This window comes from Acanthochromis polyacanthus, chromosome 22 (genome assembly GCF_021347895.1).
Source record: "Acanthochromis polyacanthus isolate Apoly-LR-REF ecotype Palm Island chromosome 22, KAUST_Apoly_ChrSc, whole genome shotgun sequence".
In the NCBI taxonomy this organism is placed as follows: domain Eukaryota; kingdom Metazoa; phylum Chordata; class Actinopteri; family Pomacentridae; genus Acanthochromis; species Acanthochromis polyacanthus.
Window position 1 is genome coordinate 8,267,058 of NC_067134.1, and position 121,190 is coordinate 8,388,247.

Here is a 121,190-nt window from a genome sequence, read left to right on the forward strand (position 1 = left end):
ATCAAACACTGAGAAAATGTAAAAGCTAATGACATTACCCGATAAAACCAATGAAAAAGATCTTTAAAAACCATAAAAACCAATGACATTACCCTATAAACCAATGAAAAAGATCTTTAAAAACCATAAAAACCAATGACATTACCCTATAAAACCAACAAAACAAGAACAAAAAACAACATAAAAACGTTAAAACCAAAATAAATCCCAACAAAAACGCACAAAGACCATCAAAACCAACAAAAAGCACACAAAAAACAAGACCCCCCCAGCATAAAGCTGAAAAAAAACATAAAATCAAAAAAAAATACTTTAACAGAAAAACAGAAACATGGGGAAACTATCTGTAAAATAATGAGAAAAAAATTATGTAATTTAACAATCATTATAACATTTTAAGGACATTTAAGTATTGTACACCATTTCTGGTACTTTGGACAATTTACTTGACATTTTGGACCATTTCTGTGATATTTTGGATCAGTTTTAATTATTCCTTACCATTTCTTTGATATTTTGGACCATTTCTTTGATATTTTGGACCATTTCTTTGGTATTTTGGATCATTTCTTTGATATTTTGGATCAGTTTTAATTATTCCTAACCATTTCTTTGATATTTTGAACCACTTTTTTGATATTTTGGACCATTTCTTTGGTATTTTGGACCATTTCTTTGTTACTTTGGACACATTTCAAGTCACTTTGGGCAAATTCAACACGCTGCTTCAGTTAGATGAACAGAAGAAAATGATGCAGACAGAGTTTGTAAAACAGTGAAGAAAACTAACATTAATATCTCAGCCACAGAAGCTTTAACTCCTTCAGACGAGTCCTAGGTGTCTTGGTGGCCTCCCTCACTAGCCGCTTTCTTGTACAGTCACTCAGGTTTAGAAGACATGCCCTAATCCTTCTATTTCTAATGATGGATTTAGCTGCAATTCAAGGGATATTCAATGACTCGGAAGCTTTTCTTGTGTCCATTTCCTGATTTATGCTTTTCAGTAACCAGTGTTCTTGGTTATATCCATGGGTGCTGATTCAGCAGTGACTGGACCTTCCAGATGATGCAGACAGAGTTTGTAAAACAGTGAAGAAAACTAACATTAATATCTGACTGTGTTGATTTCAGTGGACCTGATAAACGTCCAGGTGGATGATGGGAACTAGCAGCAGCTCCTATTCTAATCTATTGTTTTATAAAACAAACAGCAGTTCAAGCATTTTCCTTCTGCTCTGTTCTCAGCGTCACACGGCTGAAAATACAGAAAATATTCGCTGAAATAAGTTTATTAAACCACGTTTTAGAGCCGGGAAGCTGCAAAATGTCCACCAAAGACTGTATTTTAGTAGAAACATGGAAACATCCACATGTTCCTGCTATTCTAAGTCATTTTTTTAGGTGTGTGGACACAGTTCTGGTCATTTTACAGACACCTGGGGTGTCATTCAGTACATTTCCAGGACATTTGGGCCATTTTTAGTTATTTGTGACCATTTTTGGGATATTTTGGACCATTTTTGTCATCTTGGCAAATTATGAGTTGTTGAGAGCAAGTTTCAATTAATCTTGGACAGTTTCAGTTATTCTTGACCATTTTGGGGTCTTTTGGACAAATTATGAGCCCATTAGGAGAAATTTCAATTCATTTTGACTATTTTCTAGTTATTTTTAGATCATTTTTGTCGTATTTTGGACCATTTCTTTGGTATTTCGGATCATTTCTTTGATATTTTGGATCATTTTTGGGGTAATTTGAACAATGTCTGATATTTTGATCCATGTTTCGGGGTACTTTGGGGCATTTCTTTGGTATTTTGGAGCATTTCATTGGTATTTTGGATCAGTTTTAGTTATTCTGGAACCATTTTGTTTGGTATTTTGGATTAGTTTTAGTTATTCTGGAACCATTTCTTTGGCATTTTGGATTATTCCATTGGTATTTTAGATCCATTTTAGTTATTTTGGACCATTATTGAGGTATTTTGGACAAATTATGAGCCCTTAAGGAGAAGCTTCAATTCATTTTGATTACTTTTAGTTATTTTTAGGGTATTTTGGAACATTTCTTTGATATTTTGGATCAAACGGGGCAATTTGAACCATTTCTTTGATATTTTGATCATTTTTGGGGTATTCTGGAGCATTTCTTTGGTATTTTGGAGCATGTCTTTGGTATTTTAGATCAGTTTTAGTTATTCTGGAACCATTACTTTGATATTTTTGGGGCATTTTGGAGCTTTTTTTTTTTTTTGGTATTTTGGATCAGTTTTTAGGTATTCAGGAACCATTTCTCTGGTAATGTCCTTTTGGCCTGTTTTTTAGTCCCTTATTCAGATAAAATAACTAAACCATAACAGATTTTTGATGATTGATGGTCTACAACTGGTGGATGAGTTTCAGTAAAATCACCTCTGGGATGGACCAATCAGAGTGCAGCTCCCAGCTGATGTAACGTGGACGTTGTCATGGTAACCCCGGTGTGGATTGGTCCCTTTGATCACATCACAGAGCTCAGTAGACGCAGCCTGAATGTCAGACAGCAGCTCGGTGACCTTTTACCATCCGGCACCGAGCCACCAATCAGGAGCTCCGCTGTGATCTTTCCCTGAAACATCCTCCGCCGCCAACTCATTCACAAACAATGACGTCAGAGTTTGTCCTAAAACCATCAAAGCCACGAGTTCAGGAGAGACGGAACCAGAAAAACCAGAAACAGACACAAAAACTGTCTAAAACCAGTTTAAAACCAGTTTAAAATAAAATCCAAACCCAGCCTAAAGGAGTTCAAAACCAGTCCAAAGCCAACGTAACCCAAACCAGTCTAATGCTAGTCAAAAACCAACCAAAAACCAGTCCAGAACCAGTCTGTGAAGGTTCTCATTCATCCAGGTCATCTTAAGGTGAAGGGTTTAGATTATGCAACTGGACTTCTTCTTTTGATCTTGAAGACGTTTCATCTGAGCGGCTTCTGAAGTTCTAAAACTTGTTTGGAGAGTCCCAGGTATTTAACCACTAAAGGTGAAGGTGGGGCTAAGACTAATGGTATCTACTAAAAGATGGTATCTTCTTGCTTATAGTAGATACCATCTACTTTTAGCAGATACCACCAGCCTGAGCCCCACCTTCAGCTCTAGTGGTTAAATACCTGGGAATCTCCAAACTAGTTTTAGAACTGAAGAAGCCGCTCAGATGAGAGGCGAAACGTCTTCAAGACCACAAGAAGAAGTCCAGTTGCCTGAACTAAACCCTTCACCCCAGTCCAGAACCAGTCCACAAATGGTCTAAAACCAGTCCAAGTAAATATCAAAACCAGTCCAGAACCAATCTAAAACCAGTTTCAAACAACTGTAAAACCAGTATAAAACCTGTTTTAAACTAGTATCACACCAGATTTAAACCAGTATAAACCCAGTGTTTAAACCAGTATTGAACCAGTATAAAACCCACTTTTAAACTAATATGAATCCAGTTTATAATCAGTATTAAACCACTATAAGACCAGATTTTAAACCAGTATAAACACAGTTTTAAACCAGTATAAACCCAGTATTAAACCAGTAAAAAACAGATTTGAAACAAGTTTTAACCCAGTTTTAGACCAGTCTTAAACCAGTATGAACCCAGTCTGTGGTGGATTTCCCATCATGCTCTGCTGCAACAGTCAGGAATCTTCATTTCCTGTTTGGATTCCAGACGTCCAGTCCTGTCGCTGGATCTGGATCTGCTCTGAATTATGGAGTCATTTTAGTGGACGACACAGGAAATGCAGTAAAACTACTTCCTGTTAAATCTGCTGGCAAGAAAAATGCGTCAAAAATCTCTTTAAAGATGGAAAAACTGAAAATACAGGAAATAATAGCTTATTTGGGACAAATTACAAATGGTTCAGTCTAATATTGGTCATTTAAAACGACATTTAAGACATTTATGAAAAGTTTGGAGTCACTTTGGAATTGTTTTTATCATCTACGACAACTTTTAATTCACTTTATAGAAGTTTTAGTCAATTTTAACATTTTTTGAGTCTTTTAAGACATTTACATCGTGTAGGACAAATCTAAGTCAATGTTTGATCATTTTGGTCAAATCTGGAGGAACTTTGGACCAGTTTTTGTAATTTATGACAACTTTAAAGGCATGTATGAAAGGTTTTAGACATTTTGAACAACTTTTGAGCCACTTTTGGAGTCATTTTGGACATCTTTTGAAACACTTAGTGCTAATTTTTTTGGTATTTTAGTCTTAAACGTGTCTTTTCAGACACTTGTTTTGTCATTTTGGACAAATGTAGAGTAATTGATAACTAATTTGGAGTCCTTTTGGTCAAATCACAAGTCTTTTTAGACAAACATCGGTTATTTATATCAACCTTTAAGTCACTCTGGATAAATCTGGGGTAACTTTGGAGCAATTCTGGACCATTTTTAAAACACTTTGTGCAGGTTTTTGGTGTTTTACTCCTAAATGTGTATTTGTTGACACGTTTTTGTTGTTGATGACAAATTTTGAGTCATTTTGGACGAATATTGGTTGCTTACATCAACCTTTAAGTCACTTTGGAAATGGTTTTGCCATTTCTGACAACTTTCAAGGCATTTTTTTTAGATATTTTTGGTCATTTTTAACAACTTCTGAGCCTCTTCTGACAAATTTACGTCATTTAGGACAAACTGAAGTTTATTTTGAGTCATTTTGGTCAAATCTGGAATAACTTTGGTCCAGTTTTTGAAATCTGTGACAAGTTTGAAGGCCTTTTATAGAAGCGTTTAGACATTTTGAACAACTTTTGAGCCACTTCAGACAAATGTATGTCATTTAGGACAAATCTAAGTTCATTTTTGAGTAATGCTGGTCAAATTTGGAGTAATCAAAGTCAATGTTTGATCACTTTGAACACTTTTATGTGCATTTACTGACCTCTGGGTATGTAAATGTGGCCTTGGATCAGGTTTGAGGTTTCTGTTGGCTGAAGTGTTATTTCCAGAGCAGTCTGGTTGAACTTCCTGTTTGTGTCCAGCAGCAGCTTCCTGCCCTCTAGTGGTCAGAGCTGCTCTGCTTTCTCTTCTACTTTTCTTCTTTGAGCTAAACTCACAAAGCGAGGCGTCACGGTGAGTTAACCGAGCCGGGCTGGACGGCGTGACCAAAGTTTGGGTCAACTTCACCTCCAGCAGCAGAACATTGGAAACAGGTGAAGAACCCGGAGAGGAACCCAGGAATCCTGGAGGTGTTTGCTTTGACTGGACCACCGGCCTGTGTGGTCCGACACCAAACCAGTCCAAGTAAAGTCCTCTAAACGTCCAGAAAAGCAGCAACAGAAAGTGAAGCAGCTTTAAAGGTTCTGAAAAACGCCTGAGCAGGTAGACGTTCTGGACAGGTTTCCATCATTTATAAAGCTACTTTGGACAAGTTGTGGAACATTCTGTGCAGCTTTTTGCTAGTTTACATAGTTTTTTGATACATTTTCAAGTTTATGTCATTTAGGACAAGTTTAAACACATCTAGGACCAGAAAAAGACACTTAGTACAAGATTTTATCATTTAGGGCAAGTTCAAAGACATTTAAGGCAGGTTAAAAGATGTTAAAGCCGAGTTTAAAGACATTTAGGGCAAATTTAGAGACATTCAGGACAAGTTTAAAGATGTCTAGGATACATTTGAAGACATTTAGGACAATTTTAACGACATTTATGGCAAGTTTAAAGACATTTAGGAATAATTTAAAGACATTTATGACAAGTTTAAAGACATTGAGAACACATTTAAAGACATTTATGGCATGTTCAAAGACATTTAGGAATAATTTAAAGACATTTATGACAAGTTTAAAGACATTTAGGACACATTTAAAGACATTTATGACAAGTTTAAAGACATTCAGGTCAAGTTTAAAGACATTTCGATCAATTTTTTAAAATCATTTTGCACACTTTTTGGCTGTTTTGCAGCATTTCTGAGAACTTTTTTTGTCATGTAAGACACAACTCCATCATTAACAAAAGGTTATGAGTTGAATTTTGCACAAATTTGAAGTCATTTCAGAAAACTTTTGAGTAATTTTTAGCATTTATTTTGCTATTTTGTAAAACTTTTCTGTGATCTGGGAAATTATAGACCGATACAGACCATTTGTGAGTTGTTTTTGATTATTTTTCATTTATTTTGCATGATTTGGGTCAAATGTTTGTAATTTCAGAGAAGCTTTGAGTCATTTAAAAATGACTTCAAACATCAGTCATTTTAGACATATTTTTATCATATTTTTTGCTGTTCTGGACAGCTTTTGCATGAGTTGGGTCACATTTCTATTGTTTGGGACTAGTTTGGTCCATTTGATGATGTTTGACGTCATTTGAAACACTTTATTCTCATTCATTTTGCTATTTTTGGACAGTTTTTGCATGATTGGGGACAAATATTTGTAATTTCTGAGGAATCTTAACACATTTCTGTCATTTAGGAAAAAATTTTGAGTCATTAAGCATGTTTGAAACCATTTTAGACTTATTTTTGTTATCTTTTTGCTGTTCTGGACAGTTTTTGCATGAGCTGGATCACATTTTTTATCATTTAGGACAAATTTTGGTTCATTTGATGATGGTTGAAGGCATTCTGGATACATTTCTATCATTTATTTTGCTGTTCTGGTCAGTTCTTTTGCTTGAGTTGGGGCAAATATTTGTAATTTCTGAGGAGTCTTAACTCTTTTGGTTCACATTTTTATCATTTAGGATGAGTTCTGGTCCATCTGATGATGTTTGAATCCGGTCTGAACACTTTTCTGTCATTTATTTTGCTATTCTGGACAGGTTTTTACATTATCTGGGTCACATTTCTGTCATTTAGAGTTTTGGTTCATCTGATGATGTTAAAATCCAGTCTGGATGTATTTCTGTCATTTCCACTTTGTGTTTTCCAGATTCTGGCTGGTTCGGTGGTTCTGGTCGGACTGAACCAGAACCTCCAGGGATCCTGACAGTCGTCTCCTCTCGGACCACTGAGCGTGACGGGCGCCCGGCGTGGAGCCTCCACTCGGCTTTGTCTCGGTGTCGCCGGGTTCTCGAGGAGGCCACGTGCGACCGGCCGAGTGAAACCGCCCAACGCCGAGCTGGGCCTGAGAACGGCGCTGATCCCAGGATCCGGCTGCTTCAATGACGTCCACAGTCAAGGACACTCGAAGCATCTGCGGTCTTTTGAAAGAAGGATAATCTGTGAGAGCAGCAGGCCGAGACCCAAAGAAGATAAGGATGTAGGGGAGGAGGGCTTCTGGACAGAGTTTTACAGCGTTAGGACGAGTTGAAAGACCTTTAGGACAGGGTTTTACAGCGTTAGGACGAGGTTAAAGACGTTTAGGACAGAGTTTTACAGTGTTAGGACGAGGTTAAAGACGTTTAGGACAGGGTTTTACAGCGTTAGGACGAGGTTAAAGACGTTTAGGACAGAGTTTTACAGTGTTAGGACGAGGTTAAAGACGTTTAGGACAGGGTTTTACAGTGTTAGGACGAGGTTAAAGACGTTTAGGACAGGGTTTTACAGTGTTAGGACGAGGTTAAAGACGTTTAGGACAGGGTTTTACAGTGTTAGGACGAGGTTAAAGACGTTTAGGACAGAGTTTTACAGTGTTAGGACGATGTTAAAGACGTTTAGGACAGGGTTTTACAGTGTTAGGACGATGTTAAAGACGTTTAGGACAGAGTTTTACAGTGTTAGGACGAGGTTAAAGACGTTTAAGACAGAGTTTTACAGTGTTAGGACGAGGTTAAAGACGTTTAGGACAGAGTTTTACAGTGTTAGGACGAGGTTAAAGACGTTTAGGACAGAGTTTTACAGTGTTAGGACGAGGTTAAAGACGTTTAGGACAGAGTTTTACAGTGTTAGGACGAGGTTAAAGACGTTTAGGACAGAGTTTTACAGTGTTAGGACGAGGTTAAAGACGTTTAGGACAGAGTTTTACAGTGTTAGGACGAGGTTAAAGACATTTAGGACAGAGTTTTACGTCCCTCCGGTCGTTTCTCTTGTCGTCCATCTGGTCGTTTCTCTTATCGTCCTCTGATCTTCCTTCAGGTCGTCCCTCCAGTTGTCTCTATTATCGTCCCTCCAGTCATCCCTCCAGTTGTCTTTCTTATCATCCCTCCAGTAGGGCTGGCCCGAATAGTGGTTTCTGGCCTCCGAATACTCGGGCCCTATTAAAGACGAATATCCGAATATTCGTTCCGCCCCGTAACGTCTAACGGGGGCGGTGGCTTGTGGCGGAGATGGCCCAAATATTCGGATCCGTTCGTCTGGTCTCCCGGGTCCAAATTTTGTCTTCATTTTGTCTTCAGTTAAACTGAAGAATTCCCAAACAGCGGAGGTCTTCAGCATCTTGTCTTGTCTTTATGCAACAAAGTGAAGCGTGACGTCAGAGTCGGCAGCAACCCGGCCATTCAGGTGGTGGTAAGAAACACGAATGGATGAGTAGAGATGAGCCGAACATGACGGGATGAGCCGAAATGGGCCAAAGGCGAAGTGAAGAGACGAGCTCTGAATATTTTCGTCTGGGGGGAGGAGAGGGTGATCACAGACATATGTGTATATGTTTATGTGATCACAGGACGGGATGAGCCGATGTGGGCTGAAGGCGGAGGGAAGACAGTAACGCCGAATATTTGTTCCGCCCGGTAACGTCCGACCGGGGGCGAATATTCAGATACCAAAATTAATATCTGGATACCGCCATAGCGAACGAATATTCGGATATTCGAGATATTCGGGTCCAGCTCTACCCTCCAGTTGTCCCTCTGGTCGTTAATATAGACCAGAACCTGCTTCCTGTGACGTTTTAATCCTTGTTGAGGTGGACAGACAGCGAGAGGAAAACTGAAGGAGGAAAACTGAAGGAGGAAAACTGAAGGAGAAAAACTGAAGGAGGAAGGTTGAGGTCGCCGAGGGTGAAGACGGAGGTTGAGCAGCAGCATATCTGATTTAATACGCACCGAGCAGCAAATAAAGAGGGCGGATATTAAAGGTCAGAGGTCCGTCTGTGTTCTGTGGAGCAGCAGACCAGATGTGGAGGAGGAAGCTTCAGAGAAAACACCAGAAACGTCTCTGCTGCTGCTCCACACTCTACAGGCCATTAAATCATCACTGGTTCATCAAATCTACACAAAACCACGAAAAAACAACAAACGCTGGAGTCATTCTGGACAAATGCTGTCGTTTCTGGTTGGTTTGTCACTTTGAACAGAGATTTGGAGTCATTTTGAAGAATAATTTACACAGTTTTATTCAGTTTGACTCATTTTGAACAGTTTGTAGATGATTTTGAACAATGTTGAAGCTATTTTTGCAGAATGTTTTGACCTGTGTTGAACAGGTTGAATGATGATTTCAATGATTTCATTTTTTTTCATTTCAAACAATACCTGCATCATTTTTTTAATTTAGTTTTTGACATTTGGAGTCATTTTGAGCAACATTTGGGATACTTTTGCAGAATAATTTGCATAATTTTAAATATTTTGAGTCATTTTTAACAGTTTTTGGGTCATTTTGAATGTTTTTTTCACATTTTAAACGATTTTAAGTCATTTTTTGGGTCATTCTGAACATCTTGAGAGTAATTTTGCAGAATATTTAGAGTCGTGTTCAACAGATTTTAAACAATATATTAACTTTGGGCAAATTATTGTCATGTTTTTGGTATAATACATCTGTAAATAACAGATTTTTTTGCTGATTTAAATAAAGTAATTGATTTATTATTATTAAAATATAAATCTGTGAAGTAACACTTGAATTAAAGTATTAACCATTTTTATTCACTTAATATAAATAATTTTCTTCCAAATAACAAATATCTGTACAACTATTTTTGGTCAGTTTTAAAGCAGTAAAATTTGTTGGCTAATTGAATATAGTTTTAAAAAACTGTGGAATTTCCACCAAATACTGTAAAAAGGAACAAATATTTGTGAATAAAGACTTTTTAATGTGGATGTTTTTTTGTTTGTTTTACACTGAACATGTACATATTTTTTTATTAATTCTGTTTTTATTGTGATTTTATTTCATATTATTTGTAGTTTTAAAAAAATGAAAATCTATCAAATATATTTTTAAAAACAGAAATATATAAATATATATGATGAGTTATATATTTTTTATACTTAACATGTAAATAAATGAATCATTAAATCAGTTTTTATTGTGATTTTATTCCTTATTATTTGTATACAAACTGAAATAATAAAAATAATTAATTTATGGATTAATAAAACATTAACTATCAGATATAATCTGTAAAATGACAGTCTGTTGTTAATAAATATGTTTTATTTGTTTAAATGAATCTTCATGGATGGAGGTGAAACGTGTTCAAAGTTTTTCTTATATTATTAAAACCAGATTGAGGTTTTTCTTCTTCGTCTTCTTTCCTTCCAGACTAACATCTGTGGAAGTCATCAGATTAAACCCATTATCGCTCCAACGATACCATCACAGGGTTTAACTCTTCTGTTTTCATTTCATTTCAGCTCACAGGTGTTCACGTTTCACCCCCACGCTTTTATGTTGGACCTTTTCCACCAGTGGGCTCTCATTTTTCACAATAAAAGCAGCAGAAAGAAGAGACGGAATAATTCATTAAAGTCGATGTGTAAAGTCAGAAAATAAACACCACTGGTTTACTACTGGTTTATATCACCCATTAAGGACTGGTTTACTACTGGTTTATATGATCCATTAAGGACTGGTTTACTACTGGTTTATAAGATCCATTAAGGACTGGTTTACTACTGGTTTAAATGATCCATTAAGGACTGGTTTACTACTGGTTTATATCACCCATTAAGGACTGGTTTACTACTGGTTTATATGATCCATTAAGGACTGGTTTACTACTGGTTTATAAGATCCATTAAGGACTGGTTTACTACTGGTTTATAAGATCCATTAAGGACTGGTTTACTACTGGTTTATAAGATCCATTAAGGACTGGTTTACTACTGGTTTATAAGATCCATTAAGGACTGGTTTACTACTGGTTTATAAGATCCATTAAGGACTGGTTTACTACTGGTTTATAAGATCCATTAAGGACTGGTTTACTACTGGTTTATATGATCCATTAAGGACTGGTTTACTACTGGTTTATAAGATCCATTAAGGACTGGTTTACTACTGGTTTATAAGATCCATTAAGGACTGGTTTACTACTGGTTTATAAGATCCATTAAGGACTGGTTTACTACTGGTTTATAAGATCCATTAAGGACTGGTTTACTACTGGTTTATATGATCCATTAAGGACTGGTTTACTACTGGTTTATATGATCCATTAAGGACTGGTTTACTACTGGTTTATATGATCCATTAAGGACTGGTTTACTACTGGTTTATATGATCCATTAAGGACTGGTTTACTACTGGTTTATATGATCCATTAAGGACTGGTTTACTACTGGTTTATATGATCCATTAAGGACTGGTTTACTACTGGTTTATATGATCCATTAAGGACTGGTTTACTACTGGTTTATATGATCCATTAAGGACTGGTTTACTACTGGTTTATATGATCCATTAAGGACTGGTTTACTACTGGTTTATATGATCCATTAAGGACTGGTTTACTACTGGTTTATATGATCCATTAAGGACTGGTTTACTACTGGTTTATATGATCCATTAAGGACTGGTTTACTACTGGTTTATAAGATCCATTAAGGACTGGTTTACTACTGGTTTATAAGATCCATTAAGGACTGGTTTACTACTGGTTTATAAGATCCATTAAGGACTGGTTTACTACTGGTTTATAAGATCCATTAAGGACTGGTTTACTACTGGTTTATATGATCCATTAAGGACTGGTTTACTACTGGTTTATAAGATCCATTAAGGACTGGTTTACTACTGGTTTATATGATCCATTAAGGACTGGTTTACTACTGGTTTATAAGATCCATTAAGGACTGGTTTACTACTGGTTTATAAGATCCATTAAGGACTGGTTTACTACTGGTTTATAAGATCCATTAAGGACTGGTTTACTACTGGTTTATAAGATCCATTAAGGACTGGTTTGCTACTGGTTTATAAGATCCATTAAGGACTGGTTTACTACGGGTTTAAATGATCCATTAAGGACTGGTTTACTACTGGTTTATATCATCCATTAAGGACTGGTTTACTACTGGTTTATATGATCCATTAAGGACTGGTTTACTACTGGTTTATAAGATCCATTAAGGACTGGTTTACTACTGGTTTATAAGATCCATTAAGGACTGGTTTACTACTGGTTTATATGATCCATTAAGGACTGGTTTACTACTGGTTTATATGATCCATTAAGGACTGGTTTACTACTGGTTTATATGATCCATTAAGGACTGGTTTACTACTGGTTTATAAGATCCATTAAGGACTGGTTTACTACTGGTTTATATGATCCATTAAGGACTGGTTTACTACTGGCTTATAAGATCCATTAAGGACTGGTTTACTACTGGTTTATAAGATCCATTAAGGACTGGTTTACTACTGGTTTATAAGATCCATTAAGGACTGGTTTACTACTGGTTTATAAGACCAGTTTAGGGCTGGTTTAGTACTGGTTTATATGATCCATTAAGAACTGGTTTGCTACTGGTTTATATGATCCATTAAGGACTGGTTTACTACTGGTTTATAAGATCCATTAAGGACTGGTTTACTACTGGTTTATAAGATCCATTAAGGACTGGTTTACTACTGGTTTATAAGATCCATTAAGGACTGGTTTACTACTGGTTTATAAGATCCATTAAGGACTGGTTTACTACTGGTTTATATGATCCATTAAGGACTGGTTTACTACTGGTTTATAAGATCCATTAAGGACTGGTTTACTACTGGTTTATAAGATCCATTAAGGACTGGTTTACTACTGGTTTATAAGATCCATTAAGGACTGGTTTACTACTGGTTTATAAGATCCATTAAGGACTGGTTTACTACTGGTTTATATGATCCATTAAGGACTGGTTTACTACTGGTTTATAAGATCCATTAAGGACTGGTTTACCACTGGTTTATAAGATCCATTAAGGACTGGTTTACTACTGGTTTATATGATCCATTAAGGACTGGTTTACTACTGGTTTATATGATCCATTAAGGACTGGTTTACTACTGGTTTATATGATCCATTAAGGACTGGTTTACTACTGGTTTATATGATCCATTAAGGACTGGTTTACTACTGGTTTATATGATCCATTAAGGACTGGTTTACTACTGGTTTATATGATCCATTAAGGACTGGTTTACTACTGGTTTATATGATCCATTAAGGACTGGTTTACTACTGGTTTATATGATCCATTAAGGACTGGTTTACTACTGGTTTATATGATCCATTAAGGACTGGTTTACTACTGGTTTATAAGATCCATTAAGGACTGGTTTACTACTGGTTTATAAGATCCATTAAGGACTGGTTTACTACTGGTTTATAAGATCCATTAAGGACTGGTTTACTACTGGTTTATAAGATCCATTAAGGACTGGTTTACTACTGGTTTATATGATCCATTAAGGACTGGTTTACTACTGGTTTATAAGATCCATTAAGGACTGGTTTACTACTGGTTTATATGATCCATTAAGGACTGGTTTACTACTGGTTTATAAGATCCATTAAGGACTGGTTTACTACTGGTTTATAAGATCCATTAAGGACTGGTTTACTACTGGTTTATAAGATCCATTAAGGACTGGTTTACTACTGGTTTATAAGATCCATTAAGGACTGGTTTGCTACTGGTTTATAAGATCCATTAAGGACTGGTTTACTACGGGTTTAAATGATCCATTAAGGACTGGTTTACTACTGGTTTATATCATCCATTAAGGACTGGTTTACTACTGGTTTATATGATCCATTAAGGACTGGTTTACTACTGGTTTATAAGATCCATTAAGGACTGGTTTACTACTGGTTTATAAGATCCATTAAGGACTGGTTTACTACTGGTTTATATGATCCATTAAGGACTGGTTTACTACTGGTTTATATGATCCATTAAGGACTGGTTTACTACTGGTTTATATGATCCATTAAGGACTGGTTTACTACTGGTTTATAAGATCCATTAAGGACTGGTTTACTACTGGTTTATATGATCCATTAAGGACTGGTTTACTACTGGTTTATAAGATCCATTAAGGACTGGTTTACTACTGGTTTATAAGATCCATTAAGGACTGGTTTACTACTGGTTTATAAGATCCATTAAGGACTGGTTTACTACTGGTTTATAAGACCAGTTTAGGGCTGGTTTAGTACTGGTTTATATGATCCATTAAGAACTGGTTTGCTACTGGTTTATATGATCCATTAAGGACTGGTTTACTACTGGTTTATAAGATCCATTAAGGACTGGTTTACTACTGGTTTATAAGATCCATTAAGGACTGGTTTACTACTGGTTTATAAGATCCATTAAGGACTGGTTTACTACTGGTTTATAAGATCCATTAAGGACTGGTTTACTACTGGTTTATAAGATCCATTAAGGACTGGTTTACTACTGGTTTATAAGATCCATTAAGGACTGGTTTACTACTGGTTTATAAGATCCATTAAGGACTGGTTTACTACTGGTTTATATGATCCATTAAGGACTGGTTTACTACTGGTTTATTTTATAAGATCCATTAAGGACTGGTTTACTACTGGTTTATAAGATCCATTAAGGACTGGTTTACTACTGGTTTATATGATCCATTAAGGACTGGTTTACTACTGGTTTATATGATCCATTAAGGACTGGTTTACTACTGGTTTATATCATCCATTAAGGACTGGTTTACTACTGGTTTATATGATCCATTAAGGACTGGTTTACTACTGGTTTATAAGATCCATTAAGGACTGGTTTACTACTGGTTTATAAGATCCATTAAGGACTGGTTTACTACTGGTTTATAAGACCAGTTTAGGGCTGGTTTAGTACTGGTTTATATGATCCATTAAGGACTGGTTTACTACTGGTTTATATGATCCATTAAGGACTGGTTTACTACTGGTTTATAAGATCCATTAAGAACTGGTTTGCTACTGGTTTATATGATCCATTAAGAACTGGTTTGCTACTGGTTTATATGATCCATTAAGGACTGGTTTACTACTGGTTTATAAGATCCATTAAGGACTGGTTTACTACTGGTTTATAAGACCAGTTTAGGGCTGGTTTAGTACTGGTTTATATGATCCATTAAGGACTGGTTTGCTACTGGTTTATATCATCCATTAAGAACTGGTTTGCTACTGGTTTATATGATCCATTAAGAACTGGTTTGCTACTGGTTTATATGATCCATTAAGGACTGGTTTACTACTGGTTTATATCATCCATTAAGGACTGGTTTACTACTGGTTTATATGATCCATTAAGGACTGGTTTACTACTGGTTTTTAAGACCAGTTTAGGGCTGGTTTAGTACTGGTTTATATGATCCATTAAGAACTGGTTTGCTACTGGTTTATATGATCCATTAAGGACTGGTTTACTACTGGTTTATAAGATCCATTAAGGACTGGTTTACTACTGGTTCATAAGACCAGTTTAGGGCTGGTTTAGTACTGGTTTATATGATCCATTAAGGACTGGTTTGCTACTGGTTTATATCATCCATTAAGAACTGGTTTGCTACTGGTTTATATGATCCATTAAGGACTGGTTTACTACTGGTTTATAAGATCCATTAAGGACTGGTTTACTACTGGTTTATATCATCCATTAAGGACTGGTTTACTACTGGTTTATATGATCCATTAAGGACTGGTTTACTACTGGTTTATAAGACCAGTTTAGGGCTGGTTTAGTACTGGTTTATATGATCCATTAAGAACTGGTTTGCTACTGGTTTATAAGATCCATTAAGGACTGGTTTACTACTGGTTTATAAGACCAGTTTAGGGCTGGTTTAGTACTGGTTTATATGATCCATTAAGGACTGGTTTACTACTGGTTTATAAGACCAGTTTAGGGCTGGTTTAGTACTGGTTTATATGATCCATTAAGGACTGGTTTACTACTGGTTTATATGATCCATTAAGGACTGGTTTACTACTGGTTTATAAGATCCATTAAGGACTGGTTTACTACTGGTTTATATGATCCATTAAGGACTGGTTTACTACTGGTTTATAAGATCCATTAAGGACTGGTTTACTACTGGTTTATATGATCCATTAAGGACTGGTTTACTACTGGTTTATATGATCCATTAAGGACTGGTTTACTACTGGTTTATAAGATCCATTAAGGACTGGTTTACTACTGGTTTATAAGACCAGTTTAGGGCTGGTTTAGTACTGGTTTATATGATCCATTAAGGACTGGTTTGCTACTGGTTTATAAGATCCATTAAGGACTGGTTTACTACTGGTTTATAAGATCCATTAAGGACTGGTTTACTACTGGTTTATAAGACCAGTTTAGGGCTGGTTTAGTACTGGTTTATATGATCCATTAAGGACTGGTTTGCTACTGGTTTATATCATCCATTAAGAACTGGTTTGCTACTGGTTTATAAGACCAGTTTAGGACTGGTTTCAGACTGGATGTTGGACTGGTTCTGGGCTTTCTTGGGACTGGTTTATGTTTGGTTCCAGTCTTGGTTCTCCTGGTTTCGGATGTGATTTAAAGTTGGTTTAGGATTTATTCTCCTCTGGATCTGGTCCTGGATGAGGACTGGTTTAGGACTTTCTTGGACCATTCTTTGACTTTTTTAGGAGTAGTTCAGGTTTGGTTTTGGTCCTGGTTTGAAGCATTTTTAGGACTGGTTTCAGGGTGTCTTGGTTGAGTTTTAGACTTTTTAAATCCCAAGAACACCAAACCTACCATCAAGCATGGAGGTGGCAGTATCATGCTCTGTGGAACTGGAGCTTCACACAAAGTAAATGGAATAATGAAGAAGGAGGATAAAAACCTAAAACCATCAGCAGAAGGTTGATCTTGGACACAGTTGGATGTTTCAACCAGACAATGAGTCCAAACACACATCAGACGTGGTAAAGAAATGGTTCCATCAGGATAGAATGAAGGTTCTAGACTGGTCTCCCCAAAGTCCGGACTTAAACCATCAAGAACCTGAAGAGACAAGTCAGAAAGACAACACATGTAGTGGAACTGAACCAACTCTGTCCACAGGAGTCAAAGAAGAACCAGAGGAGCTTTAATAAATCTATGGAAGGACTAAAATACAGCTTGTTTTTATTGTGACAAAGATTCATGTGTTTCAATGGTTCTAGGAGTCGTTACAAACTGAAGGCTTCCATCATAAACATGGTCTCTACTAGTAAAATGTCGTTAATACCTGGACATGATACGTTTATTATCCCCAGTCAACAATCAACAACTCAAAAATGATCCAAAATGGCAAAAACACATCCACAATGGCTAAGAAGTGGTTCAAAATTGTTTAGAAGTTGCCTAAAATTACTCAAAAAGAATCGGTTCCAAATGACTCAAAAATAGACTAAGAATATGTTGAAAATGACTCAGACTTGTCCAAAATGACTAAAAAGTGGCCCAAATATCTAATAATACTTCAAAATTATGTAAAACTGGTCCAAATGCTTTAAAACTGTCCCCCAATGACTAAGAATGTGTTGAAAATTACTCAAATTTGTCTAAGATTACTAAAAAGTGTCCAAATTATTCAGAACTGGTTCAAAAATCACTAAGAAATGACTTGAAGTCTGTCCAAAATGACTTTAAAAATGGTTAAACGTGACTCAGAATTGGTCAGAAATGATTCAGTCAGTGGTAAAGAATGGATCCAGACTGGTTTCCCCAAAGTCCTGACTGAAACCCATGAAGAACCTGAAGAACCAAGTCAGACTAGAGTCAGTTAAACTGATAGAATAATGGTACCGCCACCTCCATGCTTGAGTCCAGAGGAGTCAGAAACCATAAAGTCTACATTTATCAGCTCATTCTTAACAAACAGGGAAAGAAAACAGATTTGCGTTTTACTGCTGCAGGGACACACTTTGTCCACTAGATGGAGACATTTGACTTCTGCTCAACTCAATCTGCAAATTAAAAGTCAAATAAATACTGAAAATAAAACATATTAATATTTTTACATAAATATATATCATTATATAAAATATTATTTTCTTATATATTTCAACATATTTGCATGAGTAAAAACATATTTATTTTTATAGATATTTTAATATATTTGCATTTATTTTTTTCTTTCTAAATGCCCCATAGATATATATTGAATATATTTTACTTATACATAAATCTATTTTATTTTTTAGAAATATTTGAATATATTTTGAGTAATTAAGATACATTATATTTATACATCAGATTATACATTTTAGAATAAAAACATGTAAAAATAAATCTGATTTTTATGTAATAAAACTCTAAACTGATCAGATTAATGTAGTTTTATATTTTCTCTTAATTTCAATAAAAACGAACTTTTCTCTTTTTGTGCTTGTAGTAACTTAAGTATCTGAGTTAGTAGTACTTGTTGTACTTGTACTCTGTATTTACTGGGATTCTTCATAAATAAAGCTATAAAACAAATAGATCTGAGGTAAAAGTACTAAAACTACTCCAACACTCGTAAAAGTATTTAAAGTACAAAAGTACTGAACTAAATCAGTAAAAGTACACAGAATGTGAAGTATTACATATTCTTAAAAGCATAAAGACGCAGTAAATAGAAAACTGCAGTACCAGTACCAGATAACTGCAGTACTAGAAGTTCTCCAGCAGAGGTCAGAGTTTCTCTACTTTAAACCTGCAGCAGAAAAAAAAACACTTTAATCTGGATTTTTATAATTATTACATATTTAACTGTTTACATTTATAGCTTTATTTATCGATTTATTTATTATTTATTAAAGTGTTTACAGCTGATTAAAAGTCTGATTGGTGCTGATTTCAGTTTAAATTATGCGTTAAATTCTTTAATAAAATGATTAAAATCTCCCTTTTCTCTTTTAAAGTCTGAATTTTTACTGAAAAACTGGAAAAACTCTGAAATTAACAGAAAACATCTGACAGATTTTTAGAATTTTCACATGTCTAAGGGAACAATTATCATTATTATGTATTTATTATTATTATTATTATTATATGAGAATACAACTATAACAGTGTTGGCCTGTTGTTTACACTTTGATTTAATTTATTTTCATTGTAATTAATTGAATTAAGAGTTTAATTATTCTTGTGTAGAAAAATTGAATAAATTCTGTGATTTTACTGCACATTATCTGTAGTTTAACAAAAGAGGAAAAATGTATAAAATAACATTTTATTTTTAAAATTACTGATCCTTTCTCATGCCTTCATAAACAGAATTTTTGTCTTTTAAATTATATAATACGAAATTAAAATATAAAATATAATAAATAAACAAAATAATTACATTTTTATAGATTTACATTTTTTTAAAAACGTGTAATTTTTCAGTTCAAAGTTTTAAAAGAATGAATTTATTTTTTTTATAAAAATACAGATTTTGACCTTTGATAAAATAAAATCTCAATATTTTACAAACTTTAAAGAGTTTTCTGGGATTTTATTATTTATTATTATATTTAATAAAGTAGTCAAACAGAGGTTTGAATAATATTTACCATTTTTGTACTTCTTCATGTTCTTCAATTATTATTTTTTAAATGTATTAAAAAAATAAAAAGTTTAGTTTTACAGTCAAATGTTGTAAAAGAACAAATTATTATTTGCAAATTTTTCAATTATTCATTTTTAAACATTAATTGCTTTTCTAAAATTTCCTACAGAGTTCCTGTAAAAAATGTTCACTTCTTACTTATTTCTACTGATTTGACTTTTTGGATTTATTTTTTTAAATTATTGCATCACTGTGAAGAAATCTGGTTTCAGTGTTTTTTAATAAATTCTTGTTAAAAAAACAACTAATTACTATCATATATATAAAATTAAAGGAAAATTAGGAACAAATTGAAGCATAAAAACCAAACTATGAGAAACTGAGGTCAGCAATCAATTTGTGATAAACTGTAAAAACAAAAAAGAAAGAAAAAGGAACAAAAAAAGAACAATTTTCTGATATTTTACTTTTTCTTCCTGTTTTGTTTAATAAGAAAAAAAAAATTCATGTTCAAGTGAAAATAAAAAGCAACTGTTTAATATCAAACTGTTCGAGTGATGAAAAAATAAAGTTTTAGACGCCTGAAGGAGAGTTTTGGAAATAAGAACTGAGTTGAAGTCGTTGGCAGCGTCTAAACACAATTTAACAACAAACCCAGATTTCTGGTTTTTACAAAATACTGACTTAAAACAAAACAAGACAAAACAAAAAATAAGTTAAAAGCAGGAACAAGAGACACAATGAGACACAACAAAAAACAAAATGATAGAAAAAGAAAACAAACGACACAAAATGAAACGACAAAAAAATAATAAAAAACGAAAAAATGCAAAAAAAAATCACAAAAATGAAAAAGTGACAAAAAGTGACCAAAATGACAAAAAATGCAAAAATATAGAAAATACCACAAATACAAAAATTACAAATATTACAAAAAATGGCCAAAAAAACCCAAAATATGACAAAAATGACAATCAAGAACAAAACGACAAGTTACAAAAAATAAGAAAAAATCCAAAAAATGACAAAAATTCCCCCAAAAATGACAAAAAAACCCCAAAAAGGACTACGATCACAAAAATGACAAGAAATGAAAAAAAATAATAAAATGAAAAAAATGAAAAAAAAATAAAAAAATGCAAAAAATTATAAAAATTTAAAAAATACAAAAAAATTTAAAAAATGATTAAAATGACAAAATACACAATTGATCAAAAATTTGAAAAACTGGGCAATTTTTTTAAAATGAAAAACTACAATAATGACAACAAAAACAAAAATAACAAAAAATGACCAAAAATTACAAAAATCTCAGAAAACAACAAAAATGACCAAAAATATAAAATTTACAAAAAAATGCAAAAAAAATGACAAAAACGGCAACAACACAAAAAAACTGACAATAATTACAAAACACAACTGAGACACATAATGGCAAAACAAAAACTGACAAGAAATGACACAAAGTTACCAAAAAATACAAAAAATACAAAAATGAGAAGAAAGGACAACAAAAACAGGAAAGTCACAAAAACAGCTGTTAAGACACTAAATGACACAAATTTGAAAAACAAGAAGCAAAAACTGAACAGAAACCAGAGAAAACGACACAAAGCAACACAACTACACACTAACACACTATAAACTACACACTGACACATTCAAACACTCTAACACACACTAACCCACAACAAACACGTTAAAACTACACGTCAGTGCAGTCAAACACACACAGTAACACTCACTAACACACAGTAACACTCAGTAACACACAGTAACACTCAGTAACACACAGTAACACACTCTAACTCACTCCAACCTGCTCCATCACTCCTCCCGGTTCTCTGTCGGTGTCCTGCTGCCGGTTCTCTGAGACTCTACCGGGACTTTACCGGAGCAGGAAGTGACCTGAAACCGGGACTTTACCGGAGGACTGAAGCTCTGAGACTCTACCGGCACTTTAGCGGAGCAGGAAGTGAAGTGAAACCGGGACTTTCGGAGCGGAACCGTCGCCGCTTCATCCGGATACTTCGGAGGATTTGGATCGTTTCTGTGGATTTGAAAGTTTGAAGGAAGAAAAAAAAATCCCGGAGGAGGAAGGAGGCGGACTGACCGGAGGGCTGAAGCGTTTCTCCGGTGAGTTTCTGACTGAAGTTTCCCGCATCGGTCGGTCGCTCCGTTCAACGTGTTTTTATAGTTTGATTATCGGTTGAACTAAAGTCTCCAATAATCAATAATCCTCTTCATTGGAACCGATAATTCTCCTTAAATCTGGACAACATCCCAGAATAACCCGTTTACAGGTTCTTCATTTAAACTCATTTATTGATTACTATCTTTACTATTTTGATCAATAACTTCATTGATCCGCTGTAAATCTCTAAAACTCTCATTTATCTTCATATTTCTGTTCTTTTCTTTAGAATAACTGAACTAAAACACTCCAGAACAGACTTTAAATCTCATTAATGCTCACATTTAAATTAAATTAAAGTAACTCAGAGCTTTAATTTAGGATTTTTATTCACTAAAGGTCTAATTAAACACTCCTGTAATTCTAAATCTACACTATAATCCTGATTTTAGTGCTTTAACTCTGTATATTTTCAGAACATTTCAGCATTAAAGCATAATTTTACAACTTTAAATTCATGGTTTTCTTTATTTCCGGCTCATTAAAACTCTCCTGTGTTTTAGAATCTGTGATATTAACGTGATTTTCCTGCATTAAGCTGCTTTATTTTCATTTAAGCTCCTTTAAATCTCCACAGTATTTCTTCATCTAAATATTAACAGCATGAAAACATTCATTCTGAGCTTTAATTTAATGCTTTTCTTCATAATAACACCGCTGTATCCTAGAATTTGTGACATTAACAGGACTTTTGATGCTTTTATTCCCTTTAAGTCTCCTCATAATTCCTTTATCTGAATATTCAGAGCAGATTTCAGTTTAAAAACATTCATTCTGAGCTTTAATTCTTCATTATTGGTTCGTTAATACTCTGCTGTAATTAAAAACCTGCAATATAATCCAGATTTTGATGCAGTAAGTTGCTTTAACTCCATTAAATCTCCACAATATTCATTTATCCTGACATTTGTAGCAGGTTGCAGTTTTAATTTAGTGATTTTATTCATTATAACTCCACATAAACCCTCCTCTGTCATAGAATCAGAGATATTAACGTGATTTTGATGCCATAAGTTGCTTTATCTCCTTTAAATCTCCACAGTATTCTACAACATTCATATTTCCAGCAGATTTCAGTCCAAAAACAGTAATTTAGAGCTTTAATTGAGTGTTTTCTTTAGAATATCTCCACATAAACACTGCTGTGGGTTTAGAATCAGGATTTTCCTGCAGTACGTCTCCGTATCTCCTTTAAATCTCTTTTGGATCTCCACCGTATTCCTTTATCCTCATCTTCAGAGCAGTTTAAAGACAAAAAACATTAATTTAGAGCTTTCATTTCGTCTTTTTCTTTATTATTGGCTCATTTAAACACTCCTATGGTCTAGAATCGAAGATATAATCCTGATTTTCCTGCAATAAGTTCCTTTAACTCCTTTAAATCTCCACAGCATTCCTTTATTCTCATATTTACATCAGATTACAGCATTAAAATATGAGCTAAGAGCTTTAATTTAGTCTTTTTTAATAATTATTGGTTCATTTAAACACTCCTGTTTCATAAAATCAGTGATATTAACGTGATTTTCCTGCAGTAAGTTGCTTTAACTCCTTTAAATCTCCTTTAAATCTCCATAACATTCCTCTAGCCTCATATTTAGAGCAATTTGAAGACAAAAATACTCATTTAGAGCTTTAATTTAGTGTTTTTCTTCATTATAACTCCATTCAAACTCTCATACATCATAAAATCAATGATAATAACGTGAGTTTCCTGCAATAAGTTCCTTTAACTCCTTTAAAATTATTATAATTTTGCTAAATCTTCATATTTAATTCTGATTGCAGCATTCAAATGTGACTTTAGAGCTTTAATTTAGTCTTTTCTTTATCATAGGTGAATTAAACTCTGCTCAGTTTTATAATAAACATGATTTTCCTGCACTGAGCTGCTTTAATGTCCATTAAATCTCCCTTTATCTTCACATTTAGAGCAGAATAAAGCATTAAATTATCCTTTTAGAGCTTTAACTGAGTCTTTTTCTCCTTTTTTTCTTCATTTAAACTCTGCTCTGGTTCAGAATCGACGCTCTAATCCTGATTTTCCTGCAGTAACTCCTTTAAACAACGTCCATATTTCAACCAGAATCCAACCATTAAATGCTATTTTTGGCTCTAATTAAATCATTTTCTGCATAATAAATCCACTAAAACACACATTTCATCACCAGAACTGCTTTAAATCTGTAGAATTCTAATAAATCCTCACATTTTCTTCATAATATTCACACAATAAGTGGCTTAAATCTCGAAAATTCTCATTAATCTGCATTGAAAATGTTCTTTTTGTTAATTTAAGACATAATATTCCAACAATAACTCCTTTAAAACTCTTCAATTCTAATAAATCTTCATGTTCTTGATCAGATTGCAGCAATAAAATCTCATTTTCAGCCTTTAATTGACTCCACTTACTCTGTTTTTGTTTAGTATTCTGTCAAATCTTCATATTTGAAGCTAAAAAAACTGATTTTCACTCAGAATCTGTGAAATCCTTGTTAAATTTAACCAGCAAGTGGATTTAAATCTCCGTCATTTTCATAATTACGTCTTTTTATGCGATAAAACCACAAAAACTCACTTTATCTCCTTCTAAATCTGCATTATCTGTCTTATTTGGAGCAGAAAAATGTGACTTTTGGTCTTTTTTCTTTCATAAAACCCACATTTCGTCCTTGAGCCTGCTTTGATCGTCACATTTGAGGATTTAAATCCGTTAAATCAGCCTCATTTCCGCTCCAAATGTGGAGATTTATTCAAATTATAGAGATTTAAAGCAGCTATAGTGATAAAATGTGTGTTTTAGTGGAGTTATGATGAAGAAAAGACCTAAATTAAACACAAAAATGACATTTTCCATCTGCAGTTTTCTAAAAACTATGAATATTTATGAGAATTATAGAGATTTAAAGCAGTTATGGTGAAGAAATGTGTGTTTTAGTGGAAATATTATGAAGAAAAGGCTAAATTAAAGCACAAAAAGAGCATTTTTGATGCATATTTAGTAGAGAATTAAAGCAGTTAAAGTGAATTATTGTAGGAATATGGGGATGAAATGTGAAGAAAAAGACTTGATTAAACACAAAAAGAACATTTTCAAGCTGCAGTTTGCTCATAAATAGGCAGATTTAGGAGAATTAAAGATATTTAATGGACTTATTCTGTGAGTATTATGAAAAAAAGAGTTCAAACTTTATTTTTCTGCTCCAAATGTGGAGATTTAAAGCAGTTATAGTGATAAAATGTGTGATTTGGTCGAGTTATTATCAAGAAAAAGACTAAATTAAACAGAAAAAGAACATTTTTGATGCAGATTGAGGAGAATTATAGAGATTTAAAGCAGCAGTAGTGAATTATTGCATTCATATGGTGATAAAATGTGTGTTTTAGTGGATTTATGATGAAGAAAAGACTAAATTAAGCACAAAAAGAAGATTTTCCAGCTGCAGTTTGCTTAAAAAAAATGCAATTTATGAGAATTCTCGAGATTTAAATCAGTTATGGTGATGAAATGTGTGTTTTAGTGGATTTATTATGCATTAAATGACTAAATCAGAGCCAGAAGAGAACATTTAATGGTCACATGTGAGGCTTTGAATCGTCCTGGTTTCTTTTCCGCAGTGACCTTGTTGAGGTTCTGCAGGTTTTTTATGAATTAAATATGCAGACGGACGCTTTTTAACGAGAAAAGGACGATAAAAAGCAGCAGGTTCACGAGCCAGACGACAGATTTGTTCCTAAAATAAGAATAAATAAGAATAAATTTAATGAAATTAGAGAGCAGCTGGAAGTTCTGCATTAAAAAGGAGAAATAAATGGAATAAATCTCCACACATGGAGCAGAAAAATGGAGGTTTAACTCTTTTTATTCATAACATTCACACAATAAGTCACTTAAATCTCTATAATTCTCCTTAATATGCATCAAAAATGTTATTTTTGTGTTTAGTTTTGTCTTTTTCTTCATCTTAAATCCATTAAAACACACATTTCATCATTTTAACTGCTTTAAATCTCTATAATTCTCATAAATCTTCACATTTTATTCATAATATTCACACAATAAGTTGCTTAAATCTCGATAATTCTCCTTAATCTGCATCAAAAATCTTCTTTTCATGTTTATTTTAGCTCTTTCCTTCATCTGCGTCATAAAATCTGTGACATATTTATAATATTCCTGCGATAAATGAATGATCTGATCCCATAATCTTCACATTTGGAGCAGAAAGCATCAATAAAATCCATTTGTTTTTCTGCAGAAATTAAAGACGGGAATCTGTTAAAAAAAATCAAGAAATTTAGTTAATTATTAATTGTATTATATTATATTTTTAAAGGAACACTACACTGTAAAAAATGTAAAAAAAAATCCTCTGAAAATCTAAAAAAAGCTTTAAAAAATGGAAAGCAACAGTAAAATAATATTTATTCTGATTTAAAAACAGTAAAAATGTTTTAATTTTACAGTCAAACTTTGTTGTTTTAATAAAAATAAATTCATAAATAAAGTAAGACTTTTTAAATAGAAACCACAGACATAAAACCAATAATTTTCCTTTCAAATGGTAGAAAATATGTAGAATTTTACTGATTTATTTCAGATATAAATGCAGGAAAAATGATAAAACTTTATAGTCAAATAGTTCTCAGTAAATTTCTGGTCCTTTAACACAAATTTTACGTCACTTTGGAAGAAAAAAATGTAAATTCTTGACGAGTTTTTTTGCATCGTTGTGGAAGTTCTTTTGGTCATTTTTGAGATTTTTTTTTGTCATTTTTGGATTTTTTTTCATTTTGGAGAATTTTTGATAAATTTTTAAAATTTTTTGGGTCATTTTAGAGAATTTTTGTCATTATTGAGTCATTTTAAATATTTTTTGGTCATTTTAGAGAATTTTTGTCATTATTGAGTCATTTTAAATTTTTTTGGTCATTTTGGAGAATTTTTTGTCATTATTGGGTCATTTTAAAAAAATTTGGTCATTTAATTTTTGTCATGTTGGAAATTTCCCTGTAATTTTTCATTGTTTTTGTAATTTTAGAGAATTGTTGATGAGCTTTTGTGAACAATGTTTAGTAATTTGTGAAGTAATTTTGAACGCTTTTTTCAAAAAAATTTTGCGTGGTTTTTGAGTTTTATCAGACACATTTTTGTTATTTCTGACTCTTCCTGGAATCTTTCTGGATGTTTTTGTCACTCTGAACCATTCCTGAGTCGTCACAGACAGTGTTTATACTTTATGGAGAACTTTTATGTTACTGTTGAATAATTCTTGCATCAACACACGAAACAGTCGTCGCTTTAAATCAACCGTTTTATCTCTGCAGAGTCATAAATATCATGGTTCGACAGAAACATGTTTTTGGACAAAAACTGCAAAACGTCGAGTGAAAATACGTCAGGATGCAGAAAGTTTCTCGCCTGGAGACACTTCAGCTGAGTGTGGTGGAAAATTAGCTTTCAGAAACTGTTCATGTATCAGGAATCAGCAGGAAAAAGCAGCCAGAGACGCTGAACTTTCAGTAAAATGAAGACGCATTTGGAGTAAAACTCAATGAGAAACTTTCTCCTGATCCTTTATTTCACAGTTTTACTGAGAAAACCAAAGTTAAACCTGCTGCTAATGTGCATGGGTTCAAGACTTCTTCGTCAAAAACCTGAAATGTTTCCCTAAAACCAGAATCAGACAAAGGGGCACCGTGATGAAGACTTCTAGAATACTTGATTCGTGCAAAGTTGTGAAATGAAGCCTTGGAATCGGCTTTACTAGCTTTCAACAGTCGCCTCAGGCTTAAAATGGCAAAATAATGCTCAATTTAAATCATAAATGAATTAGTTATTTATTCATTGACATTTTTGGAGAATTTTTTTGTCGCTGAAATTTTTGGGGGCATTTTTGGACATTTTATTGTCATTTTAGAGAATTTTTTGGTCATTTTTGAGATTTTTTGGTCATTTTTGAGAACTTTTCAATCATTTTGGACTTTTTTTTTTGCCATTTTGGATCTTCTTTTTTTTGTCATTTTGGAGAATGCTTTTTTGGTTATTTTGGAGAATGGAGAAATTTTTTTTTGCCAGTTTGGAGGATATTTTTTGGGTCATTTTGGACATTTTTAAGGATTTTTTTTGGATTTTTTTTTGTAATTTTGGAGAATTTTTTTGTCACTTTAAAATTTTGGGGGCATTTTTGGACTTTTCTTGTCATTTTAGAGACTTTTTTGGGTAGTTTTGGAAATTTTTTGGTCATTTTAGAATTTCGGGAGCGTTTTTTTGAGAATTTTTGGTTATTTGGGACATTTTTTGTCATTTTGGTGAATTTCTGGGTACATTGTTTTGGTGTTTAGCTGTTAAAGAGACACCATGACAAAGACTTTCAGGACGCTTAATGACCTCCGATCGGTGCATATTTGTGAAATCAAGCCTTGGATCGTCTGGAACAGCTTCCTTCATTAAGTAATGATTGATTGATGATACGTTGTGGAGGTCTAGCTGTTAAAGAAGCACCATGACAAAGACTTTTAGGACGCTTAATGACCTCCGATCGGTGGATATTTGTGAAATCAAGCCTTGGATCGTCTAGAACAGCTTCCTTCATTAAGTAATGATTGATTGATGATACGTTGTGGAGGTCTAGCTGTTAAAGAAGCACCATGACAAAGACTTTTAGGACGCTTAATGACCTCCGATCGGTGGATATTTGTGAAATCAAGCCTTGGATCGTCTAGAACAGCTTCCTTCATTAAGTAATGATTGATTGATGATACGTTGTGGAGGTCTAGCTGTTAAAGAAGCACCATGACAAACACTTTTAGGACGCTTAATGACCTCCGATCGGTGCATATTTGTGAAATCAAGCCTTGGATCGTCTGGAACAGCTTCCTTCATTAAGTAATGATTGATTGATGATACGTTGTGGAGGTCTAGCTGTTAAAGAAGCACCATGACAAAGACTTTCAGGACGCTTAATGACCTCCGATCGGTGCATATTTGTGAAATCAAGCCTTGGATCGTCTAGAACAGCTTCCTTCATTAAGTAATGATTGATTGATGATACGTTGTGGAGGTCTAGCTGTTAAAGAAGCACCATGACAAAGACTTTCAGGACGCTTAATGACCTCCGATCGGTGCATATTTGTGAAATCAAGCCTTGGATCGTCTGGAACAGCTTCCTTCATTAAGTAATGATTGATTGATGATACGTTGTGGAGGTCTAGCTGTTAAAGAAGCACCATGACAAAGACTTTTAGGACGCTTAATGACCTCCGATCGGTGGATATTTGTGAAATCAAGCCTTGGATCGTCTAGAACAGCTTCCTTCATTAAGTAATGATTGATTGATGATACGTTGTGGAGGTCTAGCTGTTAAAGAAGCACCATGACAAAGACTTTCAGGACGCTTAATGACCTCCGATCGGTGGATATTTGTGAAATCAAGCCTTGGATCGTCTAGAACAGCTTCCTTCATTAAGTAATGATTGATTGATGATACGTTGTGGAGGTCTAGCTGGTAAAGAAGCACCATGACAAAGACTTTCAGGACGCTTAATGACCTCCGATCGGTGCATATTTGTGAAATCAAGCCTTGGATCGTCTGGAACAGCTTCCTTCATTAAGTAATGACTGATTGATGATATGTTGTGGAGTGTTTAGCTGTTAAAGAAGCACCATGACAAAGACTTTCAGGACGTTTAATGACCTCTGATTGAAAATATCGAGAGAACGATGAAGAAAATACCCCTACACTAAATCCAAGTGTCCGTCCAGGCAGCAGATCGAGGCGATAGAACATCATCGAGGACTTTAAGTTGAGCTGGAAACACAAAAGACGACAAGTCACATTTTCAACCACAGTAACTGGGTTTAAGGATTTTATACAGCTGTTATCGAACCTGAAACTCTGCATCTTCACCACACAAATCTGACTCGTTTTGGATGAATTTTCACTTGTTTCGGTCCATTTGTCATCAAGGACATTTTTGAAGTCATTTTGGACAGGTGTTTAACATCTGGTACAACATCTTGAGTCATTTTGGGAAAGTATTCTTGCTTTTGTTCAACATGTAAATCATTTTCAAATTTTGTTTGTCATATTGCACAATTTTTGAGTTCTTTTGGGCAATTGTTTGTTATTGCCCCATTTTTGAGTCACTGAACACATTTTATGTCATTTTGGACACATTTCAAGTCATTTTAGAGGGTTTTTATAAGTTTGCTCGATATTTTGATTTACTTTCCATCATTTTTGACGAGTGTTTGACTAGTTCTTTGTCATATTCGGCCATTGTTGAGTCAATTTGGTCTCATGTTTGTTCTTAAGGACATTGTTTTTAGTCACTGTAGACACATTTCAAGTTATTTCAGAGGGTTTGCTCAATATTTCATTTAATTTTCTGACATTTTTTGAGTTTTTCTGTCAATTTTAGACGGTTTTGGTCTAAAATGTGTCTTCCTCATAGAAAAAAAGGTTTTAGATGCATTTCTGATTGTCTTTAGAGTCCTGAGTAGTTTTTATTGTTTATAATCTGACACAGCACGAAATATGAATAGTCCGTTTGTTTTTAGCAGACATTTCTGTCTTTAAGGTCCTGAATGTTCATTAGTGTCGTCTCTAATCACTGATGAATCTGAGACTGTGGAAATAATCATTAAATCATTTTTTATATTTAGGTTAAGGACAATAATTTGTTAGTTTTCCTTGTAGAAAAACAAGTTTTTGATGTATTTTTGATTGTCTTTTAGGTGCTGAGTGTTGATCAGTGTTGTTTGTAATCATTAATGTATTCCAGACTGTAAAAATAATCTTTTAAAACTCTTTGCGTTCAGTACATGACAAGCAAGGTTTACTTATCTGGACATTTTAGTCTTTAAGGTCCTGGATTTATGTCAATGTCGTCTTCAATCATTTATTAGGTTTCACCTGTTTTAAATTTGAAACTACAAAAACTAGTAATTCACACAAACCATTGATGTTTCCAGTCACATCCATTAAATCTGGAACTTTTAGTGTCTGCAGATGACATTTTTTTTATTTGATCCACATTTTAATTCTTGCAGATTAGCTGCTTTAGCTCCACGTTGACCAGCAGAGTTTAGCCGATAAAGGAGCACCATGACAAAGACTTTTAGGATTCTTAATGACCTCTGATCAGAGCACATTTGTGATATCAGGCCCTGGATTAGCAAGATTAGCTTTTGACAGCCTCGTCATGCTGAAGATAGCAATATAGTACTCTGTTTATACTATACATTTTTCATCATTGTGGGACTTTTTTTTTGTCATTTTTGGACATTTTTTGGTCATTTTAGAGAATTTTTGGTCATTTCTTTTGTAATTTTTGATTATTCTCAAGCAATTTTGGACCTTTCTTGGCATTTTTTTTGACATTTTGGAGAATTTTTGGGTCATTTTTTGTCCTTTTTTTGGGATTCTTGAATAATTTGGGGCATTTTTTGTCATTTTTTGTTCATTTGGATTTTGTTTGGGCATTTTCTAGAATTTTTGTGTCATTTAGGATTTTTTTTTATTTTGGACATTTTTGGTATAATTTTGGACATTTATTTTTTTTGACATTTTAGAGAATTTTTTAGTTATTTTGGACATTTTTTTCCGGTCATTTCTGAGGATTCTTGAGTAATTTTGGAGATTATTTTTGTCAATTGGAAGAATTTTGTCTGTCCCTTTAGATTTTGTTGGACATTTTTGAGATTGTGGACACATTTCAAGTTATTTTGGAGAGTTTTTTCAATATTTGGTGTAACTTTCTGTCATTTTTGAGTAGTTTTAGAATAGGTCAGGTTTTTATGCATTTTTGAGTGTCTTTAAGGTCCTTAGTAGGAGATTTCTTGTTTGTTTTTAATCAGAAATGGCACAAACTAATAATTCATACAAATCAATGAGGCTTTCAATCATTTCCAGCCAGTTTATTAGCATATGTTTTTGTCTTTAAGGTCCTGAATGTATGTCAGTGTCGTCTCTAATTATTTATCATCTTTGGCTGATCAAACTGTAAGAATCATTTTTAAAAAGCTTCAGTTTTTCAGGCGGACTTTTTGTCTTTCAGGTCCTGAACGTACATCAGCGTTGCCTCTAATCATTTATTATCTTTGGCTGATCAAAGTGTAAGAATAGTTTTAGATGTTTGTGTCTTTAAGGTCCTGAGCGATAAATCAGTGTTGTCTCTAATCATTTATCATCTTTGGCTCTTTAAGGTCCTTTCAGACCTCAGACTGTTGTAGAAACCATCCTTGGTCCAGCTGTATTAATCAGTTTCAGGACAGACAGGCTTCTAGAAGCTCGTCTCTCTTTGTGTTTGTTCACATTTTGGGCCTCATCGTTTCCATTGAAGCTGCAGCTCGGTATAAATTCAGATGTCACCGTTAGCCGCTGTTTAATAAACAACCCTCCGGTCGAGGCTGGATTCTATTTTCGACTCGCCACCGACCGGGCCGTCTTTTACGGGATCGCTATTATTCAAAGGAGAATAGGTGCAGGGCTCCTCCATAAATCCCACCAAGTGGTCCTTCCACGCCCGGCCGACCGACGGCGGCTTCACTCGGCTTCGTCGTGACCTTTTGAGCGGCGACACGCTCGTTTGTTCGCCTGACAACGGCGGCGGTAATAATTCAGGCTGACGCTCGGCGAAGCTGCGAAGGCTTCACCTGGAGAGCCGAGGCATTCGTTTTCCTGACGCAGGGAAAACCCTCCGATCCCTGGAAGTCCAGGCCTCGGCAGCAGCAGCGATGCATGAGGCGAGTGTCGCTGAGCATTGGAGTTAACCTCCAAGACTCCATTTATCAGAGAAAAAAAATGGAGGAACTCACCAGGTTCTCAACTTCCAGGACAGTCTGATGGATTAACCAGAGCAGAAACCAGGAAGAGTCCCAAAACAACCACAAAAAATCATGAATAAACACAAACAGACAGGAATTAAAGGTGGACAAAGACATATAGACGGATTATGTGCCACCAACGTCCTACAATACTACAAATTTACCCACAATGCCTTGAAAAGTTAGACAAAAATAGACAAAAACTTGTTCAAAAGTTAGCCTTAAAGATTGTCTAAAAGGACCAAACTTGTCAAAAAAGACTCAAAATTTAAACACGATGACATGAAAAACTGTCAGAAACCACAAAAACTTGGTCAAAGGTTGAACTGCAAAATTGTCTGAAATGACAAAAACCCACTAAAATGTTGAGAACTTGAAACAAAAGACTAAAAAGTTGTTTAATGGTTCAAAAATTATCCATAACAACTTGAAAAAAAACTTGTCCACAAGACTCAAAAGTTAACCGAAATGACTAAAAGATTGTCTAAAAGGACCAAATTTGTCAAAAAAAGATTCCAGATCTGCCCACAATGACTTGAAAAGTTGTCAGAAACCATCAAACATTGTCCAAAAGACTCAAAAGTTGTGTATAATGGCTCAAAAGTTATTCATAATGACTCAAAAAACAGTCAGAAATGAAAAAACTTGTGCATAAAGCTCAAAAGGTAACCTAAAAGATTGTCTGAAATGACAAAAATCTGTCCAAAACTACTCAAAATGTGTTCAAAATGACAAAAGCTTCACCAAGCTGACTCAGAATCTGCCCAGAGTGACTCGAAAAGTTGTCAGAAACGACTAAAAGATCTTCTGAAAGGACCAAAACTGCCCAAAATGACAACTTGTCCAAAATTCCAAACTGTTTTACCAGATGTTTCTCAAAAATGGTATGAAAGGAAAAGAATTTTTCCACAGTGATTCAAAAATTTGCCCAAAATGACAAATGAAGATTGTCTCAAATCTTTGTCGTAAAGTTGTCCTCATTATGGAAAAATTCTGTTTATTTTGGTTGAATTTTTTTTAAAATTTTGGACAGGTTTTGTCATTTTGGATACAATTTGGATAAAATTTGGAGTAATTTTGACAAGTTTTTGTTATTTAGGACAATTTTTGAGTCATTGTGGAAAAATTCTTGTCATTTCAGATGATTTTGGAACATTTTAGTCATTTTAGACGGTTTTTCAGGTCACTATAGAGGAATTTTGTGTCATTTTTGACAGATTTTTGTTATTTTGGACAGTTTTTTTTTAACAATGTTGATGTCATTTTCAGGATATTTTAGGCACAATTTGAGTATTTTTGGCAAAGATTTGTGATTTCAGATGATCTTTTAGGTGAACTTTTGAGTCTTTGGACAACTTTTGGTAATTTCTGAACTTTTTGAGTCACTGGGGCAGATTTTGTGTTAGTTTGGAGAAGTTTTAGTCATTTTTGACAGATTCTGAGTAATTTAGGGAAAGTTCTGGACATTTTCACAGGTTTCAGTTGTTCTAGACAATCTTTTAGTCATTTAAAACAAGCCTTTGTGATTTTAGACCTTTTTTTGAGTCATTGTGGAAATATTCTTGCCATTCTAGACAGCCATTCAAGTCACAGTAGACAAATTTTTCAAGCAGTTTTGAACATTTTGTCGTTATTTTTGGTATTTTTGGAAAAGTTTAAGCAAGTTATTGCCATTTTAGACAGTTTTCCAAATCATTGTAGACATTTTTTCAAGTCATTTTGGACATTTTGTTCTCATTTTTATTTATTTTAGAGAAAAAATGTCATTCTGGACAGGTTTTGTCATTCCAGACAATGTTTTAGTAGTTTTGGTGAACGTTTGAGTCGTTTGGACAAGTTTTAGTCATTTCTGAGATAAATATGGATAAATATGGAACCATTTTACATAATCTTTAGTCACTCTGTACATTTTTTCTGCAAAATTTAACCAAAATGACTAGAAGATTGTGTGTAATGAGAACTCATGACCAAAAATTGAATGACTTGAAAACATTGTCAACATTGTCAAAAACTGCAAAAAAAAAGCCAAAAAAGACAAAAAATGACAAAAATGACGACTAAAAGCCCAAAATTAGTCTTCAATGACTTAAAAAACTGTCTAAAATGACCAAAACTTGTGTAAATTGATGACCTTATTGTGTAAAATGGTGTAAAATGAGTGAATGTTGGTCCAGAGTGACTTAATATTCATGTTCTCATGTATAATTTAAGCTAACATTGAAGCAGCCGGAGCTCCAGGACGGTTTGGTTGGGAAAAACTGGGCTGTGAGCCGCTGACTGGCAGCTCTGGTGTCTTTATTATGGATGAAACAGCAGCGAGGCCTCATGGGAAATCCTCTCACAGCGAGGTGATGTATGAGGAGAATAATGGCAGCCTGCAGCCCTCTGATCCGCCCTCGCAAGTCATTAGCAGCGCTGCTTAGTGTTAGCGTTAGCCGCTAACAGATTTAAGCCACAGTTCAATGAGCCGCAGTTTGATTAACTCCAGAAATGCTCATTGAAAAAACACCTTTAACCTGCAGAGCGACCCTGTACAGTCTGAAAACACAGATTAAACCGTTTAAACGTAGCTTCAACATGCAAACAGGGCTAAACGCCATCTTCACTTGGCTGTGAAGCCTTTAAAATGTCAGGAAATAGTGAAAAATCAGTGTTTACCAAAGGTCAAGCTCAGAAACATTTTGTTTTGTCCAAAAATGTCCAGTTTACTGTCATAGAGCTGCAATTAAACCAGAAAATATCCACATTTAAGAAGCTGCAATCCACCCATTCATCCACCCTGGCCTCCTTCCTCCAATGCCGTCAATTAAAATCATCTTCAAAAGGGGAAAAATAACAAAAAATGTCTGAAAAGAAAATGCTTTTTACTTATGGTAGGTTAGCACCTCATGCTAATTTTCACCTGGTTGGTCAGCACCACATGCTAATTTTGACCTGTGGTAGGTTAGCACCTCATGCAATTTTCAACTATGATAAATTAGTATCTCATGCTAATTTTCATCATAGAAAGTTAGCACCTCGTGCTAATTTTCACCTATGGAAGGTGAGCACATAATGCTAATTTTTGCTTTTGGTAGGTTAGCACATCATGCTAAAGTGGTTCGAAATCACTGAATTTACGTTTTTTTTTTGTTTGTTTTTTTATAAAAGTGTCGGAAACCAGGTGTGAGGATCCACAGAAACTAAAAATCTAGAATCTAGACATCAGGAATCTGAATGAAGCTTCAGTTCTGAGGTTAAACTCCCATCGTTCTAATTACTGAGGCCGGTTTTAAAGCAGCAGAGGAAAGAAAGGTCAACAATAAATAATAAATAATAAACTTAAACAATAAGTTTATTGTTAAGACAAACAATAAACTTTGACGAGTCGAGTGAAAACCCTCCGACTCTTCATCCTCCATCAACTCCAGACCACCCCCACATCCCCAGTGGGTTTAGAGGGTTTAGGGGTTGAAGGTTTGCACCCATTTATTCTGATTTTATTTCCACTTCAGTGTCTCCAGTGTTCATCTCTGGAAACTCCTCATGAGGATTTTACAGCAGTAATTTATTACAGAGACAAACCCAACAACTGTAACCTCTGACCTTTTGTCTACAGGCAAATATTGAAGCACCTAGAATGAATATTTATGACGTAGCTGGGTTTTATTTGATAACATTTAGAGTTTTTTTATTTAAAAATGTCTGCATATTAAGCTTTGAATAATGTTTTAACAATATCTACTAGTTTTCTTTCTGCACAGCCTCATTTTCCTACAGATGTGTTTTCATTAAATCCACTGATATCAAATTCTGGCCTTAGGGCATCAATGAATAGAATTCTGGTATGACATGCTAGCTAGATAGCAATTAACACAATATGCTAAGCTATCATAGGTAAAAAAATTTAGCATGACGCTCCATTTACCATTTGTAAAACTGACCTACTGTAAGCTAGCATGACATGCTAATTTTAACCTGGGTATATTAGTGCATTTTACACTGAATTAGTTTAGCTTGTCTGGCTAATCTTAGCTATGTTAGATTAGTGCATCATACTAATTTTTAGTATCAGTAGATCAGGACATTGTACTAATTTCACCTACAGTAAGTTAGCACGTTAGGCTAATTTTAACTACATTGGCATTGGCAATTCATGCTATTTTTTTTTTTACCTATGTCAGTTAGTGCACTGTGTAAACTTTTTACTTTGGTGAGGTTAGCACATTTTTACCTACAACAAGTTAGCACTTCATGCTAATGTCCCCCCATGGTAGGTTAGCGCCTCATGCCAGGCTTCATCTATGGTAGGCTAGAGCCTCATGCTGATTTTCACCTTTCACCTACATAAGCTAGCATGTCATGCAAATTGTTTTTATCTGAAACAGATTAGTGTATGGTGCTACAGTAGGTTAGTGCATCATGCTAAATTTCACCTATGGTATGTTAGCACATCAGGCTAATTTTCACCTATGGTAGGTTGGCATAGCAGGCTAATTTTCACCTTTCACCTCCATAAGTTATCGTGTCGTGCTAATTTCTTTTACCTAAAGCAGATTAGTACGTAGTGCTACAGTAGATTAGCACATCAGGCTAATTGTTTTTGATAGTCTTTAATCCCTTGACATCAGGTCAGGATTTAATCAAAGTTTTGTGTATTCTGTAAATAAAGTTCATTTTTATTTTATTTTTTTGTTCTTTTTCCAGTCCTCGATGATGGAGACTTCGGAGAAAAAAGAGAAAATGGACGTGAACGGTTTCACCGACATTCCGAAGAAGCCGGAGACGAGAGGTGAGTTTAGAGAGTCGGTTTGGCCTCGACACACTGAGTGTCGACATGATGAAATATAGATTAGAGAGCCGCTCTCTGGAGATGAGCAGCTCGTCGTTAGCGCCGCCTAAACGCCGGCGATCAGGTGAGAACATGTTTGTGTTGTCGAGCTAAATGAAGAGCAGCAGTGAGCAGCGAACTCGTGTTTTACAGATGATGAAAGCGGCGCATAATGAGGCCCAAAGACCTTGTTCTTACCTCCAGAGTGCAGCAGAGAAACCCCAGCGCTGCTTCAGAGGCTGACACCGATACGAGCCGACGGGCCGCCTTTGAAATGCAAATTAAACGTGTGATTTAGTGACAGTTTTACTCATTCATGAAGGACTTGGTGGCCGCCGTCAGAAACTCTCATTAACTGATCAGAAGCCAGAAAGTCGGCACAGATCACCGGGTGGGTTGTTACGGAACTTTGGACAAACTGAAGCAGCAGTAGAGGGATAACACGTCGTCACGGGAACGTCAGACAAAAACCTACTTTAACCACTTATCGATTATATTCTCATTTTTAGTCAACATCTGTCATGTGACCATCAGAGAGATGAAGCCAGAGATCAACAAAATGGTCTCATTTACCAAGAAATTATCAGATTTTCACCTAGGTTAGGGGCGGCATGGCTCAGTGGGTAGAGTGGCCGTCTTGCAAACCGAAGGGTTGCCGGTCCGATCCTCGCCCCGTCGTGCTCGAGGTGTCCCTGAGCAAGACACCTAACCCCGAATTGCTCCTGATGGGTCGTGGTTAGCGCCTTGCATGGCAGCTTCCGCCATCAGTGTGTGAATGTGTGTGTGAATGGGTGAATGTGATGTATCATGTAAAGCACTTTGGGTACCTTGCAGGTATAGTAAAGCGCTATATAAATACAGACCATTTAGCAGGGTTAGCGCCTAATGCTAATTTTTTACCTATGAAAGGTGAGCGAATCATGCTATTTTTTGAATATGGTAAGTTAGCAAATCATGCTAATTTTTGAATATGGTAAGTTAGCGCATCATGCTAGTTTAATTTGGTTAGGTGGCACATTTTACCTACAGCAGGTTAGCATGTAGTGCTCATTTTGACCTGTGCTAGGTTAGCGCCTCATGCTAAATTTCACCTATGGAAGGTTAGCGGCTCATGCTACATTTCACCTATGGAAGACAAGCACCTTATGCTAGCTTTCATCTATGGTAGGCTAAGACATCATGCTAAGTTTCACCATGAGGTAGGTTAGCGCCTCATGTGAATTTTCACTTGTAGTAGGTTAGTGTCTCATGCTAATTTTTGAAAACGGTAAGTTAGCACATCATTCTAATTTTTAGTTTGATTAGGTTAGCATGTTTTTACCCACATGCTAACCTAGGTTAGCACTTCATGCTAATTTTCACTTATAGTAGGTTAGCATCTAATGCTAATTTTAAAATATGGTAGGTTACCTCCTAATGCTAATTTTTAAATATGGCAGGTTAGCGGCTAATGCTAATTTTTTTAAAATATGGTAGATTAGCATATCATGCAAATTTTTAAATATGGTAAGTTAGCACATCATGCTAATTTTCAGTTTGGCTAGTACTACAGCAGGTTAGCGTATAGTGTTAATTTTTACCTAAGGAAATTTGGTGCCTCATGCTAAATTTCACCTATGGAAGGGTAGTGCCTCATGCTGGTTTTAATCTATGGTAGGCTAGCATATCATGCTAAGTTTCACCATGAGGTAGGTTAGTGCCTCATGCTAGTTTTTAGTTTCAATAAGTTAGCATGTTTTTACCTATGGTAGGTTAGTGCCACATGCTAATTTGTGATGCAGTTTCATGATTTCATATTTTTTTCTGGCATGATCAGAATCTCGTCCCAGATTAGCTGCAGACATGAAATAATTGCTAATAAACGTGTTTTTGAGACTAAAACTGAACATTTGTGCCTTTAAATGAGTCAGCTGTTTTAGAAATTTAAATAAAAATCTGCAGGAAAAAAGAACAAACGTTAAAAACAATGATGTTTTAGTTTGACTGTAAAACATCTTTGTTGTCCCAGGTTCAGTTTTTTTTTTTTTTTTTGTTGATTTTGCTGTTTCTTTTAGTTTTCCAGTTAAAGTTCATTTTTTTCTGGTGGTTTTGCTGGTTTCTAGTTAAAGGTGAGGCTGGGGGACGCTGGTCGGTCTCAGGTTGAGTCGGTGATGAAAGAAGGCGGTAATGAGGTTAAAAGAGCTCTGATCGCACCTCCAGAGAATAAGAGCAGCAGAGTGACGTTTGAAATGTTAATAAATGTTAATTTGACGCCTCAACCAACGACTCAATGGCAGAAAACCGACATTAAAGCTTCAATATTTGAACACAGTTGCTTCAGAAACACTCAAACTGAACTCACTTCATCTGTCAGACAGAAAAAATTTACTGGATTTTAGAGAAAGTGTCCACTGGAATCTGTTAAATCACACATAAAATCCACTGAAATCACAAGAATAAAGGTTTTAGTTTACATGTTGGTGGTAAAAAAGTTGATTTTGCTGATATTTTTGATGTGGACAATTGTTTTTAATTTATTTAGTTTTTAAATAGTTTTTTAACAGTCAACATGTAAATTAAGTTAGCACCTCATGCTAATTTTTTAGGTTGGGTAGGCTAGCGCATCATGCTATTTTTTTACGTATGGAAGGTTAGTGTCTCATGTTAATTTCCACATTTGGCTATTTTTGCATGTAGTGCTAATTTTCCTCTATGGTAGGTTAGCATCTCATGCTAATTTTTACCTGTAGTAAATTAACACGTTATTCTAATTTTCACCTGTGGAAGGTCAGCGACTTATGCTAATTTTCAACTATGGAAGGCTCGCGCCTCATGCTAACTTTCACCTATGGAAGATTAGCACTTCATGCTAGTTTTCAACTATGGAAGGTTAGCGGCTCATGCTAATTTTCAACAATTGAGGGTTAGTGCCTCATGCTAATTTTCAACAATTGAAGGTTAGCACCTCATGCTAATTTTCAACTATATTGAAATAGTTTCTTTCTTTTAAATTAGATAAACAAGTTTTGATTTACATGTTGATTGTAAAAACAATTAGTTCATTGAAAAAAGTAAAACTGGAATTTAATTACTTTTTCATGCAGACATTTTTTATTGTTTATTTATTTGCTTATTTTTTAAATTTCTCAGCCAACATGTAAATTAATATTTATTTTCTATTATTTTACTATAGAGGAAATCTGTCAAATAATTAGAAATTGTGCAAAAAAGATTAAATGGAAAAACACAAATAAAATATAATTAAAATAAATAAATATCTTAATAATATAATGTACATCATTTTATTTCAAAATGATTTAAATATATTCAAAACATATTACATTTTACATTGTGTTTTTGTTTTGTTAAAATGTTTACAATTAAAATGTAAATTAATATTTATTTTGTATTTTTTCACTATTTATCATCTGCAAATTAATGAAACAGGAAAAATGCATAAAATAAAAGCAAATCATTTACTAAGCTAAAATTTCTTTGATATAAATTTTTAAATTTTAATTTTTATGTATTATATTACATATTGATTTAAATACTGTAAAAATACATAATTTTACAGGTTATTTTTGTTTTTTAGCAGTTAAAATGTAAAATAATATTTTATTTATGTGATTTTTTAACAGTTATTATCTGTCTTTTTTTTTAAAAAAACTGGGAGAATCTGTATAAAAACTAATTAAATAAATTGTTAATTGTAATTTCTAGCTAAAATGATTAAAAGCATTTTTTTTGACATAATTTCATAAATTTTATTTCACTACATATAACTTCATGTCTTCCTTTTGTCAAGTAAACTTGACAAGAAATGTCACATTTTTGGATCAAAAGCTCCAGAAACTGTAAAAAAAACAAACAAAAAAAAACAAGTGAAGTTCAGTCAAATCTATGTAGCAATTTAGATCAAATTTAATGGTTTCATCTGGAAATCTAAATTTAGAGTGGAGTTTATTGTCTTTCATTTCTTAGGTAAACTTGACTGAAATTTGACAAATTGGATCAAATGAACCATGAAACGTAAAAAACAAGAAAAGTTTGTCAAATCTATGTAAAAATTTAAATGGAATTTAACGTTTTGTCCATTAAATGAAGATTTAGGGTGAATTTAGATTTTATCGTCCTTTTCTCAGGTAAACTTGACTGAGATTTATCCGGTCTGATCAGGTTGCAGAGTTTAAACTTTGGATTTAAATTTAAATTTAAATTTTGGATCCAGACACTATAAAACAAATGAAAGTTGAATTAAGTGAATTTTTGATCAAATTGAACTTGAATTCGACTGTTTCATTTACTAGATAAAAAATTAGACTACATGTCTTGCTTTTCTCAGGTAAACTTGACAAGAAATTGGATGTTTTTGGATCAATAGCCCCACAAACTGTAAACAAAAAACAAGTAAACTTCAGTCAAATGTATGTAAAACCTGAACTTAAACTTAACAGTTTTGTCCATTAAATGAAGATGTAGGGTAAATTCAGAGTTATTACCTTTCTTTTCTTGGGCGAACTTGACAAGAAATGTGACATTTTTGGATCAAAAACATCACAAACTAAAAAAACAAACATCAAATTTATGAAACAATTTAACCTGAACCTATTGGTTTCATCTATTAAACATAGATTTAGAGTTCATGTCTTGCTTTTCTCAGATAATCTTGACTGAAATTTGACTTATTGAATCAGAGGAACCATACACTGTAAAAATTTAGTCAAATCTATGTAAAAAAATTTACTTGAATTTAAAAGTTTAATCTATTAACTATAGATTTGGAGTAAATTTTGAGTTCATTTTTTTGCTTTTCCCAGGCAAATTTGACAAGAAATGTGACATTTTTGGATCAAAAGCACCATAAACTGTAAAGAAAAGTAAAATTCTGTCAAGTTTATGTAAAGATTGAACTTGAACTTAACGATTTCATCGATTTGATTTCAATTTTGAATTATGGCCTGTTTTTTCACATGTAAACTTGACAAGAAATGTATTCATTTGAAGCTTATTCAAGTAAAATAAACCAAATCTGTCTGAAAATTGAACTTGAATTTAACAGTTTTGTCCATTAAATGAAGATTTAGAGTAAATTTATAAAAATAAAGAAATTAATTAGAAAATATTTTTTTGTCCTTTTCTCAGGTAAATCTCAAAAGAAATTTGACAAATTGGGTCAGAGGAACCACAAACTAACAAAAAACAAGGACCATTTTGTCAAATCTATGTAAAAAAAAATGCAACTTAAATTTAACAGTTTCATCTATTAAATAGAAATGTGGTAAATTTATAGTTACTATCTTTGTTTTCATGGACAGTTTACATTTTTTGACAACTGATGAAGACCATGCTGTTTGATAGAAAGCCCCAGAACAGCTGCTAAATAGAGTTTAATTTGTACTCGAAATGATTTTTAAGAGTGAAAATATGGTTAGAAGTCCTTAAAATGCTCAAAAAATGAAAATTCTGTATCAAAAAATTCAATGACAATTGATGAAGACCATGTTGGATGATAGAAAGCGTCAGAACAGCTGCTAAATGGAGCTGGAGTTTAGTTTGTTCTTTCAGAAATCATATTACAGGAAATCTTACCTAAAATTTCAGCTACAAAACATCAAATTTTAAATGTATTTCCCATTCAGACTGAAACTTTACTTCTTTGAGGGAAAGTTCACGAGTATACCAACTTTTCACAGGAAGCTGAAACCCGAGCTTCGTTTTTTTTTCGTTTTCGGTTCTTGCCCTTTGACCTCGGCTGAACTTTACCTCTGTTGTATATTTATAAGCTGCTCTGCACCAAAAAACCAAAAGCCCCTCTGTGACTCTTTCTCCCCCGCTATCGGCCTTGGCGTTTTAATCTCCGACGAACACGAGGCTTCGATTCCCGCCGCCCGTCTCCACCAATCAGATATCGGCTAAAAACCACCGTTGTCTGCCACCGCGGCCGACAGAGCAATTACTTATGGCGGCGATACGCATTATTATTCGTGTTGCCGGCTGCTGATAAGTCTTTTCGCGGCAGGATGAAACGGGTCTTTGAACCCAGAGAGAGTCTTCCTGCGGGGAGAAACCAGATGGATGCAATGCTGTGTTTTACTGTCCCATCACCTAAAATGTGCCCACCTCCGTTTTATTTCCCCGTCTGCCGTTATTTATTCCCAACAATTTCCCTCCTCGATCTAATGCCGAGTTTTAATACGTTATTTACACATGAAAACAAGCTATTTATGGCATGCGCTGCAGAAGGGAGGGAAATGAATGTTCCCGGGCGCCGCTCTCCGATCTGTTATATCACACTTTAACAATCTGGATTGCTAATAGAACCATTTATCACGCGCCGGTCATTTGTTTCGCTCCCAGAGGCCTTTATGGAAATGGGCCTCTCATGTAATGAAGTTGTTTAAAAAACGTGGATCCGAGCGACCCAGGTGCTGCCGTCCGTCCCCGTTTTTTTTTTTTTATATTTTATTTTCCCGTCCACCGCGGGAACAAAACCCTGGACCCGAGTTCTTGGAGCCCCCGACCGCCGCTAATGGAGTCAAACGAGCGGCTGAATTCCGCCCGACAGCTCGCATCTGTCCGTACGTTCACGGCGTTGGTTCGCGTAATCAGCGACGGTATTTAGAGGGAAAAAATCCAGCAGGTCTCATTGATGAATGTGTCGATTTGTGGTCGGCCAAGGCTCGGATCAAAGCTGATTTACTTCTGTAAATGTAGAGTTATTGGCTTTATTTTACCAAAAAACAAAGTAGAATAAAGTCAGATCTATGGAAAGATTGAACTTGAATCCAAGTGTTTCATCTGTTAGGTACAAATGTAGAGTTCATGCCTTTCTTTTCTTAGATGAACTTGACTGAAATTCGACATTTTCGGATCAAAAGCACCACAAACTGTAAAAAACAAGATAAATGAAGTAAAATCTACATAAAAACTGAACTTTAATTCAACAGTTTAGTCTATTAAATGAATATTTAGGGTAAATTTAGAGTTATTGGCTTACTTTTCTTCGATAAACCTGACTGAAATTCAACATTTTTTGATCAAAAGCACTACAAACTGTAAAAAAAACAAGTAAAATTAAATAAAATCTACATAAAAACTGAACTTTAATTCAACAGTTTAGTCTATTAAAGGAAGATTTAGGGTAAATTTTGAGTTACCATCTTACTTTTCTTGGATGAACTTGACTGAAAGTTTTTATTTTTGGATCAAAAGCACTACAAACTGTAAAAACAAACAAGCAACTAAAATGAAGTGAAATCTTTGTCAAAACTGAACTTGAATTTACTGTTTTGCCGATTTAATGCACATTTACAGTTATGGCCTTCATTTTCTCAGGGAAATTTGACTGAAATTTGACATTTTGGATGAAAATAACCACAAATTGTGAAAATTCAAAAGTGAAGAAGTGAAATATACGTAAAAAAATCAACTTGAATTCAAGTGTTTCATCTTTCAAGTAAAGAGATTTGAGTTGTAATTTGAAAAATTTAGAGTTATTGACTTGCTTTTCTCACGTAAATTTGATTGAAATTTGACCTTTTTTCATAAAAAGCACCACAAACTGTAAAAAAAATAGTCAAATCTATGTAAAGATTGAAGTTGAATTTTACAGTTTTATTTATTAAATAAAGATTTAGGGTAAATTTTGGGTTATCTGGGTTTTCTCAGGTGAGCTTGACTGAAATTCAACATTTTCAAATCAAAAGCACCACAAACTGTTAAAAACAAGTGAAATCTACATAATATTTTACTTGAATGCAACATTTCATTTGTTAATTAAATGTTTGGGGTACATTTTGGGTAAATGTAGAGTTATTGGCTTTGTTTTACAGAAAAACAAAGTAAAATGAAGTCCGATCTATGGAAAGATTGAACTTGAATCCAACTGTTTCATCTGTTAGGTAAAAATGTAGAGTTCGTGCCTTTCTTTTCTTGGATGAACTTGACTGAAATTCGACATTTTAGGATCAAAAACACCACAAAACTGTAAAAAAATCTAGTAAAATGAAGTAAAAATCTACGTAAAAATTTAACTTGAATTCAACTGTTTCATCTATTTATTAAAAAATTAGAGTACATTTAGAGTTCATGTCTTCCTTTTCTCAGCAAACTTGGCTGAAATTTGACATTTTTGAAAAGAAGAATCATGCACTGTAAAAAAAATGATGAAAATCTATGTAAAAATTTAACTTGTTTTGTCTATTAGATGAAGATTTAGAGATATATAGTTTTTCTTTTAGCAGTCAAACTTGATTAAATTTTATATTTCAGATTAGAAGAACCACACACTGTAAAAAAGTAAATAAATGTAAAGAACTGAATTTGAATTTTATGGTTTTGTCTATTAAATACAGATCTAGGGTAAATTTTGAGATATTGTATTGCTTTTCTTTAGCAAACTTGACTGAAATTTATAATTTTGGATCAAAGCACCACAAAATGTTAAAAAAAACAAGCAAAATTGACTTAAACATATGTAAACATGGAACTTTAGTTCAATTTTTTCATCTATTCATTAAAAAATGAGAGTACATATAGTTGGATGAACTTTTTCAGCTCAAAAGCACCAAAAATTGTAAAAAACAAGCAAAATTAAGTAAAGTCTATGTAGAACCTGAACTTTAATTCAACAATTTAGTCTATTTAATGAAGATTTCGGGTAAATTTAGAGTTATTGTCTTACTTTTCTCAGGTAAACCAGACAGGAAATTTGACATTTTCGAAAAGAGGAACCATACACTGTAAAAAACAAGTAAAAATTGAGTAAAATCTTTGTCAAAATTGAACTAGAATTTGAATGTTTCACCTTTTACTGCAAATTTAGAGTTCTGGCCTTCATTCTCTCCGTTACACTTGATGAAAATTTGACATTTTCAGATCATAAACACCACAAACTGTTAAAAACAAGTAAAATCTACGAAAATATTAAACTTGAATTCAACAATTTCATCTATTAATTCAAGATTTTGGGTACATTTTGGGTAAATGTAGAGTTATTGCCTTTATTTCACCAAAAAAACAAAGTAGAATTAAGATTTGGATCAAAAGCACCACAAACTGTAAAAAACAAGTAAAATTAACTAAAATCTTTGTCAAAGTTGAAGTTGAATTTTTAATGAAGGATTTAGGTTGAATTTGGGGTAAATTGAGAGTTATTATCTTGCTTTTCTCAGACAAATTTGACTGAAATTTGATGTTTTTGGAAAGAAATCATGCACTGTAAAACAAATAAAAAATTAAGTAAAATATACGTAAAGACTGAACTTGAATTTAACAGTTTGGTCTATTAAATGTACATTTAGTATGAATTAAGAGTTGTCTTACTTTTCCTGGGTAAACTAGACAAGAAATTTTTGACTTTTTACGGACTATTTTTGAATTTGACGCTTTGGAACAGAGGAACCGTACACTGTAAAAAATAGTAAAATTAAGTCAAACCTATGTAAAAATTGAACTTGAATTCTTGAATTTGATTGTTTCATCTAAAAATTAAAAATAGGGTAAATTCAGACTTCTTGTCTTGCTTTTCTTTGATAAATGTGTCTTATTTTGTCTATTGCATGAAGATTTAGGATAAATTCAGTTATCGTTCTTTTCTTTTCTTGCTTCTTCTTGTTTCACTGATTTATCACAAATTTAGAGTTATCGCCTTCATTTATATTAATAAATTTGACTGAAATGTAGCATTTCAGATCAAAAGCACAACAAAATGTAAAACAAGAAAACATATTCAATATTTACTCTTGAGGACAGCTTTAGTCTTTTAGTCTTATTTTTTTATGTTGAATTTTTTTAGATTTTTTTGCAGCTTTTTTAGAGCCTTCTAATCATATTTTTACTGTAAAAACAGTACAAATCAAACTCCAGGTTCATTTAGCAGCTGTTCTGGAGCTTTTGATCGTCTCACGTGGTCTTCATAAAATTTTTGACGTTGAATTTTTTTGGAATTTTTGCAGCTTTTTAGAGACTTCTAATCATGTTTTAACTGTAAATACTTATTCTTCAGAGGATAGTTTTAGTCTTTAGGTCCATTTAGCAGCTGTTCTGGAGCTTTCCATCATATGACACAGTCTTCATCAGCTGTCTACATTTTTTTGATGTTGAATTTCCTTTTTGTTAATTTTAGCTTTTTTAGGGATTTGTCATATTTTTACTGTAAAAAAAAAGACAATTCCTTAGAGGACAAGTCGAATTCCAGGTCCATTTAGGAGCCATTCCAGGGCTTTCAGTCATACAACATGGTCTTCATCCCACCTGTGGTTTCCATGGTGAAAAACGAACCTTAGATTTTCAGGATTCCTTTGAGGCCTGAGAGAAAATGGGACGTTTGAGTGTTGAACCTCTGGTCCTGCTGGGTGTAGAAAGCTGCGACCATTGAGCGTGTGCTGCTTGCTGTGTTTGTGCTCTGGAGCTTTCTGCTGGCGCTCTCCTCTGTCTTGTCGCTAAACTAGGCCACAGGAAGCGCCTAATGGTTTGATTAACGGCCGTTGCCGCCTGCTGACATACATCTTGCCGGGAGTGAGTTTGTCAGCCGAGATGGATGTGGTGTTAGCGTTAGCCGTCGGCTCGTGCCGCTCCGCCGGGACCGAGCGTAAATACCGAGCGCCTCCTCGCCGGCCCCAGGGCATTCTGGGTAGGAGGGCCCAAACAGCCCCCAGTGCTCCCAGTTAAGACCTGCTGCCAGACGGGAAACCAGTCAGGAGGCTGAGAAACTGAATTTAGCCAACCAGAGGTGGAAGATTTTCAGTCCAGCTGCTGCTTTCAGCTCTGAACAAACTGAGGTTTATAGACCTGCAACCATCAATCAGCTAATTCATCAATTAATCGTTTATTTTTTTAAAATCTTTTTTTAATGATAAAACCGTAAATTCAGTGATTCCAGCTTCTTAAATGTGTGACGGTAAACTGAAGATCTTTGGACTAAACTGAATGTTAACGGTGAAGATAAACAGTGGAAAAACCAAAGAGTTCAACTGCAGTTTATCAGCAGTTTAGACTAGTTAAAGACTGGTTATAAAGTGGTTATAAAGTGGTTTAGACTGGTTTTAGACTGGTTAAAGACTGGTTATAAAGTGGTTATAAAGTGGTTTAGACTGGTTTTAGACTGGTTAAAGACTGGTTATAAAGTGGTTATAAAGTGGTTTAGACTGGTTTTAGACTGGTTAAAGACTGGTTATAAAGTGGTTATAAAGTGGTTTAGACTGGTTTTAGACTGGTTAAAGACTGGTTATAAAGTGGTTATAAAGTGGTTTAGACTGGTTTTAGACTGGTTAAAGACTGGTTAAATGTTGGTTATTAAGTGGTTTAGACTGGTTTTAGACTGGTTAAAGACTGGTTTTAGACTGGTTATAAACTGGTTTAGACTGGTTTTAAACTGGTTATAAACTGGTTTATACTTGTTCTCGACTGTTTTGTTTTAAACTCTAGTTTGTACTGGTTTTACACTTGATTACACTGGCTTCATACTGGTTGTGAACTGGTTTTAGACTGGTTCTGGATGTTTCTTTTTTTTAATTTTATTTTTTATTAAACCTGCCCAGAGATATAAACTGCTTTTGGACTAGATTTTAAACGTGGTGTTTGACTGGTTTTACACTGGTTTGAGACTGATTTTAGACTGGTACTGGACTGTTTTTTAAAACTTGGTTCCGTGCTGGTTTTAGACCGGTGTTAGACTTGGTATGAGACTGGTCTTGTACTGAGTTTGGACTGCTTTTGCTTTTTTTTTTAAATCCCCAGTTTATTTTGGTTTTATACTGGTTGTGGACTGGTGTTTGACTGGTTCTAGACTTGTTTGTCCTGGTGTTTGACTGGTTTTGTCTTTAGTTTTTCTTTTCCCGCCCTTTCTCAGCCTTTCTGAAGTCTTTGCTACATCTCTGGAACCTTCTATCCAGTAAAGCCAGTCTTTTTTTCCATGTTCCATGAGTTTCCTGCCAGTTAGCGGCAGCCTCCGCCCTCTGGAGCTGTCCTCAGAGATCTTTACCAGGTTAGCGGATGCTAATGGCCTGAAGTGCTGCTCAAACAGCTGGAGATTAGCAATAAGAGCTAATTAGCGGCTCTGCGGAGGAACGCACAGTTTGTAAACCTTTATGAGGGTTGTCACGTCGCTGCATTTGAAAAGTCTGATGGAGCGACAAGTGGTTTAGAAGACGGCAAACAGCGGCGTAACGTCTAAAATGTTCACCCGCAAACACACTGAAGTCAGTGGTACCTCCTGCTCAGATGGTTAGAGACCGTTTAAAGACCTTTTATTGGAGCTACAGCTCAGTTAGAAGAAGATATGAGCTGAAAAGTGTGATCTGGAACAACAGAAGAGTTCAGAAAGACCACAGATAAATGCAAAATAACCACAAATAGATGCAAAGTCACCACAAATAGATGCAAAGTGACCACAAACACATGAAAAATGACCACAAAAAAACATAAAATTACCATAAAGAGACAAAAAATTACCCTTAAAGATGCAAATCCACCACAAAAAGAGATAAACATGACCTCAAAAAGATGTAAACTGACCACAAAAAGATGCAAAATGCCCATTAAAGATGGAAAATGACCACAAAAGACACAAAACTACCACAGAGACACCAAATGACCACAGAAAGATGTAAAATGCCCCTTAAAGATGGAAAACAACCACAATAAGAGGCCAAATGATCAAAAAGAGACACAAAATGATGACAAAAAATGTAAAATGCCCCAAGATGGAAAATGACCACAAAAACATGTAAAATGACCACAAAGGCACAACATTACCATGAAGAGACACAAACTGATGACAAATGATGTAAAATAATCACAAATAGATGTAAAGTGACCACAGATCAATACGGAATTTCCAAAGATGGATGTAAAATGCCCCAAAGGAGAAAAAACACCACGACACCAAATAACCTTTAAAGATGCAAAATGGCCACAAAAGACAAAATGGTCACAAGGAGACACCAGATGACCACGAAAAGATGCAGAAAGACCACAAAATGACACAAATTGACCTGAAAAAGATGCAAAATGTCCCTGAAATACTGAAAAAGAGCCGAGAACTAAATCAGCCTCCAGCCGGCAGCAGTGGGAGGATCAACATCTTCTTATTGTCGAGGAAACTCCATCACAGCTGAAGCTCTGAAACCTGAACCTCCAGCAGGAGAGCCAGCAGGAAGCAGCAACATCCACCTTACTGAGGCTTTGATGAGTAATTATCCTGATTTTTGACATTTTAGTACTTGAACAGCACCGTAATTAAAGCTTTGGTTCATTTATATCCAGATTTTCCATGTTTTAGTACAACAAAATGTAGGATTTTGACGAGTTAATGGGTTTAATATCCAAAGTATTGACACTTCGGTACATTCATATCCAGGTTTTAGACTCTTTAGTACATTAATATCCAGGTTTTAGACTCTGCAAGCATTAATGTCCAGGTTTTTAAGAGTTTTGTCCACTAATATCCAGATTTTTCTACATTTTGCTCCTTTAAAATCTATGTTTTGAAGTTTTGTGGGTTAACATCCATGTCTTGTTGCTTTAAGTAGACTGTAATCCAGGTTTTTGACATTGTGGTGCATTAATATCCCATTTTTACACATGTAATTCCTTTAATATCTGGGTTCTTCATGTTTTGGGGCAATAATTCCGTTTTTTGACATTTTGGTTCATTAAAACTAAAAGTTTTTGTACTTCTGGTCTTTTAATAGCCAGGTTTTGAAAATTTGGTGGATTAATATTGAGGTTTTTGATATTTTCGTCCATTAATATTCAGGTTGTTGATGTGTCGGTCTACTAATATCCAAGTTTTTTATTGTTTCACTGCATTAACATCCAGGCTTTTGATGTTTCATTGAGTTAATATTCAGATTTTTGATGTTTCATTGAGTTAATATCCAGGTTTTTGATGTTTCATTGAGTTAATATTCAGATTTTTGATGTTTCATTGAGTTAATATCCAGGTTTTTGATGTTTCATTGAGTTAATATTCAGATTTTTGATGTTTCATTGGGTTAATATCCAGGTTTTTGATGTTTCATTGGGTTAATATCCAAGTTTTGGATGTTTCATTGAGTTAATATTCAGATTTTTGATGTTTCATTGGGTTAATATCCAGGTTTTTGATGTTTCATTGGGTTAATATCCAGGTTTTTGATGTTTCGTTGATTTAATATCAACAAGTCCTCCAATTCATACGACCACACAGGTTGTATGTAACATGCACCGGAATACGACCCATGAGAGCGTATTTAGGTTAGCGCCCCTTCGGGGAAAAGGAATGCATTACAGGATTTAATTCGCGAAATGGCTTTTCCGTCGCAAAACGGCTTTTTCCGCACTTTCCCAGCACGGGTTTAGGGTTATGGTTAAGGTTAGGGTTAGAGATAGGGACAGGGATAGTGTTGGATAAAAGTTTGTTCATGGTGACGTTTCAGCTGCGACACCGGAGTGCCGATATTTACTCAACCGCTAGAGGTCGCATAGTCAAAACGTAACACTCGGTCGTAATACGGGCGTGTACAGACGACCTATGTGGTCGTTTTTTGTTTGAGGACAGGCTCTTTAATATCCAGGTTTTTGATGTTTTGTTGGGTTAATATCCAGGTTTTTGATGTTTTGTTGGGTTAATCTCCAGGTTTTTGATGTTTTGTCCGGTTCATCTTCAGGTTTTTGATGTTTCATTGGGTTAATATCCAGGTTTTTGATGTTTTGTTTGGTTAATATCCAGGTTTTTGATGTTTCGTTGATTTAATATCCAGGTTTTTGATGTTTTGTTTGGTTCATCTCCAGGTTTTTGATGTTTTGTTGGGTTAATATCCAGGTTTTTGATGTTTCGTTGATTTAATATCCAGGTTTTTGATGTTTTGTCTGGTTAATCTCCAGGTTTTTGATGTTTCGTTGGGTTAATATCCAGGTTTTACAACAGAACCACACTAAAACCTCTGTCTGCAGTGTGTAAAGTTAAATCCTGAGCCTGATGTGAAACCCTGAACGCCTTCAGTGTGTGAGGTAAAGACCCTCCGTAATGTTTATTGGTTGTTTTATCGTGCCGAGGGGAGCTAATGGCTCTTTCAGACTAATCGTTGTCCTCCAGCGCTTTGTCTTGGAGCTATTGGTGCTAATTAACCACCAAACCAGGCCGAGCGAGGACGGAAATAAGGTCAGGAGATATTTACACCATCACACAAAGATGAATCGCTGCAGCTTCTTTTTGCTCAGCAGAACCAAGCCGAGGATTGGCTCATGTTTCATGTTTTATTCTGTTTCAAGAGGAGAAGAAGAAGCTACTTTTTCAGTTTGTGCTTCTGACCAGAAGAGGATCCATCCACTTGTAGTTTCCATCAATCTGCTATCCTTTTCCTGATAAAACACATTTTTTTTAATATCAATCCAACTACAATTTCTGGATCCAAACTCTCCCTGGATGTTGACCTTGTTGTTAAAGTATTAACCCAAGAAAAACAAAAGGTAAAATGTCAGAAAATGATTCATCAGATGTCTAAAGGATGTCATGAAAATGATATAAAAATGTCACAAAAACCTCTTAAAATCTGGTACAAAACAAAAATATCCTTAAAATATTAATAAATTGTTATATTAATAAAATGTTAAATATGAATAAAATTAGAAAAATTATCATTTGGCCCTTTTTAAAAATATTTTAGTACAGAAATATCCTAGTTTTTGATCAGTCGGTATGTAATATCCATGTTTTTAACGTTTAGGTACATAATAATTCAAGTTTTTGAATAGTTGGTCCTCCAATATCCCAGTTTTTGAACGTTAGTAATTTTATATCCAGGTTATTGACATTTTAGTGCTTTCATATCTAAGCTTTGGCTGTTGTTTAGTTCTTTTGTTTAGTATCCAGGTTTTTGAGGTTTTGATGGGTTAAAATAAAGGGTTTCAAGTTTGTTACATTAAAATCTTGGTTTTTGACATTGTATTGCAGTAATATTGAGGTTCCCTAGGCTTTAGTACATTAATATCCAGGTTTTAAAGACTTTAGTACATTAATATCCAGGTTTTAGACTCTTTACTACATTAATATCCAGGTTTTAGACTCTTTACTACATTAATATCCAGGTTTTAAAGACTTTAGTACATTAATATCCAGGTTTTAGACTCTTTACCACATTAATATCCAGGTTTCAGACTCTTTAGTACATTAATATCCAGGTTTTAGACTCTTTACTACATTAATATCCAGGTTTTAAAGACTTTAGTACATTAATATCCAGGTTTCAGACTCTTTAGTACATTAATATCCAGGTTTCAGACTCTTTAGTACATTAATATCCAGGTTTTAGACTCTTTACTACATTAATATCCAGGTTTTAGACTCTTTACTACATTAATATTGAGGTTTTGGAAGCAGGCTCGAAGCTTCAAAACAACACACCGGTGTTTGGAGGTTTGTTTACTCGACTGCAGTAACATGAAGCCGGTCCATTCAGAGGTGTCTAGGGAGCTGCCAGGTCAAAAAATAGACACAATCCTGCTTCAGCATCTCCCGTCAGGCGTTCATCCGAGCGTTCGTCGACACGGGAGGTGGCCGAGTGCTGACGCGACAGGACGCAACCTCCATCTATTTCAGTCGATCGAGCCGGAGGTCTGGGCCTCGGCGGCGATCGGAGAGCGGCACCTGCGAGGCATTCATCACGGCGAGGAGGAAGACGAAGAAGAGGCATCACTCAGGAGATTCCCCAGAGTTCCTCCTCCTCCTCCAGCATCCGTAGTCCCGCCTCATTAACACATCACAACAAGAAACAGCTTCCACTCATAATGTGGATCTTAGTTTCACCGCCAACAATTCCGTCTGTTTCATTTACAGAGTCCCACTCTGCTGCTCCACGGTTACGAATCTTTACTGGGTTTAAATCCAGGATTTAGACTCTTTCGTGTATAAATGTCCCAGTGTTTCTCACTTTAGAACATTAACATCCAAGTTGTTGACTCTTTAGTACATTAATATCCAGGTTTTAGACTCTTTACTACATTAATATGCAGGTTATAGACTCTTTGCTACATTAATATCCAGGTTATAGACTCTTTAGTACATTAATATCCAGGTTTTAGACTTTTTACTACATTAACATCCAGGTTTTAGACACTTTAGTACATTAATATCCAGGTTTTAGACACTTTAGTACATTAATATCCAGGTTTTAGACTCTTTACTACATTAATATCCAGGTTTAGTGCATTCATATCCAGGTTTTTTGTACTTTTAGTGCAGTAATGTCCAGGTATCTTATGCTTCTCTACATTGATTACAAGGTTTTTGGAACTTTAGTATGGTAATATCAAAGGTTTTAGTGCGTTTTTGTACTTTAATGTGTTGTTCTACAAGATTTTGATGCTTTATTGCATTAAAATCCATGTTATTGATACTTCACAAGGTTAATTTCAAGGTTTGGGGTATTTTAAAGCGTTCGTATCCAGGTTTTGGAAACTTCAGTTTGTAAACATTCAGGTTTTTCATGCTTTACTACATTAATATCGAGGTTTTTAGAACTTTAATGCATTAAAATCATGTTTTTTAGAACTTTGATGCATTAATATCCAGGTTTTTGACATTTAAGTACATTAATTTGGGGGTTTTGGGGACTTTATGTTAAAATCCTGATTAAAAATCCTTATTTTTGCAATCTAATATTGAGATTTTATTGATTTTAGTGTGTTAATGTACAAGTTTTTGATGCTTTCTTGTGTTAAAACTAACTTAATACTTTACTACATTAATTTAGAGGTTGTTTGAATTGCTGTGAATTAATATCCAGGTTTTTCACACTTTGCTACATGAATATCCAGGTTTCTGATACTTTAGTGCAGTAATGTTTTACACGTCTGCATTAATTGAGGTTTTTCAAACTTTAGTACATTAATATCAAAGGTTTTGAAGCATTTTATAATTTCATGTGATAATAAACAAGTTTTCGATATTTTATTGTGTTAAAATCTTTGTTTTTGAGACCTTACTCCATTAATTTAGAGTTTTTTTTTAATTGGAGTGGATTAATAACCAGGTTTTTGACTCCTTGGTATGTAATTGTGTTGTTTTTGGGACGTTACTCTGCTAATATCCAGACATTCTAGACGTTCATCTCCAGGTCTGTGGTCCGTCAGAGAGTCCAGATCTTCCATCCAGAGCTTCATTGTGTGTTCAGGTGTTATTCTTAGCTGTGCTGTTTCCATTTGCAGAAGAAGAAGTGGGTCTTTGTTAATGTACGTCGTTTCCCGCTGAGCCGCTCGGCTGGTCCGGGCCGAGGCCTAGTCCCAGAAGCCCCCCTGGCGAGGGCACCGGCGGGGTAATATGGATGTTAGCTGGGAGCGCGCTGACAGCCCCAGAAGAGGCGATTTAATTCATTGTATTTTAATTATCGCTCTCGTTCTGAGGCCGGCCGCGACAGCCAGCCTTTATCACGGCCCGTCGCTGCAGATAATAAACTTTAGCTTTCAGGTAATTACTTAATCTGGACAAACCTGTGTGTTAAGCAGCGCTATTAGGCGACGCGGTGATAAATCAGCCGCTGATTACCGGACGCCGCCATCAGTCATGAACCCTCTAAGTAGCTAAACTACACAAACAGCATGCTAACGACATGCAGCCTGCAGGGGGAACACAGCAACTAGCAAAACTAGCAACCAGGAGCAACCAGCAACAACCAACAAATAGCAACCAGGAGCAACCAGCAGAAACCAGCAACTAGCAGCAACCAATGACAAGCAGCAGCAACCAGCAACTAGCAGCAACCAATGACAACCAGCAGCAACCAGCAACTAGCAGCAACCAATGACAACCAGCAGCAACCAGCAACTAGCAGCAACCAATGACAAGCAGCAGCAACCAGCAACGAGCAGCAACCAATGACAACCAGCAGCAACCAGCAACTAGCAGCAACCAATGACAAGCAGCAGCAACCAGCAACGAGCAGCAACCAATGACAACCAGCAGCAACCAGCAACTAGCAGCAACCAATGACAACCAGCAGCAACTGGCAACTAGCATCCTGGAGCAATCAATAGCATGTTTGTTTTATTCTGGTTTTGTGTATAATTTTTCTCAATTTCTGTTTGGTTTTTGTCATTTTCTATCTCATTTTGGTTGTTTCCTGTCTTAGTTTTGTGGTTTAGCGTCTTAGTTTTGTGGTTTAGCGTCTTACTTTTCTGGTTTATACTCTCAGATTTCTGGTTTAGCCTCTTAGTTTTATGGTTTAGCATCTTAGTTTTCTGGTTTAGACTTTTAGTTTTGTGGTTTAGCATCTTAGTTTTGTGGTTTAGCATCTTAGTTTTATGGTTTAGCATCTTGGTTTTATGGTTTAGACTTTTAGTTTTGTGGTTTAGAGTCTTAGTTTTGTGGTTTAGCGTCTTAGTTTTATGGTTTTAGTGTCTTAGTTTTCTGGATTAGCCTCTTAGTTTTAAGTTTTAGCCTCTTAGTTTTCTGGTTTATGCTCTTAGTTTTCTGGTTTAGCTCCTCGGTTTGGTCTTTATTTGCAGTAAAAGCTGGCGCTGCTGCCGACTGAGTCATGGCCGAAGCGTGTTGAAGCTGAAAAAATGAGTTGTCAAGGAGGATTCTGGAGGACCGGGAGGAGGAGGTCCGGTCCGGTCGGCCTCCAGCCTTATTCCATCACCCGGACAGCTCCATTGTTCTGCAGAACAAAAGGCGGCACTGGGAGAGTTCAACGGGAGGCTTTAGCTGCTGCGACGCCCCAGAGGACGAAGCATTACGATCTGCTGCACTTCCTCATAGTCAGGAGAGCTTCGCCTTCCTGCGTTTCTGCGCTAAAGTTGGAGCTAAAGTTGGAACCGAAACCACCGCGAAGAAAGATGAACACAAGCCTCGAAATCTAGGAGGACATTGGTTTAGTTTGGACACTTTAGGACGTGAATTTAGACGTTTTTAGAACTTTACTACATTAATATTCAGGTTTTTAAGATTTTACTACATTAATATCCATGCTTTAGACTCCTTAGTCCATTATTATCCAAGGTTTTGACTATTTAGCTCATATTTATTTTTCCACAGCTTCTTAAAAGCCTTGGAGTTCAGTGTTTGACGGTCTGCTGCCACATACAGAAAACTAAAACACAAACACGTTTTCAGGAACTCTAGAAACCTGCAGACGTTCTGTCCAGATGTAGATTTTGTTTCCATGAGAAACCACATCGCTGCTCTTGGTTCCCGCTGCTGTCGGTCGTCAGGTAATTACAGCGTCTCGCTTCCATTAAACTCACGACCTCGAGGCTTTTTCCATCACAAACAGCGACTTTAACACTCAGTCTGTGCAGCAGTCCTGAAGAAATGGAGCTTTTTAACTCTTCATACTCGTTTAATTTCTGGATATTTGAGTTTACAGGCAGGTTGGTGCATGAGAACGAAAACCAAAAGGACTCAAATTTAATATTTTCACCCAATTGGCTCATTTTTGTCACATAAATGGCAGATTTTTGCAGTGAAATGACAGAAAATCATCAGTCAGGGCTGTAAAATTAAAATTAGTTTTGGGTTTAATGAAGTAATGTTTGTAGTGTTCGACCAAAACCAGAACAAAAATATATTTTTACCTTTAAATTATGCTCATTTTATTGTTTACTCTGATTCATTAGAAAGGACAGATCAGTAAAGTACATTTTATTGTTTAGATCAGCTGTTGAAACACAATTCACCCCATGAATATATCCTATGTCTTATTTTGTCTAATTTTTCTCACTTTTTCCTGATTTTTTTGTCTTGTTTTCCTCATTTAGTCTGTAATTTTGTGCCTCATTTTTCACTTTTTTTTCTCGTTTTCAGTCTCGTTTTTATCATTTTGTCTATAATTTTTCCATATTTATCCCATTGTCCTCATTTTAAGCCATGTTTTTTTCAATTGTATCTAAGTTTGATCATTTTTCTCCTTTTGTTTCTCATGTTTTTTCATTTTGCGTCTCATTTTCCTAATTTGTTGTCTTGTTTTCCTCATTTTGTCAATCATGACTGAACGTTTGTGTCAAAGAATGAAGAAAATTTCTTTTTTATAGAATCTGCTTGCAGCAGATAGTTAATTTTTGGTGAATTTTCAAACATATCACATCGAATAAAAAAAAAAAGATTTGATTTGGTCATTTTTCTCGATGGAAGCTGACCTCACATGATGCGTTCAAGGACCGTCGTAAAGCCAGAAAATTGAACGTATTTGTCTGTTTTTACAGTTTCTGGCTGATAAATGGTGCCAGCTTTATTAAAACATCCCTTTTGAAGTGTTTCTCATAGAATTCAAGGGTTTTGAGCTGAGATTTGGTAGTTCCCTTTATTTTGATAGAACGTCACGTCCTACATGATGCGTTCATGGACCGTTGTAAAATTGAACATTTTGAGGACAAATTTGGAGTCTTTTTGATTTATTTATTTTTTTGTCTTTTTGCATGAATTTTTAGTGTTTCTGGTGGAAAACTGTCATTTTTAAAAGCCAAAGTTGTGTAAGGCAAACCTGGTCAAACTTTGAATTTGACCAGATGTTTTGATTTAGATGTTTTTGTCATTTTAGATAAACTTTGAGTCATTTTAGATCAGTTCTGGTCCTATAGGACATTTGTTTGTGATTAATTTTGAGTCATTTTGGGTAAAAATGGGCCATTTTGTTCTGCTATTGTCATTTTAGATAATTTTTTAACAAGTTTGACGTCAATTTAATTTTTTGTCATTTTGCATACATTTTCTGTGTTTTTTCATTAAAAAAATCATCCTTTTTAAAGCACAAAGTCATTTAAGATAAATTTCAAGACCGTTAGGTCAAACTTTAAGTCATTTTGAAAAAGTTTCAAATCTTTTAGAAGTTTTTGAAAAACAAAATTTAGAATTTTGAGCTGTTTTGGACGAGTTCTGGTCCTGTAGGAGATTTTTTCTGACTAATTTTGAGTAAATTAGGGTAAAAATGATCATTTTACTCAGTTTTTTTCTTTTAGGACTAATTGGACGTCACTTTGGACAAGTTTTGAGTCTTTTTCATTTCATAAAAAATAATATATTGTTGTTTCAGACGTGAAAGCAGAAAACAAACGCATTTAATCTGTTTTTTTTTATCCTCTGATGACACCAAGGAGTTCCAGAGGCCGGCGGCGTTTCGGTTTCTGTGGCGTCATTGAAGTGACGCTGAGTTGTCACGGCGACCTGAGGGGCAGTAAAACGGTTTATTCTGGTGACACCGAGGGACCGGGTCGGTCCGTCGCCCTGAGTGAGAGGAATGGAGCTGCTGACTCACCAGATAACCAACCATGACGCTCCCGATTCCCACTGGAGGGACGACTGTGAAGGCAACACGAGATCAGCTGCACTGTAAAAAAATCAACAGGTTTAAAATGGAAATTCACTGTTCTGTTCAATTACAAAATTAATATAGTGACTGTAAAAAAGAACCCTAAAAGTTCAACATGTTTGCATCAAATATACGTGTTTTTACAAATTAAATTAATTATTACTTAAGGACCGTTGGAAAGTTGACAGTCTGACAATTCTTGTTTTTACAGTTTCTTCCTTGCCTGTAATCTGTAGCTTCACAGATTCATATAAAAAAAGAAAATTTCATGATTTTTTCAACCTGCAGGCTGCAGTTTTCAGGAGGTCAAGAAGTGCAACATTTTTTAGTGTTTTTCAGAATGTGGTGAAACGCTATTTATTTACTTATTCAGACGTTTTCTGAATAAGTAGTTCAAGGACCGTCAGAAAGTTGTTGACCTGAGGATTCTAGTTTTTGCATTTTCTTGGTTTGATGAACAGAGTTTTTTTGGTGATTTATTTTAAAAAACAATAAGATGCTTGAACCCTTCTGGTTTTCAGTTTTCCACCGATGTGTTGTTTGAGGAACGTTGGAGATTTGACAATCCAAAGATTCCTGTTGTTGATGTCGTTTCTTGTTCTGATAAAATGAGTCTTTTTAGAGCTTTCTTTAAAACCTGCCTTACTTGTATTCCACCAGGAAGTCTTTTAGGTTGAAGTCTGTGTTTTCAGTGAATCTGACGCCGTTGGAAAACAAACGAACAAAGACGTGAAGAAACAGAAAACTAACTTCAGTTCTGACCTCAGCAGCTCCGATGAATCGTCTCTGAATCCCTGAAAAATCACAGAAATCAAGCTTCCCTTAGCACCCGTCACTCTGATGCGTTCACAGACGTGGGTTTTCTGAGCTTCTGTCTTCAGAAGAAGCTCATCAGAGTGGAGGCTTCCATCAGCCGTCGGTTCAAAGAGCGACTCGCTGTAGGTCTTTGTCAGAACCCCGGCTGGACGTCTTTTATGTGGGAGATGTTGGACTTCTTAGGCGACTTTGATTATTTATTTATTCCTCTTCTGCTGTTTGATAGCGCTGATGTTTTACACCAAAGTGCTTCTGAACTTCATTCGTCCGCTTTGACTCGGAGACTTCTGGTTTATTTAAGTCTCTTCTTCTTCTCCTCTCAGCCTCCCACCACGTCTTCCCCAGCTTCCATGCTCCCATCCCCGTCGACATCCGACACCACGACGGCCGATATCACTACGAACCGCTGCACGCCATGCACAGGTATGTTCTCCATGCACAGGTATGTTCTCCATGCACAGGTATGTTCTCCATGCACAGGTATGTTCTCCATGCTCAGGTGTGTTCTCCATGCACTCATATGTTCTCCATGCACTCGTATGTTCTCCATGAACATGTATGTTCTCCATGCACTCGTATGTTCTCCATGCACACATATGTTCTCCATGAACATGTATGTTCTCCATGCACTCGTATGTTCTCCATGCACACATATGTTCTCCATGCACTCGTATGTTCTCCATGAACATGTATGTTCTCCATGCACTCGTATGTTCTCCATGCACACATATGTTCTCCATGAACATGTATGTTCTCCATGCACTCGTATGTTCTCCATGCACACATATGTTCTCCATGCACTCGTATGTTCTCCATGAACATGTATGTTCTCCATGCACTCGTATGTTCTCCATGGACACGTATGTTCTCCATGCACACATATGTTCTCCATGAACATGTATGTTCTCCATGCACTCGTATGTTCTCCATGCACACATATGTTCTCCATGAACATGTATGTTCTCCATGCACTCGTATGTTCTCCATGCACACGTATGTTCTCCATGCACTCGTATGTTCTCCATGAACATGTATGTTCTCCATGCACTCGTATGTTCTCCATGCACACATATGTTCTCCATGAACATGTATGTTCTCCATGCACTCATATGTTCTCCATGCACACATATGTTCTCCATGAACATGTATGTTCTCCATGCACTTGTATGTTCTCCATGCACACATATGTTCTCCATGCACTCGTATGTTCTCCATGAACATGTATGTTCTCCATGCACTCGTATGTTCTCCATGCACACATATGTTCTCCATGAACATGTATGTTCTCCATGCACTCGTATGTTCTCCATGCACACATATGTTCTCCATGCACTCGTATGTTCTCCATGAACATGTATGTTCTCCATGCACTCGTATGTTCTCCATGCACACATATGTTCTCCATGAACATGTATGTTCTCCATGCACTCGTATGTTCTCCATGCACACATCTGTTCTCCATGCACTCGTATGTTCTCCATGAACATGTATGTTCTCCATGCACTCGTATGTTCTCCATGGACACGTATGTTCTCCATGCACACATATGTTCTCCATGAACATGTATGTTCTCCATGCACTCGTATGACAGAAAGACAGAAAAGATACTACAAGAGACACAAAAACATCAAAAAAGATACAAAAGATGCACAAAATGACCACAAAACGACACAGAAGTACAAAGAACGACCCACAAAGAGACACAAAAATACACAAAAATACCAAAAACAGACAAAAAACACATCACAAGACACAAAATGACACAAAATGACATGAAAAGATACACAAAAAGAGACACAAAAATGCTGCAAAAGATACAAAAAGAAACAATAAAGACTCAAAAGACACAAAAACATGTAAAATGTTCACACAAAGACAAAAAATGAATACAAAAACCACAAACTGCCCGACTCTGGTCCGCCTGTCAGTGTGTTAATGTCTGTGTGTGTGTGTGTGTGTGTGTGTGTGTGTGTGTGTGTGTGTGTGTGTGTGTGTGTGTGTGTGTGTGTGTGTGTCTCTGTGTGTGTCTGTGTGTCTGTGTGTCTGTGTGTTAATATCTGTGTGTTATTTTGTGTGTGTTCTTGTGTTTTCTGTGTTTTCATTAAAAGCTGATCATCTGCAGCCTGAAGCCAATCCTGTAATTAACCTGCTGCAGCCACATCCAGCTTCACTCCTCTGGGAAATAGACACACAACAGCTACACAACAGACACACAACAGACACACAACAGCTACACAACAGACATACAACAGCTACACAACAGACACACAACAGCTACACAACAGACACAACAGACAACAGACACACAACAAACACACAACAGCTACACAACAGACACACAACAGACATACTACAGCTACACAACAGACACACAACAGCTACACAACAGCTACAGAACAGACACACAACAGCTACACAACAGCTACAGAACAGACACACAACAGACACACAACAGCTACATAACAACTACACAACAACTACACAACAGCTACACAACAGCCACACAACAACTACACAACAGCTACACAGCAGACACACAACAGCTACACAACAGACACAACAGACACACAACAGCTACACAGCAGACACACAACAGACACACACCAGCTACACAACAGACACACAACAGACACACAACAGCTACACAACAGCCACACAACAGACACACAACAGACACACACCAGCTACACAACAGACACACAACAGACACACAACAGACACACAACCAGGAAGAGGAAATTCTCCATTTGTGGCTTCATTCAAACATCAAATCAGGTTTTTATTCACGGAGAATCTGAAAAAATTGCAGTGAAGCTGCTGGACCCGATACAAAGACACACAAAGACACACAAAATGAACAGATAGACATAAAAAGCCAACAAATGGATAAAAAAATGACCACAAAGACACAAAACTTCCACCAGAACATGAACACAAAAGACAAAAACCGAGCGAAAAAGACAAAACGACAAAACAAAAATGACCAGAAACAAACAGAAAACCCCCACAGAGACACAAAATGAACACAAAACATATAAAACACACAAAGAAAGCCACAAAGAGACAGATAATGGCCCTTAAAAGAAACAAAATGGGCGTAAAAACATAAAATATACATAGAAAGACACAAAATGACAACAAAGAGGAAAAATTACAACAAAGTCACATAAAACGATGACAAGTAGACAAGAAATCACCACAGAGACAAAGAAGTGACCATCAAAACACAAAATGACCAGAAAGACACAGAAGACGATGACAAAGACACACAAAAACACCATAAAGACACAAAATGTCAACAGAGACACACAAAAAACACCATAAAGACACAAAATATCAACAAAGACACACAAAATGACGACAAGGAGAACAAAAACACACAGAGACACAAACAGAACAGAAGGAGACACTAAATGACAGCAAAAAAGACACAACATGACTACAAAGACACACAAAACGATGACAAAAGATAAAAAAAACTCCCACAAAAAGAACAAAGTGACAACAAAGACAAGCAAAATGATGACAAGGAGACAAGAAATCACCACAAAGACACATAAAATGACCATAAAAACACACAAAATGAACAGGAAGACACACAAAGTGACAACACTGACAAAATGATCACAAAAAGACGTGAAACTAAAACAAAAGCACATAAAACTACCACAAAGACGCTTAACCACCATAAACACACAAAACAACTAGAAAGAGACAAAAAAGACCACAAACACAAAAACAATAGAAAGACATGCAAAAAATGAAGACTGAAATGAAGACAAACGGACACAAAATGACGATAAAAAGACAAAAAATCACCACATATACAAAAATGACAGGAAAAAAATGATCAAGAAGACACACAAAATAATGACACACAGACACAAAACATCAACAAAGAGAGAAAAAATGATGACAAAGACAAACAAAACAATGACAAGGAGACAAAAGAAAACAAAACACAAACACAATGCGACAACAATAACCCCACAAAGAAGAAATGACCACAAAGAGACACAAAAGGACCAGAAAGAGACATAAAATGATGACAAAGCCACACAAAACAAGACCATAAAGATACGCAATATATGCAAACAGTCACAAAATAACATCACAGACAAACAAAACGATGACACGGACACAAAAAAACCCCACAAAAAGACACAAAATAACCAGAAAGACACGTAAAATTACCACAAAACTACCTCTAAGACCCACAAAACAGGCACAAAAATCACCACAAAGAGACAAAAAATGATCAGGAAGACACACAATATGATGACAAACCCACAAAAAGACCAAATAAAGACACAACATGATGACAAAGACACAAAAGACCAAATAAAGACACAACATGATGACAAACCTACAAAAAGACCAAATAAAGACACATTATGAAAAACTCACAAAAAGACCAAATAAAGACACAACATGATGACAAAGACACAAAAAGACCAAATAAAGACACAAAACCACAACAAAGAAACAAAATAACGATGGTGAGACAGAAAATGACAAAGATGCACAATAATGTCACAAAAAGACGTCAAATCACAACAAAGACGTACAAAACAACTACAAAATGATGACAAACTAGTTTATCTCATGTTTCCCAGCTTCTGGTGGTCCCTGAATGCAGCATGTCTCCAATAAGCTGCATCTTGATTGGCGACATGCTGCATTCAGGAGCCACCAGAAGCTGGGAAATCCCAGCACCCTCACATTGAAACCCTGAATAACTTCCTGCAGCAGAGAGAGAGTCGATCCGGCAGCAGCTGCATCTAAATTCAGCGGTCCGACGGCGGCGGCAGCAGCCATTCATCACGCCGGCCGGGGGAGGCGAGGGGAGGCGAGCAAGGCTGTCGGCGACTCGCCACCTTGATTAATGTGATGTGATGTTGACAGTGGACCCCTCATCCATCAGCGCCTTGATCCGGCCGTCCTGCGCCAAATTCACCTAATTACAGCGCCGTTTGCGCAGCAAATTAAGTGCCGTGTCATTTGTCGGCCGGCGCTGCACTCTGTTATGTCGCGTGTTGCGTGTCAGAGGTTCCCGCCGTGATTGTCCGACACGACACGCCGCCGCCGGCCTCTTTATCATTGTTTGCATATAACGTAATGAGAGCCGCTGTCAGAGGGGAATAAAAAGGATCTGGTGGGTTTAATCCAGCATCGCTTCCCGCCAAAATCACAGCTCGGCGGGAAAAAGTTGTCTGTTAGTAAACCGCCATGACGGTAGTCTGTCTGAGACACAAAGTAGACAGAAAGACACAGAAAACGACCAGAAAGAGACACAATAAAACACAGAGACACAAAAAGACTACAGAGGCGCAAAGCAACCACAAAGAGACACAAAATGACCACAAAGAGACGCAAAATGACCACAGAGACACAAAATGACCACAAAGAGACACACAAAAACACACAGAGACACAAAAAGACTACAGAGACGCAAAGCAACCACAAAGAGACACAAAGAGACACAAAATGACCACAAAGAGACACACACACAAAAAACACAGAGACTCAAAAAGACTACAGAGATGGAAAGCAACCACAAAGAGACACAAAGAGACACAAAATGGCCACAGAAACACAAAACAACCACAAAGAGATGCAAAATGACCACAAAGAGACACAAAATGACCGCAGAAACACAAAACAACCACAAAAAGATGCAAAATGACCACAAAGAGACATAAAAAGAACAAAAGAGACACAAAATGGACAGAAGGAGACACAAAAAAGTCTACAGAGATGCAAAACAACCACAAAGAGACAAAAAAATGACCACAAAGTGAGACAAAAAAAGAGATACAAAACATCTACAAAAAGACACAAAATGAACACAAAGAGAAACAAAACAACCACAAAGAGACACAAAACTGTCACAAAAAGATGCAGTGTAACCACAAAGATATGTAAGTAGACTAAAATGATATTCAAATTGGCAGCAGTAATGGGCAGACTATCAAATTGAGGCACAAAACTGACACAAAGAGAGACAAAACAACCACAAAAAGATGCAAAACGACCACAAAGAGATGCAAAACAACCACAAAAATCAATCAATCAATCAATCAATCAATCAATCTTTATTTACAAAGCCCTTTTCATGCCAGGAAGCAGCTCAAAGTGCTTTACATAAAAACAATTCAACAATTAAAAGCACTTAATACAGGAGATATAAAAACAAACACACGCACACACATACAAATACACATAAACACACACTCACACAAACTCGGGAATTAAGAACACTTGAGGAAACGCTATCTCACACAGTGGGGAAACACCAGAGAATAAGGAACAGAGTAACATGGAAAAAAATAGGATATATAAATAAAAGCAATAAAAGCAATACAAAAAGATGCAAAATGACCACAGAAAGATGCAAAACGACCACTAACTACTTGGTTAAGTCTCTTAACCAAAACTACTTGGTTAACTTTAGTCAGCACCAAAACTACTTAAGTTAACTTGAGCCATCAAAACTGCCTGATTGTATTCATTTAGTCAAACTAGTCAGTTAGCTTTATCTACTAAAACTAATTGGATAACTTCAGTCTAAACTAGTTGGTAAAACTTCAGCACCAGATACTGGTTAAGTTTACAAACCACAACTACTAGATTAAGTTAATGTTTCAAGACTAGTTGGATCAGTTCTAGAACCAAAGCTCGTTGGTTAAATTTAGTTAACCAAACTACTCGGTTAAATTAATGTGGCAAAACTATTCATTTAAGTTTAAGCACCAAAACTACTTGGTTAAAGTTAAGCACCCAAGACTAGTTAAGTTTAGGCACTGAAACTAGTTGATAAAAGTAAAAGCAAAAACCATTTAGTTAACTTTAACCATCAACTCTCCTTGATGAACTCCTGTGAACAATAGTTGGTTAACTTCAGTCTACCAAACTACTAGGTGAGGTTAATGTGGCAAAACTATCCATTTAAATTTAAGTACCAAAACTATTTGATTACCTTCAGCCACCAAAGGTAGTTGGATAAGTTTAGACACTGAAACTAGTCAGTTAACTTTAACCTTCAAAATGACTTGGTGATCTCTAGTAGGGCTGGACCCGAATATCTGATCGTGACGGTGGTGTCCGAATATTAATTTTGAGATCCAAATATTTGGATACCACCAAAGACTAGTTGAGTTTAGGCACTGAAACTAGTTGGCAAAAAGTTAGAGACAAAAGCTAGTCGGTTAACTTTAACCATCAAAACAAATTGGTGTTCTCTAGTCTAGTTAGTGAGTAAAATGTCAACATCAAAATTACTTGGTCAAGTTCATGTTCCAAAGCTAGTAGGTTGACTTCAGGCACTGGAAGAACTTGGTCAAAAGTTAGAACCAAAAACTAGTCAGTTAATTTTAACCATCAACACTACTTGTTAATATCCAGTCTAGTTAGTTGGTAAAACTTTAACACCAAATACTTGGTCAAGTTTATAAAATTAAACTACTAGATTAAGTTAATGTTTGAAAACTTGTTGGTTGAGTTTTTACACTAAAACAACTTAGTAAAAGGTTAAAAGCAAAAGCCATTTAGTTAACTTTAACCATCAACACTAGTTGGTGAACTCCAGTGAACACAAGCTGGTTAAGTTCTGTCTACCAAACTACTAGATTAAGTTAATGTGACACAAACTATTCATTTAAGTTTAAGCACCAAAACTATTTGGTGAACTGTAGCCATCAAAGCTAGTTGGATAAGTTTAGACACTGAAACTAGTCAGGTAACTTTAACCATCACAACGACTTTTTTTTTAAACTCTTCTAAGTTGGTAAAACTTCAACACTAGAACTACTTGGTTAACTTTAGCTATCAACCTCAGTTTGCACAATCTTATTCTTTATTCAGAGCAATTACGTGGTTCAGGTTAAGCACCCAAGACTAGTTGAGTTTAGGCACTGAAACTAGTTAAAAAAGTTAGAAATAAAAACTATAAAGTAAACTTTAGCCATCAAAGCTGGTTGGTTAAGTTTAGACACTGAAACTAGTCAGTTAACTTTAAGCATAAGAACTACTTGGTGATCTCTCGTCTAGTTAGTCGGTAAAACTTCAGCATCAAAACTACTAGATAAAGTTAATGTTCAAGAAATAGTTGGTAAGGTTTAGTCAAATGGACTAGTAGGTTTAGCTTAGGAACTGAAATTAACTGGTAAAAAGCTAGAAACAAAAATTACTCAGTTAACTTTAACCATCTAAACTAGTTGGTTGACTTTAGGCACCAAGACTAGTCAGGTAGGTTTAGTTACCAACACTACTTGGTTAACTGTAGAAAGTGTTTTTTCATCTAACTAAATAAAGATTATTCTGATTTGAAAACAGTAAAACAGACACTTTCAGGTCAAACATAAAAGATGAGTTAGTTTGTTTTTTATTTTTTGTATTATTGACAGTTAACGTGTGAAGTAATGCACATTTTATCAGTTATCACTTGTTTTCAACAGTCAGAATCTATTAAATAACACTGAATACTATAAAATATGAGATTCCTGCTCCTGTTTGAGCTTTTTTTGTTGAATACAATTTCAGAATAAGAGACGAAAGCTGAATGAAAAACGAGTTTGTAGGAATCTGGGTCATCTGGAGCCGGTTAACGTTGACTAGTAGAGATTCATCTAAATCCACTGTCACCCCATAATTCATCCCCGCTGTCGACTACGCAACAAATAAACAAAATAAATGCACAGGAAATGCACAAGAAATACACAGGAAATACACAAGAAATTCACAACAAATGCATAATATATACACAAGAAACACATAACATGCAATAAAGAAACAGCTCAGACAGAACTTTATCATTTACAGTCGCATAAACGACACAAACACTAAATTACAAGTTCTATACGGGTTTTATACTGGCTTTGGACTGGTTTTGTTCTGGGTTTGGACTGCTTTTATATTGTGTTTTAGTTGTTTTTTCTCGGTTTTCTACCAGTTTAATACTGGGTTTTTGCCTTTATTTTAAAATGATTTTATAAGGTTCTGTATTTGACACAATAAAAAATACCATCTAAAATAACAAAATTCAAAATCACTCAGATTTTTCAGAATGAAAACTAAATTCGTCAAAAGTTGTCCAGATTTTTGATGAGACGAGATAAATTTGTTTGTTTTTTCTTTCCAGAGGGAACTTTTTCATTTAAACATTGCATTTTAAAGCTGCCAGAGTTCAGGTTTTGGTCACTCGGAGGCAGCATCAGATGCATATAAAGTCGAGGCATTCATCAGGCCGACAGCTGAGACACGACTGTATTGATTTTAGGAAGCAGAAACACAAAACTGCTTCTTTTCTTCACTCAAATGCACAAAATAACTTCAACAGAAGTGTGTAGAAGCTGGTTGTTGGTCAGCAGCTTCACTCTTCTCTGCAACAACAAGTCTATTAATCGGCTGTAAACACCTTCCAGCTGCAACCAGTTTCCACGTCTCCAAAGGTGAAGGCGCCCAGAAAACCCAGCCCCCTTCTGAGCACCTGAATGTTCCATGAAACAAAGGCTAGAAATATTGATGGCGTCGGTGTGATTGTTGGAGCAGCTTGTTATCGGTAAACAAACGCTGCTCGGCTGAATTCAAAGCCAGGCGGCGCTCACCATCAATAATTCACAGCGACTCAGGGCCTGATTAGGGTTTTTAGGTGGAAAATCAGATCTTAATCCAGCACAGACAGAAAAACATTGTGATGCAACCCGACGAAGTGGCTGCAGGTAACCGAGCCTCGTTGGATATTGGATGATGGAGAGTTTGTATTTTAATGAAGCAGCAGTGATTTGGCTGATGATTGACCCGTAATCTCCTGCAGGTTCACACTCAGAACATCAAATCAGAGCAACTCTGCAAAATATTTATCGTTTTAAAGATACTTTTAGTAATTTCAATGATATTTCTATTTTTCAAATGGATCAAAGACCCATTTTAGATGAAACCCGTCTAAGGCCAAGTCAAAAAACAGCCTAAAATAATACAAACCTGTCAAAAAATTACACAGAACAAGTTAAAAACCAGTCTAAAATTACACAGGACCAGTTAAAAACCAGTCTAAAAGTATACAAAACAAGTCAAAAACCAGTCTAAAATTACACAGGACCAGTTAAAAACCAGTCTAAAAGTATACAAAACAAGTCAAAAACCAGTCTAAAATTACACAGAACCAGTTAAAAAACAGTATAAGTTAAGTACAAACAGGTAGAAAGCTTACCCAAGAGCAAAACTGGTTTAAACCAAGCAGTAAAAAAGCAAATATTAAAATCAGTCAAAAAACAAAATAAGACCAGGCCAAAACTAGTACAAAATTAGCTCAAAATCAGTAATAAAATCAGTCCAAAACTAAGTATAAACCAGTCTAAAATCACGAACTAAACCAGTCTAAAACCAAGAATTAAACCAGTCTAAAACCAAGAAGTATACCAGTCTAAAACCAAGAATTAAAGTGGTATAAAACCAAGACATAAACCAGTCTAAAACCAAGAAGTAAACCGGTTCAAAACCAAGAAGCAAACCAGTCTAAAATGAAGAATTGAACCAGTCTAAAACCAAGAATTGATCCAGTCTAAAACCAAGAATTAAACTGGTCTTAAACCAAGAAGCAAACCAGTCTAAAACGAAGAATTGAACCAGTCTAAAACCAAGAATTAGTCCAGTCTAAAACCAAGAACTAAAGTAGTCTAAAATCAAGAATTAAACTGGTCTAAAACCAAGAAGTAGACCAGTCTAAAACCAATAAGTAAACCGGTCTAAAACCAAGAATTAAACTGGTATAAAACCAAGACGTAAACCAGTCTAAAACCAAGAAGTAAAACAGTCTAAAACGAAGAATTGAACCAGTCTAAAACCAAGAATTAGTCCAGTCTAAAACCAAGAACTAAAGTAGTCTAAAACCAAGAATTAAACTGGTCTAAAACCAAGAAGTAGACCAGTCTAAAACCAATAAGTAAACCGGTCTAAAACCAAGAATTAAACCAGTCTAAAATAAAGGAAAACTTTAAGAAAAATAACACAAGTGAAACACCAAACTCGATCTAAAACCAAACCCTCCAGAGACAGTTTCTGAACAAACCAACGTCTTTTCATCACCCTGAGAAACTCCCTTCCTGCAGGTTTGAGGTTTTGCTGACGGCGACGTTTGGACTCTTTGAAGCCGACAGACTCGTTTCTTATGGAGAAACGTGAGGTCAGCACATTTCAGGATCGATTACCAGCTGATGATGAGACTTTTATTTCATGTGTCTGAGATGAACTTTCTTCATGAATACATGATGATGCATCAACCAGAAGCCTCCTAAAGTTCCTAACTTTTCATGCATATTCACGCTCTACCCTCTCAGGAGAGGTTTTACAGCTCTGGGTGTCAAACAGGAAGCTCTGTGGTCGAGTCTTTAGGATGTTCAGTTTATCCAACACCATCTAAAGCCATCCAGACACAAACATGAAGAAGAAACATCTTCAACCACAACCAATGAAGAGAGGGGATCCACTGAGGAGCTTTAGAAAGTTCTACAAGAAGCTCCAACACCAGTTCTAAACCAGTCCAATATCAGTTCTAAACCCGAACAAAACCAGTTCTAAAAAGACAAAACAAAGAACAAAACCAGCCCAAAGATGGTCTTAAACCAAGTATGAAACCAGTATAAAGCCAAGTATGAAACCAGTATAAAACCCAAGTATGAAATCAGGCTAGAACCAAGTATAAAACCAGTCCAAAATCAATTTTAAATCAGTCCAAAATCAGTTTTAAAAGAACAAGAATAAAACCAGTCCAACACCATTTTTAAACCAGTATAAAAACAGTCCAAATTTAAATATCAAACTCGTCCAAAACCAGTCCATCACCAGTTCTAAACCAGTATAAAAAACAGTCCAAATTTAAATATCAAACTATACTAAAACCATTCAAATGCCAGTTCTAAACCAGCGCAATACCAGTTCTGAAGGAACAAGAACAAAACTAAGAAGAAAGCCAGTTCAATACTAGTTCTAAAAGAACAAGAATAAAACCAAGAATGGAACCATGCCAGTACCAGTTCTAAATCAATCCAATACCAGTCCTTAACCAGTTATGAAACCAGTCCAAAAGTAGGTATCAAACAAGTATAAAACCAGTCCAGTACCAGATCTAAAAAAAAAAACAAGTATAAAACCAGTCCAAAGGCAGTCTTGAACCAAGTATGAAACCAGTCTAAAACCAGTCCAAACCAAAGCATAAAACCAGTCTAAAACCAGTTGATAGAGTTCCAAACCATTGCTAAAACAGTCTAAATCGCATACAAAGCTAGTCAAAAACAAGTATCAAACTATTGTGAAACCTGAATAATAAAACCAAGTACAAAACTAAGTATAAAACCATTAAAAACCAGATATAAAACCAGTGAAAATCAAAACTTAAACCAGTCTAAAACTTGTTCAACATTACATATAAACCAGACTTAATACAGTCCACAACCACTGCAAAGCTAATGTAAACAAATAAGATGTTTAAAGGCATGTTCAAAGCTGGTCTAAAACAGTACAAACCCATGTCAAATCTCCATTTCTACCAGTCTAAACCAGTCTAAACCAGTCTGAATGTGGTGTGCTGTGAGTACCCGATGAGTCACAGATTCCGATCTTTATGAGAAGGTGTCAGATTTACGTTCTTTTATCATCCTGAGAGTCTTTCCTCCTCCAGATGATCAGATAACCTGGGCAGATGTGGAGTCTGGCTTCCTGTCAGCTGATGACCCTGATCTCACCTCGGATCTAAAGACCAACAGAAACCACCAGACGTGATCTCAGCCAGGATCAGCTTCTGAGATGGATCACAGTTTATGGCTTCAGGTGTTCTGGTTGATGCTGACAGAATCTTTCAGCTCTGCAGCGATAAATCAACAACTTTCAAAACACCACCACTCTTAGTATGTTTAAAAAATAAAGTTTGATCTCAAGAAGCCTTCGCCTCAGGATCAAAATTTACCTGCAACACCTGCAGTATTATTTGCAGACATTCAAATGAATTGCCAAAAAAATCCAAACCCAGTAGAAAACAAGGATAAAACCAGTCCAAGTCTGAGAGGAAACCAGTCTGAGGCCAAGTTCAAAACTGTTTAAAAAAACTGTCAAATGCCGAGAACGAAACTAGTCTAAAGCAGAACAATATTGGTCGAAAACTAAGTCTAAGGTCACTTGAAAATCAAGTCCAAAACTAGTTTGAAACCAAGTATTAAACTGGTATAAAACCAGTCCAAAACCAATAGAAAACAAGGACAAAACCAGGCTAAGGCTGAGAGAAAGCCAGTCTGATGCCAAGTCCAACACTAGTCTAAAACTGAGAACAAACACTGTTTGAAACAGAGAAAACAATGTAAAATACCAAGAACAAAACCAATCTAAAGCAGAACAAAACTGGTCTAAAATTAAGTCCAAGGTCAATCTAAAATCAAGTCCAAAACTAATTTGAAACCAAGTATGAAACTAATCCAAAACCAGTCGAAAACAGGGATAAAACAGTCTAAAACAAAGTCTAAAACCTTTAAAACAGAGAAAAAATAGTCATACTAAAAGAACAAAACCACTCTAAACCCAAGAACTAAACCAGCCAAAACCAAGAACTAAACCAGTCTAAAACCAAGAACTAAACCAGCCAAAACCAAGAACTAAACCAGTCTAAAACCAATAACTAAACCAGTCTAAAACCAAGAACTAAACCAGTCTAAAACCAAGAACTAAACCAGCCAAAACCAAGAACTAAACCAGTCTAAAACCAAGAACTAAACCAGCCAAAACCAAGAACTAAACCAGCCAAAACCAAGAACGAAACCAGTCTAAAACCAATAACTAAACCAGTCTAAAACCAAGAACTAAACCAGCCAAAACCAAGAACTAAACCAGTCTAAAACCAAGAACTAAACCAGTCTAAAACCAAGAACTAAACCAGCCAAAACCAAGAACTAAACCAGCCAAAACCAAGAACGAAACCAGTCTAAAACCAATAACTAAACCAGTCTAAAACCAAGAACTAAACCAGTCTAAATCCCAGAACAAAGCCAGTCTATAACTGGTACCAAACCAAGAACAATGAAAGTCCAGAATCTAAACCCTTCAACTTTTACTTAGAACTAGTACTTTGTGGGTCTCTTCTTTGTGTTAAAATCAAGGTCTAGTCAGAGGACTAGTTAGCGTCAGATCTGCCGGTCTAGCTTAACTTCTGGATCTTTGTCGTCTTTTCCAGTCCTGCAGGTTTGACCGGCAGCCCTGTGATCTCCGACATCTCACTGATTCGTCTTTCTCCGGCTGCCGTGGCGACCGGTGACTCTCCCTTCAGCCCTCCTCACCCCTACGTCCACCCCCACATGGAGCACTATCTCCGGTCAGTGCATGGCAGTCCCACCCTGTCCATGATCTCCACCACCAGAGGCCTCAGCCCAGCAGAACGTAAGTCCAATGTCTGGTCCACCTCCCAAGCTTAGAAAAGGTCTCTACTCAATCCAGTGTTTCCAACCAAACCAGTCTGAAACCAACAGAACCAGTCTGAAACCAACTAAACCAGTCTAAAACCAACAGCAAACTCAGCCGGAAACCAACAGAGCCAATTTTAACCAACAAAACCAGTTGGAAACCAACAACAAAGCCAGTCTGAAACCAGCAATACCAGTCTGAAACCAACAACTAAACTAGTCTGAAAAAACTAAATCAGCCTGAAACCAACTAAACCAGTCTAAAACCCACAAAACCAGTCTGAAACCATTTTGTATCATCTTTGTATCTTCTTGTTTAATTTTTAAATGTTTTTGTCTAATTTTCCACTCCTTTTTGTTTAATTTTATCTCCTTTTTGTGTCATTTTTGTATATTTTTCTGGAATTTTCACTCCATGTGTATTTTTGTATCTTTTTGTTTAATTTTCACTCCATTGTGTTTAATTTTGTTTCGTTTTGTATCTTTTTCTTGAATTGTCACTCCTTTTTATGTAATTTTCACTCCTTTTTGTGTATCTTTTTGTATCTTTTTCTTGAATTTTTCACTCCTTTTTGTGTAATTTTCACTCCTTTTTATATCATTTTTGTATCTTTTTCTCAAATGTTTACTCCTTTTTGTGTAATTTTCCTGTAATTCTCCTTCCTCCCCCTCTCCCCCGGTATCTCCCCTAGTGGCCCAGGACCAGCTGAAGGACCGTGGGCTGTTTGGACTTCCTCCTCCGCCCGGCGCCGGTCCGGCTGAGTATTACCACCTGATGGCGAGTCATCGGAGTCCGTACAGTGAGCTGCTGATGCAGGGGGGCGGAGCCAACGCCGGGGCCCACCTGAGTGATTACATCACCCCCATCGACGGTAACAAGCTCCGCCCACATTCAGTCTGTTTTAGCCTCTTTCAGCTCCGAGGTTCTGTTTCTGTTGCCTGATTCAGTGTTTCAGCACAACGTCATGACAACTGAGAAAAATGTTGTTGCATATGTTAAGTCAACAACCTAAATGACAGCTTTCGGTTCCTTATAGTCACATAATACAGGAAGTTTGGATTAATGACGCTTTAACAAAGAGTTTGGTGTGAATTTACACTCAAGCATCGACCGGATCGCTCACAGTTGAAATCAATTCTCTGCAAATTGCCCTCATTTAACACGAAGAAGCTGAAGCCAGATGCTGATGTTTATCTGCAGTAATTATTGAGGGAAGATTGATTAGTTATGTCTGAATGTTAATGAGGTCGCCGCAAAAAGACACTTTTCTGGACCCAACACTCGACTTTAGTCCAGCGTCCTGTGAGATTTAACTTGACAGAATTAAAAAAAACTCCATTTTAGACATCGTTTTTCTTTCGCTCTGCAGCAGAACTTCTCTATTTTCTGATGTTTAAACAGAACCATGGATTTGTTTGTTCCACTGGGAATTCTGGGAAGTCTTTCTGCAATTCTTTGTGTCTTACAAAGTGCTTACTAAGAGACGTAGATCAGTAAAATACAGTCGTTATCGATCAATAATGTTTGAAATGGACACTTAGTAACCACAAAAGACTAATTAGCAGAAATACACACAAAATTTGCATAAAAACGACAAAATGAACAGAAAGTGACACATAAAGTCACAAAACAAAGAGAAATGGGAATTTAATAACCACAACGCGACACAAAAAGAACAGAAAGAGACACACAAACACATAAAATCAACAGGAAATGACACAAAATGAACACGAAGTGACACAAAAAGAAACAAGACAAAAAGAAATGGACATTTAATAACCATAAAGTGACACAAAAAGAACAGAAAGAGACACACAAACACATAAAATCAACAGGAAATGACACAAAATGATAGCTTAAGAACAGACATTTGCTGTGAAATAACCTACATCTGGAAATCATGACAGACTTTGGCTTGTTTTTGACTCATGATCTCTGGCAGAAGGCATTAATCACCACAGAAGTCTCCGTCATGGTGCCCCTTTACTTGTTTTTTCATCTGCTGGTAGAGTTGTGAGGTTTACGGCTAATAATCGTTTCAGCGTTTTGAACACCGACCTACACTCTGGTTCGTCTTGGATACATTAGACTCGACACGAGTCTTTGTCGTGGTGCCCCGTTATTAGATAAACTCTCACAAAATGACCACAAATGGACACAATTAAAGGACATAAATGTTAAATATGCCACACAAAACAAACAGGATAATGACAAAAATATGTAAAATTAAAGACAAACCAATTACATAAAGAGACACAAAATGATCACAAAAGACAGAAAACAAGCAGAGAGACACAAAAAAAACAACAAAACACCAACAAATCAACAAAAATAGACAGTAAGAAATCCAAAACTACGACAAAAAGACACGAAACAGTCACAGACAAAATTAACAGAAACCACAGACACTAAATAAACACAAACAGATTCAGAAAAACAGAAATAGAGTGAAAATTACCACAAAAACACACCATACAAGCAGAGACACAAAATGACCACATAACACCCAGAAATGAACAGAAATAGACAAAAAACAAACAGAAATAAGTCAGATCATTCTGCATACATACATTTTAAAAAATTTAAATAAATAATTCCATCAGATCATTCTATGTAAATAATTAAATAAATGTTTTTAGAAATAAATAATTCAGTCAGACTGTTCTACACAAATAAATAATTAAACAAATGAATAATTTTAATAAATAATTCAGTCAGACCATTCTGCATAAGTAAATAATTAAATGAATATTTTAAAATAAACAAATAAATATGTCAGGCCATTCTACTCAAATTAATAAATAAATAAATATTTTTATTCAGAAATAATTTTTCAGACCGTTCTACATACATAAATAAATAAATAAACAAATACATAAATATTTTTAATTAATAAAAAAATTCTCAGACCATTCTAAACAAATAAATATTTTATAAATAATCACGTCAGACCGTTAACACGTAAATAAATAAATGCTTTTATAAATAAATATTTTTGGAAATAAATATTTTTATAAATATTCACATCAGACTGGTAATACATAAATAAATAAATGTTTTATAAATAAATATTTTGTAAATATTTTTTATAATTTATAAATAAATAATTCCATCAGACCATTCTAAATATATAAATATTTTTAAAAATAATCCCGTCAGACCATTCTACATTAAAAAAAAACATTATTCATATTAGAAATACATAATTTCGCCAGACCATTCTAAATAAATAAATACATAAATACATAAATAAATAAATGTTTTTTTCTAAATAAATAATTCCGTTCTACATGGAACCAAACAGTCCAAACTGTCTGACACCTCCAGAGCCGTTGTGACGTTTTTAAAAATGAGACTCGGCGTAACGTGATCAGTTCCACCCTCCGTCCTGAGACTCTAAATCCAAACTGATGACTCCTGAAATCACTCGGTCTCCGGGCGCTGCTATTATGGGATGGAGGCGGCGGAGTGATTGATGCTGCCGCTGCCCGCCGGCGACACACGAAACCCCAAAACAACACAACGAGCAGCGACTCGCTCTAATCCGGTAAACACTTGATGCAAACCGAGACCGACGCTCGGCGAGAAACTGCAGCCGCACAACAGCAACGACTGACCCACATCTGCACAAAACCTGTCCCAGTGACACAAATTACACACCGGAGGACGTTCAGGCGGGTTGCTGATGTTAGTTAGACGGAAAATTAGAGGAATCTGCATCCCCACAGACACACAGTTAGCAGAAATATACACTAAATGACCAGAAAACTAATGGAAAGAAACATGAAATGACCATATCTGACACAAAACTAACAGAAATAGAGACAAAATCAATGGGAAATGACACAAAATGAATATGAAGTGTCGCAAAAGCACGTTAAATAAAGAGACATGGACACTCAATAACCACAAAAGGACACAAAAAGAACAAACACACACAAAATTAACTCAAAGTGGCATAAAATGGACAGAAAAAGACACAAAAAGGCACAAAATGAACAGTAAAGGACACAAAATGAGGAGAAAGAGAGACATCAAATGAACAGGAAATAACACAAAATTAACAGAAAGAGACACAAAAACACAACACATACAAAAGTAGATACTCGATAGCCACAAAAAAACAGAAATACACACAAAATTAGCATAAAAATGACCAGAAAGTGGCATAAAATTAACAGGAAAAGACACAAAATGACCAGAAATAGACACAAAATGAGCAGAAAGAGACACAAAATGAACAGGAAATGACACAAAAAGACACAAAACAAAGAGAAATGGACACTCAATAATAATAACAATAATGACTCAAAATTAACAAAAAGAGACACAGAAACAGAAAATAAAAAGAAATCCACAGTATCCACAAAAACACACAAAATGAGAAGAAATACACATAAACTTAGCATGAAATGACATAAAATGACTGTAAAAAGATTTAAAATAAACAGAGACACAAAATGAACAGAAAGTGAGAAAAAATGACAGAAAAAGACACAAAAAGAGGCAATTGAACAGGGAGTGACACAAGAACACAAAACAAAAAGAAATGGATACTTAATGACCTAAAAATGGCTAAAAAATTAACAAAAACAAAGAAACAAAAACAAAAATGAACAGATAGTAACACAAAATTGCTGTAAAAAGAAAAAACAAAATGAACAGGAAGTAACACAAATACAGAAAACAAAAAGAAATGGATACTCAATAACCGCAAAGTGACACAAAATTAACAAAAAAGACAAAAATAAAACACAAAATGAACAGGAAATGGCACAAAACAACAAGAAATGGACACTCAACCACAGAAAGACACAAAAGTAGACACAAAATGAACAGGAAGTGACATAAAATGAACAGGAAGTGACTCAGAACAAACACGAAGTGACATAAAAGGACTACAAAAAGACATAAACCAGTCTTCAGCTTGTTGCTCTGATGGAGTTTAGCTCTTTCAGGAACCTTTAGGTTATTCTTTCCTCTATCGGTTAACAGTTTAACCTCCTGCTGTGTGGAATAGACCTGTTTTATGCCTATAAACCTGCTTTCAAACCTGTTTTACCTGAACCCACTCACCTGTGTGTCGTCAGTGTCGAGGTTCTCCAGCCCCAGACTGACTCCTCGCCTCGGCAGGAAGAGGGCGCTGTCCATCTCGCCGCTGTCCGACGCCGCCATTGACCTGCAGACCATGATCCGGACGTCGCCCAACTCCCTGGTGGCCTACATCAACAACTCCAGGTCCAGCTCGGCCGCCGGCAGCGCCTACGGGCACCTGTCGGTCGGAGGCCTCAGGTACTGCTTCACGTTCAGCCTGTAGAAACAAACGCCTCAAACTGCCAGATATTATCCCCAAAATGAGTCAAAAACTGTCCAGACAGGCTTAAAATTGGTCCAATAGCAATCTAAACTTGTCTAAAGTGGCTCAAAACCTGTCCAAAATCACTTGAAATGGGTCTAAAATCACTTCAAAGTTATCAAAAATGACCAAGAAGTTTGAAAAGACTCAAAATGTCTCCAAAAATCACTCAAAATAGTTTGGAGTGGCTTAAAGTTTGTCCAATATGAATCAAAAACTATCCAAACATACCTAAAATTTGACAAAAATTAAGGACGAATATGACCAAAAATGTCTTCAACAGTTTAAACAAATCTAAATAATTGAAAATGACAAGAAAGTGTCCAGAATGGCTTTAAAGTTTGTGCAAAATAACTTTGAAATGACTGAAGTCCAACGTGACTCAAACTTCTTTGAAAAAACTAAAAGCTGTCAAAAATGACTCAAACCTCTCCAAAATTACTTGAAATGGGTCCAGAATGACTTAGAAGTTAATCAAATTGACCAAAAATGACTCCAACACTGTTGATACATCCCTAAAATTTGACCAAAATGACTTAAAAGTTGTCCAAAATTACCAAAAATGTCCAAATGATCAAAATAAGTCAGAAACTGTCCAGAATCACTCACTCCTTTTCAAAAAGGCAAAAATGTCCCAAAACAACAAAAATTTTTCAACAATGATTCAAAGTTAGTCCTAAATTATTTCAAAATAACCAAAAATACCTTCAATAGCACAAAGCCTGTTTAAATTACTAGAAATCGGTCCAAAATGCCATAGGAATTGTACAAAATCACTCAAACATTGTTGAAAAGTCATCCAAAAATTGAGCCAAAACTGTCCGAAATGACTTAAAACTCATCCAAAGTGAGTCAGACCTCATTGAAAAAAAACGAAAAATCGTCCAAAACGTCTCATAAAAGACCTCTAACGTGACTTTTTGTTAAATGTCACAGCAGGATAACTGATGTTTTAAAGATACTTGTTCAGTTTGGTGATGTTTTATGAACACAGATGACAGATTTGACATCCCAGCGCCATCAGAAGCAGCTCTCAGATGCTTTTCCAGCTGGTGTTTTGTCATTAATCGGACGTTTTGTCGTCTGCAGCCCGTCCTTCCCCTTCCATCACCACATCAGCCCCATGGCCTACCAGCAGCTGCTCAGCCAGCAGCGAAGCCTCGGCGCCTTCGGACACAACCCGCCGCTCATCCATCCACCGCCCACCTTCGCTGGACGCCAGCCGGGCCTCGGCCTAACCTCGCTACCAAGCTCCATCCACAACACCGACCTGACGTCCAAGGTAAGAAGACAAAATGCTTTAGTGTGTAAAGGTGTTGAACATAACAAACCGTCAAAAACCGGAATAGTAAGCATAAAAAAACCTGGAAAATACCAAAATAACATAACAAAAGCCTGGATATTAACATACTAAATGATCAAAAGCATAGACATTAAACAGCAAAAGTATTCAAAACCTGGACATTAATGAACAAAACAATTAAAACTCAGATATTGATACAATAAACTATCAAAAACTTGGACATTAATGTACTAAAGAGTCAAAAACCAGGATATTATTGTAGTAAAGAGTCAAAAACCAGGATATTAATGTAGTAAAGAGTCAAAAACCTGGATATTAATGTAGATTAGAATCTAAAACCTGGATATTTATGTAGTAAAGAGTCTAAAACCTGGATAATAATGTAGCAAAGAGTCAAAAACCTGGTTATTAATGTACTAAGATGTCGACAAACTGGAGTATCAGTATTGAGACTCTCTACACTATTTTTGTAGATTTTGGTACCGAGTTGTTTTTATTTCCTCAGAACCACGGCGATGATCCGGTCATCAGCAGCACCGTTGACGCCATGCTTACAAAAAGGTCCAAGGTGAAGAACGAGGCAGACGGACTGAGGCCAACGTCTCCATGTTCACCGGTACCAGAACCTAAACCGTCATTTAACACCTCAGAGCCTGGATCTGAGTAGAAGGAAGCAGCAAGGAAGCAGACAGATGCCAAGAACACCAAACGTACTGTAAAGCACGGTAGAGGCAGTATCATAATCCCAAATATATGTTATTTAATGTTTCATCAAAGGTCTTCTGGAAAAATAAAATCTCCTGGGTCAGTATTATACAAACAGAAACTCTAAAATTTAGTTACCTTTGTCCGTATCCACCTCAGTTTGGTGGTTCTGGTTTCAATCTTCTGGTTGATCTTTAACTCCTCTGGACTCCATACCCTCTGTCAAGCATGGAGGTGGCAGTATCATTATCCTATTGATTTAACAAACTCCAGTCTGAGTCAAAAAGACCACAATTTAGTGGAACTGCACCAGAGTTAGTTCAGTTCCACTAAACTTGTCGTCTTTCTGGCTTGGTTCTTCAGATTTAAGTCAGAACTTTGGGGAGACCAGTCTAGAGCCTTCATTCTAGTCTGATGGAACCATTTCTTTACCACGTCTGATGTGTGTTTGGACTCACATCAACATCTGGTTGAAACATCCAACTGTGTCCAAGATCAACCATCTGCTGATGGTTTTAGGTTTTAATCCTTCTTCATTATTCCATTTACTTGGTGTAAAGCTCCAGTTCCACAGAGCATGATACTGCCTCCACCATGCTTGGTGGTAGGTTTGGTGTTCTTAGGATTTAAAAAAAGTTTCAAATCAGGACCAAAGTCTGAACCAAAACCAAACCTAAACTACTCCTAAAAAAAGTCCAAGACCATCTGAAACCAGTCCTCATCCAGGACCAGATCCAGAGTAAAATAAATCCTAAACCAACTTTAAATCACATCCAAAACCAGAAGAACCAAGACTGGAAGCAAACATAAACCAGTCCCAAGAAAGTCCAGGACCAGTCCAACATACAGTCTGAAACCAGTCCTAAAAAAAAGTCTAAAACCAGGAACAAAATCAAACATAAACCAATCCTAAAAATAAAGTCCAAAACTGAAACCAGTTTTAGAAACAGTCTAAATCAGTACAAAATCAGGACTAAACCCAAACCTAAATGACTCCTTAAAAAAGTCAAAAATCTGTCCTAAAAAGATCTAAAACCAAAATCAAATTTAAACCAATCCAAAAAAAATTGTTCAGAACTAGTCAGAATATAGTCTGAAACCAGCTTAGAAACAATCTGAAAAAAGTCTGACAAAAGTCAACAACCAGTACAATACTAGGACCAAAATCAAACTCAAACCAGTCCCAAAAAAAAATTCCAGAACCAGTCCAACATCCAGTCGGAAACCGGTCCAGAAGCACTTCTAGAAATCCCCAGAGCATGATACTGCCAACTCCATGCTTGGTGGTAGGTTTCGTGTTTTTGGGGTTAAAAAGGAAGCCGAAGACAGCCTGAAACCAGTCCTAAAAAGTCTAAAACCAGGACCAAAATGAAATCCAGAGTACTTGTCCAAAAGTCCAAGACCCACTTAAGACCATCTAAAACCACTCCCAAGAAAGTCCAACATCCAGTCTGAAACCAGTCCTATAAAAGTCTAAAACCAGTACCAGAGTCTGAACCAAAACCAAACCTAAACTACTCCTAAATAAAGTCCAGAAGTAGTCCAAAATCCAGTCTGGAACCAGTCCAGAAGTAGTTCTAGAGAGACCCAGAGCATGATACTGCCACCTCCATGCTCTGTGGTAGGTTTGGTGTTCTTGGGGACAGGTTTCTGATGAGTTTTTTACTTTTTCCTAACACCAGATGTGTGTTTTATTCATTCTAGTCTTTAGCGGAGGTAAACTTTGGAACCTTTCAGAGACTCTTGATCTGCAGCTCTGGGTGGATTTTTCAGGGTTTGTTTTGCCATTTCCTGTGTGCGGGTCCGACTCCGGGGAGCGCATTCTCCAGCGACCTGCTTGTTTAAGGCAGAAAAAGTGCGTCCGGCCGTAAACTGTGCCACGGCGCTTCATTTTCATGAAATATCGGCTCGGCTTTATTGTCTCTTTTCTCGTCCGCTTGACAAATTTGCGGCCGCTCGGCGATAGCGAGGCAGCTTTGGGTTTGATGCATGGCGGCGGAGCTCAGCGGCGTCTGGGGGAAACCACGATTGATGAAGACGGTGTGTGTTGCTGCAGTCAGCACGGGGTGTGTGTGTTATTGTGTGTGTGTTTTAGAGTGTGTGTGTTAGAGTGTGTTGTACAGGAAGCCGGCTGGGACAAAGCGAGCGTCACTTTCACTTTCTGACGGGATGCTGTTGGTTTGACTGTAACTCAAAGTGGGAAAAAGATATTTTGATAGAATCAGGATAGGTTTTTTTTCTCAGAAAGTGAGTCGAATTAAATCAAAAAATATTCTGCACGGAGTCAGAAGAGACGACTTTTTAAAACAATAAGACCTTTAGAGAGAAACAGAATTAAAGAAATGAGGGATACTTTTTGAAAATTTGGGCTTTTTTTCTGGTCATTGAGGACATTTTTGAAGCATAGCAATATTTCTGTAAAGTCATTTTTGGAAAATGTCTAAGTTAAGGAGCCTGAAGACATTTCTGAGAAAAGTTGGGACATTTTAGGCAGTGAGGTTGTTTCATTTTCTTTTTAATTGACAGTGTTTTGGAAAAGTGAAACTAAAGAAGCTGGTACATTTATGAAGCAAGGACTTAGTTTTTGGAAAATTGGGACGTTTTTAAAAAATATTCTTACTTGAATCAGAAATGACAACTTTTTGCTAAACAATAAGAACTTTTAGCAAAATTAAGACAATTTAGAAAAGTGAGTTTGTCTGAAAATAGTCCGAAAGAACTTTTTTTTAAAATTCAGGACTTTTGTCCGGTAATTGAGGACACTTTTGAAGCCCAGCAATATTTTTTCAAACAACTTTTTGGGAAAACTGGAACATTTTTTTAAACGAGGAAAATAAAGATTTTCTTTTTAAAAGTGAGGTTTTTTTTTATATTTTTGAAGCTGAATAACCTTTTGGAAAGTGACAATGTTCTTGAAAAAAGTTTATGGAAAGTTTGAACTTCCTTTTTTCGTTTTTTTAACAGGACATTTTACACAGTGAGGATAATTTATAAAAGTGGGTTTAATTAAAGAAATTAGGGACTTTAAAAAAAATTTGCCGGTAATTGGGGCCTTTTTTTAATTAATAAAACATTTTTTGAAATTGAGAACAGTTTTTTGCAAAACTGAGGAAATTTTTGAAGTAATTTTATTTAGATGTGGAAAGTTAGGAGAGTTTTAAAAATAAGGACTTCTTTCTTTTTAAAAAAAGAGGACTTTTTTGCTAACTGAGGATATTTTTATAGCGTTGGAAACTTTTTGAAAGTGACGACATTGTTTTGCAAAATGAGGAAATTTTGTAAAAAGTAGAAAATTGTTTGGAAAGTTGAGACTTAAAAAAAGTTAGAAGCTTTTACACAGTTTGGAAAAATTTGAATTGATTGATTGATTGATTGATTGATTGATTGATTGATTGATTGATTGATTGAAATTTGGGATGTTTGAAGAAAATCAGGGCTTTTTCTGACATTTTGGGAAAACTAAAACATTTTCAGGGTGAAAAATACTTTTTATTCTGTGAAAAGTTGGAACTTTTTTGGAAAATGGAGACTTTTTAAAAGAAAACTGGACTTTGTGTAGTTGAGAACATTGTGGTGAAAGTGAGGAGAGTTGTCAAGTTCTTTTTTTAAAATGAGAAGCTGATGTTCTGTCGTGTGCTTTTATTTTTCTGCTCAGAACCGTCGCCGTTTGTCGGAGCTGAAGGACGACGCGGATCGAGACGAATCCAAACAGGAAGCCGAAGCCGTTTACGAAACCAACTGTCGCTGGGAAAACTGCAGCAAAGAGTTCGACTCCCAGGAGCAGCTCGTCCACGTGAGAAAGCAAAACGCTTCCACTTTTAAAAAACGCACAAAGTCTGGCAGCAAACGTACCAAAAATACAGGGAAATAAAGTGTAAAAACCTGAAATTATCTGCTAAATGTTGATGTTTTGTCCATAAAAAGACATAAAACTTGGACGTTATTTATAGTTTTGGTCTCTTTCTTTAGCGGTAAAATGTTAAATGAAAAACAACAAAAATGTTTTTTAGTTTTCAGTCCTTAATATACATATGTCGCTGATTTTTGTGTCATTTTTTTAATTAGATACATTTTTAATCTGTCATTTTTGTTTTTGTCTTGTGTCAGTTGTACATATTTTCGATTTTTTTTATTTATGTGCAGTTTTTTTTACATATTTGTGTTATTTTTGTTTCATTCTGTATAATTTTTGTATTTTTCTGTTGCATTTTTTGTGTCATTTTTGCACATGTTCTGTATTTTGTGTCAGATTTTGTCCATTTGTCTGCCATTTTTACATGTTTTTGAGTAATTTCTGCATTTTTCTGTCACTTTTGCATCTTTTTGTTTCATTTCTGCACATTTTCTGTATGTGTGTCACATTTTGCCTATTTCTAAAAGATTTTTTTGCATTTTTTTGACTTTTGTTTATTTTGTGTCATTTTTGCTTTTTTTCTGTATTTTTGTGTCACATTTTGCCCATTTTCTCTGATTTTAAAATCATTTTTCTATAAGTTTTCCAGTCATTTTTGCATTGTAAAGTACAAGTTTTTGTGTTCCATTTGTGGAACAGTAAAAAAATAACTTGCAAAGAAACATGACAGAAAACTAAAAATTCAGATGTAAACTAAAGTTCTGACTGCACAGAGACAAAATCAGACTTTAAATAAGTGAGGCTTCTGTGTTTTCCTTTAATTCTGGTCCTAATTAGAGGCTCTTTCCTCTGAGATTCACTCAGATTAGATGGATTCCTGAACAAACATCCAGAAAAACCCACTCAGTGTGTATTAATGTGTGTGTTTAATGTGTGTGTTTGTGCAGCACATCAATAATGACCACATCCACGGGGAGAAGAAGGAGTTCGTCTGCCGCTGGGATTCTTGTTCTCGGGAACAGAAACCGTTCAAAGCTCAGTACATGTTGGTGGTTCACATGAGGAGACACACGGGGGAGAAACCACACAAGTGTACGGTGGGTAAAAACACCAGAAATACCAGGACACAGTGGGTAGAAACACAGGACACAGTGGGTAGAAACACCAGGACACAGTGGGTAGAAACACAAGGACACAGTGGGTAGAAACACCAGGACACAGTGGGTAAAAACACCGGGACACAGTGGGTAGAAACACCAGGACACAGTGGGTAAAAACACCAGGACACAGTGGGTAGAAACACCGGGACACAGTGGGTAAAAACACTGGGATACAGTGGGTAAAAACACCGGGACACAGTGGGTAAAAATACCAGGACACAGTGGGTAGAAACACCGGGACACAGTGGGTAGAAACACCAGGACACAGTGGGTAAAAACACCGGGACACAGTGGGTAGAAACACCAGGACACAGTGGGTAAAAACACCAGGACACAGTGGGTAGAAACACCGGGACACAGTGGGTAAAAACACTGGGATACAGTGGGTAGAAACACCAGGACACAGTGGGTAGAAACACAAGGACACAGTGGGTAGAAACACCAGGACACAGTGGGTAAAAACACCGGGACACAGTGGGTAGAAACACCAGGACACAGTGGGTAAAAACACCAGGACACAGTGGGTAGAAACACCGGGACACAGTGGGTAAAAACACTGGGATACAGTGGGTAGAAACACCGGGACACAGTGGGTAGAAACACCAGGACACTGTGGGTAAAAACACAAGGACACAGTGGGTAGAAACACCGGGACACAGTGAGTAAAAGTGTATTTTTTGCATTTTTTGAGTTTTTTCAGTCATTTTTGCAGAATTTAAAAAAAACAAACTTTGTGGCATTTTTGCATCAATGTGTGTAGTTTTTTGCATCTTGTGTATTTTTGCACATTTTTACCTATAATTTTTTTAATTGTGTCATTTTTGCCCCTTTTGTGTAATTTTTCATCTTTTTGTCTCTTTTATTCCATTTTTGCAGAATTTTGTTTAATTTAATTTTTGCTTCTTTTTATGTAATTTTTGCAGATTTTTTGTCTGTTTTGTATCCCTTTGTCTAGTTTTGTTTAATTTTGTTGCATCTTTTGTCTAATCCTGTATAATTTGAGCGTCATTTTGTATATTTTTGGTATAATAGTTGCATATAATAATGTTTGTTGCACCACAAGTCTTACATTTTTTGCATCTTTTTTTTATCATTTTGAGTCATTTTCTCATCTCTGACACCTCTGCAGATGTTTTTTCTTTCAGTATTACCTTTTATCTCACAGTATTTGTTGTTTCTGCTGCAGTTTGAAGGCTGCTCCAAGGCCTACTCTCGTCTGGAAAACCTGAAAACTCATCTTCGTTCTCACACCGGAGAGAAACCATACGTCTGCGAGCACGAAGGCTGCAACAAGGCTTTCTCCAACGCCTCGGACCGAGCCAAGCACCAGAACCGGACCCACTCCAACGAGGTACTGAAGAACCACGCTGTAATCAGAGACGAAGCTGCTGCAGGTTTAGCAAGCAACAAAAATACCGTCGGAAACAAATTGACCTAGAATGAGTCAATGACTCAAAAGTTTTCCAAAATGCCAAAAACTGACTAAAAATGGCAATTTTTTAAACCGACTTAAACTTGTAACTGTCATCAATTTAAGTCTGTTCAAAATGAGTTAAACCAGCCAAAAATTACTCAATAGTTGACAAAAAAATCTAGAAAAATATAATCTGTTCAAAATGACTAAAAGGCCAACAAAAAAATTAATTTGTTCTCTCCAAAATGACTCATGCTTGTCCCAAAACAACAACAAAAATGCCCATAAAGACTCTACATTTGTCTAAAATCCATTCCGTCCAGTATATTTTAGACTGCTTTTGGCGTTTTGGAAAACATCTTAGTCATTATTGACCCATTTTAGGTCCTTTGGGACCAATGTTGGGCATTTTTAATTGTTTTGGAACAGTTGTATTCATTAGGGACAAGCATGAGTATGTTTCATTGAAAAATTTAGTCATTTTGAACAAACCGTGTGTCATCGTGGAAACTCTGAGTCATTAAGAACCAGTCCTGAGTCAGTCCAAATCAGTCTTGAGTCCGTTTGACCAGTCTTTATTGAGTCTTGAGTCAGTAGTTGTCAGACTCTCTTCGCTACAGCATTTTTCTTCCCGTACCCGTAGAAACCGTATGTCTGTAAGATCCCCGGCTGTACGAAGCGCTACACCGACCCGAGTTCTCTGAGGAAACACGTAAAGACGGTTCACGGCCCCGAAGCTCACGTCACCAGGAAGCAGCGCAGCGATCCGCTGCCGCCGAGGCTGAGAGAAAACGGCGAGAACGAGACGGAACCCGGAGACGCCAAGATGGCCGACGGCGCCCCCAGAGGCCTGGAGGACTTTCTGCACGTCAAAGGAATCAAAACGGAAAACTCTGTGGTAAAAATCTTGTTTTAGATCTACAGAATCTTCTTTTCCTTTAAAACTATCTTCTGCTCTCTTACTTTCATTTTCTCCTCTTTCTGACTTTCCTCGTGGACAGACTTTACTAAGGTGAGCTCACAGAACACATCAGTCCTCATTTTCACATCTTTTCTTTAATTTGGGTCATTTTTTATTCTAATTTCTGCCATTTTTACTTCTTTCGTGTCATTTTTGCACATTTTCCTGTCATTTTAGTGTCATTCTTTTGTGCCACGTTTACATATTTTTCTGTCATTTTTGTGTCGCTTTTGTATTTTTGGGACATTTTGTGTCATTTATGCACCTCTTTGTTGGGTTTGACTAATTTTTCGCCTAATTTTTGTCTTTTTGTGTCATTTTGTCATTTTTGCTTCGTTTCTGTATTTTTTCATTGTTTTTCTTTATTTTTTTTTTTAGCATTTTTCTGCCATCTGCTCATTTTAATATTTCATTTGTTTCATATCTAAGGGGTTTGTTGAACTTTTTGGTATTTTTTTTCATCTTTACCTGAGTCATTTTCAAGTTTTTGCAACTTTTCCTGTAATTTTCTGCCACTTCTTGCGTGCCTTTGTCTAATTATTTTGCATTTTGTATTATTCTGTACTTTGTTTTTGCAGAAACTCTCAGCTGAATGTGGGTTTTTTTTTGCCAGTTTTTGACCTTTTTCCTTCACAAACTCCAGCGGAGGCCCGTCAAACCTCCATCTGAGAAATTCAAACTTTGAGTGAAATACAAGCTGTCATCAAGGCAGCTTTTCAGCAGCGAATATATTAAATATGTTCGAGAGAAGCAGTCAGAGCTGTGTGGATTTAAAGGCAGGAACAGCAGAGAATTTTTATTTTCTGTTGTCCTGGAGGGAAAAGAAAACACTCGTTATGTACAATTAATGTGGATAAAAGCTTCACTGACAGATGATCTGTTCATCTTTTTACTTTTAATATCTAATAAATTCAAAATGTATGAGAAAATGGTGAAAAATTTACACACAAAGATGCAAAATGGCCCCAAAATTACACAAAAGGAAGAAAATATAGAACAAAAAAGCGCAAAATTAGGTTAAAAAAATGACCCAAATTAAAGAAAAGTCCTAACAGGTGTTCCTCTGGTTCTCAGGTGTATCAGTCCAGCCCTGGCGGTCAGTCATCATGCAGCAGCGAACCATCACCACCTGGCGGCACCGCCAACCATGACAGTGGAGTAGAGACGGCGGCGCTCATCGGGGGGAGTCTGGAGGACCTCATCGCCCTCGATGACCTCCATGAAGGATCCGGTGGTGTCGCAGCAGTGGGTCGAAACTTCAGGAAGCAGTTCAGCACCAGCCGCTGCCTCGAGCAGCTAAAGACGGAGAAGCTGAAGGCGGCGATGGACTCATGTCGGTGGGAAAGCAACCCAACAGAACTGGACCTTGGCACCAAACTCCCACCGATGCCAGCGAGTGGTGAGTCGAGCGCCACAACCGGTTAGCAAGAAATATTTGATTAAATTTGTCCATTTCCACCTCAGTTGGGTTCTTTTGGTTTCAAGCTTCTGATTGACCTTTGACTTGTCTCGATACCTACCACCAGGCATGGAGGTGGCGGTATCATTATACTGTTGATTTAAGTGACTCAAGTCTGAGTCAACAAGACAACAAATTTAGTTGAACGGTACCAATTCTGGTGCCGTTCAACTAAATTTGTTGTCTTGTTGACTACAGCTGCTGATTCCAGTGAGCCAGAAATTACCCACTATTCAAAGATGGTAAGACTGAACCAAAAACGGAACTGAACCACCTCGTAATCCTGCAGATTTGATGATTAACGTCCTCTTGTGTCTGTTCTCAGGGTTCTTCCTGGACAGTCCCAGTATGGATGGTGGTCCCATGTCCTTTCCTGGTTCCGGTAAAGTGACTGAGGTGGGAAACCTGTTGGATCGATGCGACAGCACCTCCAGCACCTTGAGTTTAGTTTACAGCCGCCGGTCCTCGGGTATCTACCCTGGTTTCTCCAGCCGGGCCTCCCAACTCGACTGCCCCAGCAACATCACCTCAGCAGACTCCTGCAACCCAATCTCTGCTTTCTTGCGGCGCTCCAGTCAGGCCAGTCAGTGTGGGGGGCAGCTGGGTGGCTATGGGAGTCTGACCCCAGCCCAGCACTACCACTTCAAGGCTAAATACACCATCGCCACTGGAGGGGAGCCTCTGATGCCTCTTCCATGCATGGACCACGTGCTCCAGTCCTCTAACAGAGTCCTTCCTTCCAGGCAGCATGGAAGCTTGATGCCCCATGAGGTCCCGTCAAACATCCCCCGCCGAGCCAGTGACCCGGTGACACAGCTGGCGATGGATCCTTCCAGCCAGCCTCGAATGCAGCGCTACAACAGGTTGGACACCATGCAGCCTCATCCGCCTCCTGCAGCAGATCAGCAGTGTTTGTCCCAGCAAGCCTCCATCCACCGCTTCCCTTCCAGCACTTCAGTCACCATGAAACCAACCAACATCCCGGATAAAGACTCATCACTGCCCGACCTCAGCAACGCAACTAACAGAGTGTCAACCGACCACCAAGATCATCAAAGATCCTTCGCCCTCCAGCAGCAGTTGTATCACCAGGGAAGGATAAACCAGAACCAGTCCACTCAGGTTCTGCCCTCTTTGAGTCCAGGGATGTTTCCATCTTCGCTGAGGAACAATGGACCCATCCAGTGGAACAAAACCTCTTCAGGATTCCCCCAAGTGAACCTGGTCATCCACCAGCAAAACCAGAACATTGGATCTCTCAATCACAATCTCAGCTCCAATCAGCAGAGATGCACTCAACCGAACTCTGAACCGGGAACAAACGTCTTCCAGCATCTCAATGAGGTGGTCAGATCTCAGTGCAGGTTCAGGAAAGGCGTCGGTGGGTTTGACAGGAATGGAAACAAGCCGGTGCATGTTCAACTAGAGGACTGTGACGGACCGATGTTGATTCTCCAGCCGAGGCCACCAAGAGAACCCAAACCTCAGCAGCAAACAAGGGACCCACCAAATTCCAAGTTCTCCACCACGTTAGGACTTCATTGCAGTGGTAACGTCGATGCTGTGCAGTACACGGGGCGGATTCATGTATTTGAGCCCAATGGGAACCTTCATGTACCTTCTCTAGTGGACCTATCTCTTTTTGAGGACTATGCAGCATCTCCTGGTTCAGGCGGCGACCAGGCGGCGCTGGAGCAGATCGACTTCAACATCATGCTGGATGGCAGGGATCTCTCCAGCCTTGTGTTGGGAACCCTCAGTTCAAGTTTGCTGCAGAGTCCTTCCCAGAACTCCTCCCGTCTCATGCCGCCCAGGAACTCAGTCACGTTGCCGCCGGTTCCGACTGGGAACATGGCGATTGGGGACATGAGCTCCCTGCTGACTGCTCTGGCAGAGGAAAGCAAGTTCCTCAACCTGATGTCTTGGCTACAAACTAAACTTTACTCTGACGGGAATGTGTTCGCACAATAAACATTCACTTTAGACTGATGGGATTTGGTGCCAGAAGCCTCTGCAGTGTCTTGTTTTAATGTGCAGTCTTAATCGCTCATTATTTAAAATGACAGTTTTCTATTGTTTTTTTGAAAAGCCATAATTCTGTTTTTCTGCCTTAGGTGCAGTTGTGAACAAATATTTACTTACATTTGTTAATAATCACATATATCGCAGCAGTCTTTAGGTTCCTATGTTTGTTATAGCATGTATTTTGGTTCTTCTATAGATTTACTCTGAAGGTCTTCTGGAAATAGTTCCATGGCCTCTTAACATCTCTTATGTTTGACTACAGCTGCTGACTCCTCTGAGTCAATTTAAATAGAACCCATTAGATCCACTCAGAGTCGTTCTGTGGTCAGACGGAACAAAAACTGAGCAGAAATATGTTTGGAGGAGAGAAGATGAGGTCTTCAACCCTAAGAACACCAAACCTACCGTCAAGTATGCAGGTGGCAATATCATGCTCTGGAGCTTTCTAGAAGTCCTTCTGGACTGGTTTCTGACTGTATGTTGGACTGGTTCTGGACTTTTCTTTTCTTGGACTTTTGCTTGAGGATTGGTTGTGGGCCCAATTTTGATTTTGTACTGGTTGTTGACTTATCTAGGACTGGTTTATTACTGGTTATATGACTGGTTTCAGGCTGTATTTTGGGCAGTTTTTGGACTTTTAGGAGTCATCTAGATTTGATTTTGATCTTGTGTTTTGACATTTTCAGAACCATTTCTAGTCTTTCTAGTCTAATCTTTAGACCATTTCTAAAGCTAGTGGGGTTTGCTAGAAGAGCATCTGGACTGGATTCAGACTGTATGTTAGACTGGTTTTGAACTTTAGGAGTAGTTTCTTTCGGTTTGGTCTCAATTTTGTACTGGTTTTAGACTTTTTAGGACTGGTTTCAGATTGTCTTAAGTGAATCACCAAACCCACCGTCAAGCATGTTGGTGGCATTATCATACTCTGGGGTTTTCTAGAAGAGCTCTTGAACTAGTTTCAGACTCTGGTTTTAGACTTTTTAGAACTGGCTTCATACTGTATTTTGACTGGTTCAGAACGTTGTTTTGGACTGGCTCAAGTATTGATTTTGGTCTTGGTTTTAGACTTTTTGAGGACTGGTTTCAGACTACCTTAGGCAGGTCTTAGGCTGTTGAGGACTGATGATCAAGCATGATGGTGGTAGTATCATGCTCTGGGGCCCAATCCTGGGTTTTGGTTCTTTCATAAGTTTATTAAGTTCTTCTGTAAATAAAACCAAAATTACCAGGTCAAAAATATTCGTACAGAAATATTACTGTTTGTCCATTTCCACATCAGTTTGGTTCTTTTGGTTTCAAACTTCTAGTTTTCTCTTCTGTTGCTTCTTCTTTGACTCCTCTGGGCAGAACTGGTTCAGTTCCACTAAACTTGTCATCTTTCTGACTTGGTTCTTCAGGTTCTTGATGGTTTAAGTCAGGACTTTGGGGAGACCAGTCCAGAACCTTCATTCTATCCTGATGGAACCATTTCTTTACCATGTCTGATGTGTGTTTGGACTCATTGTCTGGTTGAAACATCCAACTGTGTCCAAGATCACCCTTATGCTGATGGTTTTAGGTTCTCCTGAAGAACGTGGAGGTAATCCTCCTTCATTATTCCATTTACTTTGTGGAAATTTCCAGTTCCACAGAGCATGATACTGCCACCTTCATGCTTGATGGTAGGTTTGCTGTTAAACTTCTCTCTTCCAAACAGAGTTCTGATTGGTTTTTACTATTTTTTTTGTAGCAAAGACTCTGGTTTCAATCATTCTCTCACAGAAAGTTCAGACTTGTGATGTAACTGATCTCTATAAGTGTTTGTGGAGTTTTGTTCACGACTGCAGCCACCAGCGGTACTTTCGGTTGTTGTCCACATCTGCAGTAAGATCACTTTACTAAGTGCCTGCCTCAGCTAAGCATTAAACTGTACTTGGAATGTACCATCACTGTAAATTAGCGGAGCTCGGCTTTGTTTCAGATCATTTCTGCTGGAGTTCAATCCTCGCTTCCCTCAGCCAGCCGGGATCTGATTAGTGATTAACTTTGACGTCCGGGCGTCACATGAAGCGGAACGTTGACGAATCCACTGATCAGCTCTGAATACTGAACATCCGAGGGCAGGATCTTCCTTTTCTACGCCGTCGCAGCAGCAGTTTGTTTGTTTGTGCTGAACGAAATGTCTGTAAATATCGTTTGTACATTTTTAAGAAATACAACGCTGACTTTGATTTTTTCAAAAGGGTGTTTTTGTGTCGTCTTTTATGCAACGCAAGTCATTTCTGATTCCCTTCTTGGTCATTTCACATACAAAAACTGGATTCTGACAGATTTTTAATGCCTATCTGTGTCTTAAACAGATAAAAACACATTTATTTAATATTTCTGTAGTAAAAATGTGTCTTAATGAAAAGAAAGGCAGGAAAAACATAAAATAACATATAATAAAAACTGTATTTTAAGATATTTTTAATGCTTATCAGTATCCTAAACAGGAAAAAGACATTTATTTCATATTTCTGTGGTAAAAATGTGTTTAAATTAAAAAAGAATGCAACACAAAAATAAATAAAATAAAATATAATACTAACTGCATTTTAGAAGATTTTGATGCTTATTGGTGTTTTAACCAAGCAAAAACAAATTTACTTCATATTTTTATGGTATAAACGCATCTTAATGAAAAGAAATGCACCAAAAAAAAAATAGAACACAATAAAAACTGTATTTTGGCAGGTTTTGATGCTTACTGGTACTTTAACCAAATATAAATATATTTATTTACTATTTCTGTAGTACAAACGTGTTTTAATGACAAAAATGCAACAAAAAAATAAATAAATGTCATAAAAAATTGTATTTTTGATGCTTATTGGTATTTAAACTAAACAAAAACACATTTATTTCAAATTTGTGCAGTAAAAATGTGTTTTAAGACAAATAAATATTGTATTTTGACAGATTTTGATGCTTATCGGTATTTAAAACAGATAAAAACACATTTATTTAATATTCTGTGGTGAAAATAACTTTTAATGAAAAAAATGCAACAAAGAAATAAATATAATAGAATAAAACTGCATTTTGATAGATTTCTGATGCTAATTGGTATTTTTAGACTCCTAAACCAGCTCTAAAACCAACAGTAAACCAGTCCTAGAAACAGACTGAAATGGGTCCTCAAAAAGTCTAAAATCAGTACAAAATCAGGACCAAACCAAACCTAAATTACTCCTAAAATAGCCCAAATCAGTACAGAAGCACTTCTAGAAAGCCCCAGAGCATGATACTGCCACCTCCATGCTTGGTGGTGGGTTTGTTGTTCGAGGGGTTAAAAACAAGTCTATATCCCATCTAAGACAGTCTGAAACCAGAACCAAAAAGGTCAAAAATCAGGACCAAAATCAAACCTAAACTACTCCCAAAAAGTAAAAAAACTTCCCAAAATACAGTCTTGAACCAGTCCTTACCAGTCATAAGAATCAGTAGTAAACCAGTCCTAGAAACAGTTTGATACCAGTTCTAAAAAAGTCTACAACCGGAGCACAATCAGGACCAAAATCAAACCTAAACTCCTCCTAAAAACGTCCAAAACATACGGTCTGAAACTAGTTCAAGAGCTCTCCTAGAAAACGCCAGAGCATGATACTGCCACCTCCATGCTTGATGGTGGGTTTGGTGTTCTTGGGGTTGCAAAAATAGTTCTAAAGCCCGCCTAACACAGTCTGAAACCAGTCCTAGAAAAGTTCAAACTGGGACCAAACCAGTCACTTTAAAGTGTGTTTCGTCACAAACCAACAGGAACCAGGAGTTGTGTCGGCTCCAGATCTTCCTCCTGAATAATGGAGGAGCTGAACTAAACTTCCTCGACCTGGACTCACCTCACAGCTCGACGTCCGGCTGGAAATGAGCGCCGACGGATCGACCCAGAGGAGGAAGACATGAACAGCACAAGTCAGCCGAGGATTCGTTTCATCTGCAGCAGCTCGTCGCTTCACATCCCGTCAGAGATGAGAAGGAGATAAAACCAGCAGCAGCAGGACAGAGGACGCTTTCTACAAAGACAGATCCATAGTGAGCCCATGTTAGAGGAAATAAACAGAAATACCGAATAATAAGGCACTTCCAGGAGCAGAAATGCTGATTCTGACTCATTTATGAGGATTTAAACAAACAGAAATACATTTAGTTCATATTTCTGTGGTTTAAAGGCAAAAAATGCAACAAATAAATAACTGTATTTGAACATTTTGATGCTTATCGGTATTTTAGACACATAACACATTCTAGTTTAGTATTTCTGTAATGAAAACTTGCTTTAATGACAAAAAAAGTGCAACAAAAAGAAAAATAACCTCACAAATTTGGGGTGATTTATTTGCTGCATTAAAATTTAATTAATCAGTTTTATTTATTAGGGGGGAAAAGAAAATTTGTGAAATTTTGATAAATATCAAACAGATTTCCATTATTATTTTTAGGATATAAATAAAAAAAATAAAAGAAAGAAAGAAAGAAATAATACATGAATAAAGAAATAAACAAATAAACAGAATAAATATATAGAGAAATTATACACAAAGAAATAAAGAAATAGAAAAAATAAATAATTAGAAAAATAAATAAATGAATAGAGAATAAATAAACAAATAGAGAAATAAAAAAATTGAAAAAATAATAGAGAAATAAACAAATAAAAAATACATAAATAGAGAAATAAATCAATAAATAGGAAAATCTATCTGCTGCAGTAAAATTGATTTGATCAGTTAATCTATTAGAGAGAAAGGGAAAAGATCTTTATTATTTCTAAAGATAAAAATATTTCATTCACATTTACAGTTTTAGAAAAAATATTTACTGAATTAAAACTGAATTTAGCAGCTAATAAAAATAGATTTAAATTTTTTTCATCAAAAACTGAAAACAAAAAACAGGTAATTTTTTTTAGCTGTATAAAATAACAGTTTAAATTTACAGAATTGAAAAGATTTTTCTGTGATTTGATGAATTTAGAAAATATTTTTAAAAGGTCTTAATGATTAAAAAAAAGTTCAGATTTTGTTTTAAAAAAGTGAAATTTTACAATTATTCACAGCTATAACAAAAAATACATAATAAGTTGAATATAAAAGTTTCATCTATTTTTTTTGGTGTAATTCTGCCACTCTAGATTAGAAATAATAGATTTTAGAGTTTTTATGTCCGGAAGAAAGTAAAATTTCCTTCAGAAATAAAGATTTGTTGGATTGTTGCATTCCTAATCCTAGAAATGATTCATTTTTGAGGATGAACTTTGATTCTGGTTTGAATTTATTTACAATTTTATGCTTTAAATGTTAAAATTTAAGGCAAATTTGGATGAATCCTGAGTCGCTTTGTTCATGTTTCAAATCATTTTGGACAAACTGTGCCAATTTAAACAACTTTTGAGTCAAGTTTCATGTCAGATTCATTTTGGACAATTTTGTATAATTTCAAACAAACTCAATTCAATTTATTTTACCGTATTTAAATGAGCTGTAATATGATTATTATACGGATATTTCATTATTTCTTTTAGTTTTCCACAATTAAATGTGTTTTGTTTGATTTATTTAATAATTTGTTCTTTGTAACATCTTTACTTTAAAATCTTTATTTTATGGTATTTAAATCAGCAAAAATATGTTTTAAACAGATGTTTCAATTATATTTCTATAGTTTCCCACCATTAAAAGTGTTTTATTTTTATTTCATATTAATAATAATTTATCCTTTCATAACATTTGACTGTAAATTGCTATTTTACTGCATTAAAATAAGAGTAAAAATTATTATGATACAGATTTTCTTTTAAATTTTCAAACCATTAAATATTTCAGTTACATTTTTAAAAGCAATTTGTTCTTTCATAAAATTTTTACTATAAAATCTTTATTTTATTGCACTAAAATATGATTATTTTATAGATCGTTTCAATGCTTTTCTCCATTAAATGTTTCATCATTTTAATATTAACTTGCGTATTTCTAACATTTTTACTATAAAATAATTATTTTACTGTATTTAAATATGATTATTTTCCAGATATTTCCATTTTTGTTAGTCTTCCAAAATTAAATGTGGTTTTATTTTTAATTTTATTTGTTTAATTTCAATAGTAATTTGTTCCTTTAAAAGATTTTAATAATAAAATCGCTATTTACTGTATTAAAATATAATTTACAGATATTTCATTATTTTTAATAGTTTTCCAACATTAAATGTGTTTTATTTTAATAATAGTTTGTTCTTTTACTAAATTTTTACTCCATAATCACTATTTAACTGGATTAAAACAGGATTATTTTGCAGATATTTTCTTTTCTTCTATTGTTTTTCATCATGCAACGTGTTTAGTTTTAATTTATTTTATTACTAATTTCCTCTTTTACAAAGTTTTTACTCCATAATCACTATTTTACTGTGTTCAATGATGATATTTTATAGATATGATTTTTTTAATAGTTTTTCACCATGTAATGTGTTTTTACTTGATTTTATTTTGGTATTGATTTGTTACTTTACAATAAAATCATTATTTTGCTGTAATAGAATGACTATATGTAGATTCAAAGCTAAACTTTCACTTCCGCTGTTGTCCGTTCCTCCGCTGTGTCGCCGTGACAACGTGCCAGGAGCCAACATGGAGGCCGACGTGAAGGAGACTGTCCCTGTGACACCTCATCAGCATGGCGGCGTCGTTAGCGGCCATGTGACAGGCCAACGAGGCCGATGATGGATCGAGGCCTCGCTCCTTCCTATTAGGCCAAAATGGAAATTCCCCTTGGAGCTCCGAGGCCTGATTAATTTATGAATCAATCTGAGGAGCCGGTGGTCAGAGCGGCAGCTGAGGAGTCTGTCGGCCTCCATTTGGATCTGGGAGGTTATGAATATGTAGAGGGTTCATCCTCTGAGGAACAGGAGGCTCCATCATATCCTCACATCATGACGGCTTTTAAAGTCACAGTGTTAAAACGAGACGTCGGCTATCTCCTGACATCAAAATTATAACATAATGCCTCTTAAAAACACATTTAGAACATAGTTTAACAGGATTTGTCACTGTTATTTTACAGATTACAACTGGATTGTATAAATTACACAGAAGATGTAAAAGAAGAGCAAAATTGGGTTTAATTAATGTGGTTAATGTAAAATCTTTAAATAACATCCCCATCAATAATGTATGTTAATAATAGCAAGCAAGTTTTTTTAGTTTTATTGCATTTAAAAGAAAAAAAACATTTTAAAGATAAAGCATGGTGGTGGCAGCATCATGATTAAAGCATGGTGGTGGTAGCATCATGATGTGAAGCATGGTGGTGGCAGCATCATGATTTGAAGCACGGTGGTGGCAGCATCATGACTAAAGCATGGTGGAGGCAGCATCATGATGTGAAGCACGGTGGAGGCAGCATCATGATTAAAGCACGGTGGTGGCATCATCATGATTGAAGCATGGTGGTGGCAGCATCATGATGTGAAGCATGGTGGTGGCAGCACCATGATTTGAAGCACGGTGGTGGCAGCAACATGACTAAAGCATGGTGGAGGCAGCATCATGATGTGAAGCACGGTGGAGGCAGCATCATGATGTGAAGCATGGTGGTGGCAGCATCATGATGTGAAGCATGGTGGTGGCAGCATCATGATTTGAAGCACGGTGGTGGCAGCATCATGATGTGAAGCACGGTGGAGGCAGCATCATGATGTGAAGCATGGTGGAGGCAGCATTATGATGTGAAGCATGGTGGAGGCAGCATCATGATTAAAGCATGGTGGTGGTAGCATCATGATGTGAAGCATGGTGGTGGCCAGCATCATGATTTGAAGCACGGTGGTGGCAGCATCATGACTAAAGCATGGTGGAGGCAGCATCATGATGTGAAGCACGGTGGTGGCAGCATCATGATTAAAGCACGGTGGTGGCATCATCATGATTGAAGCATGGTGGTGGCAGCATCATGATGTGAAGCATGGTGGTGGCAGCACCATGATTTGAAAGCACGGTGGTGGCAGCAACATGACTAAAGCATGGTGGAGGCAGCATCATGATGTGAAGCACGGTGGAGGCAGCATCATGATGTGAAGCATGGTGGTGGCAGCATCATGATGTGAAGCATGGTGGTGGCAGCATCATGATTTGAAGCACGGTGGTGGCAGCATCATGATGTGAAGCACGGTGGAGGCAGCATCATGATGTGAAGCATGGTGGAGGCAGCATTATGATGTGAAGCATGGTGGAGGCAGCATCATGATGTGAAGCATGGTGGTGGCATCATGATGTGAAGCATGGTGGTGGCAGCATCATGATGTGAAGCATGGTGGAGGCAGCATCATGATGTGAGCATGGTGGAGGCAGCATTATGATGTGAAGCATGGTGGAGGCAGCATCATGATGTGAAGCACGGTGGTGGCAGCATCATGATGGAAGCACCGGGTGCAGCATCATGACTAAAGCCGGTGGTGGCAGCATCATGATGTGAAGCACGGTGGTGGCAGCATCATGATTTGAAGCACGGTGGTGCAGCATCATGAATGGTGAAGCATGGTGGAGGCAGCATCATGATGTGAAGCATGGTGGAGGCAGCATTATGATGTGGAAGCATGGTGAGGCAGCATCATGATGTGAAGCATGGTGGAGGCAGCATCATGATGTGAAGCATGGTGGTGGCAGCAATCATGAGTGAAGCATGGTGGAGGCAGCATCATGATGTGAACATGGGTGGAGGCAGCATCATGATGTGAAGCATGGTGGTGGCAGCATCATAATGTGAAGCATGGTGGAGGCAGCATCATGATGTGAAGCATGGTGGTGGCAGCATCAATGATGTGAAGCATGGTGGTGGCAGCATCATGATGTGAAGCATGGTGGAGGCAGCATCATGATGTGAAGCATGGTGGTGGCAGCATCATGATGTGAAGCATGGTGGAGGCAGCATCATGATGTGAAGCATGGTGGAGGCAGCATCATGACTAAAGCATGGTGGAGGCAGCATCATGATGTGAAGCATGGTGGAGGCAGCATCATGATGTGAAGCATGGTGGAGGCAGCATCATGACGTGAAGCATGGTGGAGGCAGCATCATGACGTGAAGCATGGTGGTGGCAGCATCATGATGTGAAGCATGGTGGAGGCAGCATCATGACGTGAAGCATGGTGGAGGCAGCATCATGATGTGAAGCATGGTGGTGGCAGCATCATGATTTGAAGCACGTGGTGACAGCATCATGATGTGAAGCATGGTGGAGGCAGCATCATGACGTGAAGCATGGTGGAGGCAGCATTATGATGTGAAGCATGGTGGTGGCAGCATCATGATGTGAAGCATGGTGGTGGCAGCATCATGATGTGAAGCATGGTGGAGGCAGCATCATGACGTGAAGCATGGTGGAGGCAGCATTATGATGTGAAGCATGGTGGAGGCAGCATCATGATGTGAAGCATGGTGGTGGCAGCATCATGATGTGAAGCATGGTGGAGGCAGCATTATGATGTGAAGCATGGTGGAGGCAGCATCATGATGTGAAGCATGGTGGAGGCAGCATTATGATGTGAAGCATGGTGGAGGCAGCATCATGATGTGAAAGCATGGTGGAGGCAGCATCATGATGTGAAGCACGGTGGCAGCATCATGATGTGAAGCATGGTGGAGGCAGCATTATGATTAAAGCATGGTGGAGCAGCATCATGACTAAAGCATGGTGGAGGCAGCATCATGATGAGAAGCACGGTGGTGGCAGCATCATGATGTGAAGCACGGTGGTGGCAGTATTATAAAATGAAGCATGGTGGAGGGAGCATCATGATGTCAAGCATGGTGGTGGCAGCATCATCATGTGAAGCATGGTGTGGCAGCATCAGGATGTGAAGCATGGTGGAGGCAGCATCATGATGTGAAGCATGGTGGAGGCAGCATCATGATGTGAAGCATGGTGGAGGCAGCATCAGGATGTTATTTTTACTGTATTAAAATGTGAGTATTTTATCAAGATTTTACTATTTTCCACCATTAAATGTGTTTATTTTGTTTTATTTTTATCTCAACATGTTGACAGATGAAGTCCTGAATTCCTTTTATTTCTTCTTTTTTATTTCTTCTTTTTAATTTCATCTTCCTTTGAATTCCTTTTCTTTTTCTTTTTTATTTCTTCTTTTTTTATAATTTTTATTTTATTATTTCTTTTTTAAGTCTTTTTTAAAAAACATTAAATTTTTCTTCTTTTTAAGTCTTCTTTTTTAAATTTTTATTTTATTATTTCTTCTTTTGTATTTCTCTTTTAAGTCTTCTGTTTTAAATTTTTATTCTATTATTTCTCATTTTTTATTTCTCATTTTTATTTTTTGAATTTCTGCTTTTTTATTTCTTTATTTATTTCTTCTTTTTTATTTTATTTTATGATTTCTTCTTTTTTTAAGTCTTCTTGTTTTTAAATTTTTTTTTTATTATTTTTCCTTTTCTTAAGTCTTCTTTTTTATTTTATTATTTCTCCTTTCTTAAGTCTTCTTTTTTATTTTATTATTTCTCCTTTTCTTAAGTCTTTATTTTTTTATTTTTTTATTTCTCCTTTCTTAAGTCTTCTTTTTTATTTTATTATTTCTCCTTTTCTTAAGTCTTATTTTTTATTTTATTATTTCTCCTTCTTAAGTCTTCTTTTTATTTTATTATTTCTCTTTTCTTAAGTCTTCTTTTTTATTTTGTTATTTCTCCTTTCTTAAGTCTTCTTTCCCTGTGTGGCCCTGCAGGGAATCATGTTTTATTAAGAGCCTTATTTGAATGGAGCCACTTCCTGCTAAATATTAATCCTCGGAGGTCAAACAGTGGAGGGTCCTCAACCCTGAAACTTAATGGACCCTCCTACCAAAGTAAAAGCTTCTCCAGAGCTGCACCATCAAAATAAAAGTCTAACATAAACTATATGGAAAAGGAACTGTGAAAATAAGAGCAAAAATGTGTGAAATTATTCTATTTTTGGATTAAACAATACAATTAGACTCAATTTACATGTTGTAAAATAAGATTTTTTTAGATTTGTAGATGTTTTTTCCAAATTGTTTTACCCTTTTTTTGTTTTGTAAATTGTTAAAAATTTAATTGAAATCTGAGAAAAATGAAAAAACTTTTTATGATCCCATTTCTCATCAAGATACATTTACATATGCATTGTTTTATTTAAATAATAGAAAATATCTGTGGAATAAACAGATTTTAATGTAGTAAAACCTGTAAAAGTTTGTAAAAACACATATTTGATGTGGACAAGTTTTACAGTTTGGACTTTTTATCATTTTTGTTTTTTAAATTTCAATATGTAAATTAAAATATATGATTATCTGTAATTTTTGAAAAAAGCAACCTGTAAATTCTTTAATAAAAAATTAAAAAGGTATATGTACTATTAATTTATTATTATATATTTATCATGTTTAAAGTATCTTTATGATTATTATTTTTCTTTTTTCTTATTTTTCTTTCTTATTTTCATATATTTTAATTATTTGTTATTTCTTGTGTATCATTTATTTTATCCATATTTCTCTTCTAAATAAAAAAACAAATGTCTATAAAATAATTCTATTTTTTTAACTTAAACTCTTTTTAAATGTTTTTTGTCAAAAAACATGAAAAAAATTCAAAATTATGCTCCAAAATTACACTCTTTTTACCATTTAAATCCTGTAAAAATATAATTATTTTGTAAAAAAAAAAAAAAAAAAAAAGTAGAATTTTATATTTTACATGTTTTAAAATAATTTTTTCACAGATTTTTTTAAAATTTAATTTATATCATTTATTTTCCATTTTTTGTAGACGGTATTCACAGTTTCGTAACAAAAATAATTCTCTTTTTTGCTGATTTAAATCCAGAAATAGAAGAAATTTCAGCCACAAAATAAACTATAACTATTTTCCGATCCTAATATTCATAATTTTATCAGCAAATATCTGTAAATATGCTTTAATATAAATCAATAAAATTGAATAATTGTCAGTTTTAGAGTGTTATTGTCAGTAAATGATAATAAATTTACCAGAAGCATTGAAATCTGTATAAAAATGTTTCTTTTTACAGTGCGTTGGAGCGTAAAGTGTTGGATTAGAGCAGTTTTTTCCAGTGTTGGAGGATTGAAGCAGCGTTTTGTTTCTGGTGTCGTGAACTAAACGCTGATGAATATTCATCTCCTGTTTTTATGCTAAATAACATCTGTTTTCCCAGCCAGCCGCCATCTGTCGCTGATATTAGCCACAAAAACAACCAACGAGCCGCTGATTCTCATTCAGACCCAGCCTCAGCCTCGGTCACAAGTTTTCCTCTGAAACGTGCTGCAGAAGAACCTTTAAACTTCCTGTTTGGAATGGAAAATCAACGCTCATCTGAAGGGACATTGGTTTTATTTTGAAGGACTCGCTGCAGAAATAAAAGACAGTTTTGCAGTTTTTTCTTTTCACTTTATCGTCTGCAGGGTTGCATTAATTTGAAAATCCATTTCACACCAACAGACTGCATGGAGCCCTTCAAAATAAAAGCACCAAAGTCCAACGGCAAAACAGCAAACTGTTAAAAACAACAAAGCTCAGGATTAAAATGCAAAAATGGATTATTTTAAAGTCTAACATTCAAAAACTAAATTACAGCAAGACAAAAGTACCACAAAAAAATGCAAAATCACAACAAAACTCAAAATAAGCACAAACCTGTTGCAAAAATCAGCACAAAGACACAATAAACTACCAGAAAAAGAAACAGAAATCTGATTAAATGATGCAAAAATCACCACAAAGACACACAAGTCACCCCAAATATGTGCAACGTCACCACAAAAACATACTAAATAAGACCAAAATGCCTTGATCTTACCAAAATAAGCCCAAAACAAAGAAACAAACAAAAAAAAAACGATAAAAGGATGAAAAATCACCACAAAGACACAAATCCTTATTGAAAGATGCAAACAAAATCACAACAAAGGCACAACAACCTGATAAATGATGCAAAATCACCACAGAAAAGACGTAAATCATCTGAAAGACTCAAAATTATAACAAAAAGTTGAAAAATGAACACTAAAAAGATACAAAATGCTCCTAAAATGACAAAAGTACCACAAAAAGTTTCAAAATCACAGCAAACACACAGAAGTTACCCCAAAAATTATGCAAAAATCACCACAAGCACAACATTCCTACAAGAAGTTGAAAATAAAAATCACAAAATGATGCATTTTCACCACAAAGAAAAACTAAACTACCGAAAACAGACACTAAAACCCAATAAAATGATGCAAAATCACAACAAAAAGATGTAAAATCAGCTGAAAGACTCAAAATGACCACAAAAAGATGTTAAATGGCCACAAAAAGAGATGCAAAACCCTCCTAAAAGACAACAGTACCACAAACACACAACGGTCGTCCCAAAAATGATGCAATTTGACCACAAAACACACTAAAGTACCAAAAACAGACACAATCATAACATCATCACTCCAAAAAGACACCATGGAATGATTAACTAGAAAAACACTCAGAGAGCGCATACCTCCGCCATGCCGTTTGTCTCTCTGTCTGTCTGTCCATCTGTGTGTATACCCATCCAATTGTCTCATGTTTTTGTTGTTTTGTGTTTCCTTTTTGACTAACTTGTGTTTTTGTCATTTTGTGTTTTGCTTCATTTGTTGTTTTGTGTAATTTTTTGTCTCGTTTTTGTCATTTGTCCATTGTGTTGTTGCTTTGGAACTTTGTCTCTTGTTTGTTTCATTTGTCTCTCGTCATTTTGTGATTTTTGTCTCGCTTGTGTTTGTCTACTTTTTTGTGGTTTTGTGTGTTTTTTGTCTAATTTTTGTCGTTTGTCTCACTGTTTTGTCATTTTGTGTCTTGTTTTAGTTATGTTTTGTCTTATTTTTGTTGCTTTTTGTCTCATTTTGTGTTGTTTTGTCTGGTTGTTGCACTAAAACAAAGGACCCATGAGGAGTTGTGGTTATTTCAGGTTCTTCAGCTGTGGTTTTACTGCATGTGGAACTAAAAACGTCCTCAAACATCTGTGTTTGGATGCCGTTGAAGCAGCAGAAGGAGATGATTCCTCCGTTTCATTGTGGATACTTTTTAGTTTCGTTGAACTGATTCTGTGCTGGAACAGGAAGTAGAATAAATCAGACGTGCTGCAGATGTTCCTGCTGAACCCTGAGTCGGTCTGGGGCTTTGGAGGGTTCTGGGGTTGGAGGTGTGGGGCGGCGCCGGCAGCTCTGGGAGGTCACGCCGTCGACCAGAACCTCCGGGTCGAAGCTCTCCGGAGGCGTGGGGATGGAGGTCCTCATTAAACGCCTCCTCCACGCCGCCGGGGCTCCTTCTCCCAGGACCCAACGTACGCCGGGACCGTCCAGGAGTCACCGTCCGACGGCTGCTGGGTTCTGATTAGAACCCCCAGAACCACCCGGAACCTCCAGGTCCGACTCCTGGGAGCGACGGAGACAATGTGGATGTTTAAATTAAGCTGGAAAGACCAGAAAGAACAAAAAATATGACATTTAACTATTTTAGACGTCCAGTTCTACTGATCTGTACAGGAAATATACAAGATAAAAGACAGAAAAGATTAAAAATACAACATTTAACTGTTTTAGACGTCCAGTTCTACTGATCTGTACAGGATGTGAAATGTGAAAAAAATCACCACAAAAACAAAAAATCATCACTAAATGATGCAAAATTTTCACAAAAATGATGCAGTTTCACCACAAAAACACCCTAAACTACCAAAAAAAAGACAAAAATTCAATAAAATGATGCATTTAACTGTTTCAGACACGTAGTGCTTCTAATCAGTACAGGAAAGATGAAAAATCATCACAAAAACACAAAAATCACCACTAAGCGATGGAAAATTTACACAAAACACTGCAATCTCACCACAAAAACTCACTAAACTCCCAAAAAAAGACACATTCCCGGATAAAATGATATAAACCTCACCACAAAAAGTAGAAAAATCACCAGAAAAGATGCAGAATTTCCACAAAAAAGAAGCAAAATCACCACAGAAACTCAAAATCACAAAAAAAGACACTAAATCATCCTCAAAATGGATGCAAAAACACCAGAAACACACAAAGAAACCCCAAAAATGATTTGTTTGACCACAAAAACACACTAAACTATCAAAAAAAGACACAATGACTGGATAAAATGATGCAAAAGTCATCATAAAAAGATCCGAAACCACCCCCAAATCACCTAAAATCCTCATAAAGGGACAAAAGTACGATAGAAAGTTGCAAAATCACCACAAATATACAAAAGTCACCCCAAAAATGATGCAGTTTGACCACAAAAACACACTAAACTACCAAAAAAAGACACGACGACTCGACAAAAGATGACGAGTCACCACTAACACTCACTAAATCACCATAAAACTGATGCAGGATTTCCAGTTGTTGAACTTTTTGTTGCGATTTTGACTTTTGTTGTCTTCCAGGTGAGTTTTCATCTTTTTTTTGTGGACACTTTGCATCTTTTTATCGGGTTTGTGAGTCTTTTTTTGGTAGTTTACTGTGTTTTTGTGATGAAGCTGCATTTATCTGGGGCGACTTTTGTGTGTTTGTTGTGATTTTGCAACTTCTTGTAGTACTTTTGTCGTTTCATCAGGATTTTATGTTTCTTGGGAGTGATTACAAATCTTTTTGTGGTCATTTTTCCACTTTTCTTTGTAAAATCGAGTCTTTCCGGTGATTTTACATCTTTTTTGCTAAGATTTTTTATCTCTTTATGGTGGCGTTGCATCCTTTCATGGTGTTTTTGTGTCTTTTTGGTATTTTAGTGTGCTTTTGTAGCCTAGCCGCGCTAGACAACCCACGGCAAAGAATTTAATTCTCTGCCAGGGTGGGTCTAGTTACCCTCCATAAGGCTCGAGGCTGGATTCTCCTAAAACTGGCCGGACGAATCACCATGAAGTGTAGAGTCAGAAGGCGGGCGTAACTAAGTGACGACAGATTCTGACAGAAACAACCAGCGCACAATAAACAGTTATCTTTCGACTCAGCTTTGGCCACAGCCCTTAAAGATTTGAAGCCAAAATTCAACTTGAAAGATAAACAAAGGACGGCACTGAAGTGTTTCATTGAGAAGAAAGACGTATTTGGACTTATGTCGACGGGATATGGCAAATCCTTAATATACCAGTTGTCTCCGCTGGTTGGGAAGCTAATGGGACTTAGCCACAATCCGCCGGCGCTCTAGGAACTACGTCAGCCTATTCGTTGCGCTGATTGGTTGTATACCTACCCAATTGCTGCAGAGTGATTTGAAAGACAACCTTTTAGCCCGCCTCCCTCCCTGTCGAGCGGCCCTAGACCCTTGTGTCTTCAGAACATGGGTCTAGCGCGGCTAGGCTAGTGTTTTGGTAGAAAAAGTGCAGAATTTTGAGATTTTTCCGCATCTTTTTGTGGTGATTTTGTGTGTTTGTTGTGACTTTTCATCAGTTTTAAGGTGATTTAGTGTCTTTTTTTTTAGTGATTTTGGAGGCTAAAGTCAGCAGGAAGTAGAATCCAGAGGCTAACATTAGCAGGAAGTGGCGTCTGGAGGCTAAAGTTAGTAGGAAGTCCGGAGGCTAAAGATAGCAGGATGTCCGGAGGCTAATGTTAGCAGGAAGGCCGGAGGCTAAAGTTAATAGGATGTCCAGAGGCTAAAGTTAATAGGATGTCCAGAGGCTAAAGTTAATAGGATGTCCAGAGGCTAAAGTTAGCAAGAAGTCCAGAGGCTAAAGTTAGGAGGAAGTCCGGAGGCTAAAGTTATCATTTTATGGTGTTTTGTGTCTTTTTTGGTGCTTTAGTGTGTTTTTGTAGAAAAATTGCAGAATTTTGAGATTTTTCCGCATCTTTTTGTGGTGATTTTGTGTGTTTGTTGTGACTTTTGCATCAGTTTTAAGTTGATTTAGTGTCTTTTTAATGATTTTGGAGGCTAAAGTTAGCTGGAAGTAGAATCTGGAGGCTAACATTAGCAGGAAGTGGTGTCTGGAGGCTAAAGTTAGGAGGAAGTCCGGAGGCTAAAGTTAAAAGGAAGTGGCGTCTGGAGGTTAAAACTAAGAGGAAATCTGGAGGCTAAAGTTAGCAGGAAGTAGAATCCGGAGGCTAACATTAGCAGGAAGCGGTGTCTGGAGGCTAACGTTAGCAGGAAGTCCGGAGGCTAAAGTTAATAGGAAGTCCAGAGGCTAAAGTTAGCAAGAACTCCGGAGGCTAAAGTTAGCAAGAACTCCGGAGGCTAAAGTTAGGAGGAAGTCCGGAGGCTAAAGTTATCATTTTATGGTGTTTTGTGTCTTTTTTTTTTTTGGTACTTTAGTGTGCTTTTGTCAAAAAATTGCGGAATTTTTGAGATTTTTAAGTTTTAAGGTGATTTAGTGTCTTTTTTAGTGATTTTTCTTCTTTTTTTGTGGAACTTTTGACTGTTTTCTGCAGATATTCCCATTCATTTAACTTTATATCTTTTTTTGTGCAGACTTTGTATCATTTTATCGGGTTTCTGTGCCTTTTTTTGGTAGTTTAGTGTGTTTTGTGGTCAAACTGTATATTTTTGTGTCTGTTTAGGAAGATTTGACATCTCTTTGGGTGTAATTTTTAAACTTCTTCTCAGGATTTTGAGTCTTTTAGGTGATTCGGCTTCTTTCTGTGGTGATTCTTCCTCTTCCAGGACTGATTTTGTGTGTTTGTTGTGACTTTTACAGCAGATTTAAGGTGATGTAGTGACTTTTTTCAGTGTTTATGAGTGTATGAGTTGGTTTTGCTTCTTTTTTATGGAACTGTTGCATCTTTTCTGGAGATTTTCCAGTTGATGTGATTTTACATCGTTTTTAGTGGTAAATTTGCAGCATTTTGGTGACTTTTTTTCTCTTTTTGGTAGTTGAGTGTGTTTTTGTGGTGAAATTTTGTGATTTTTGCATCTTTTTGTGGATTTTGTGTCTCTAAGTGGTGATTATATATATATATTTATCTTTCAGTGGTGATTTTCTTCAGTTTAGGTGGTGATTTTCAACTTTTGTGGTGACTTACCATCATTTTATCGGGTTTCTGTGTCTTTTTTTGTAGTTTAGTGTGATTTACTGGTCAAATTGATCATTTTGGGGTGACTTTTGTGTGTTTGTGGCAATTTTCGCATTAGTTTTAAGGTGATTTTGGGGTTGTTTTTTAAGTGAATTTGAGTTTGTGGTGATTCTGCTTCTTTTTTCTGGTAAATCTACATCATTTCTTGGAATTCTGCATCTTTTCTGGTGATTTTGCTTCTTTTTCCTGGTAAATCTGCATCTTTTTTTGTGTTGTCTGTTCAGTGTTCCCATAGCGAGTCTAGAAGCTCCACAGTCGATGCTGCGTCTCGTCTGGTTTGTGAACCCTGAACAGAGTAATCAGTGGAACGACGCTAACGATCTGAAAGCAGCGTTTCATCAGCAGCTGAATGTTTCATGTGTTCTGTTCGAGGCCCTGCAGCAGGAAAACACACAAACTGTTTACGATGTGTGTTCGGACCTGACGTCTGTTTTCACGGGCGATGAAATAATAAACTCAAACACAGAGAAGAACGGCGTCCAGAGTCTGGAAGGAGACGGATCAAAGATGGCGGCGCCTCGGGTTCAGGTGTTACCGTGGAAACGTCTCACCTTCCGGATGTCTGGGGTCACCAGAGTTCATGAAATTAGGCTTCAGACGTCCAGCTGACGTCTCAGTTATGACAGATTTAGACGAAAACAACAGAAAAAAAATCTACTTTCAGGTACAACAGCAGCTCCTTCTGTCACTTCGACTAAAAACTGTTGAACTAGTCACCATTAAAATGACCAAAGTAAGGACTTTTGTTCACATTTGACTGAAAGACTTCCAGCTGCAGGATTTCTGTCTGTTCTAAGCTAACACTAGCAGATGGACAGGTAAAAAAAAATCACACAAAACAGGATATTGTTTTTTTTTTCATTCCCATGTCAAGAAAGATTCCAGGCTAAAGGTAGCAGGAAGTGGCGTCTGGAGGCTCAAGGCCCCCTGGGGACAGATAAAGTTTTCTGAATCTGAAAGTTAGCAGAAAGTCTGGAGGCTAAAGTTACCAGAAAGTCCTACGGCTAAAGTTAGCATGAAGTCTGGAGACTAAAGTTAAAAGGAAGTGGTGTCTGGAGGTTAAAATTAAGAGAAAATCTGGAGGCTAAAGTTAGCAGGAAGTAGAATCCGGAAGCTAACATTAGCAGGAAGTGGCGCCTGGAGGCTAAAGTTAGTAGGAAGTCCGGAGGCTAAAGATCGCATGAAACCCTGAGGCTAAAATTGGCAGGATGTCCGGAGGCTAACGTTAGCAGGAAGTTTGGAGGCTAAAGAGAGCATGAAGTTCAGAGGCTAAAGATAGCAGGATGTCCAGAAGCTAAAGTTAGCAGGAAGTAGCATCCAGAGGCTAACATTAGCAGGAAGTAACGTCTGGAGGCTAAAGTTAGTAGGAAGTCCGGAGGCTAAAGTTAACAGGAGGTTTGGAGGCTAAAGTTAACGGAAAGTCCTGAGGCTAAAGTTAGCATGAAGTCTGAAGGCTAGAGTTAAAAGGAAGTGGCTTCTGGAGGTTAAAACTAAGAGGAAATCCAGAGGCTAAAGTTAGCTGGAAGTAGAATCCGGAGGCTAACATGAGATGGAAGTGGCGTCTGGAGACTAAAACTAAGAGGAAGTCCAGAGGCCAAAGTTAGCAGGAAGTCCGGAGGCTAACGTTAGCAAGAAGTCCGGAGGCTAATGTTAGCAGGAAGTCCGGAGGCTAAAGCGAGCATAAAGTCTGGAGGCTAAAGTTAGCATGAAGTCTGAAAGCTAAAGTTACCATCAAGTCTGGAGGCTAAGGTTAGCAGGAAGTTCAGAGGCTAAAGCTAACATGAAGCTGCGTCTGGAGACTGGCTTCCATCAGACCAAAGTTAGCAGGAAGTCCAGAGGCTAAAGCTAGCATAAAGTCTGGAGGCTAAAGTTAGCAGAAGTCTGGAAGCTAAAGTTACCATCAAGTCTGGAGGCTAAAGTTAGCAGGAAGTTCAGAGGCTAAAGCTAACATGAAGCTGCGTCTGGAGACTGGCTGCCATCAGACCAAACTTAACAGGAAGTCCAGAGGCTAAAGTTAGCAGGAAGTCTAGAGACCAAAGTTAGCATGAGGCGGCGTCTGGAGACTAAAGTTTGCATACGGCGGTGTCTGGAAGCTAACGTTAGCATGAAGCTGTGTCCACAGACTGGCCGCCATCAGACCAAAGTTAACAGGAAGCTGCTGGAGCGTAGCGGCGTTTTTGTGGCCTGTCAGCGGCTAATCAGGGTGGATGATGGATGATGTTTATTCTGCTGATGGAACACTGCCCCCCGCCTCATCAGAACAGAATAAAAGGACAGATCAGACGGAGCTTTATTAAATTATCAGAACCCATAATCTGCATTAATGCAGCTGCAGGGGGGAGGAGGGGAGGAGGGGGTGGCTCCACCTTGAAAAGATGGCCGCGACCTTGGGCCCCCCGCCGATCCTCGACATGTCGCCATGACACCTGACACGCCTGTCACATGACGCAGAGACTGTCAGACCGTCAGCCTGTTCCTGATCTCTGTTTGACTCCTCTACAGTCCACAAGCTGAGAAAACCGGCATTAAAAATCACACAGAGAGATGACAAACTATAATAGGAAGATTAAAATTATTATAAAAAGATGAAAAACTATCATAAAGAGATGAAAATTATAAAAAGATACAAAATTATCATAAGATTAAAAATTATTACCAAAGATGCAAAACTATGAGAAAAGATACAAAATAGAATAAAAACATTTAAAATTATTTAAAAAGATGAAAATTTACTTCGATAAAAGACATAACTATCATAAAAGATGAAAAATAATCATAAAAAGACTAAAAATTATGATGAAAACTGTAAGAAAGGATACAAAATGATCATGAAAGGACGAAAATTAATATGAAAGATGAAAATTTACTTAAAGACACAAAACCATCATAAACCATGACAAAGTATAATAAAAAGATTCTAAATTATTATAAAAAGTTGCACAATCATAAAAAGATACAAAATCATGAAAAGATTTATAATTAACATTAAAAAGATGCAAAATTATCATGAAAAGATGAAAATTCATGATAAAAAGATGGAGATCACCACAAAGAGATGCAACATTATGAAAATGTTCAAAATCACCAAAGAAACTGAGATAAAAGAATCACCACAAAAACATGAAAATCTACACAGAGATGCAACATTATCATAAATAAAGGAAAAAAGATTATAAGAAGCCTCAAAATCACCGCAAAAGACACGAAATTATCCTAAAAATTCTCAAAGTAATCACGAATGAAAAGAGATTAGAAACATTACAACAAAAATCACAACAGAAAGTCACAAAATCACCACAGAAAGTCACTAAATCACCACAGAAAGTCACTAAATTGCAACAGAAAGTCACTAAATTGCAACAGAAAGTCACTAAATCACTACGGAAAGTCACTAAATTGCAAGAGAAAGTCACTAAATCACCACAGAAAGTCACTAAATCACCACAGAAAGTCACTAAATTGCAACAGAAAGTAACTAAATCACCACAGAAAGTCACTAAATCACCACAGAAAGTCACTAAATCACCACAGAAAGTCACTAAATTGCAACAGAAAGTCACTAAATTGCAACAGAAAGTCACTAAATCACCACAGAAAGTCACTAAATCACCACAGAAAGTCACTAAATCACCGCAGAAAGTCACTAAATTGCAACAGAAAGTCACTAAATCACCACAGAAAGTCACTAAATCACCACAGAAAGTCACTAAACTGCAACAGAAAGTCACTAAATTGCAACAGAAAGTCACTAAATCACCACGGAAAGTCACTAAATTGCAAGAGAAAGTCACTAAATCACCACAGAAAGTCACTAAATCACCACAGAAAGTCACTAAATTGCAACAGAAAGTAACTAAATCACCACAGAAAGTCACTAAATCACCACAGAAAGTCACTAAATCACCACAGAAAGTCACTAAATTGCAACAGAAAGTCACTAAATTGCAACAGAAAGTCACTAAATCACCACGGAAAGTCACTAAATTGCAAGAGAAAGTCACTAAATCACCACAGAAAGTCACTAAATCACCACAGAAAGTCACTAAATTGCAACAGAAAGTCACTAAATTGCAACAGAAAGTCACTAAATCACCACAGAAAGTCACTAAATTGCAACAGAAAGTCACTAAATCACCACAGAAAGTCACTAAATCACCACAGAAAGTCACTAAATCACCGCAGAAAGTCACTAAATCACCACAGAAAGTCACTAAATCACCACAGAAAGTCACTAAACTGCAACAGAAAGTCACTAAATCACCACAGAAAGTCACTAAATCACCACAGAAAGTCACTAAATCACCGCAGAAAGTCACTAAATCACCACAGAAAGTCACTAAATCACCACAGAAAGTCACTAAACTGCAACAGAAAGTGGCAAAATTGACAGAAAAGATGACAAAATTATTACAGTCACAAAATTGCAACAAAAATCACATAATCAAGACAGAAAATCACAAAATCACTTAAAAGTAACAGAATCACCACAAAAAGTCACAAAAATCTACTAAAGAAGTCACAAAATCACCACAAAAAGTTTCAACTTTAACAGAAAAGTCACAAAATCACCACGGAAAGTCACAATAAAGACAAAGTCACTAAATCACTTAAAAGTAGCAAAATCCCCACACAAAAAAAATTATGAAAATCAGCTGAACAAGACCTCAAATCAGCATTGAGGTGAAATCCTCCTTAAAGCTGCTCACTGGCTGCTAAAAAGGTAGAAATCCTTTCAGCAGGATTCAGATCAGATAAAATCCTGCAGACGCTGAGATTAAATCTGAGAAATAACACGATTAAACTCTACAGATTAAAACTTTTAGACCGAATTTATTTTCTCCTTCAACAAAGGGAAACGGCTTCAAACAAGACGCTGAATTAAGGAGAAGAAAAGCTGTGGAACTGAAGCAGAACTCCGCTCAGTCCAAACTGGGTTATCTTCTTTATCTCCTCACTTCATCTATGACGGAGAGATTTTAGCTCTTATCTCCTCATGTTTTGAATTTCTATTTTTTTGGACATTTATTTAACTAATCAACACATGAATAAGATTTTTCTGTGAATTTACTGGACATTTATTTATTATATAATATTTTTATTTTGACTTATTTTCCTCCTCTCACTGTTTTATCTAGATTTTATTATTAGATGTTTCCGTCTTTATTTTTGTACTTATTTTATCTTGCTTTATTGAATTTAAGAATTATATGTTTTTCTGCTATTTATTTGTATTTTATTTCATTTTAACTCAGTTTTGGTGTTTTTGACTGTTTTTTTTTTTACTTTTTTGAGAGAATTTTTCTGTTTTTAAATTTTTTTATTTGATTTTTTTACTTCAATTATTTTTAATTTCATGCTTGTTTGTTTTTAAAATATTTGATTTGATTTGATCTCATCTGTTTCCTCAGTTTTTTTTTTATTTTTTAAATTCATGTCAGGGTCTTTGGGATTTTTACTACATTTTAATTCTGGATATATATTTTCCATTTTTCACTTGATTTTAAGTATATTTCTAATTATTATTATTTATTTTGTAAGAGTTCATATTGTGGAGTCTTATTTATTTGTTTTTATTTAATCTTATTTTATTATATTTATTCTCATCTGTTTTTTTTTCTCCTAAAATGAATTTTGATTGTTTTTATTGCATTTTTATTTCCTTCATTCATAAAATCTGACTGATTAATTTATTGGTCAGTAGATAATCTAGTCCAGACTATTAACTCATTTATTTATCTATTTATCTTAATATTATTAATTATTATTCTTTTAAGTATCATTTTTACCATTTATTTGATTAAACATGATTAAATTCGTATTGATCTACTTTTAAATGTTATTATTATTGTTACTACTTATTTTATTAAATGTTATCAAACTTTTAATGACCTGCAGATTTAAAACTTCAGTATTTATTTTTTATCATTGTTATTATCAATATTATTACAGTTTATTTTATTGAACATTATTAAACCTCTAATGATCTGCAGCTTTAACATTTATTATTATTATTATTTATTTTTGTTATGCTTTTTTAAATTATTATTGTTACTACTTATTTTATTTTATTATACTGAACATTATTAAACCTTTAATGATCTGCAGCTTTAATACTTTTTAAAATGCATTAATTTAATTTATTTTAATGTATTTTTGTTTTTCTATTTTATTTTAATTTTCTTTATTATATTTTATTTAGTTAGTTTTCTTTATTAGATTTTATATATTTTGTTTTTCTTTGTTTTATTTTTCTTTATTTATATTCTTTATATTGTTTTTCATTTTGCTTTTCTTTATTTCATTATTCTTTATTTCATTTTTTATTATATGTTATTTATTTTGTTTTTCTTTTTTCTTTTCTTTTCTTTTTATTATCATCAGTTGAGTCTGTTGCAGCTCTCTGGCTCCATCTGCTGCCTCCTTCCGGGAAACACAAAAACTAAAGAAATCACTGAAAATGTTGGAGAAAAACCAGAGAAAAACACACCGGATGCTGCATCTATTTCACATTATTTTAAGTTTAAAACTCAAATCTGAGCTTTTTATTCTTAATTATGATGATTTTCCATCAGAAACAAACCAAAGATTTTTCCATTTAATCTTCATCTAAAACTAAGATCTGAGTTTTTTTATTGCTCCTTTTGCTGTTTTATTTGAACAAATTCAATAGAAAATTAAGCTTTTTTTGCATTTATTCTTCATCTAAAACCAAAATCTGAGCATTTTATTGTTAATTCTGTTGATTTTCCATCTCAAAATGACCAGAAAATGGCAGTTTTTGCATTTATTCTTCATTATTTTCCATCTAAAACCAAAATCTGAGCTTTCTATGGCTAATTTTGGTTATTTATTGGATCAAACCAACAGTAAAATGATGGTTTTAATTTTATTTTGTGTCTAAATCTGCGTTCTGCTGCTGATCGGATCATTAGTTCTCAGCAGCTGACAGAACATCGGCCCGTCTGACGGACCCGACCGGACCTGGACGTGACCCGACTTCCCATCATGCAGCGGGGCGGCGCTCCCTGGAGCCTCCGAGCCATCTGCTGCTGAAGATGATGGATGATCCGTCAGAACGAGGAGGACGACCCAGAGACCCGGCAGCAGGAGGTAGAACCGGACCAGAGCCAGGATCGTCAACAGAACCACAACAAAACCTTTAAAAAACCTTAAATCTGGTCAGAACCATCAACAGAACCACAATAAAACCTTTAAAAAACCTTAAATCTGGTCAGAACCATCAACAGAACCACAATAAAACCTTTAAAAAAATCTTAAATCTGGTCAGAGCCATCAACAGAACCACAATAAAACCTTTTAAAAAACCTTTAATCTGGTCAGAACCATCAACAGAACCACAATAAAACCTTTAACCTGGTCAGAACCATCAACAGAACCACAATAAAACCTTTAAAAAAACCTTTAACCTGGTCAGAACCATCAACAGAACCACAATAAAACCTTTAAAAAAACCTTTAACCTGGTCAGAACCATCAACAGAACCACAATAAAACCTTTAACCTGGTCAGAACCATCAACAGAACCACAATAAAACCTTTAATCTGGTCAGAACCATCAACAGAACCACAATAAAACCTTTAACCTGGTCAGAACCATCAACAGAACCACAATAAAACCTTTAAAAAAACCTTTAACCTGGTCAGAACCATCAACAGAACCACAATAAAACCTTTAAAAAAACCTTTAACCTGGTCAGAACCATCAACAGAACCACAATAAAACCTTTAAAAAAACCTTTAACCTGGTCAGAACCATCAACAGAACCACAATAAAACCTTTAAAAAAACCTTTAACCTGGTCAGAACCATCAACAGAACCACAATAAAACCTTTAACCTGGTCAGAACCATCAACAGAACCACAATAAAACCTTTAATCTGGTCAGAACCATCAACAGAACCACAATAAAACCTTTAATCTGGTCAGAACCATCAACAGAACCACAATAAAACCTTTAACCTGGTCAGAACCATCAACAGAACCACAATAAAACCTTTAATCTGGTCAGAACCATCAACAGAACCACAATAAAACCTTTAAAAAACGTTTAATCTGGTCAGAACCATCAACAGAACCACAATATAACCTTTAATATGGTCAGAACTGCAATGTTCTGCCTTCTGTTATTCAAGAAGTCATGCATGAACATTTGTGCTGCCAGCTTCTACGAGCTGCAAGCTATTTTATTTTAACAGATAACAATGTCGTCTCAGCTCAAAACAATGCATTCTTGTTCATCTGTCCACAACTCATTTCAACTTATGTCTAATATTTTGATGTTAAACCTCAGGGACAGTCTTAAAGAATATTTTAAAAAGAAAATGCTTGAAACCTGCAACACTGGCAAGAGCTTTTTTCTTGGAATATAATTTATTTTTTTCATATAAAAGTTTAATTTATTATCATTTTAGTTAAAGGGGTTTACCTGAATATTCACTTTATTGAGTTTACATTTATATTGTATGTCTGATTGAATTCATGCACAGAAGACAAATAAATCGGATGTTTCTGTTACTCACTACTTGAGTAGTTTTTTCACCAAGTACTTTTTTACTCTTACTCAAGTAATTTTTTAGATGACTACTTTTAACTTCTACTTGAGTCATATTTTTCTAAAGTAGCTTTACGCTTACTTGAGTACAAATGTTGGCTCCTCTACCCACCTCTGGCTGTCATCACGTACACACGTGGACAAAATTGTTGGTACCCCTCAGTTAAAGAAGGAAAAACCCACAATTCTCACTGAAATCACTTGAAACTGACAAAAGTAACAATAAATAAAAATTTATTGAAAATTAAATAATCAAAATCAGCCATCACTTCTGAATTGTTGATTAACATAATTATTTAAAAAAACAAACTAATGAAATAGGGCTGGACAAAAATGATGGTACCCATAACTTAATATTTTGTTGCACAACCTTTTGAGGCAATCACTGCAATTAAACGATTTCTGTATTTGTCAATGAGCGTTCTGCAGCTGTCAACAGGTATTTTGGCCCACTCCTCATGAGCAAACAGCTCCAGTTGTCTCAGGTTTGATGGGTGTCTTCTCCAAATGGCATGTTTCAGCTCCTTCCACATATGTTCAATGGGATTCAGATCTGGGCTCATAGAAGGCCACTTTAGAATAGTCCAACGCTTTTCTCTCAGCCATTCTTGGGTGTTTTTGGCTGTGTGTTTTGGATCGTTGTCCTGTTGGAAGACCCATGACCTGCGACTGAGACCAAGCTTTCTGACACTAGGCAGCACATTTCTCTCCAGAATGCCTTGATAGTCTTCAGATTTCATCGTGCCTTGCACACTTTCAAGACACCCTGTGCCAGATGCAGCAAAGCAGCCCCAAAACATTACTGAGCCTCCTCCATGTTTCACCGTAGGGACAGTGTTCTTTTCTTCGTATGCTTGGTTTTTGAGTCTATGAACATAGAGTTGATGTGCCTTACCAAAAAGCTCCAGTTTGGTCTCATCTGTCCAAAGGACATTCTCCCAGAAGCTTTGTGGCTTGTCAACATGCATTTTTGCAAATTCCAGTCTGGCTTTTTTATGACTTTTTTTCAGCAGTGGTGTCCTCCTTGGTCGTCTCCCATGAAGTCCACTTTGGCTCAAACAACGACGAATGGTGCGATCTGACACTGATGTACCTTGGCCTTGGAGTTCACCTTTAATTTCTTTGGAGGTTGCTCTGGGCTCTTTGGATACAATTCCAACGATCCGTCTCTTCAATTTGTCATCAATTTTCCTCTTGCGGCCACGTCCAGGGAGGTTGGCTACTGTTCCGTGGGTCTTGAACTTCTGAATAATATGAGCCACTGTTGTCACAGGAACTTCAAGC

The 121,190-nt window shown here is 36.1% G+C and overlaps 1 protein-coding gene and 1 long non-coding RNA gene across 2 annotated transcripts; both read left to right on the forward strand.

Annotated features, from left to right (window-relative positions):
• The first annotated feature begins 7,194 nt into the window (after window positions 1–7,194).
• Window positions 7,195–8,069, forward strand: LOC127531780 (uncharacterized). Its single transcript, XR_007938870.1, has 3 exons — window positions 7,195–7,380; window positions 7,423–7,548; window positions 7,759–8,069. It is a non-coding gene; the product is annotated as an uncharacterized LOC127531780 (long non-coding RNA).
• A 29,292-nt stretch (window positions 8,070–37,361) lies between these two features.
• LOC110968901 (zinc finger protein GLI2-like) lies at window positions 37,362–95,453 on the forward strand. The gene is made up of 13 exons (XM_051941788.1): window positions 37,362–37,440; window positions 60,884–60,983; window positions 74,776–74,978; window positions 75,694–75,873; window positions 80,093–80,294; window positions 81,448–81,640; window positions 82,167–82,277; window positions 86,022–86,159; window positions 87,167–87,316; window positions 88,566–88,730; window positions 89,437–89,691; window positions 90,829–91,153; window positions 91,539–95,453. Exons 1-13 carry the CDS (start codon window positions 37,362–37,364, stop codon window positions 93,182–93,184), a joined length of 3,747 nt encoding a protein of 1,248 aa, XP_051797748.1. The 3' UTR covers window positions 93,185–95,453.
• The last annotated feature ends 25,737 nt before the right edge of the window (window positions 95,454–121,190 follow it).

Coding starts and splice junctions, on each gene's coding strand:
- LOC110968901 (XM_051941788.1), top strand. CDS start 37,362: ATGATGGAGACTTCGGAGAAAAAAGAGAAAATGGACGTGAACGGTTTC. Junction 60,984..74,775: donor CCGCTGCACGCCATGCACAG/GTATGTTCTCCA, acceptor CGTCTTTTCCAG/TCCTGCAGGTTTGACCGGCA. Junction 80,295..81,447: donor CTGTCGGTCGGAGGCCTCAG/GTACTGCTTCAC, acceptor TGTCGTCTGCAG/CCCGTCCTTCCCCTTCCATC.